Here is a 102,309-nt window from a genome sequence, read left to right as displayed (position 1 = left end):
AAAAGTTGCTAATGTTTTTCGGTTTTCGCGTGCACACATACACACGGACTGACAGACATTTGTTCAGTTTGACGAGCTGAGTCGATTGGTATATAACATCATGGGTCTCCGAGACTTCTATAAAAAGTTCAATTTTGGAGTGAAATGATAGCTTTTCGGTACAACTTTGTTGTACGAGAAAGGCAAAAAGTGTTTTTCCAGGGTTTTTTCGCACTTATTGTCGTATACAGTGAAAGTTCGCTGATTTTAGATATTTGAGCTCCCGAAACGTGTACATTGAAAATGGGTAGCTAGTCCCAAGCCCCATTAATTGTGTTCTCTGTACAATTTCGCAAATTCTAGTCAATCACGGAGTAGCAATTACGAATTGTGCGGGCACAATGCTCATGCTTATTGTTGTATATTGGCTATTTTCGTCACATTTTAGTCTTTTTTCAATCGCCAAATATTTTTTGAATTTTAAGTGGACCATGATGAGTATCATACATGGACATATGGTTTGTATTATTCAATAATATGACCTCTAAGGCTCTGTCTCATTTGGAGAATTAAACTTAAAAGTGACAGTTCGAAAATTATCAAATAACCCGGTCATAAGAATGGCTGGTGCTACCCAGCAATTCCAATAAGACATCGATGCAAAATGATTCGATATCTGTCAAAAGTAATCTTGCTCTGCCAGCAGGGTTATTCGATAATTATTGAAATGTCACTTTTGAGTTTAATTTCAGTTTAATTCTCCAAATGAGACAGATCCTAAAACCTCTAAAAGTGATTTTTTTTTTTCGATAATTCTCGCAGAAATTCACCACGTGTCCGTAAAATTATTATTAAGAAAATATCTGGAAAAACAGGCAGATAAGTGAACGCACCAAAAATTTTCAACTCTAACGTGAAATCTGTGCTGTTATACTTCACGGATAAACTCAGAAACTCATTAATGAGTAAAAAAGTACTCATTCTGAGTTCATGTATGTAGCTGCCAGAAAATGGGGAAAATTTGACAACTTCAAATGTGTAAAAAAACACCCATTTTGAGAATGTTGTTTCGGTTACAAAATGATTATCTTTTACTCCTAAATGGGTGAAAAAATACTTAGGGGGTAAATCCGAGCCCATTAGAAAATAAAGTGTTTTTACGCGTTATATTCCCCGTTATAATCTATATATTTAATTCATTTTGAGTTGCTAGAACTTAATATTACGACCGTTAAAGACATGGAGGAGTTAGTACGTGCAAAAGTAAGTACGCACTTGGTATTTTCACTTTGATTTTTATTCCGACTGTTCGATAAAATTTGTTTCAGCATCCAGAAGCCTCGGGAGCAACATGATGGTAACATGGAACAACATTATAGTTCAGCACGGAGCCTATTATCACATTTTCTACGAAAACCAAGGGGAATGACAAGTTTTTCCAAGTCGAAACATCCAGAAAAAAAGGCGGCACATTCCACAAAAAAGACAACAAAACCCGCATAAGAAATGCCGCGATTCTGTTCTGGATTTTTAGACTTGGAAAAACTTGAGTAGTTGCCTTTGTCAAAAATATATTTTAATGTAAATATCCTTAAACATTCTTCATATAAATAAATGTATTTTTAATGTTCATATGGTTTCTTTTGCTATTTTGTGTTGAAAACAGAAAAATTATTCAAAATATTCGAAGAAAAATATTCCCAAAGCGAGTAAAATATACCCATTTTAAAGTTTCAAATCATTCCCTAAAATGGGTAAAAAAGTCCCATTTTTTGACAGATATTGCGTTTACTCATTAATGAGTAAACAGTGTTTTACTCATTTTATGAGTAGATCCACTTATTCTCCAAAAAGAGTGAAATTTTACTCATTAATGAGTTTCTGAGTTTGTCCGTGTTGGTTATACGCTAGCGAAGCATGGTGTGTATCAGTGGAGAACACTCAACGGCTGCAGGTGTCCATCAACAGATGCCTGCGGTATATTGCACACTAAATTTATTTCCAACACCCCTCCTCAAATCGACAACCCGAATTTCACAGATTCTGACAAAATCACAGATCGTTCTTCGGAACATTTCACCAACTTGATCTCGTATTCAAGTTCAAACTTTACATATCAACATTCATATCAACATAAGTTTCATATCAACATTTTATACAAACATTTTCGTCAAGCGTTTCTCTTACTTCGGCCCCTCCTAGCCGCAAGCCTCGTCGAACCTGTCTTCTCGGAACAATTTTTCAATTTGTCAAAAGTACGGTACTTCCTTCTTCCAAACACTGTCATAAACTGTTTTTCCAGAATACTAGGAATTCTGTGGACCTTCACCATTGCTGTACTTGCTTAACACCGTAGCTCACATCCTACCCATACTGCTTTCCATTGTAGTACGCAACGGTCACTACTGCGCCATTCTTCGTAATTTTCGCTTTATTTTCAAAGAAGCTAACTTCCATATCCGCTCTTGCAATCCGATTCACAGAGAATAAATTGCAACTAAGTCCGGGTACGTACAGCACATTCTTGACTTCACATTCTTTTCTCGTTTTTCCAACCGTTGAGTGCACTATCACATCGCCACAGTATTCCGCCAACAATTTTTCCCCGCTCGCTACAGTCGCGATTCGCTGGTTGGGCCACGACCTCGGCCCAACCAACGAATTCGGTTTTTTAGTTGGGCCAACTGACAGCCATTTGAACACGAGTATTTCGACTTGAACATCACAAATGATGTCCAGTGACGCCCAATCCCGTTTTCCGTGTTTACATTGAATTTTGACGTACGGTTGCTTTTTAGTTGGGCCATGGCCCAACCAGCGAAGGCCCAACTAAAAAGTGACCCAAGTATTAAAATCCCAACCAGCGAATCCCGACTGTACTACCACCTCCACCGGTCGCTTCAGACGCCATTTCGTACGAAAGTAACTGCAGTTGTTCACCATGTGGTCCGTCGCTCCAGAGTCTAAGAACCACTGCATTCTTGAAATGTTTTCTTCTTTGGAAGCCATGAATACAACTTCCGTGTTATCCGAGAAACGGTTTTCTTCAACCACTATGTCTGCTTTTTGTCTTCGACTTCTTACTTCTCTGTATTCACTCGGATCCGATTCAGACATAATTGCACGACAATTAGCTTGCTTGTGCCCGACTCTACCGCACCGAAAACACATGAACGTCCTCCAGCTCTGCCTACTGAACATGGCAATACCCTCATTGTCAGCTCCAGGGGCCTGCAGATTTCTTCTCTTTAAATCAGCATCCAGTAAACGCTTTTTCACAAACGGCATTGTTACACCGGCAGGAAGTGTCTCGATCGCGGTAACTACCGAATCAAATGACGGTGGTAACGTCAATAGCAAATGAGAAATCGCGTCGGAGTCTTCAACAACAGCCGCACCACTTTCTTTTAACTCCCGAATCAAACGATCGAACTTAAGCAAGTGCTCCGATAAACTATTATCAACGTCCTCCACATACTTTAATGTGAGGAGCTGTTTCCTAATAAACAGCTGTCCGGCAACACCACGACGTTCGAACACTGCCTTCAGCGTGTCCCAAATTTGTTTCGGAGTCGAATGGAGTCTTTCACTAGTTCAAGCTGGCTGTCAGCAATCGCCTGAATTATCACAGCTTTACATCTTTTCTCTACGGCTTTCCGTTCCACCATTTTCTTTTTCTTCTCCGACTTTACACTTGCGGAATCGTCTGCCACCACTTGCAGCTCGTTGATCTCACCCATCTCCCGGTGGAGACAATCCAGAAGATCGTACGTATCGAGGACGGTTTCCATCCGGAACCTCCAGTTGTGGAAGCCGGACCCGTCGAACGCGGCGATTTTCACTTTCTCGTCCATACCTGGGCCAATAACCTGTTGCCGCTCCCAACACTTTTAAGTCGGCCCTTTGCATCACCGGAGGTGTACAGGACCCATAAGTAAGTAAGTAAGTGGTCGATCCCTTTTTCCGGTTATCCGAGACCTACGCAAATTCCCCTGTGCGGTGAACCGTATTCTCCCACAACTTTTATGCCCATGAATGTCAAGAAAATTTCCTTGACCAGGCCGGAAATCGAAATCAGCCACCGTCAGCATGGTCTTGCTTTGTAGACGTGCATCTTACCGCACGGCTCCAGAAGTAGAATATTTTGAATCCTTGAGCCTAGAAATGTCGCAAATTAATCGATTACTTCGATTAATCGATTCATCGTTGTGATAATCGATTAATTTTGAATCGATTATTACCCAACGATTAATCGATTCAATAATCGAGAGGAATCGTGAGTAATCGATTAGTTACTAATCGATTAATCAGAATTTTACGACATCATAAGGATGTCGAAAATTAATTGATTATTTCGATTAATCGATTCATCGTTGTGATAATCGATTAATTTTGAATCGATTACCATACGATGATTAATCGATTCAATAATCGACAAGAATCAAGAGTAATCGATTAGTAACTAATCGATTAATCGGGATTTTACGACATCTCTACTTGGGATGAACTGACGGATATGAAATAACCTTAGACAATTGTAGAATCTCGATAAATTATAGCAAACTTCGTGGTTTTTAAGATTTACTGAAACTTTAATATCTCAGCCCCGTTACATTTTTTCAATCTGTTTTCTCTAAAAACGCCGTTATAGAGAAAATACTTTTGAATAATACTTGGTAAAGCATGAAAACAAATTATTCTACGGATACGAGGCGGTTTTCTGCGAAAATCATCGAAAAAGTTGCATTTTTTAAATTTAAATGCTTTTAGATCTATAGACCTTTCCCGTCAAAAATTGTATCTCGTTTTATTATCTCTATTAGTTGTTTAGTTTTATTAGTCGATTCTTTTGCTTTTCTTGGCAACTTTCGCAAAGAACCAATACTTTTTGAAGCCTCGAACTATTTTTAAAATCGAATATTTATTATACCAAAATTATTATATACATGAACCCGACACCTTTCCATTGCCACATGCATTTTAGTACATTTTATGGTAACGTATATAACGTCTGTCATCGACGCAGCGTTTGATTTGCTTTGATGTTTTTCGGAACCCATCGACTTGCGTGCTGTCAAAAAGTTCACTTTTGCAAGAAAAATACGTCGAAAATTCCGTGTCCTGTGCATTTATTTTCGTAAAATTCCATTCAAAACCAAACTTCAACGCTTGAAATTTGTGCTAGCAGTATGCATTAGCGGACGCTATCGAAAATTCAAGTAAAATTCCAACCATCAAAGATGTCCCTGTTCCGGAAGCCGAAAAAACCGATCCAGCGTCGCGTTTTCACCAGCTACGACGATGACGACGAAGGCGGAACCCCCGCGGCAACGGCAACCAACAATGGCGGGACTTCCTCGACACAGGACAATCGTATGGAAGTAGATCCGTCGCCACCGCCACCTCCACAGTTCGTGGGCGGTGAAGGTAGCAAACGGCCCTCTTCCAAGAAAGACAAAAAGGACAAGAAAACCAGCGAAGGATCTTCATCAGCATCCGGCGCGTCGTCCAAGGCCACTTCTAAAATGTCTTTGCTAAGTTTCGACGACGAAGGTAACATTTTTCGAGTATCCTTGCTGTGCGGGCAGCACCTGTGCCAATTCTTTGCGTATAAACTAATATTTTGGTTTCAGGAAGAATATTGAACGGAATGTATACCCGAGCCACATTTATCTTCAAACTAAAAATTTATTATAATACGGACCTTCTTGGATGGAAGTTTGTTACTGGAGTTCTGATTCTAAACATTTTGGATATTTTATGGCAGTCAAATTTTTAATATTTGCTTTGCTTTAAAATTGTTGTCTAGCAAAAGACGTTTTACCAGTGGCCTTGCTAATTCACTCATGGACCATGAGCACCCTTGGGGATCTATAGGGCCATCGTAAAAGATCTTCATCTTTGGTGGCTGCTCTTTTTAGCCTTGCCCTGGTTAAGGTCAGATTTCTTTATTTCTTCGTTGAGGCTTTGTTGCCACAAGTTCCATGGGTCTCCTTCAGCTGTGATGTCCTACCGGATTCCAGTCCAGCGTTTGCTTGCACATTTCGTCTTCGGTTTTTTCGTAACGTGTGGCCAACCTATCGCTATTTACGATCTCAAATTTCTGTTGATATCGTTTTTGAGGGTATCGTCGACGGAGCTTTGGCTTCGAGATCCAGATATAAAGCAGTTCACAATTTTAACATCTGATAAAAAGAAACTTATCCATATAACTCCTTCAAATTGATTACCCATCTGAATTTTTTACAGCAGTCCAAATCTATTGCAGAGTACTTTTGAAAGAACAATTTTGATGATCACTCTCTTCTCCCTTTTCTTTTCGTTTCAAAAACATTCAACACCTTCGCACGCACGGGCAACTCCACAGAGGAAGGCGAAGTATTCCAAGTGAAGAAAACATCCCAGAGCAAAAAAGTCATGAAGTCCCTGGATAAAGAACGACGTCGCAAACGGCACGCCGAAAAGAATGACGGTCCCAGTTTCGGTTTCGATTCGTCGTCAAAGTCTGTCGTCAAATCGTCCTCCGGAACTAACGGCGGAAACGGTGCAAAGGGCAGGAGCTCGGAAGAGCCGATCAAAGATAAACATAAAAGGGAAAAGTGTGAAAACTCTAGTTCTAATATCCAAACAGAAATACGCACAGACGACTTTGTGGTAAGGTTATTATTATTCAATTTTTTCTACCAATTCCACATCATAAAATATCCAAAATTGCTATTACGAATCACACGAAGATACTTTATCGCCTAAAGAAGCTTCAAGTCTTGAACATATTTTCTCACTCACGCTGCATTTTTGAATTTTAGCAATGTACTTTCATTCGCACCTACTACATAATTTCGAATTGCTTGAAGTGTCGCTACCACAAAACTGGACAAATTCTTTCTCCAATTCTTTTTACTCTATAGACGAAACGCACAAAAAAACCCTAAATGGGTTTCCTGGGACATTGTATTCTGCGTTATCGATAACTACTTGAATGTTATCAAACAAATCTTTGAATATCACTTCCAAGTTATTGTCAGCAAAATATTTCAAAAGCGTTATCATAATCTAAGTGGAGAACTTTGACCAATATTCACCAAGAAATTTCAAAACACCTTATTGCAAAAATGTGCAGATTTTCTTTCATAATGTTTATTAATGCAGTTCCTCTGCGAAGATATTGCAAGTTAACATCGTTTTGAGTTTCGACATGATGATGTATTAAGGAATACAGAATATTTACTTTGAAGAATTCGGACATAAGGCATACGTACTCTGAAAAACGGTCAGCAAAACTTGATTTTATTTTCTTAAATAAGATAGGGGAAAAGACGGCTTTGGCAGGTTTTGTTCTATTATTGTCAGGGGGGTTTTTGTCGACCAAATTTGATGAAATTTAGCCACAATATTCTTTGATACGCAACAAAGAATGTTTAGGGCCAAATTTGAGCATAATCAGTCATAAAAAAACCACTGCCAATATTAGAACAAAACCTGCCAAAGCCGTCATTCCCCCTAGTTGAAAAAACATGAATATTGGCAAATTGGAGTAGAAATCACTTGGTGAAAGACCATGTCATAGCTTTCCGGATTCCTTAACTAAGATTAATGACCTTAACTTAGGTTAGCTTTTACTTTATGCAAAACTTATTCTGCATGACAAAACTTAGACATCTACATTCAAAGATTTAATTAACTTACTGATTATTTGTTAGCAATAACAAAAACAATTTGTTGGTTGCACTTATTCCGACGGTACTTACCCTGTGTATAATGACAGGGTGAAAGAAAAACCAGGCGCAGCTTGTTCTCCTGCGCCATTGTCGATCTTCCCAATCCCATTCAATGATGTCATTTCGTTCGATTCTAATCTTCCCCACATTTTTTTCTTGTTCTCTCCCTCATTTTGAACACAACGCATTTTAGCTGGTGGTCAAGAAATCCGATCCGAGTAAGCAGCAGCACCAGCAACAGATTCTAAATGGCCGGGCAGCTCTCTGTGCCGGCAAGGACGACATGTCCTCCGAGGAAGAAGAGGAAGACGAAAGTGCTGGCGAGGGGCACCACCATCGGTTTGCCAAGCCGGACAATTTCAAGATGTATCTGGAAAATGGGGTCATTCCGGATGCGGCCATGATTCATGCTGCTCGCAAGCGCCGGCAGAAGGCCCGGGAGAAAGGTGAGGAAGAATAGAGCAGATGAAGTTTTTTTCTTGGTGCTAACAATCATATCATTGGTTTTAGGCGATTTCATTCCATTGGATGAGCCAAAGGAAGATAAGAGCAAGAAACGCGTGGTCCGGGAGGATGGAGCAGGTGATGGTTCGGATGAGGACGATGACCGGATTGATATGGCAGCTATTACTGGTGCAAAAGAACGAGAAGAACGGCGTGAACAATTCTATTCTGTTCAAAGAGAAGGTATGTTTAGTTCTAATCATCCAATCATTTTCAAACTCGTATATGCTGGAAGTCCTATTATATGTTAGATAGGTCGAATTTCAAGGTGTGCTTTGTACGAATGTTTTATACTGCCTGTACCTTGAATAAAAAAAGGCCGAATGGACTCGGCTAAGCAACATGTACATTTGCGGTTGATACCAGTTTCAAGCGAAAGATACAGTCTTCCTTCGGCTTTATCATATTCCTACATTCCCAGCATTCCCACCACAGTCAGTCATTTGAAATTTCTTGAACAATATCTTCTTAGCTTCCTGTACAGAATTGATTTCGTCTCCAAAAATTAAAACGTCATCGACATATATTATTAAGTAAATGTTGCCTTGATTGTTTGACTTGGTATACAGACAGTAATCATGCTTTGAGCGTGTAAATCCATTCGACAGCAGGGAGCTTTCGTTGAGCTTGTTATTCCAGCAATGAGGGCTTTGCTTAAATCCGTAAAGTGATTTTCTGAGCTTGCACACCAAGTTTGACGCTGCTCTCACGCCATCCGGAACAGCCAAACAGTTGTTTCTTCAAAATCACCGTACAGAAAAGCGGTCTTGACATCTAATTGTTGAATATGCATCTTCCGCTGAACAGCTACTGACAGGACGGTCCGAATAGTTGCCATTCTCGCTACTGCTACTGCTGCGGCATGCTTCGGGCAGGGTAGATATAAAACTGAAATCGCTTGGCGTTCAGGTACTTCAGAACCTTCTCGTAGTGAGATCGATTCTATAACATTCCCCAGAACGCACCATATCCCAGATTTTTTTTTTCATACCTTTAAAAGATTCTTGCAATGAAGAAAAAAGATTTTGACAACTAAAAAACTGGAATGGAAAGAATGGCTTGGGAAAAAAACTACAAAGAAGTACAGCTCAATCTGATATAATATATTATGTTATACAAATAGTTGTCCTTAGTCTTCAAACTTAAACAAATGAATATTAGAATATGGTCCATGGTTTCGCCGTGCTGCTCATGACCGCTGGATGGCTCTATCTGATAGAGTCTATCACATCGATTTTTGAAATGGTACTTCTGATCCTGCTTATGAGTTGCTTCGTGATTTTGGCCTTGCAATCACCTTTGCATACAATGGAGCTTAGTTGACCAAAAAATGCTATGACAGTTTTCGAAACATTTTCACGCTTAAAATGTTCGACCGTGTACTTTTCCCATGATCTTGGTTCGCTTGATAAAATTTACAAAGCACGCCGCAATACTTTCTGTTTCGACAGCATGTTAAGCAATGCTGGAGTAAAAGTGTGTGTCATATTTTTGTGAAAGCATTATTATTTTGATAGAAAAGTATTGAAGTCATTCCAATTTTTTTGAGTTGCCACCTGTTATAAGCCTAAACCAAAAGACCTTATTATTCCCGCCGTTTTTCGAATGACATGAATGGTCGCTCTTAATTGGTATAAGCGGACTTTGCAGGAACAAAATATTTGTATTATAACATTTAATGTAGAATCTACAATAAGACACTAAACGCGTGCTGTAAAAAGTAAGTTTGAGCAAAGTTAGTGCTTTTCTAGAAGCGTTAAATTATGATGGCAAATGCCTATGGTAACCTTTATGTGGATTCTCCTATGCTGCCATCATACGTATATTTGTCCCATGGGATTACTATTTACATAAGACAGTTATGCGTGTAACGGCAGTATTTGTAAATTTAATTTAATTTTATCCAATGATCCTGTGGATTTTTATTATTGCGGGTAAATTCATATTTCAAAAGAAGGCATCATCCACTTGTTTGTTATACTCCGTGAAAACGCGTGATTTGAAAGAAAGCGTATTTTAGGAAAATGTGTGAGTTAAAAGAATGTATTGCGTATTTTAGAAGGAATCATTCGTTAACCTTATTTCGGGCAAATTCGTGCCTTTTAAGAAGGAATCATTTACTAATTGTTATATTCTTGTGACTTATTTAGGACAAACGAGTGCGTAGCACACAAACAAATAAAGGCTTATTTGCCCTATTTACAGGGAAATATGCATTTTAAAAGAAGGAATCATCGACTTTATTGCCTTATTCCGGGAAAATGCGTGGGTCCCTATTTGTTTCCTCAATCAAGGCGTGCTTTAAAACAAGCAGATTTTTTTTTCTTTTTTGGGGTGAAGCCAGAATAGACGTGACCATGCGATGCAACGTGACGTGACAGTTCATTGATAATATTATTCATTTGCGTGCTGCGCCGTGCGACACCAGTAACTCTCTCAACTCCGTCAATTTTCGATTAGCCCCAACAAAATTGGTGCTGTTATCGGATCGCAACTCTGCAACATTTCCTCTTCGACTTACGAAACAGTGCAGCGCTGCCACAAATCCATCCGCAGATAAAGAACCCACAAGTTCTAAGCCTAAGCCTTAGTACACATACATACGAAAACGCATATAAACGCTTTCCTTGGGGCCTTGAACCGACCTTCCTTCAATAAAAACGGGTCAGCATAGTCTACGCCAGTTCGTAAAAACGGTTCAGCAGCTGTTACGCGCACACTTGGCAGATCCCCCATATATTGCACAACATCCCTTGGATTTGCACGAAAACACTTCACACATTTTCCCAATACACGATTTATTGTTCGCTTCGCATTAACTGGCCAGAACTGTTGTCGAACCTTTGCGAGTAACCCATTCAGTCCGATGTGCAATTGTTCACGGTGGATTGTCTCGATCCGAAGTCAAAAAAAAAAATTCTTCTCGGTCAAGATTGTAGGATGCTTCTGATCTTTAGGCAAGTCCGAATGTCTGATCCTACCCCCTACTCTTAGCAGTCTCCCACCCTTATCAAAAATGGGGTTCAGGTTTCGAAGTTTACCTTTCACCAGTTTACCCCGCTCAATATTCTTGATTTCGGCTTTGAACAATTCTCACCATTGCTAACAATGAATCACGGAAGTCAACACCAAGTAAACTGCCGCTTCTACGATCGACACCTAGTCTCTTCACCTTACAATTGTGAATAAACCGAGTCACGTAACCGAATATTCTCTGTGTCTTACGATAATCACTGCGGCCTTGAATCACGTCGTACAGTCTGCGATCTTGTGTCGCCACCGCTGCAATCTCTTCAGACGCACTTAAGACATAATCACACTCGTCACCACCTTCAAGATACTCTGTATCAACTTCCTCATCCGCACCATCCAAAATACCGGGACCATTCCATGACAACTCACTTTTTTTTTTTTTAAACTAATTTTATTTGGTAATTATCTAATACATGCATTCATCTCTTAGACTAGGTGTTCCGTGTTTTCTTAACACTATCATCCTTATTTGCTATTTTATATTTTTAGTTATTATTAATACATTTCAATTGCCTCTGGCAGTTAGAATTTTTCCTCTGGTTGAATTGAACCATGTAGGAATTACAATGTTTTCTACTTAAATTAAACTTAACCTATTTTATACTAAGGGTACAAGGAGTTAATCGTTGCAATAGAAGATTGCAACGATTTTTGTCTAAAATTGGAAATTATTTTGTTGGACATTTGTTGCAATGTCTCAATATTAGAAATTCTATGAAGTTCATTGGTACTATACCACGGTGGCAACTTCAGAATCATTTTCAGAATTTTATTTTGAATCCTCTGAAGTGCCTTCTTTCTGGTATTGCAGCAACTAGTCCATATTGGCACAGCATACAACATGGCAGGTCTAAAAATTTGTTTGTAAATCAAAAGTTTGTTCTTAAGACAAAGTTTTGATTTTCTGTTTATAAGTGGATATAGACACTTAATATATTTGTTACATTTGGCTTGAAGGCCTTCAATGTGATTTTTAAAAGTTAATTTTTGATCTAGCAGAAGTCCTAAATATTTAGCTTCGCTAGACCAATTAATTGGAACCCCATTCATAGTGACAATATGTCTGCTAGAAGGTTTCAAATAAGAAGCTCTCGGCTTATGTGGGAAAATTATAAGCTGAGTTTTGGAAGCATTCAGGGAAATTTTCCATTTTGCAAGTAAGTGGAGGAAATATCAGAACTTTTTTGCGAACTACTACCAGTGACTCGAAGGCTACGCCCTTCGGCTGAGACACCTGTGGCACCTGCAAGCAAAGATTTTTGACTCCCTGGTGGTAAATCAGGTAAGTCAGAAGTAAAATGTTATACAAAATGGGCCCCAGTATGCTACCTTGGGGACACCAGCCCTTACAGGTAATCTATCAGATTTAGAATTCTGATAGTTTACCTGCAGTGAAACGATCTGATAAATAATTTTGGATCAGTTTAATAATGTACAGAGGAAAATTAAAATTCATCAATTTTACAATCAAACCTTCATGCCACACACTGTCAAATGCTTTCTCTATATCAAGAAGAGCAACTCCAGTCGAATATCCTTCAGATTTGTTGAGCCGAATTAAGTTCGTAACTCTTAATAACTGATGAGTGGTTGAATGCCCTTGGCGAAAACCAAATTGTTGAAGAAAGCAAACTGATTGGGCGATAACTAGAAGCCTCAGCTGGATTTTTGTCCGGCTTCAAAATTGGAACAACTTTGGCGTTTTTCCATTTATCTGGAAAGTATGCCAATTGAAAACATTTGTTAAATAAATTAACCAAAAAGGATAAAGAGCTCTCAGGAAGTTTTTTGATAAGTATGTAGAAAATACCATCATCACCCGGGGCTTTCATATTTTTAAATTTTCTAGTAATAGATCTCACTTCATCCAAATTAGTTCCCAACGAAGGGTCAAAAATATTATCTTGGTTGAGAATGTCTTCGAAGCTTCGTGTAACCTGATCCTCAATTGGACTAGTGAGACCTAGACTAAAATTATGGGCACTCTCGAACTGCTGAGCAAGTTTTTGAGCCTTTTCGCCATTTGTAAATAAAATTTTATTTCCCTCTTTAAGCGCTGGAATTGGCTTTTGAGGTTTTTTAAGAATTTTCGTTAATATCCAAAAGGGTTTCGAACTGGGATCCAACTTCGAGACATTATTCTCAAATTTGGTATTTATCAGAATGGAGAAACATTTTTAATTTGATTTTGCAAATCTCACCAAATAACTTTCAACGGGGGATCGCGAGTTCTTTGGTATTGCCTTCGCCTCACATTTTTAAGACGGATCAGTAACTGAAGATTGTCGTCAATAATAATGGAGTTGAATTTGGAATTGCAATGCCTCTGGCCTCGACAATCAAATTTGTCAAAGATACGAAAGCATTATCAATGTCACTTTTGGTATCGAGAGGAATATCAACATCAAAATTCCTATCGATATACGTTTTATATAAATCCCAATCAGCTCTATGATAATTAAAAGTAGAGCTGATTGGATTATAAATGGCTTCTTGTGAGATTTCAAACGTCACAGGAAGGTGATCAGAGTCAAAGTCAGCATGAGTTACCAATCGGCCACACAGCTGACTTGAATCCGTTAAAACCAAATCAATTGTCGAAGGATTTCGAGTGGATGAAAAACAAGTTGGGCCATTGGGATATTGAATAGTATAATATCCCGCAGAACAATCTTCAAATAAAATGTTGCCGTTGGAATTGCTTTGAGCATTATTCCATGAACGGTGTTTGGCATTAAAGTCACCAATTACGAAGAATTTTGATTTGTTGCGAGTCAGAATTTGAAGATCAGCTTTCAACAAATTCTTTTGCTGCCCATTGCATTGAAAAGGCAAATAGGCTGCAATGAAGGAAAATTGACCAAAATTTGTTTCAACAGAAACTCCCAAGGTTTCAAAAACTTTGGTTTCAAACGAAGAAAATAATTTATATTTGATACGTCTATTGATGACAATGGCGACCCCACCACAGGCGCTGTCAAGACGATCATTTCTGTAGATAAAATAATTTGGATCTCGTTTAATGGAGAGCCCTGGTTTTAAATAGGTTTCAGTTATAATGGCAATATGCACATTATGAACTGTTAGGAAGTTGAATAATTCATCTTCCTTACCCTTTAGAGAGCGGGCATTCCAATTTAGAACTTTCACACAATTATTTAGATCCATTAAAACGGAGTCCGATAATAATTTTTTGTGTGTACTTTATACCAACCTGAACAGCTTCAGGAATGGTATTTGCTTTGAACATTGCATCAATCATGTGATGCAATTGTTCAGTTAAAAAATCAAAATCGGAAGCAGTCATGCTACCTGAATCGGCAACATGACCGTTATTTTCCGTTGGGACATGGGTATAAACCTCATTTTGAGAAGCGAAATTTTGTCTACCAGCAGCGATGTTTGCATACGTAGGTACATTCGAAAAATTGGAATTTACGTGCTTGCTACCCGTTGACGAGCGGCAAAATTTGTTTGTGAATTGTGGTGGGTATGAATTGCTCGACCGGTAACTGGTTTCGAAATTTGAGCGTTTGAAAATTTCTACCCGTCGAATCTGGGATCCGATTGGAATTTCCCGTCATCAATTTTGCACGGAATTCAAAACTTTTTGCGTGAAGGGCATTCCCAGAAATTGGATTTATGATTGCCCCCACAATTTGCACATTTAAATTTATTGGAATCTTCTCTCACAGGACATGCGTCCTTGGCGTGAGAGGTTCCACCACAAATCATGCATTTAGCATCCATGTGACAATGTTTGGTTCCATGACCCCACTTTTGGCACTTACGGCACTGGGTGGGGTTTTTGAAATTTCCCCCAGGCCTGCGGAAATGTTCCCATGTAACACGGACATGGGACATAATACAGGCCTTTTCCATACTTTTCATATTATTTAGTTCACTTTTGTTAAAATGAACTAAATAAAATTCTTGAGAAATGCCCCTCTGGGAAGTACCAGGGTGGGATTTCTTTTTCATCTTAATTACTTGGACTGGTGAAAATCCAAGTAATTGAGAAATTTCAATTTTAATCTCATCCAGTGATTTATCATCACTGGGAAGACCTTTCAAGACGACTTTGAACAATCGCTCAGTTTTGTCGTCGTATGTGAAGAATTTATGGCGCTTCTCAGTTAAATACTGAAGAAGACGTTTGCGATCGTCAAAGGATCCCGGCAAAACGCGGCAGTCACCCTTTCTAGCAATCTGAAATGAAACCTTGATCCCTGAAGGTTACTCAAAATCTCATTCCGGAAGCCAGAAAACTCGGCAACAGATACCACAATTGGCGGAATCCTTTGCTTTTTCGCATGAATCGAATCACCTGGGCTAGAGGTATATTCGATTTGCTCAATTTCATCATTAATCAAATCGAACTGATTGCTCAGTTCGATTGGAGAAGAATTATCTCCGATATTAGAGTTAGAAGGAATATCTGAATTCTCCAGCTTCCTTCTATTTTTTACGCGCTTTGGCTGGACGGTCTTGAAACCTTGTTTTTTAGAAGGAAGTGGAGAATTCAGAGACTCCACCTTCCTCTTGTTTTTATTATTGCTCATTGCTGAGCGTGAAGACGTGACCTTCTAAGAGGTTTTTTCCCAGAACGGTGTCCCTGCAGGATTACCACCGCTTGTCGGAATTTTACTTCCGCAAACGGGTCCAACGTAAAACGAAGGCACGGGTCCTTGCAAAGATCGTAACGGGATCAGTGGGTACAAATAGCGCTAAGAAGCTTCCTTCCGCAACGAGAGAAAGAACCGCACAGCACGAAAGCACGATGCGGTCTGAATGACAACTCACTTCTCATCAATTCCTTTGGTTGGACCCCCCTGGACACGAAATCCGGAGGATTGTCTTTTGTACCAACATGCTTCCACTCGACATCTGGAGTCAAATCAAGAATCTTCATAACACGGTTTCGAACAAATACTGGCAGGGTAGAGCTCGGTTTTTCTAACCAACACAAAACTATTTTTGAGTCGGACCTCAGAACTATACGTTGAAAGTCAAGTTCCAAGGCTTCGCGCACTATTTTCAACTGTTCCGCCAATAACACGGCTGCACGGCACTACATTGTCCACTCGATTGAGCTCCTTCAGCGGAGCGACTCTTGACTTGTCGCAGATCAGCTTCATAGCAACTACTCCCTCAGCATTCACACTTTTCAAATATACATACAGCTCTTTGGGATGCATCCGCGAATCCGTGTAACTCAAAATTAGTTGGGTTCACGACTGTGATGCATCTTGGTATTTTCATATTGCTTATTTCACATAGCTCCGTTCTCAATTTTTGCCAGATTTCCAGTTCTTCGTTAGGGATTGCTTCATCCCAATCAAGTTTCTTCCTCCAAAGTCGCTGCAAAGAATTTGTAGATCCTCGCGAAGCCTTTTCGAATTCTCCACTGTGTCCGCTCCTTCAAGCGCATCGTCAACATAGCAGCATTTCAGGATGATATCGCTTGCCTCCGTGAAACTTTCTCGCTCATCATGAGCCAAATGATCTCGTTGCCAAGAATCCTGCAGGACCCACCCCGTAAGTCTCCGTTGTAATTCCAAGTCTAACAACGGTTGAGACCGCTCGTCGCGCCATGAACACCTTTGGTATTTGGTATGTGCACCATTTATCTTGACTTGTTCATACATGCGTTGTACATCGGTTGAGACGACATACTGGTGCAGATGCCACCGTAGTAGGATGTCAAATAGCGAGCTTTGCACAGTAGGCGCCTCCAGCAGCACGTCATTCAGAGATAAATTGGATGAGGTTTTTGCAGATGCGTCAAACATCACACGTAATTTCGTTGTCGAACTGTCGTGTTTGAAAACGCAATGATGTGGTAAATAGTCAGCCCCCGTAGGATCCTTTTCCTTATCCTTTAAAATTCTAGCGTGTTCGAGTTTGATGTATTCGCGAATGAAGTCTCCATACCTCCGCTTCGTATCAGGATATTTCTCCAACCTGTTCTCTAGGGCCTTGAACCGTTTCTCCGCTTGCACTCGGGAATCGCCAAGCTCACCAGCACCTTCGCGGAACGGAAGTTTGACCACATATCTTCCATCTTCACCCCGAGCATATGTAGTCACAAAATGCCGTTCACATTCATCCTTCTACAATGGTTAGATTGTTATCGCGTTGATTGTTGCTCGTTCAAATTCTCATCACCGCAATTAGTGGGAACTGCGTGGTAGTTCTGAACACTCACAACGTTTCGAACATTCCATACTGGTCCAGCCACCAACCATCCTAAATGACTCTCCTGTAGCAATGGTAATTCCGTAGCCATTCGAATCTTCCCCATCTGCATCAGCTCAAAAAATATTTCCGCGCCTATCAACATATTTATTCGGCTAGGATCGTAGAATCTCGGATCAGCTAATTGCACTTCGGTAGGGATCGCCCAGCTTCGGGCGTCGAGCCTCAACGAAGGTAATGCTCCAGTTATACGAGGTACCACCAGGGCCCTGTAGCATAATCAGACTAATAATATTAGCTACAAGTTACAAGTTACAAGTCAAAAAATTACAAGTACTTGTAATTTGTGTTGCATAAAATTGATTCGCCAACTAATAATATTAGTACTTGTATTGAGATTTTCACGTCCGAATGTGTGAGTGGCGATAAAAGGAAAACAAACACTCCTAGATGGTGCAACTCAGCAAAGATTGGGTAAAAATGAGTATATTTCCATATATTTTTTGACTCTTTTGAAATCATTGTGATGACCCGATCATTTTTGAGGTTATGAGCAGAAGGAAAACAAACATGTTTTTACACATGCCGAAGTGCACATTAGTGTGCGAGCGCTAAATGTCACTCATCTCTATTATTAGTAAGGTTGAAATGACAAGTCTGTCAGGTTCATTTACCTGTCAAAATTCATCCGACAGTTCACTGTCAATGCGGCGAGAAATGATTTGTTTATTAATAAGAAAATTATTTTGAGCTTTTTAGTGGAATTTTTTCACCTGTCATAAGACGAGTTTATACAATCCCATTGAATTCCACCACTTAATTGTATCTTGACAGATACGTATTTCGACCTCAACAGTAAGGCCGTCTTCAGTGTCTCGTACTTGACTCGACTTGTCGAGTCGAGTCAAGTACGAGACACTGAAGACGGCCTTACTGTTGAGGTCGAAATACGTATCTGTCAAGATACAATTAAGTGGTGGAATTCAATGGGATTGTATAAACTCGTCTTATGACAGGTGATTTATTAATGTTTTTCTGCAAGTTTGTGCATAGAATACTGCGATAGGTATACACGAAAAACGAATTTATTATCCTTCTCTCTTTAATTTATTGATTTAATCCGGTTTCGTGGTATTGGCATGGTATTGGAGTGATTTTCTACATGGTTTTTATATGTGGATTTTGAGATTGACATGGATTTTAATTATTGCGGGTTTCAATTTACGTGTTTTGCGAGACTTATGCGAGTTTGGATTTTTTTAAACCAATAATTTAAAATTTAAGTTCAAAATACTTACTGCTGATAATATCGCATCAAATTTTATTAAATATTCAAGTAGTTTTTCCTTTCTTTCCCATGATTGTTATCAAAAATAGGGCAAGATGCATGGCCCCACCCGAGATTGTTCAGTATAACAACTCACGTTTGAATAATGTCATTTTGGTTGTCCGACATTTCGCGGTAAAACATTCCGCGGTAAACCATTTCGCGGTGTACCATTTCGCGGTCTGTATCATTTGGCGGTAATCTGTTTCGCGGTTTATACAATTTGGCGGTATTCCGTTTCGCGGTATATACTATTTCGCGGTTTACAATTTCGCGGTGATCCGTTTTGCGGTATTCAAACTTACCTTATCTTATTAACTTTTTTTTTTGTATTTTTAAGAGTTTGCCATTCTTTTCTACCAACTCTTAATTTTCTCTTTTTTATATGGCCGTTTCTTTCATTGTGTTTCCCTTTCAATTATTTTTCTCTTTTCTTTTACGCATTATTTTATGTTATTTCCAAAAGACATATACATTATTGTCAATATGATAATTAGATGTGTGAGCTTTGTCACCAAGATACACTATATCATATGATAAAGTTCGCTATCTTAATACCTTAAAAGGCTATGGTATTCTGGTAGAACTTAGTAGATGAAAAAACTGAAAATTATTCATAAGGCAAAATGTATCTTCCTTAAATGTTAGCCGGCATTAGGCGAAATAACATGTGCTGTCTTCTTCAAATGTTCGCATTTGCCCGGTATAAGACAAAATGTGTTGTTTCGTCTTCTTTAAATGTTCGCATTTGCCCGGTATAAGGCAAAGTGTGTTGTTTTGTTTCTTCAAATGTTTGCATTTGCCCGGTATAACGCAAAATGTTAGGTTTTGCTTTCTTTAAATGTTTTCATTTGCCCGGTATAAGGCGAAGTGTGTTGTTTCGCATTCTTTACATACCATCGTAGGGGGTGACAATGGGTCAAATGGGGTTGAGAATGGGTCACTATTTCAACCACTTAGAATGCTTTTAGATTGGATTGAGGGCAAGAAGACTAAAATATAAGAGACCTTTTTGGACGATTTTGCTCTTCGACCTCCAGACTTCCGGTGAAAGTGATGACCCATTCTCACTATAGACACTATAGATTCCATAGACGAGCTGAGGCGAAGGCGAGTGTAGCCAAACGAACTGTCAGTTAGTGTAGCCAAACGAGCATGACGTCACGATTGCAATCCAAGCAATGGAGCGTGTGACGTCAAATTCGCCTGGTACACTGTGAAAAAGTGGAAAAACACACTTAATCGAAATGACCCAACCGTGCATGCGCTCGTCTATGGAACCTATAGTGTCTATAATTCTCACCCCCAGACCCATTGTCATCCCCGTTGCGGTGCCGGTAGTCGTATTTGCAAATATGTTTTGCTTCAAAACATTGTTTTTGTTGAGATTTGAATTTATATAAGTCTAATGTAAACTGGCTGGGTTCGATTCCCGGTGCCGGTCAAGGCAATTCGGATTGGATTCGTGTCAGCCTCATGATATACGAATGCAAAAATGGTAACTTGGCTTAGAAACTTCGCAGATAATAACTATGGAAGTGCTGAATGAACACCAAGCTGCGAGGCGGCTCTGTCCCAGTGTGGGGATATAATACCAATAAGAAGAAGAAAAAGAAGAAGAATGTAAACTCAATGATTATTCGCTTTTCATAATAATTAGGTGAATTTTGAGGCTTTACAAAGCTAAAGAACACATTATTGAACTACTTGTAACATTAGTTAAATAAACCTGCAAATTGGTATTGACCGCGAAAAGTTTCACCGCGGAATAGTACTAACCGCGGAATGGTAAACCGCCAAATGATATAAACCGCGAAATGATACTGAACGCGAAGTGGTAGACCGCGAACTGGTACACCACGAAAAGGTTAACCGCGGAATGTTTTACCGCGTAATGTCGTACAATCGTTTCTCAAACAAATGATTCATTTGCTTTACACAGCTGAAATAATAAAATAAAAACGACTTGTAAATTAAATTACAGCACCATTCATACTTGTAAAAGAAACTACAAGCCAACGCTAATAATTTGTACTTGTATTTTCTTTATGCAACAGTTACTTGTAAATTCTGCTAATATTATTAGTGCGCTTTACTTGTAATATTAGACTTGAAAATTGATACTTGCACGCAAAAAAAAAGCGTTCATGAATTCGTGAACTAACGAGTTCACGGTGTATTTTTTCGTGAACAACAATCACGGATTCGGGAATACAGTCACGTTTTCTGGAACGTTCTTGAAAACGTGACTGGTGTTCCCGAATCCATGATTTAAATCACGGTGTATTTTTGCTTGTTCACGAATTCGGGAACGCTTTTTTTTGCGTGTGTAGATTCATTATGCAACTGAAAAATACAAGTTACAAGCTACTCTACTAATATTGTTAGTAAAATTTCGATTATGCTACAGGCCCCAGGTAGTCCAAAGAAAACTTGTAATCCGTTGTCCTCGACTTGGCAGTAACATTGACCCTGAATTTCACAGTTGTTCTGGTACCATTTATACCGATAATTGATGCATTCGCACACCGTTTTGTCAAATTCAACACATCACTCATTCTTTCCGACACGAAATTTGCCATTGCACCGGAATCTAGCAGCGCGCGACACTTGTGCGCTGCTCCACCAGAATCAATCACATCAACAATAGCAGTTGCCAATAGCACCTGCTTCAGGGACTCGTTCGACGAGACAGAGGCTTCACATTTCGCGACGATATGTGGTTCTCCAATGCTTGCGGAACTACCGGCCATTGGACCCATTTCAAGCTTGGCCGCTGATGCTTCAACGTTCTCGCTCTTGTCCTTCGGATGCATCAAGGCGTGCTTGTTCTTGCACCCACACCATCTACTTCCTTCAACCTTGCAATTGGCCGTGCGATGTCCACGTTTCAGACACAGGAAACATAGACCTAGTTGTTTTGCCTTGGAGTAACGACTGTTCACCGTCATCTTCTTGAACACTTCACAATTATCGATCATATGGTCGTTATTGCATACAGCGCAACTCGTTTGCTGTACGGTAGCCGCATGCACCTTGCTTGAGGGAGCTAAAACTCCGTTTCGTTGGTTGATCGGAGTTCTATTTTTGAGTGTGTTAACAGACAACTCACACCACTCCAACATGTAGCACCGCTCTCGAAGAAAATCCATCGTTTTACCATATTCCGGGAGCTCTCCATGTTCCATCGTGGCCTCCCAGGCCGGTCAATATCCTCCATGCCCCATCGTAATTATTGTCATTCAATGGCTGCTGGTCGATAGCACCCTGTGCTTTGCCTACTAGCGCCTTATCCAGGTAAAGTAGTTTAGTAGCTGGCGAGTCTCCAGTACACTTGTCTACAATATCCTTAAATCTGTCTTTGAACTTATGCCAATTTTCGTAGCGACCATCGAAAGTTGGCAGCGGCGTTTGCTGTAGTAGAAGGGATGGTACACATTGTTGGGTTCTCATCTCATTCCTGTTCAGCTGGTAAGGCGGCTGAGCTTCAATCAGCTTTGTCTGTTGCTCCACAGTCTCCTTTTGGATGTCTTCGTGCGCTTGGATCATTTCAGCGAGACTTATTCGAACAAATTCGTAAATCTCCTCGAACTCGATGTAAGTCTGCTCAAACTCTTCTCGCCGCATCGGATCGGCAAGATAAATCCGATTTTGCAAAGAATTGTACTCGTTGTATGCAGCAACAACAGTTTCGACATATAATTTAAGAGCATGATAGGAAAACTTACCATGATCCTGATTCGCAGCTTCTATCGCGCGTCGGATACGTTCGATCTTACCTCTTGTCGCCGCCAAGCATTGCTGCAAAGCAGCAACTGATTCCACCATTTTAACGAGCTTCTGACGTGCTAGTTGCTCTTCCTTTTATGCCCACACACTACTGGTTACTGACGGTATGACGTCTTCAACGTCCTGTCGGTGTCAGGCTGTGTAGCTTGCACGGAAAACAACTAATACTCATTTACATCCTATTTTTGGGTAAACAACATTGTATTTGAAACTATAGTGCCACAATGGCCCTTGCACATTCAACTTATCAAGACAAATGATTCCAAGAAAATGAAATCATGTACCGTGCACGTACCCAACTTTGCGCAGCTCCTAACTTTGCGCATTTTTGTAATAGAGTGCGTATAAATTGAATTTCGAAATATAATTATAGCTTGTCAGCACAATATACATGTTATCATTAAAGTGCATGCATTTTTTCGCTGTTAAATGACACATTTTTCATTTTAATAGTCGAAACTTGTACTGAAAACAGTGAAAATGACCAAAATGGCGTGTTCTTAGCACAAATGACAAGTGACGGTTTACTCGAAAAACTGTATTTTTTGTAAATTATTACATTCGTTGACAACTGATTACACATGGACCCAATAATTATAATATTGTCGAAGCCATCTTATGAGAATTTGGTTAGTTATTTACATTTTTCGTTAAAATATATGATGCGCAATGTTAGGAACAATTTTTCAATACAGTGTACCAAATTTTGCGCACAACTCGTATTTCTTCGATATTTTCAACATTTATGATATACCTCGTTGGAATAGTGTTTACGCAAAAAAGAACTTTTGTTAGCTATGGCCAATGTACATAAATGATGCTGTACATACACCAACAGACGTGAAAACATACAAAGTATGTCGAATCATAAGAAAATAATGCTGGGCATCCTTATCATCTCTAGTATGCTCAAATATGCCTACAAATGGAATGAACATGAATTGTAATACAGGCATACCTCGATAGTACGTACACCTGCGAAATTTTAGTGTACGTACTATCGAAGCGTACGTACTATCGAAGCAAAAATAAATTCGAACAAAAACATTTTTTTTTGCCTTTTTGTTTATTTAGGAATAGCAGAATGATCATAAAACCACCCGGAAGTCAAAGTTTCGATAGAAGGCTCTATACTATAAGCATATTTGTATTTGATATAGTACACAAGGGACCAACAGGACCCAGATTTTCTTGAAATGGTGCCTACATGTAGCATGGAGCAAAATTATTTATGCATGTGACATGTTTTTTACAAAATACTGTATTTTAATACTTCAGAACATCCATAAATTACGTGACATTTGCAGGAGTAATATTTTAAGGATATGTTACACATGGTACATAATTATGCATGCTACTACAAAAAGCGACAATTGGCCGTGGTTGATAGATCGCTACATTTTTACGTGACGTATTTTATGGATTTCCCCTATAGATTTTATGTGAATGAAAAGGTTTATTATGATTTGTAATTATATAGGTACTTAACACAATGATGAGTATAAAAATAACAAAACAAATTTCGAAGATGTAAAAACGGGAGAACATTCGAAGTTTTTTTTTAATATCCTCATCTTTAGAATCGTGTTAACGTTTCTCGTACACCAAGGTGTAACGAAAAGGCTATATGTTTACTCCAAAAACGAAGGTTTCATAAGAGGCCCGGAGGGCCTACTTTCATATACCGATCTACTCAGCTCGACGAATTGAGGCGATGTCTGTCAATAAAGTCTTAAAATCTAAATCTGGATGGCGATCTACTCACAACTGCAGCTAGCGTAGAGTTGATCTGTGGCCAAAGAGTGTGACGTGACGTGACATAAGAATTCCTTCTAAAACTCTTCCTAAAAAGAAACTTCCCGCAGCATCTCTTGAACGAATTCTCTGCACAACAGCTTGAGAAATTTCTGAGGGAATTTCAAAACGATTTCCCGGGAGTTCATGAAGAAATTTTTTGGGGAATTTATAAAGGGATTTATAGAGAAATTCTTGAAGTAATTTCCGGAGTAATTTTTGGAGAATTTGTGGGGGAATTTTTGAAAGAAAATTTGGGTGGGTTTCTAGAAGAATTTCCGGGGTTATTGTTTTAAGATTTTGCTGCTAATTTCTAGAAAAAAAATCTCGGAAACCGGAAAATGAAGGGATTTTTGGATGATTTTTAGTAGACATTTTAGATTAAATACCAGCAGAATTTTGAAGAATTCCGGCTGATTCTTCTGGGAGAATTCTTTCAATGATTTCCAGATGAATTTTTAAAGGTTGTTAACGGCGAGTAACATTGTGTGTATTTAAAATCATGATTTCGGGAATTCAGTCAAATAAATGTTAAAGACAATCCTCACGGAATCCGAATTTGAAAGTACTCGCGTTTTCAAGGGCACACCACTCAATACGGAAGCAATGTACAATTGTCATTTTTATTATTTCACGCATGCTGTGACGCTTTGCGACGAGTACTTTTAAATTTGGAATCCTGGGATTGCCATTAAATTAAGTACTGCGCCAACGGTCAATTTAAAAAAATACGCTTGGACAGTCGATTGGGTGGCTGAGTGGGCAAGATATCGGCAAATCGAAAACGGAAGGGAAAAGAGATTTTGGCGTTGGGCTTTGAGGCGGGAAGGGGCTCGCCGTTGAAGAGTAGAAGGGTAGTAGAGTTTTGAAAGCCAAACCAGTAACAATGGTGAATAAACGCGAGAGAAGCCAAGTAGCCATATTCTTCAACGTGTGCGAATTCTAAGTCCTTCCGAGTCCTTCGGCCTTAGCTAGAGTCCTAAGTCCTTCCGAGTCCTTCGGCCTTAGCTAGAGTTGAAAGAATGGGACACCGATTCTGTCCCGAAGTGTTGCAAGAACCCGCCCAACACTTGTAGAAGCCGTAGCAATCTGGGTCGGTTAGAAGCCTAGTAGAAGCGACCACCGGAGAGTTACCGTAGCCATCATCCGACATTCGCCGCCACCGTTCTTTGAAGCCTACTTCCAGGTGATCGTTGGCTACTTCATTACCGTTTCCGATACCCGCCCATATCTCATCGAAGCTACAAGCCGCAACCTCCACCTTACCGGTGTGGGCAAGCCAGCCCGCCGAAGGAAGTACCCGACCTAACCAACAATGTGCATACCAACCGTTTCTTCTGCCACCACCACCGAGAAGGCAATACATCGTTTAAACGAGAGTAGCGCTTTTGTGTTAGGATTCCGAAATCCGTCGTCGCACGCCCTGAGACCCGGAACCAAAAGAGATCTTTCGTACCCACCCCGAAGGGGTAGTCCAGCAGCCTGGGGTTTGATGCGGGTTTCATTATAAAATCATGTTCTATGAGTCCGGGGTCAAAAGGAGGTCGTATAGGTAGCTACAAACGAGTTTAGACGAAATTTTCGGAAGAATATCTGGAGAAATAGCCAGTTTGCAGACAAATTTCTCAAGGAATTTTTGGAAGAATTTCCGGGGCGTGAGTGGGAGATGCCTATCGAGGGCTTCTACATGAGTTTTCGAATAAATTCAAAGGGAATTTCTGGAAGATCTCGAAGTAATTAACCTTTTGTCTGTGCTCTGGGGTCAATATGACCCCAGGCCACTTTGAGTGGCTGCCATTTTTTTAGTTTTCAACCGATTCTCCTAATTTTTGGTAGTTTGGTAAAACTCGCCGAGATCTGTCTCCTAGGTGCAAATTCGCTTGAAAAATCTTGAAAATATGCGCTACAGTGTACTTTTTTCAAAAAACTTACGTTGTCTGTGCTCTGGGGTCAAATTGACCCCAAATTGAAATTGCTATAACTTTTTAAATGTTTGGCCAATTTTGGATTTTTGGGGCTGTTTCGAAAGATAATTTAATCATCTTTCAGGTCGTTATCAAAGATTAACTATAGGTGGGCGGATACATCGCAGGGAGGGGTTTTTGTAAAAAAAGGGTACAAAACAGTGATTTTTTATTCTTATTTTACTTATATCTGAAAATCCTACCCATTTTGAACTGCACCTTTTCAAAAAGGTGCAGGAAGGCGTGTGATTTGACATGAGGCATTGATTAGTTAAGAGCTTGGTCGCTAGGTAGCGGTATATTTGAATTCATTATTTTAGACTACTCAAGTAGTTCCGATATGTATATGGAATTTTCCTCATTGTAAATATTCTTATCAAACAAATTTGAAATTTGTAAAGATGACGTCTTTAACAAAGTTCGTCTGGTAAGAATGGACTGTCATGTGACGGAGTAAATAATAAGAAAAATTACAAATAGGCGGCGCTAGTGTTCTTGTAATATTCTTGCATGTATGAAATACTAGTCGACCCAGCAGACGTTGTCCTGCATAGTAGGCGAAATTGCGCGTTGTGAACTGCCTATGCGAAAATCCCATACAAATCTTTACTTTAGTTTTTAACAATCTACTCAACTTTACCAATGATTTCGACTGAGGAAATATCATATAAACCCGTCGGAAACTATAACGAATGTAACTGCTGAAGGAATGAATAAAATCCATCCAGCCGTTTTCGAGTTATGCGGATACGAACACAGACCATTTCATTTTTATTATATAGATTGCTTTAGCTTGAGATCCCTCATACCTACATCCAAGTTGTATTCGGCAACACTGTTCAGGATGTCTAGCACTACAAAGCGATGCTCAATATAATGAGCACTTATTCCAATTTTTAAATTTGTGCTATAAGAATATTTACACTGAGAAGAATTCTATATATATCGGAATATCTTAAGTAGTCTAAAATAATGAGCTCAAATATACCACCACCTGGCGGCCGAGTTCTAGACTTATTAACGCCTCATGCCAAAGCACATGCCTTCCTGCATAACTTTTTTTTAAAAAGGTGCAGTTCAAAATGGGAAGGATTTTCGGATATAAGCAAAATAATCATGAAAAATCACTGTTTTTGTACCCTTGTTCACTAAAACTCCTCCCCGCGATGTACCCGCCCACCAAAAGTCAATCATTGATAATGACCTGAAAGATGATTAAATTATCTTTCGAAACAGACCCAAAAATCCAAAATTGGCCAAACATTTAAAAAGTTATAGCAACAAATTTGGGGTCAATTTGACCCCAGAGCACAGTAAGTTTTTTTGAGCACAGACAGAAGGTTAACAGAGAGATCTTGGCGGAATTTCTGGAGTAACTTCATAGAAAATGCCAGGAGGAGTTACATGAGAATTTCTGAATTATTTTCTGGTGAAAGTTCTGGGAAAGGAGGCGTGGAAAGATTCCTGGAGGAACTTGTTGAGAAATTTCTGGAGGAACTAAAAATTTCGAATGCACGTAATTGATTCACGACTTGTAAAACACGAGCGGCATGACGCTGCCACACGGATTTCCGGATAAACTGACACGGTTGATCAAAGCGACGATGGATCGGGTGATGTGCGTAGTTCGAGTTTCAGGGGCATTCTCGAGTCCCTTCGAAACGCACAGAGGGCTACGGCAAGGTGATGGTCTTTCGTGTCTGATATTCAACATCGCTTTGGAAGGGGTAATACGAAGAGCAGGGATTAACACGAGTGGTACAATTTTCAATCAGTCCGTCCAGCTATTTGGCTTCGCCGACGACATAGATATCATGGCACGTAACTTTGAGAAGATGGAGGAAGCCTACATCAGACTGAAGAGGGAAGCCAAGCAGATCGGACTAGTCATCAATACGTCGAAGACGAAGTACATGATAGGAAAAGGTTCAAGAGAAGACAATGTGAGCCACCCACCGCGAGTTTGCATCGGTGGTGACGAAATCGAGATGGTCGAAGAATTTGTGTACTTGGGCTCACTGGTGACTGCCGAAAATGATACCAGCAGAGAAATTCGGAGACGCATAGTGGCTGGAAATCGTACGTACTTTGGACTCCGCAAGACGCTCCGATCGAATAGAGTTCGCCGCCATACCAAACTGACAATCTACAAAACGCTCATTAGACCGGTAGTCCTCTACGGACACGATACCTGGACGATGCTCGTGGAGGACCAACGCGCACTGGGAGTTTTCGAAAGGAAAGTGCTGCGTACCATCTATGGTGGGGTGCTGATGGCGGACGGTACGTGGAGGAGGCGAATGAACCACGAGTTGCATGAGCTGCTGGGAGAACCATCCGCGAAACATCGAAAATCGGACGACTGCGGTGGGCCGGGCACGTAGCCAGAATAGTAACCCGGTGAAAATGGTTCTCGACAACGATCCGACGGGCACAAAAAGGAGAGGTACGCAGCGGGCAAGGTGGATCGATCAGGTGGAAGATGACTTTCGGACCCTCCGTAGACTGCGTGGGTGGCGACGTGTAGCCATGGACCGAGCCGAATGGAGAAGACTCTTATATACCGCACAGGTCACTTCGGCCTTAGTCTGAATAAATAAAAATAATAATGACGCTGCCACGCCACTGCCGCTGGATGAAAATAATCTGGCACGCCACCGCCGATATGGGAATAGACCATAATTATTATATCAAATAAATAAGTAACTGAAAAACATAACAAAATAAATAGAATGAAATAATTGTTCAACAAAAAATATCCTTTTTTTTAGTATTTAACGCTGCTAATTTGTTTCGCAAGAAAAATGTTGTCACCTACGAGTGGATAGATTGGAACTTAACTTACTGTAAACTGAATTAATCAATGAAACATCTTGTCGCAATTTTTTAAGAAACACTGTTCTCATGATGGATTTAATTTTTTCCTCGGGGGAATATTCTCTGGTCTATTAGGTGAATTAATAGATGGAGACGGGCTCTAGAACTGCAACTAACTTCCTAATAGATAAAATAATTCATAAACATAATAATTATTCAATTAAGTGGATAGCTATTTTGCTTTCTAAGAAAATCGTCTATACATCCATACACATACAATTTCAATCATTGCTGATAATATTTTTAGAGAATGTTATCAGCTGTTTCAGATGTTCTTTGAATTATGTGCTATGTAAAATTGTCTAATATTTATGACACCCTGCTTTTTTAAAGTTCTGCAACTAAATTCGTTATAAGCTGATGTTTAAATCAGAAGTAAAATTATTTCGTGGCATATGAAGGACCCCACGCATGTGCCTTGATCAAAACATATTAAAATTTTAACTAAAATCTTACAGAAAATCAAACGAAAAAAAAATTTTTTTTTGTACGTACTATCGAGGTAAAATGTACGTACAATCGAGGGTACGTACTATCGAGGGTACGCACTATCGAGGGTACGTACTATCGAGGTATGCCTGTAGTAGTATTAGCTGAAAAAATAAAATTTGGATGAAAAATTGTTTGATAGACGCTTGCTTCATGTTAGAAATTTTCCAAGTTATGTGCGCAAAGTTAGGCATATTATAAGGGGTCTGCTTTGAAGTTCAATTTACCATTTATTTCAAATTTTTGTACCAAATTTAGTTCTCAAACAATAATATGATAATAATACTACAGCATGGAAACTATTTCAGGCAGATAGCTACTTTCTGTAAGTTGTACGAGTTGATTCAATTTTGCATTTCCTTAACTGCGCAAAGTATGGTGCGTGCACGGTACATCTATATATCCTGTTTTCTGGGGAACGGTGAATTCTGGGGATTGGTTTTCTGGGGAATGGTACATTCTGCCGATTGGTTTTCTGGGGAATGGAATTCTGGGGTATGGATTTCTGGGGAATAGTACAGGACCGTAAGATCTCCATTCGGCGAATAACATCATACCTTCGATAAAGAGCCGAAATATTTTTTCAGACTGTGAATCAATAAGATCGAAACTTCGGGGTACATACCAGAGCTCAGATATAACTTGAATTATGAATTATGAAATATGAGCTCTAGTCAACTTTTCATCTAAATCTGGTCACGAGCAACCAAGATCTTGATCTTCGAAGTTGGCCATTTTGTATGAAAAACGTCAAGTGGACACATGTACCCGGCATACCACTGTACAAGTGTGGGTATAAATCAAAAGCACAAAGCATTCCATATGATAACTAAAACTAGAATATTAAATCCCTTTCGTGATTTGCCCGTTTGATTAAACGAGTTTCTATTATTCCAGATTCTGCAGAAGATTCCGACATGGAAACAAAAGAATGGGAAAACCAACAAATACGGAAAGGTGTTACTGGTGCCCAGTTGGTATCCGCCCACCAAGAATCAGTCATCTCGCAGTACATGATCCAAGGTTTCAGTCAGTCCTATCAAACCGAAGAAGACAGCATCCTTTCTACCGGCGCTCTACTGGAGCAAGCATACGCAAAAACGTCCGGATTGACGAAGGCCAATACCAAGGCCGGCTCAGCTGCTCTCATTTCGCGCGTAGCTACCGCTGGAAAAGATCAGAAGGCGTCCGGCCCAAGAATGCCTCAGGAAATCCTTAAGCAGTTGAGCGAAAAACTTCAAATCACGAAGGAACTGAACTACAAACATATCACTGACATCGAAAATATCACCCAGGAGGTGAAAGTACTTAAGTTGGACCATCTACAGAGTGAGCAGAAAGCACCGGTGGCTGCGGCCAAGTATCGGTTCTACCAGGAAATCAAGTGCTACGTCAACGATTTGGTGGAGTGCTTAGACGAAAAGTTACCGCAGATTGTGGCACTGGAACAGCGAGCGATAACAACGATGGCTAAGTTTTCCAGCATGCTCATCGAACGTCGACGGCAGGACGTGCGCGATCAAGCCAAAGAAATGGCCGATGCAAACAGTTAGTTTTCTACTTGCCCACATTGGTTAGATAGTAATCGATTTACTTTTATTTCTCAGAGGGTATCAAACGACAGCATGACGATCCGGATCGCGTTCGACGCGCCGCAGAACGAGAGGGTAGACGGACGCGTCGTCGAAGGGATCGTGAGAAGAACGAAACGTCTGATTCGCACTTGGATGGAATGTCCAGTGATGATGAGGTGGCCGACATTGAGGTGTCCCAATATCAAGCATCGCTGAAGGAGATAGGTTTGGAAGCAAGACAAATTTTCATCGATGCAGGAGAAGAATTCTGCGAAGTGGAAGAGATTCTAGACCGGTTTCAAAACTGGCGCACTGCAGAGATGGATTCGTACAAAGATGCTTACGTTAGTCTTTGTATACCGAAGGTTTTGGGTCCATTGATTCGTATAAAGTACGTCGCATGGAACCCGGTCAGTGGGGAAGATACCATCGATTTCGAACGAGAAGCATGGTATAGAAGTTGCTGCCTGTACAGTCGACAGCCCGGCGAAACCGAATCGAGTTTGGCCGAAGACCCAGATGTTCGTTTGATACCAACGCTGGTTGAGAAAATCGTACTTCCAAAACTGACGGTCCTAATCGAACAGGTCTGGGATCCGTTGTCGACTACGCAGACCTTGAAACTGGTACGACTGATCAACCGATTGAGCCGGGATTATCCATCGCTGAGACGAACCTGCAAACAATTGCGGTTGCTTTTCCAGGCAATTCTAGACAAACTCAAGCTGGCGATCGATAACGACGTCTTCATTCCAGTCTTTCCAAAACAGTAAGTATTTTAATTGAATTTCTTCAGTAATTTCTATACTTTCTTTTATATATTTGTAATTACATTTTGAAATAGTTTCATTTGGCCACAAAGAATATTTGTTTCAATGATTTGTTTATTTTCTTACTTTGTTATATTTGATCCAAATACCCTGAATCACCGTTCACTACTTACGTTCACAATTATCATTGCAGACTGCAGGAAGCAAAATCGTCATTTTTCCAACGGCAGTTCTGCAGTGGACTGAAGTTACTCCGGAATATAACTTGTTGGCAGGGTGTTATCGCGGACGGACCCCTGACTGAACTGGCGATTGGTTCGTTGCTGAATCGCTACCTCCTGAATGGGATGCGTGTTTGCACGCCGACCGATGCCATTAACAAGGCGTCGATGATTGTCTACACATTGCCGCGCGTTTGGCTGACGGCCGGATCGGCCGTAATGCAGAGCATGACGCAATTTATTGCTATGCTGCAGCACGTCGCCAGTCAGTTGGATCCCGCTATCGGGAATCATATGTAAGTGTTTGTTGTTGTGTCACAATTTCCGAAGATAATCGATTTTTCATTCTTATTCCAGAGAATTGCTTGAAAAACTGCAAAAGATATTAGCTAGTTTGCATGTTGTTTCTTAAAAACCACTTAAGAAACGATGCCCTATTTGACCCTGGATCTTTGGGAGCCCTTATCTTACAATTAGTCATCCACTAGGTTAGGAATTTAATTTATTGAAGTGTGTAAATTTAATTCACAGCTTTTTACACACAGAAATACCTAAAGTTTTTGCAACTGTTAAGATTATGTTCTTAGAATTTATTGATAAGGAACAAAAACACCTAGTGTTGAAAAGAAAGGGCAATGGGATATTACGTAGCACTCTGCAAACTTGTGATTGACGCCGATATGCGGAAGGAATGTATCTTAATTATGGACAAAATCAGGTAAGTTGATATTTAACATACTTCTCTTGGTATAGAAAATTATGGCGTTTCAAACATCTTCCCACTTACCGGATGCATCACAAGAATTTGCCTATTGAAGCGTAATTACGTACTTTCAGATTGCAAGTTTTCCATCAAATACATTGTTTTTTTTCTGAACGACCGTTACATATGATCAATCTCAGAATAATTGAAATGCAATCCTATAGTTTTAAAAATCAGTGGTAGTAAATTCAATCAAATAAAAAATAGTAATTATAAGCCAAGTTCTAAAATTTTCTAAAATAAAATAGTTGAGGCACTAGTTGTAAAAACGGTTACTTGTTTGGGAAAGAAACTCCAAATTTAGGCTAGGCTGTGATGGTCGTCCACAAAGTGTAGATCGGGGCAAACCGAAAGTATCGTCATATTCCAGGTTGTTTGATCTTGGCAGCCAATCGCTCCTCTCCGGAGGTAGAAATCTGATCGAGCGTCTGATCTCCATGTTAGGAGCGGCCGGAGCGTCTAACAACAGCGTCTGTTTTCCATGTTGGGGGCGGCTGATCATCGTCCGAGTGCCAGCGAGGGACTCTAAGTGAAACTGTGCACCATGGTCAACCGGGAATAAGGAGGAATGGTCCTCCGGAAATTTAGGGGGTTTTGTGTCATGGCCTGCAAGCCAGCCTTTAAAAAAACTTACGCAACGAATAATCAACAAGAGAGTACGGACCGGAACCATCGGCGAATACCACTACGACGAAAAGGGACTGGCGATTGGAAACTCGGTTCGTGGAACTGAAAATCTCTCAACTCCATCGGGAGCACACTCATACTCGCCGATGTGCTCAAGGACTGTATTCGGCATCGTAGCGCTACAGGATGTTTGTTGGAAGGGATCGATGGTGCGAACGTTTAGAGGTAATCATACCATCTACCAGAGTTGCGACAACACACACAAGCTGGGAACAACTTCCATAGTGATGGGCGATATGCAACGGCGCGTGATCGGGTGGTGGTCGATCAATGAGAGAATGCGCAGGTTGAGGATCAAAGCCCGGTTCTTAAACTTCAGCATAATCAACGTCCATAGCCCACACTCCGGAAGCACTGATGATGATAAGGACGCATTCTACGCGCAGCTGGAACCTGAGTACGACAGCTGCCCAAACCATGACGTCAAAATTATCATAGGAGATTTGAACGTTCAGGTTGTCCAAGAGAAGGAGTTTAGACCGACTATTGGGTTCAGCGCTTACCGGTTGATGAACGAAAACGGCCTACGACTAATTGATTTCGCCGCCTCCAAGAATATGGCCATTCGCAGCCCCTACTTCCAATACAGCCTTCCGTATCGGTACACCTGGAGATCACCACTGCAGACAGAATAACAAATCGACCGCGTTTCGATTGGAGGACGGCACTTCTCCGACATTATCGACGTCAGGACATATCGTGGCGCTAACATCGACTCTGACCACTATCTGGTGATGGTTAAACTGCGCCCAAAACTATCCGTCATCAACAATATTCGGTACCGATGGCCGCCGCGGTACGACCTAGAGCGACTGAAGCAACCTGATTTCGCCACTGCATACGCGCAGCATCTCGAGGCAGCGTTGTAGGAAGAGGGTGAGCTCGATGGGGCCCCTCTTGAGGACTGTTGGAATACAGTCAAAGCAGCCATTAACGACGCAGCGGAGAACAACGTCGGGTATGTGGGACGAAGTCGACGGAACGATTGGTTCGACGACGAGTGCGGACAAATTCTGGAGGAGAAGAACGCAGCGCGGGCGGTCGAGCTGCAGCAAGGTACCCGGCAGAACGTGGAACGTTATAGGCGGAAGCGGAGACCGCAGACCCGCCTTTTTCAGGAAAAGAAACGTCGCCTGGAAGAAGCGGAGTTCGAGGAGATGGAACAGCTGAGCCGTTCTCAAGAAACACGGAAGTTCTATCGGGGAAATTTTCCATTTTCGCAAGTAAGTGGAGAAAATATCCAAACTTTTTTGCAATCTACTGCAAATGACACGAAGGCTTCGCTCTTTGGCAGAAATGCCCGTGTCACCTGCAAACAAAGATTTTTGACAACCTGGTGGTAAATCAGGTAAGTCAGAAGTAAAAATGTTATACAATATGGGCCTTAGTATGCTGCCTTGGGGAACACCAGTTCTTACACAGGTAATCTATCAGATTTAGAATTCTGATAGTTTACCTGCAGTGAGCGATCTGATAAATAATTTTGGATCAGTTTAATAATGTACAGAGAAAAATTAAAATTCCTCAATTTTACAATCAAACCTTAATGCCAAACACTGTCAAATGCTTTCTCTATATCAAAAAGAGCAACTCCAGTCGAATATCCTTCAGATTTGTTGAGCCGAAATAAATTCGTAACTCTTAATAACTGATGGGTGGTTGAATGCCCATGGCGAAAACCAAATTGCTCATCAGCAAAAATAGAATTGTGATTAATATGAACCATTATTCTATTTAAAATATTTTTTTCAAACAGTTTGCTTATTGAAGAGAGCAAACTGATTGGTCGATAACTAGAAGCCTCAGCTGGATTTTTGTCCGGCTTCAAAATTGGAACAACTTTGGCGTTTTTCCATTTATCTGGAAAGTATGCCAATTGAAAACATTTGTTAAATAAATTAACCAAAAAGGATAAAGAGCTCTCAGGAAGTTTTTTGATAAGTATGTAGAAAATACCATCATCACCCGGGGCTTTCATATTTTTAAATTTTCTAGTACATAATAGATCTCACTTCATCCAAATTAGTTCCCAACGAAGCGCTGGAATTGGCTTTCGAGGTTTTTTAATAATTTTCGTTAATTTCCAAAATGGTTTCGAACTGGGATCCAACTTCGAGACATTATTCACAAAGTTGGTATTTCTCAGAATAGCGAAACGTTTTTTAATTTCATTTTGCAAATCTCGCCAAATAACTTTCAACCCGAGATCGCGAGTTCTTTGGTGTTGCCTTCGCCTCACATTTTTAAGACGAATCAGTAGCTGAAGATCGTCGTCAATAATAATGGAGTTGAATTTAATTTCACATTTAGGAATTGCAATGCCTCTAGCTTCGACAATTAAATTTGTCAAAGATACGAGAGCATTATCAATATCACTTTTGGTATCGAGAGGAATATTAACGTCAAAATTCCTATCGATATCTATCTATTCCATATTCTATATTCTATTCTATATATACCGTCGTGCGGGGCTTCTTTTGACTCCGGGGGCTACTTTGGATTTTTGATTTTTTGAAAAAATAAACGGAATAAATACCAAATTTGAAACAGAAAGTTGCCATCCTACTATCAACAAGACGCCCGATTGGTGATAATGACAATCTTCTTCTATATATATAAAAACCAATCTATGTATGTATGTTCGCTAACTACTTCTGAACCACTTGGCCGATTTCAACCAAATTTGGTACACACATTCTCTATCCTCAGGGGAAGTTAACAAAGGGGGTGGGAGGGTCATTTAGGAAAGGGGAGGGTTTTGTTTAGAAAACGAACAATTATGTGTAACTTTCATCTCCCAGGACCGATTTCAACCAAATTTTGTACACATATTCACTATAAGGAAACAATCATATGAGAGATTTTGGGAAAGGGAGGGGTCTGGAGGGAGGGTATTGTTCAGAAAACGGGTAATTTAGAGTAAATTCTGAACCCCTGCACCGATTTCAACCAAATTTGATACACATTCTCTACCCTAAAGAAAAGATAACAAATGGGGGTGGGGCGGTCATTGTAAAAAGAGGGAGGGTATGGGGGGGAGGGGTTGTCTTTATAAAACGAGCAATTCAGTGTTACTCCCAACTTCCAGTACCCATATCAACCAAATATTGTACACATATTCACTAAGAGAAGTCGATCACATGGAAGTGTAATTTGGGAAAGAGGGAGGGGTCTGGGGGGAGGGGTATTGTTCAGAAAACAGGCAATTCAGTGTTTCTTTTGAACCCCTGGACCGCTTTCATCCAAATTTGGTACACATTCTCTATCCTAAGGAGAAAATACCAAAGGGGTGGGATGATCATTGGGAAAAGGGGAGGGTCAGGGGAAGGGTTGTCTTTAGAAAAGAGCAATTCAGTGTAACACCCAACTCCCAGGACCAATTTCAGCCAAATTTGGTGCACACATTTTCTATTCTAAGGAGAAGATAACAAAGAAGGTGGGAGGGTCATTTTGGAAAAGGGAAAGTTATGGGGGAAGGGGTTGTCTTTAAAAAATGAGCAATTCAGTGTAACTCCCAGGATAAATTCCAACCAGATTTGGTACACTTATTCTCTATTTTTGGAAGATGTTTATTGAAAAGGTAGGGCCAAACAAAGATATAAAAATATATTGATATATACAAAGGTTCAATTCTATGAGCGGTAGATCTACCTCTGTGGGTTTCGTGCTACAGCATTGGACATTTTAATTCTATAATTTACTTTTCAGTCCCTAGCAAAGCCGGATACATATAGCTATTAGCTATCTATATATCTCGGATACTTATTCAACGTATGTGACGTATGTGATTTTGTAAACAAAAATTTAAACGTTGATTTCTGCAATCTGATAGCACTCCCACGCAAACTATCGCCACATACAGGTAGGGGAGGTTTCGGCTACATGTTCGTTGTATTGGTTTGCGTGGGAGTGTCATCATATTTGACAAATCGACGTATGCATCTTTGTTTACAAAATCACATACGTCGTTTTGAATAAGTTGCCGAGATATATAAAACTCAATGTTTGTATGTTTGTGTGTGTGCTCCAGCCTAACTTCTGAACCCATTATTGTATTGTTTAGTTATCGATCAATTCAACCATTTATCGAAATCATGGTTTGCCCAACGTAAAAAGCAATGATTAATGTGTTTCCTTCTGGATGGTGAATGTGATCCCTTCTTTAAAATAGACGTTTGCTCGGAATAAGGCATCGGTGGATGTTTGTCCTTCTTTAGAAATAGACGTTTGCCCGGAATATGGCGATTATGGATTCGCTCCCTTTTCCAAAATCAGTCAATGTTTTCAAATGAAATCTGCCTTCTTTTGATCAAATGATGAAGTATCGATAAGATAACGCAATTATCCTGTTGACCAATTGGTTTATTCATTTTCCGATTGTGAAAAAAAAAACTGCGAATCAAACTGGCAATTCCGAGCAAGGCCGGGTACATAAAGCTAGTTTAATAATAATTTTCGTTATATTCCTTGTTTTAAAATGTCCAAAGTAGCCCCTGATTTTTCAAAAGAAGCCCCGCACGACGGTATATATAAAACTCAATGTTTGTATGTATGTTCCAGCATAACTTCTGAACCCATTGACCGATTTCAACCAAATTTGAAACACACATTCTTCATCTTAAGGAGACGACGATAGGGGGGTTAGGGATGCTTTTTGGAAAAAGGGGGAGGGTGTGGGGGGAGGGGTATTGCTAAGTTATTGATCAACTCAGTGTACCTTTTGAACCCCTTGGCCGATTTCTACCAAATTTGGAACACACATTCTTTATCTTTAGGAGATGACGATAGGGGGTTAGGGATGCTTTATGGAAAAAGGGGGAGGGTGTGGGGGGAGGGGTATCGCTAAGTTATTGATTATATCAGTGTACCTTTTAAACCCATTAGCCGATTTCTACCAAATTTGGAACACACATTTTTTATCTTTAGGAAATGACGATAGGGGGGTTAGGGATGCTATTTGGAAAAAGGGGGAGGGTGTGATGGGAGGTGTATCGCTAAGTTATTGATCAACTCAGTGTACCTTTTGAACCCCTTGACCGATTTCTACCAAATTTGGAACACACATTCTTTATCTTCAGGAGATGACGATAGGGGGGTTAGGGGTGCTCTTTGGAAAAGGGGGAGGGTGGGGGGGGAGGGGTATTTCTAAGTTATTGATCAACTCAGTGTACCCTTTGAATCCCTTGGCCGATTTCTACCAAATATGGAACACATTCTTTATCTTTAGCAGATGACGATAGGGGGGTTGGGGATGCTTTTTGAAAAAAGGGGGAGGATGTGGGGGGAAGGGTATTGCTTAAATATAATTCAACACAGTATACCTTTTGAACCCCTTGGCCGATTTCTACCAAATTTGGAACACATTCCTTATCTTTAGGAGATGGCGATAGGGGGGTTGGGGATGCTTTATGGAAAAAGGGGGAGGGTATGGGGGGAGGGGTATCGCTAAGTTATTTATCAACTCAGTGTACCTTTTGCACCCCTTGGCCGATTTCTACCAAATTTGTATCAAGTATTGTATGTCCTAAGGAAACAACTTTAGTGCATGAGGGTAGGTCATTTTAAAAGGGGGATGGTGTGAAAAAGGGGTATTGTTTAGTTATCGATCAATTCAGCATAACTTTTGAACCCTTTTACCGATGTCCACCAAATTTGGAACCCATATTCTCTGTTTAAGGAAGACTATATCAGACTGAATAGGAGTGTCATAGCTGAATGAGAGAGAGGGTATATTTATTAAACGAACAGTTTAGTATACCGTTTTACCGCATGGGTCAAATCAAACCATATTTGTAAACACGTATTCTCTTATAAGAAAATTATTTTGAGCTTTTTAGTGGAATGTCTTCACTTGTCATAAGACGAGTTAATACAATCCCATTGAATTCCACCACTTAATTGTATCTTGACAGATACGTATTTCGACCTCAAAAGTAAGGCCGTCTTCGGTGTCTCGTAAGTCGAGTCAAGTACGAGACACCGAAGACGACCTTACTTTTGAGGTCGAAATACGTATCTGTTAAGATACAATTAAGTGGTGGAATTCAATGGGATTGTATTAACTCGTCTTATGACAAGTGACGTATTCTCTGCCAAAAACTATTATAGTGAGACTGGGAGAAACTTTTGGAGTGCGGGAGGTTATTGGGGTTGGATATTGTTTGGAAAACGACTTAATTTAAAATCCCTCCTATTTAGTTCATTCGAGGTTCTTTCACATTGTACAATGCTCCAAAAACAAATTTCCCGAATTTCTCAAAAATAGCAAATCATCGAACATAACATTTTCCCGGTAATAACATTTCCCCAAAAATGACTTCAACGAAAATGATATTTCCCAAAAATGATTCTCACCGATACACATATTCCAGAATATGGCATTTCCCTGAAAATGATATATCCCTGAATGAACCAGGCCATTAACATAACACTTTTTGGGGCTTAAGGTCATTCGACATGAAGGACATTTGGAATAATTATGAACAGCTACAGAAAAATCTTTCATAGAAAGCATGCATTTGCTTGGTATATAGCAATGATATTTGTTACCCTTCATCGTAATCATGGCTTGCCCAGTGAAAAGCAATGATTAATGTGTTTCCTTCTGAATGATGGATGTGATTGCTTCTTTAAAAGTAGGCATTTGCCCGGAATAAGGCAATGGTGAGTGTGATCCCTTCTTAAAAATGGGCGTTTGCCCTGGATAAAGCATCGGTGGATGTTTTTCCTTCTTTAGCAACGTTTGCCCGGAATATGCCTATTCAAACCATCGATCAAGATCAGTCTAAGTTTCCAAAAGCCTCCTTTTAATCAAATGATGAAGTATCAATAAGGGTCTGTCTCATTTGGAGAACTAAACTTAAAAGTGACAGTTCGAAAATTAGAAAATCACCCCGTTATAAGAATGGCTGGTGCTACCCAGCAATTCCAATAGGACATCGATGGAAAATGATTCGATATCTGTCAAAAGTAATCTTGCTCTGCGAGCAGGGTTATTCGACAATTATTGAAATGTCACTTTTAAGTTTAATTTCAGTTTAATTATCCAATTGAGACAGACCCTAAGTTAACACAATTACTCTGTTGAGCAATTGGTTTTATCTTTTTCTGATTGTAAAAAACTGAAAACCAAACTGACAATTCCGAGCAAGGCCGGGTACATAAAGCTAGTCTTTAATATTGTGGGTCGTCAGCACTTATACATAATAATATAATGTGGGGGCATACGTGGATTGAAATAACATTTGAAACAAATAAGTACCCAGAACAGGTATCCACCGGGCGACGCCAAACGAATCAACGGAACATACACATAAATTTGATTGAATCGTTTTATTTTAATACTCGTATATAGCTTATAATATTTAATATCATTTTTTTCTTTGGAATGGGGTGATTCGAATATGACGTCCACTACTTATTAAGATTTACCTACACTCAGCGAACTGGACTATCGAAATTCATAATTGGCGCCTTATGAATCTTCGACTGATTATTCCACCAACAGTGCTTCTTATACGCAGTTACCTTCTCGAGTAATCAAGCGTCGATAAACGTGTGGTCTACATACCGGCCTCCCGACCCCGACGTCCATGGTTCGAACCCAGTCTGCCGCACATCACTTTTTTTCAAATGAAAATCATCATTCATAAGGCAACATATTGAAATTCATACCGATTCCTTGTGGCAAATTTTCATAAGGCGTTTGATTGAAAATCATACATCCATTTTCCTCAGTGTAGTATTACTGCCCCCACTCGCATAACTTACTTACTTATGGATCCTGTACACCTCCGGTAGTGCAAAGGGCCGACTTGAAAGATCTCCATCCTGAATCCAGTTGAAAATTCGTATTTTGGTTGATGTGTTCACTTATTTGTCTGTTTTCCAGATATTTCTTAAACTCGCAAAGGCAGCCCTTGCTTTCTTGATCCGTACGCCTATGTCGATCTTGGTTCCACCGTCTGACGCCATTTGGCTACCAAGATATTAGAAGCTTTCAACATTCTCCACTGATTGCCCGGCTACCGTGTTTACATCCAACGATTTGGTTTTGTTGACGTTGTTGACTAAACCTGCCGAAGAAGAGCGCTCAGCAAGGCCGTTGAGCTTACTCTGCATATCAGAGCGCCGTTGATCGAGGAGTGCAACATCATCAGCCAATTCGAAGTCGTTTAGGTGCTTCATGGTTATAGGCTGCCATAGCAGCCCGCGGTTTGGTTCACGGTCAATCGCATCTACCAGAATCTCGTCGATTACGATGATGAACAGTAACGTTTCAGGGTGCCCCACATATTCTCATGATTGAGACGGTCGAAAGCTTTTTCGTAGTCAATTAATACCAAATAAATGGAATTCGTTGACCTGCTCCAGAATGATCCGGAGAGTGACAATACGATCCACACAGGATTTTCCGGCACGGAATCTGGCCTGCTGCCGCCGAAGAATCGTTTCGATCTTCTCCTGAATCCGGGCCAGGATAACTTTGCATAGAACTTTGAGAACGGTACATAGTAACATAATGCCTCGCCAGTTATCGCATACAGTCAGATCACTCTTTTTGGGCACCTTCACTAAGATACCTTGCATCCAGTCGACCGGGAAAGTTGCGGTGTCCCAGATATTACGAAATAAACGATGCAGTAGTTGTGCGGATGTCATGGGGTCAGCTTTGAGCATCTCGGCTGATATCGACCCCTGGGACTTTATTCGATTTCATGCTTTGGATGGCTGTTTCAATCTCTAGCAGTGATGGAGCTACGGTATTTACGCGTGTTATACGTCGGAACTCGGAACCTAGGCAGATCACGCTGAGGTGGTGGTGGCCTAGCTGGTACTTGAAAAAGTTGTTCGAACTGCTCGAACCAGCGTTTCAGCTGGTCAGTTGGATCGGTCAATAACTGACCATTCGCGTCTTTCACAGGCATCGTTGCTATCATCTTCGCCCCGCTTAAGTGTCGTGAGATATCGTAGAGGAGGCGAATGCCCCTGGTTGCTGCGGCTCTCTGTCCTTCGTCGGCCAGAGGGTCCGAACACGCTCGCTTGTCCTGTCGATATGAGCGTTTCGCTTCCTTCTCAAGAGCCGGGTATCTTTGACGGGATAAGACTTTGGCTCCTCTGGTTTTTGATCGCTCTATCGCGGTTTTGGCTTCTCTTCGCTTCTCTATCTTCCTTGAGGTCTCATCGGTGATCCATTGCTTTCTCTGGGTGCGCAGTTCGCCGAGATTATTCTCGCTGGTGGCGATGAAGGCATTCTTGATGGTGGTCCACTGGTCTTCCACGCTGCCACCTTCCGGAATATCTGCGGCGCGTGCCTTCAACGAAGGACTGTTTCACCGTGGCATCTTCCAGTCGGCGTGTGTTGAACCATCGTCCAACTCTCTCGATATCGGCCCTACGTTTATTCCGTACATCAAGAAGGCTCCGTTTCCATTTTCGGCTGATGTCACGGGAGACGTGAGCTTGTGAAGCGGTCGATGAGGGAAAAGCGATCCTCCGATCACCATGTCGTTACTACCACAGAATTCTGCGAACAGCTCTCCGTTTCCGATCATTTCTCCGAGACCATGACGTCCCATAATGTGCTCATGGTTCGAGTTGTCGGATCCGATCTTCGCATTGATGTCACCCAAACAGATATTGATATCACCCTTCGGAATTCTATCTACGACGGCATTGAGTTGGCTGTAGAAGTTCTCTTTGTCTTGCAAATCGGCAGCATCGTTTGTGGATTATAGTGAGGTTTCGGACCTGTGTTCTAAATCTGGCATTGATTATCCTTTCACTTATAGGTTCCCACTTCATAAGCGCAGAGTGTGACTGGGCACTTAGTAGGAATTCAACTCCGCGATGCCGGAGGGGAGGATTCACCTCGTAAACCAGAGTATAGTAGAATTTGTCCCGACGGCATTCTGTGTTCTCCAAAGTTTGGCCAACGGACTTCACTCAGTCTCAGGATCTCAAGCTTCATGCGGCGTGCCTCATTGGCAAGTTGTGCCAATTTACCCTGCTGGGCTAGGGTTAAAACGTTCCATGCTCCCATTCGTGTCCGTTGTTTTCCGCTAAGAGTCGTTGCCGTAAAATCAGTCCGTATTCCTTCATTATCGGTTTCTCGAACAAATTAATGTTAGGTTGTTGGACCAAGGTTTCCTATCCACCGGGATGGGGCTGCCATCTTTGGTATAGCTTCCAGAATCCAGGGAATAGCATTTCATACTCAGCGGCTGAATGCCAGAACAGACGCTGTTGGAGACGCACCTCTTTGGTGAACAGACGCTCGATCAGTCGGGTCAAATCTGTTTAAAGTACCACACTCCCACCCAACACCAGGACTAGGCTAAATAGTGTGCTTTGAGCGACACACGGTCGCTTTGATAAAGCCTACTTGGGGACACATGCAGCTTTTTATAGAAGTTCAACAGAGCCCGGACGCACCCTCTCACTCTAGCTGATGTCAGAAGGACAACAATATCTAGGCTACACTACCAGCCAGTGTTGGTAAAATCACTCATAAATCTCAATCAACGAACGCTCCCGTGCGAACGAAATCGTCTGCGATTTTAAAGGAATGCATCACGCTTGAATTTTTCATGCCAAAACGCATCATTTCACTCATTTGCCAAAAAATCATTTTGGTTTAAAAACGCATTTGAAATCAATTTGGGGGCAATTTTATTGCTTATACATAAAAGAGTGTCTAATATTTTATGCGACAAACGTCAATTCATTGTTTTTAACGAAGAAGAACAAAAGAAAACCTACGATGATTCAAATGGATGATTCAACTCATCCATGAGTTTTTAGGTGCTGAGTTGGGTGCGTTTCAACTCACGCTTGATTTGAATCATCCATGAGTTTCGAGATTTTGAGTTTTTACCAACACTGATCAGCTAAGTACGCAACCCTTAGCTGGCGGTCAATTGTCATCGGAAGAGCCGTGAAAGCGTGAGTATTGGAGCTTGTGAGGACCAGAGCTATGTTAGGCGCTCCTTCCCGGATGTCATCTCACCATTTCGTAACCTAAGGATGATGGGGTCGTTTATGCATATTGTTAAAATTGTGGAATAATTTGTTCTTTTATAGTACATAGAGTTAGTATTATTTGTACACAACACATTAACATTAGATGATAACTAAATAAATTGAATTGCGTCCGAGCATGGTTACACTATTATTAGGTACTGAAGTAAATACTTTTAACTCGGTATGATTTAAATTTAACAGAAACGCGTCGAAATTTGCCAAGATGTATCGGCGCCGTCGTTCGTCAACGATCGCCATCGCCTGCATAGTGCATGCAGCTCGTCCAAACCCATCATCAGGCTCGAAGGGTACGGTGAAGTAGCTACGAGGCATTAAGTACCATACATTCTTAAGGATACACACCAGTAAACGTATGTAGCCGGAAAGGCAGTGACGGGAAATGTCATATCGATGTCATGGGACTTATTTTGTTAATAACTTTTTTCACAAGTAATTTACAATCATATGTTTTATATAAACATAAAGCACTCAAAGGATACTAAAACTTTTTTTAATAGGTCATTGCTCTAAAACTGAAATTGGCGGCGGGAGAGCCGAATTAGTGTCAAATGACATTAATGTCATGACATTCCGTGACATTTTTTTAAATTCGTTATCATGCCTCACACTGTATATTTAGAACAATGACCTGTTTGTCAAAGTTGTAGGATCCTTTAAGCATTACATGTTAATAAAAAAATCCGAGTTGTAAAAGACTTGAAAAAAGTTATTAGCAAATTAGTAATAGCAACCCCATGACATTTTTTTGACATTTCCCATCACTGCGGAAAGGTGAATAAAAAACAGTGACGTCACCGATAGGTTAGAGATCCGATCGAAAGCGATCGTGAACTAGAATTGTAGATCAAAACGGAACGATAAGAAAATGAAATGCCTTGAGAATGTTAATAAAGTTAGTTCTTAATTCGCGATCGCGTTAGCATGAAGATTAAGCGCTATTTTTGAATAAATCTTCTATCATGAACTTTCTGACAAGTCGTTAACGATTTTATTTAATTAGGATTTCACAGTTAAATTAGGGGGCATGACGGCTTTGGCAGGTTTTGTTCTATTATTGGCAGGGGGGTTTTTTATGACTGATTATGCTCAAATTTGGACCAAACATTCTTTGCATATCAAAGAATATTGTGGCCAAATTTCATAACATTCGGTCGACAAAAACCCCCCTGCCAATAATAGAACAAAACCTGCCAAAGCCGTCTGTTCCCCTATATGGAAATTTAGGAAACAAGTAATTTGACTGATTTGGGGTGTTGGGAAATAGGTCTTCAAGTGTGGTCTTGCTTTGGGGTTGAACAATTAAGTTAGCTGGGCACCTCGATCCGTAATTCCTGGCAGACGACCTGTGGACGTCTGGCGATTCACTCTGAAAAGTGATGCACCGTGCCATTTTTTTCTTTACAATGATTTTTACGAACTATTATTCGGCCGCACTAAATAGGACGATACCATATCGCGCAAACTACCTGCGCACCGAACAGGAACACGATCTAACGCGTACCTCACACCATGCTCTTTGATCGACCGAAACTATGTGCAATACCAATGCACGATCCTCCAAATACTAATCAATTACCTCCTTTGTCTCGCGACTAGAAAAAAGTTTCTAGTGGAACAAATCAATAATTTGTGTATTTATCCCGTGCATATATACATGTTGAACTAAACTGAAAATTGGCATCAATGTAACTTATTTAAAATAAAATTTATATCAGTGTTATGATAGGGGGAAAGACGGCTTTGGCAGGTTTTGTTCTATTATTGGCAGGGGGGTTTTTGTCGACCAAATTTTATGAAATTTGGCCACAATATTCTTTGATATGCAAAGAATGTTTAGGCCAAATTTGAGCTTAGTCAGTCATAAAAAACCCTCTGCCAATAATAGAACAAAACCTGCCAAAGCCGTCATTCCCCCTATTAAAGTCCCAAACGTTGCCTTATTGTTTACAATTGCTTCAGCGCCGCATGCACTGCTCATGAGAAGAGCCGTGCACGCACCAGGCTTATCGCAGTTGAATTCAAATTCGTATTGCGAATTAAGGGACCGTGTGATCTAACATCAGAATACCAAAGTTGCATTCGAATGCATAATTTAGTGTTGTCTACAGACTACAGAAGTTGATCCAAAATCTCCATAATTTTGAAAACGGCAGCCACTCCTATTAACCTCATGATTGCAGCAATATTTCAGGTTCGGTGTCCTCGTCACCAATGCATCAAAATTCAAATGTTTCTATGCGAATTCTCGAAGATCGCCTGTCACCCTGCAGAATATCCTTATTTCCCAAGCAAATTTCCTTCGCTCGCACTCTTTTTTACCTCAATATTCTCACTGGAAATGTGCCACAAGTTCTCAGTCTAGAAAATTTGAAATTCTAACGAGAGTAACGCTCTCACTCACAAAACAGAACGAATTTGAATCTCAAATCTGAGCTTGATCGTAATACAGAGTCGCAGATCGAGCATCAGAATATAAATAGTGCTCGCCGGGTAGCGATCTACTCAGTCATCGTCTTGTTCTCGTCGTGATCGGTCTCTTCTAGATGGAAGAAGGAAGAAGGGAAGTGAAGTGAAAACAGTAACATAATACTGAAGTAGTGAATAATACTTCTTTAAGGACACTTGTGGTTGGTGAAAATCAGTAGAAAATTCGCACATCTGTACAGGAATTTCTTGACCAGCAAAAGTGAAACAAAGTGTATAGTGATTCTAGACGGAAGAAAGGCTTAGTGAGGCCCATCAGGGCTATTATCAACCTACCATGGGGGCTCCTCTTTGGATAGTGTTTGTGGCATGTTAGTATTATTTCCGTTACTACAATTTAGGTTCGTTCAAGATTTTTTGTGGTGGAAAACAAGTTAAAAATCTGGCAAATTTTGCTCGAAATCGGATATGACATCATACTTGAAATATGTCCATCGAAAGGAAGCGCCATCAGCAGTCTCAGCTGCTGATGATTCGTTATCAACAGCCAGCATGGTGCTCTACGTGCTCATTTCTCTATCGCCAACGAAAACATCAAAACAGAATCGCAAGAATTTGGACCCGGCGAGATTCAATAAAATACATATGCTGCACTCATTATCAGTGCTCCTCAAGTGTAACCGAAGAACTGTGACGAAGTAGCTACGATGCACAAGGGACGCCACCGGCGTGCCCATTTTCGTCATTGATAAGAACCTTCCGTCGATGCTCGATGCTTCTGGATCGCCGACGTTGCCTTATCAACGGAATTCAGTGACTCAAAGGGGGTGGCGCCTGAATGGACAACACTAATGCTATTTGCCATTGACCCTCTGCCTTGACTGTGATCGTGATTCCGCAGTGTGTATACTGAGAGCAAGTCGTTCAATTAAATTTCAAAAATTGCAAATTCAATTGATCTTATTAAACGTGAGGGGTGAAAGTTCATTGTGTTTTATTTTCTTGTGTATATTCTCGATCGTTTGCAACGTCTTCATCATCACCGTACAGTTACGACCTGCATCATCAAGTGTGGCGATGGATTCGATATATTCCCGCCGAAGAGCGAAATCATCTACCGGCTGGAGGCAGACGTCACACTGGTTCCCGACTTGCATTCGCAGTCCAACTACATTTGGACCATGGTTGGGCGACTACACGTACAGCGATATGATCCGAACAATTTGGCTATAAAGGTAAGCGATATATTGCATCAGTTGCTCCTGTTTACCGGAAAGCAAAACATAATTAGATCATATTAGACTTAGTCTGGTTAGATGATTTGTCATATTCGTATCCTTGTCCTCAACGTTTATTACTCAGTGACTGAGTCAGTCACATTACAACCCAAAATATGGATTTTAGTAAAATAGATTTAATTTTCAGCAGTGTTTAAAATCTCATTACATCTCTGTGGTGTCTACCCGTTGTTGGATGGCTTGGCTAATCAGAGGATTTACGCCTAACGTTATGGTTAGTGGTTAGTTTGACCCCCAAGTCTATGTGCCTAGTGAGGAGTTTACAATATAAGTGCGGCTAACAAGTGAGACAGATTACTTTGAGTCTTTGCCTAGATCAACTATACAAATATCATATTTTCGACTTATTAGTCGGATATAGGAGTGTCCCCATTTTCAATTCAGGATTTCTGATGAACCTACAAAGCTTGAATGCCAAATCTAGTTAGTACCATTTTGAGTTGTCAATATTTGCATTAGGCTGAAGAGTTAAAAATAGTATTACGTCGATATAGTACATTGAATCGAACAAAGCTTAATGATAGGAATCTGAATTTACGTTTCAGCTTATCAATAGTTTTTTCATGAATGTTGCGTTACAGTAGAAGCATAAGTATTAGAACGATAGAGGCACTGTTATCCCATACAATATTTGTGATCGACATGATTCAACCGTAGTAAACCGTAATTTGTATAAAGCGTTTGGCCGGAATAGTGTACAAATGAGTTTGATTAAAAAAATGTTATAAAATGCATATTTGACAAGACACAGGCATAAGAGACAAGACATTTGACAAGACACACGCAATCCAGCGCCATTAAATAAAAAAGAGGGTTTGCAGCTTCCATCATTTGTGTTGGATTGCGTGGGTGGGTTCAAATCAGCCCACAGCCCACAACGTGAAGTTGTTTATTACGAAAGCATCCAAGTCCCTTGAAAGAAGAATGCAGAGCCTCTTGAAGGGAGGTTTCCGATCCACCTGAAAGGAGGCTTCCGGGCCCCTTGAAGGGGGCTCCCGGGACTCTTAAAAGGCGGCTTCCGGGCCTCTTGAAAGGAGGCTTCCGGGTCTCTTAAAAGGAGGCTTCCGAGCCGCTTGAAAAGAGGCTTCCGGATCTCTTGAAAGAGGTAGCTTTCAAACCTTTTGAAAGAGAAGGCTTTCGAACCTCATGAAAGAGGAGGCTTCCAAGGCTTTTTTTTCTAAGCCTCTTGATAGGAGGTTTACGGGCTTCTTTAAAGGAGGCTTCCGGGTCTCTTAAAAGGAGGCTTCCGGGCTTCTTGAAAAGAGGCTTCCGGGCCTCTTGAAAGGAGGCTTACGAGCCTCTTAGAAGGAGGCTTCCGAGCCTCTTAAAAGAAAGGCTTGCAACCCTCTTGGTAGAAAGCTTCCGAGCCTCTTGAAAGAAGGCATCCGGGCTTTTTAAAAGAAGGCTTCCGAGCCTCTTCAAACAGGAGGCGTCCAAGTCTTTTGAAAAAGAAGCCTCCCGAGCCTCTTAAAAGAGGAGGTTTCCAAACCTCTTGAAAGGAGGCTTCCAGGCTTCTTGAAAGGAGGCTTCCGAGCTTCTTGAAAGAAGGCTTCCGAGCCGCTTGAAAGGAGGCTTCCTAGCCTCTTGAAAGGAGGCTTCCAGGCTTCTTGAAAGGAGGCTTCCGAGCTTCTTGAAAGAAGGCTTCCGAGCCGCTTGAAAGAGGAGGCTTCCAACCTTTTGAAAGAGGAGGCTTCCAAACCTCTTGGAAGAGAAGGCTTCCGAGTCTATTGGAAAGAGGCTTCCGAGTCGATTGAAAGTAGGCTTCCGAGCCTCTTGATAGGAGGCTTCCGAGCCTCCTGAAAGAGGAGGCTTCCAAACCTTTTGAAAGAGGAGGCTTCCAAACCTCTTGAAAGAGGATGCTTCCAAGTCTCTTGATAGGAGCCTTCCGAGCCTCTTGAAAGGAGGCTTCCGGGCTTCTTGAAGGAAGGTTTCCGAGCCGCTTGAAAGGAGGTGTCCGAGCCTCTAAAAAGAGGGGTCTTCCGAGCCTCTATAAAGAGGGGGCTTCCGAGCCTCTTGAAAGGAGGCTTACGTGCCTCAGTTTCTCCCTTTTGAAATATTGGTGCCGATTTAATCAAACTCATTTGAAAACTACAGCGGGTGAATAATTGGGTAACTGTTGCGAAAAACCAGATGGGTGTCATCCATATCTCGCACAATGGACTTGTTTTGCAGCCAATATTGCGCGACCCACTGAAATTTCTGGATCTTTTAACTAAGACGATCCCCACCGATGCGTATCCAAATGAGTGTCTAGTATAGGAACGAAATGCGTTCATATTTTATTTATGCACTTGTTCTCGCACCGGTTGTTTCTATCAAGGTTGTTGAAGTGCAATCATGCTTCGCACCGGTGGTGAATATCCGGTTGCTATTGAGGCAAACACGGAAATAAATAAAATCAGGAAACAAATATTATTTATTTTCAAATCTTTCAGAACGCGCTCCAACTTTTGTAATATAAATATGTGCGTAATGCATTTTGTGATTATCCGATTAGCTAGACACACATCTGCTAGGTGGCGCTAGCTTATATGCAATAATTTAGTGAGGTGGATATCTCGAGATCTATAAGACTTAGAAAGATTTTGTCTTCTACAAAGTTGTTCGGGTAGCCATAACATTTATAATAAAGACTAGTTTAGTTTGGAATTCATAGGCATAGCGGCGCTAGTGTATGAGAAATAACCTGTTAGGTTAAATATTTCTAAATCCGTAGTGGCCATCTTCTACAAAGTTATCCGAATTATCTGTTAGGTTGGTTATTATGTAAGATTTAACAATCAAAACCAGAAGTTTAGTTTGAAACCGCAATACTAATTTGCGCTCGAGTTGAGTCGAATCGAGTCAAATACGAGACACTGAAGATGGTCTTACTGTAGTATCTGTCAAAGGTACAACCAAGTGGTGGAATTAAATGGAATTGTACGAACTCGTCTTATGGCAAGTTACTTTGTAGAATACGTTAATATTCTGAAAATTCCAGATTTTGAGATATTTAACCTATCAGTTTATTTCTTATACACTAGCGCCGCTAAGCGATCTGTTTAAAACTAAACTTGCTTGCATCATGACGGTTTTTACCACCCGAACAACTTTGTGGAATACGGCAATATTCTAAAAAATTCAGTTTTCGAAATATCTAACCTAGCAAGTTATTTCTTATACACTAGCGCCACCAAGCGATTATATCTTAATCTAAACCTGCGTTGATCATAATGGTTTTGACCACCCGAACAACTTTGTAGAAGGCGGCAATATTCTAAAAATTATATATTTTGAGATACCTGACATTTCAGGTTATTTCCAATACACTAGCGCAGCCAAGCGGTTGTATTATTAACTAAACTTGCTTTCGTTATGATGATTTTAATCATCCGAACAATTTTGTAGAAGACGGCAATATTCTTAAGATTTCAACTATCGAAATATCTAACCTTTTAGGTTATTTCCAATTCACTAGCGCAGCCAAGCGGTTGTATTTCAAATTAAACTTGTTTTCGTCATGATGGTTTTGACCACCCGAACAACTTTGTAGAAGACGCCAATATTCTAAAAATTCCAGATTTCGAGATATCTAACCTATCAGGTTATTTCATATGCACTAGCGCCGCCAACCAGTTGAAATCCAAACTAAACTGACCTCCATCACAATGGTTTTGATGATGAGTACCCGAACAATTTTTCAGCAGACGGCATATTTTTTATTTATGGGTTACTTTATATTTCCGTGTGATGGTTTGGCAACGGTTGGAGCGGGTCGCCAAATTTGCCAACTCGCTATTCACCGAAGGTTGCGTTTACATTTCCCAAACCCGTTTACCAACGACCGGTGCGAGTTCGCGTCATGATAGAGGTTGCTATTTTGGCTTTATTTACGCACTGGTGGGGATCGTCTAAACCTAACCTAATTTATACTAAGGGTACAAGGAGCTAATCGTTGCAATAGAAGATTGCAACGATTGTTGTCTAAAATTGGAAATTGTTTTGTTGGACATTTGTTGCAATGTCTCAATATTAGAAATTCTATGAAGTTCATTAGTACTATACCACGGAGGCAACTTCAGAATCATTTTCAAAATTTTATTTTGTATTCTCTGAAGTGCCTTCTTTCTGGTATTGCAGCAACTAGTCCTATTATAACAAATCAAATAACTATTGGCACAGCATACAACATGGCAGTTCTAAAAATTTGTTTGTAAACCAAAGGTTTGTTCTTGAGACAAAGTTTTGATTTTCTGTTACATTTGGCTTGAATGCCTTCAATGTGACTTTCAAAAGTTAATTTTTGATCCAGCAGAAGTCCTAAATATTTAGCTTCGCTAGACCAATTAATTGGAACCCCATTCATAGTGACAATATGGCTGCTAGAAGGTATCAAATAAGAAGCTCGCTGCTTATGTGGGAAAATTATAAGCTGAGTTTTGGAAGCATTCAGGAAATTTTCCATTTTCGCAAGTAAGTGGAGAAAATATCCAAACTTTTTTGCAATCTACTGCAAATGACACGAAGGCTTCGCTCTTTGTCAGAAAGGCCCGTGTCACAATCACAACAAACATTTTTGACACCCTGGTGGTAAATCAGGTAAGTCAGAAGTAAAAATGTTATACAATATGGGCCCCAGTATGCTGCCTTGGGGGACACCAGCCCTTACAGGTAATCTATCAGATTTGGAATTCTGATAGTTTACCTGAAGTGAGCGATCTGATAAATAATTTTGGATCAGTTTAATAATGTACAGAGAAAAATTATAATTCCTCAATTTTACAATCAAACCTTCATGCCAAACACTGTCAAATGCTTTCTCTATGTCAAGAAGAGCAACTCCAGTCGAATATCCTTCAGATTTGTTGAGCCGAATTAAATTCGTAACTCGTAATAACTGATGGGTGGTTGAATGCCCATGGCGAAAACCAAATTGCTCATATTGCCACAATATAAAATAAATTAACCAAAAAGGATAAAGAGCTCTCAGGAAGTTTTTTGATAAGTATGTAGAAAATACCATCATCACCCGGGGCTTTCATATTTTTAAATTTTCTAGTAATAGATCTCACTTCATCCAAATTAGTTCCCAACGAAGGGTCAAAAACATTCGCTTGGTTGAGAAAGTCTTCGAAGCTCCGTGTAACCTGATCTTCAATTGGACTCGTGAGACCTAGACTAAAATTATTGGCACTCTCGACCTGCCACATTTGTTGTGAAAAACGGAATTTCATTCACAAAGGTACGTATTTTCATAGAAATTTGTTTTCTCTCCTCTACAAAGCTGAATTTCGGCTCCTCACTTTTAGAATAAAGTTTGAATTTTGTAGAATGGGCCTTGTAGAATGCATGTTGGTTGCGGAATTTCATTTGGCACTTACAAATGTACGTGCCAAATGAAATCCAACAACCCACATGCATTCTACAAGACCCATTTAACCAAATTCAAACTTTATTCTAAAAGTGAGGAGCCGAAATTCAGCTTTGCAGAGGAGAGAAACCAAATTTCTTTGAAAATACGTACTTTTGTGAAATAAATTCCGTTTTTCGCAACAAATGAACGTGTCAAATAAGATTCAACAACTTACTTAGATCTTGTACGATTTCTTCTATATAATTCAAACCTCTTTTTAAAAGTTATAAACCGAAAACCAGCTTTACAGAACAGAGAAAACAAATTCCCATAAGAATACGTAGTTTTGTGAATTTAAACCCGTTTTTCTCAAAAACTGGACGTGTTACAAAAAATCTGAATACATGACTGAATTCAGCGCAGAAGTACACAGCGTACGCAGCGCTTTGAAGTACACTGAGAATGGTTGAAGGGAGTAAAACACTGTTGACTAGTTATTAATGGCTTCTTGTGAGATTTCAAATGTCACAGGAAGGTGAACAGAGTCAAAGTCAGCATGAGTTACCAATTGGCCACACAGTTGACTTGAATCAGTTAAAACCAAATCAATTGTCGAAGGATTTCGAGTGGATGAAAAACAAGTTGGGCCATTGGGATATTGAATAGTATAATATCCCGCAGAACAATCTTCAAATAAAATTTTGCCGTTGGAATTGCTTTGAGCATTATTCCATGAACGGTGTTTGGCATTGAAGTCACCAATTATGAAAAATTTGGATTTGTTGCGAGTTAGAATTTGAAGATCAGCTCTCAGCAAATTCCTTTGCTGCCCATTGCACTGGAAAGGCAAGTAGGCAGCAATAAAAGAGAATTGTCCAAAATTTGTTTCAACAGAAACCTCCAAGGTTTCGAAAACTTTGGTTTAAAACGAAGAATATTATGATTCCAGTTGAAAATCGAATTTCGAACTCGCGAAAATCGATTTTATTCGCGTTCAACTTATAACGCATCATTGCGCAACTAGTGCACATTGTTCGCAAACAGATGCGCTATACAGCGCACCAGATGCGCAGTAATGAAACTTTCGACTAATAGGATTGATTTTCGCGAGTTCAAGAATTCGGTTTTGAGCTGCACATATAATACACCCAACCGGCGGATGTTAGATTTTCTAACAATTATGTATAAGAATCTACCAAAACCTGTATAAGAAATGGGCATATGCGAAATTGTTAGATTCTTATACATGTCTTGTATAATAATCTAAAAATTTTGTAAGCTTTTCTAACAATATTTGTTTGAGAGCTTACATTTTTTGTATAAGAATCTAACAATTTCGCATATGCCCAGTTCTTATACAGGTTTTGTTAGATTCTTATACAGAATTGTTAGAAAATCTAACAACCGCCGGTTGGGTGTATAATTTATGTTTGATACGTCTATAACGACAATGGCGACCCCACCACAGGCGTTGTCAAGACGATCATTTCGGTAAATAAAATAATTTAGATCTCTTTCGACAGAGAATCTAGGTTTTAAATATGTTTCAGTTATGATGACAATGTGCACATTATGAACTGATAGGAAGTTTGTTACTTGCGGGTCAGATGGACCCTGCTAAATCCCTGGGCACCGGCTAGTCAGAGCTTAAGCTCTATTGCTCTCAGGGTCGGCTACTACTGCTGTTCAAGAGTTCTTTCACTTGGATTGGGTATAACACTATACTTTGGAATTTTAGATGATTTATTTTGCCACTTACAGATTGGTGTGTGTGTGAGTGTAGGAATGGGAACGGAGCCGGCCGGCTACGCACTGCTGACATGTACCGTAGATGTTTTCTGCCTGCCACGTGGATCGTTGCACCTATCGTGGGTTACTTGGCAGCGTTTCCAGAAGCGTTCGTGGTTCGGATAACGCCTACTGGTGGACACAACGGGAATGGGTAGTCGGGTTCACGGGATTCCAGGGGCCTTCAGTACCGGTTTTGGCCGTACTCGGGGGATTTCGTCACGCCACTTAAGCTTGGCTACGGCTTCGACTCCTTGTGACCTCGGAGTGTATTAACGGGAAGCCTTCAAGGTCCCAGATGACGCCTACAATCGGCCACCGTATGGAGAGGTAGTTCTCGGGTTCACCGGATTCCGGATGCCTTCGGGGTAGTTCTTGGCCGTAGTCGTAGGACTTCGTCGCGCCTCCTGGAGCTTGCTGGTACTGCGTACAACCGCGAGGCAGCTCACTCAAGTCTGTTAGACCTCTTAATGAACCGAATTTGATTCGATAACCGTTTGGGTCCTGAGCATGTGGTAATTGGATACAGAAGTGGGGTTAGGAACTAGGGTCGTCTAGATAAGGTTGAATATGAATAACTGATTCGACCTAATCAATGCCCTTCGGGATTAGGGTTTGTAGGTTCACGACAACTCACGACTTGCTACGTGATAAAAGGTCTTTTAGAATCTTTTCCACCACTTAAACTTGGAATTTACAGACACGTTCCAATAAGACTGCGACTTGCTCGAAGTGTGAAATGGAAAAGGAAGCAGGCCAGCAAACGTAGTAGTCCAGACCCTAGTATCCTCTCTTTTTCTGTATTCCCACTCTTTTCATCCCGCTCTTCCTATTTGGTACAACTTCTCATCTGGCATCCCGTTTTGCTTTTCAACAGTGCGTTCAGTGTATGGTGTAATGATATGGCTTTACAAATTATGTTTTTAATTTAGTGTTACTTTATAATTTACCCAATTCTGAGGTGTGCATGCTGTTTAGTAATTAGTTTTAGTTTATTTAAGTTTACTCAAAAACATAGATAATATATTTCTTTTGGTTGTATATACGTTATTTTAATGGAAAATTTAGGATTTAATGTCTTAACGGTAACAAGTTTTATAATTTATCTTCCTTACCCTTTAAAAAGAGGGCATTCCAATTTAAAATTTTCTAAATATTATTTGGATCCATTAAAACGAAGTCCAATAAAAAATGAGTAAATTTGATACCAACCTGAACAGCTTCAGTTTTGGTACTTGCTTTGAACATTGCATCAATCAAGTGATGCAATTGTTCATTTAGAAAATCAAAGTCGAAAGCAGACATGCTACCTGAGTCGTCAGAACGAACGTTATTTTCCGTTAAAAAATGTTTAGGTATGGAAATCATTCATTGTAGGTAAATTTTCAGAAATGAAATTTCGCCTTCCTGCAGCGATGCTTACATAGGTAAGCATGTTTGAAAAATTAGAATTCGACGAACTATTAGCCGGTGAGAGGTAGGAGCAAAATTTGTTCGTTGATTGTGGTGGGTATCAATTGCTCGACCGGCAAATGATTGCGGATTTTGAGCGTTAACAATATATTTACCCGGCGAATCTGGGATCCTATTCGAATTTTCCGTCATCAATTTTGCACGGGAATACAACACTTTTTTGCGTGAAGGGCATTCCCAGAAATTGGATTTATGACCACAATTGGCACATTTAAATTTATTTATTTGTTAAAGTGAACTAAATAAAATTCTTGAGAAATACTTCTCTGGGAAGTACCAGAGCGAGATTTCTTTTTCATCTTAATTACTTGAACTGGTGAAAATCCAAGTAATTCAGAAATTTCAATTTTAATCTCATCCAGTGGTTTATCATCACTGGGGAGACCTTTCAAGACGACTTTGGACAATCGCTCAGTTTTGTCGTCGTACGTGAAGTATTTATGCCGCTTCTCAGTTAAACACTGAAGAGGACGTTTGCGATCGTCAAAGGATCCCGGCAAAGTCACCCTTCCTGGCAATCTTAAATAAAACCTTGATCCCCTAAAGGTTACTCAAAATCTCATTCCTGAAGCCAGGAAACTCGGCAACAGATACCACAATTGGCGGAATCCTTTGCTTTTTTGCATAGATCGAATAACCTGGGCTAGAGAACATCGTGAAACGGAATACAGAATCAAAACAAACCACCAAAGAGAGCAGCCAGAAACCAGTTTTTCTGATGCAAATAGAGTAACCAGAAATTCAAATTAAAAATGAACCCCGTTAATTTGAATGAGGTACCGTTCAAATTATCGGGGGTCCACGGTAGTATTATTTTATTGGCATTTTATTAGCAATAGACTGGAATGTACCGAAAATCAATTCTTCACCAGATTGTCAATGCACCAGATTGACAATCCTTCAATTGCACAAAAGGGGGGTAATGTTGTATGGATTATTTTTATTGTATACATTACATTCATCACATACGTTATACTCATTATTGAAATTAAAATTAATGTACATAGTTGAAAACTACACGCAGAAAAAACTATTTTAAAAACAATAATTGTTGACATAAATTCAAAAAGAATTTCGCATTGTTTTGGCGGTAATAAGAATTATTGTTGTTTCAACAATCCAATATTGTTGTTTGTATGGAAGCTTGGAAAGCTTGAGCTTTAACAAGCTTTTTTGAAAGCTTCGATGGATTACAATAGTATTGTTGATTCAACAAGAGATCGATGTTTATTTCAAAAATCATTATTTTTGTTTTGAATGGCTTTTCTTTTTGAAAATTTTCATTGAATTTAAAACAATGTTTTTATTTTTATTCGTTTATTATTTAAAACAATTATTTTTAACTGGATTTCAGTAACAATTTAGGCGAAAACTGCATTCCAACGAAGCAGAGAACGTAATTGTCAATCTAAAACAGAATTATTTTTAATATTAAAATTATGAAGTTAGTTGTATATAATTTACTTACCTAAATATTTCTATTTGTTAACTATACATACTAATGATATGACCCTCCAGACTTCCAAAAGTTAGGAAGTTTTGCTCGCATGTTGCAGAAACTATCATTCTTTTTTAAATCCGTCGTATATTCGGGAAACTATCAGCCGCTGTAAAAAATAGTAGTCGAAAGCAGATTAAAACAGTATTTCAAAAACGGACAATAACTCGCAAAACCTACCTTGTTGGACCGCAACATTGTTACTCACAATCCTCGGTGCAGATTCTTTATGAAAATATGCGAGAACAGAAGTTTTGGAACTTCAATGTATCGCAAATTGTTTACAAGAAAAACTGGCAGAACATTTCAAAATGCTTATTTCTTTTTAGGCAGCAAAAATGTTTCATATGTATAATATAATATATAATCAGATACGTGGCTACAAATCGAAACCATTAAAGTGAATGATTAAATTTGGGTACGATCCCGGACTTCAGAGGCAGGACGGACGGTAATGTCCTGGTACGAATATAGAATTATGTCCCCAACCAGTGGACGTTAGATTTTCTTATAATTCTGAATATCTAATAAAATCTCTATAAGAACTAGACATATACTTATACAAAAAATGTAAGCTTTTTATACAGGTATTGCAATGAATGCTCGGAGAATTGTAAGGTTTTATACAAATATTTGTGTAATATTGGAATTTCGCATATGCCTAGTTCTTATATAGATTTTGGTAGGTTCTTTTACAGAAATATAAGAAATTATAACATCCGCTAGTTTGTGATAGTAGACCTTGTATTACTAACTGTCCATTTACGGAATATAATGGTGCTTTAAGATAAAACGATGTTACTCTCAATAACAGATGACTAATCATTAAGGCTGCCTCACACCTACGCGATTTCATCGCCGCGACGGCGACAGCTAGTAGCCGCGATTCTATCGTTGGATCGCTGCAGGAATGTTCCGTTTACGCTTCCATACCGACGGCGACTGAATCGTAGTCGCCAAGCGATAGAATCGCGACGCGTGTGTTTGGGGGAACCTTTATGCTCGGCAACGTACAACCGTTCGACATAAAGTATATTACAACTATCGAGCAGCATTTGCATCGGGAACGTAAATAAAGATTGCTGTGACTTCAAGAAACATATTTAATATTATTTTTTTGTCATCATAACCTACTGAGGTTTCTTTTTAATGTTTGGATTGAAACCGATCGAGCTTTTTCAAAAAGCTCATTTGTTGAAGTATTGTTGAAATAATAATACTTCGTTATTGATATTATCATAACAAATCTTGTTAATAGTGGCGCACAGCATGAGAGTACAATGTAGGCTGATAACATTTGCTTCATTTTTTTTAAATTGGCCTTGATTCAGATGTGACAGACACTGATATTGTTCTTCCTAAGGAAATAACCCAATGTCTGAAGCAATCATCACCATATTGTGGTTCAATGTAATTTCTAATAATTAAAAAAAGCTTTCTTAACGGTCACGCTATATCATATTCATTATATCTTTGTTCTACATACTATCTTCATAATACATATTTAATTTTCCTGATAATCCAGAGATTCTTCATACGTTTATTATAAAATGACGTGAACTTTGTATAAAACTACATATTAGCATTCCAAGCCGGAATGTTCCGGAATATCAAAAGCCTTAAAGGAGTTTTAGGACACTTCCAGCATTCCGGAAATAGCTTGAAACGTTTTTAAAAATCACACATCACCCAATACAATACCAATTGAGAAAATTATTTAATTACGCAACGCAAATAGTTTGGAGAGTCTCAGTAAGCATGGCAGGCCTTTTTTTCTCCGTCAAAATTGTGTTCCAAATGTTGGAAAATAATATTAAATGTACAAAATAGAAGACTTCACATTTTAACACTCGCACCAATTTATTGGAGCTAAATTAGTGAATTATCTGATGTTGCAAGAAGAATGCAAGCCCACATCAATGGCGACGATTACGGTATACACGATTTATCAGGATCTCATTTTCAAGAACTAATCAAACTGGTTAGTGTTGGCATAACTGGGAGTTCCCATAAAGGTAACAAATTCAACATTTCATCTATATTGATGACATCAGTAATATAGTGGTAGGCTATTTCATTCTCATCTCCTCTTTGAACGGATGTTCAACGCCAAAACATGAATTTAAATCATCAATAAGTCATACTGTTTTCGTTCTTAATTTGTTATGTTTTGGAAAAATGTCTCTCTAAATCGATATCTTCTCTATCGATTTTAGTTGTCTCTTCTTTAACTCGTCTGATTAGTAAATTTTTATTGAATGATTTATAAAAGTTTGAGTTTTATTAATCAAATGGAAATTAGCAACGCACTTACAAATTTTTAGTTAATAATGTTCCATGGCAGTCAGCATGATAGAAATATTTTGATGACATTGAGTTTTTAAAACAAAATGCGAGATAGTTTAGTCTTATGGTGTGAAGGAATACATAGAAGCAATCATTAGGCTATAGTTTCAAGGGTCGTCTACGTAATGGATATTCTATTTGCTGCTGTTTCGCATGTTGCTTTCATTGAAGATTAGTTTAATGAAAAATGTTTGATCTTTCTCGTAAATTGATGTATTCTGAATAATTTATAACAAATCAAAAAAGTGGTTGATTTGCTCAAAACTTCACGTGAATAAATAACATTGTGATGTTTTCTTATGTGCGGTACGTCATTTCCTGAGCGGGACCACGTAATATTGCAATTACAGAAACACCCAGCATACAATTTTCCGGGGCAGATTATGTAAGAGTAATCACAAACCAATTTGCATTTCAATACAGTACATGGTTCTTAGCTTTCTGGTGCATGAACGTACAAAGCGATATAACTATATTTGTTATTTTATTCTGTATGAGAAAAAAAACTAAGTTTTATATTGATTATTTTTCCTCGCGTTCGATGTTCATATTCATTATTATTATTTATTACAATTACAACGATTATTAATTATCGCGGACAGTTAAAAGATAAATTAACAATAGCTCTACCGGAGCGATTGATTGTCTGCCCTTACGTTGGGTGAACAATGACACAACAAAATACGTCGTAACTGATCTTTACTTTGTTCTCGCGTCAAAATTAACATGCTAGTTACTTGGATTACATCACTTACCAAGGTGAATCCTGATCTAAGTAATGACACTTCCTCTCCCTACTTACAATACTCCTTCCCGTAACAACCGTAGAGATGCAGACGATTCGTCGGTCTCTAAAACAACGGTTGTTACAACAACATTCCTTCCCTTCCCTCGATGATCGTAAGGACGTGGCCGGCGCCGTTATTGACCCATTCAAAGTTGAGCTTTCGGAACTTGCACATTGAGGATGGAGAGCTAATCCCAAGTCCCATCTGTTGGTTCCCTGTGCAATTCCGCTAGTTCTGGTCAATCACGGAGTAGCAACTACGAATTGTACGATCATCTCATGCTCATGCATGCTCATGCTCATGCTAGATCGAATAACCTGGGCTAGAGGTAGATTCGATTTGCTCAACTTGTCATAAATCAAATCGAACTGATTGCTTAGTCCGATAGGAGAAGAATTATTTTCAATGTTAGAGTTAAAAGGAATATCTGAAGTCTACAGCTTCCTTCTATTTTTTCTGCGCTTTGGTAGGACGGTCTTGAGACCTTGTTTCTTATGAGGAATTGGATAATTCAGAGATTCACCTTTCCTCTTGTTTTTATTAATGCTCATTGCTGAGCGTGGAGACGTGACCTTCTAAGAGGTTTTTTCCCAGAACGGTGTCCCTGCTGTATTACCACCGCTTTTCGCAAACGGGTCCAATGTAAAACGAAGGAACGATCGCAAACCACATCGCACACCAAGCAAAGATCGTAACGGGATCAGTAGGTACAAATAACGTTGAGAAGTGTCGTCATTTTGGCCCTTAATTCATCGGGTGCCTGCACGAACCGTATGCTTGTGCCTTGTGTTACACCCTTCTCTTTTTTCACGCCATTTGAGTGGAAAGGAGAACGATGCGGAATTACTTTTTTAATTTCACGCCGATCAATGCTCTTGATAAATCTGCAATCTTGATATTCTTGATAAGATGCGTTCGTCACGCCATCCGTTGTAAGAATCACCTCTTGCCCTATTTAGTAGTAAAAAAAATCTTTTCCCTTCAGCTTTAGTCATAATTTTAATTATTTTATTTGAATTGGGATCAATTATTTCATAATGGCTATGAAGAGGCGCAGGCTTTCAGGAATTTGATAATCTAACTAATCCTACACTCACAAAAAACTCCGCATTATATTCATGAGTTCACACATGGATTTTTGCAATGGGGGTAGCGAAATGGATTCCATATTTTCGACACATATATTCCATGCGCCCACATGCATTTCATGAGTGTTCACACATACTATCCACACAGACAAACAGACATAACACATTGAACATTTACTCATCAAATTCATCGTCGTTCAAACACTAACGACATCTGTTGATTTCAGTTAGTTGGGCAAATCATGAACCAGATGGCGGTAGTGAGCAAACGTCAAACTCGAGCAATAACGATGCGCGCGCCTCGAGTGATTGATTGGCCAACTAATGATTATTTGAATTGACCAGTAAACCAGTGAACGATGGAAATTTGACGAGTATTATGTCTGTTTGTCTGTGCTATCCATGTGGGTCATAGTATCCATGTGTGAATTTGTATGCAAATAAGTATGTGCCGACGCATGATATGCATATTCCGAAATACATGGATTTTTGCCATAAAGTATGTGTCGATTTTCCTGAGTGTACACTTATACTACTATTTACAAAATTTGATAACCTAGCGTGGGAACAAATCCCGAATCATGGGTTGCTCCGAGGTTTGGCAACGGACCCTGTACTTCTCCTTCGACACCTCAAAGCGTTCGTCGAGTGTTTTCATCTCTGCCAGACGATGGACCTCAGAATTTCGAGTCCTGGGAGGGGTGTTCAAAATCATCCGCAGGAATTTGTTCTGTACTCGCTGGAGTTTCAGTTGATGAGTATTGGCGCAGCTCTCCCAGACCGGCATGCCGTATTCGATCACAGGGAGGACGATTTGCTTGTAGACAGCAAGCTTATTCTTCAGGGAAATGACGACCGGCGGTCGATCAAAGGGTACAGCAGTTTTAACAGAACGTTAACTTTGTCACCGTCTTGTCAACCTGTTGCCGGAAAATAAGCTTGCTGTCGAGGGTCAAGCCAAGGTAGTCAGCAGTATCGGCCCATTCCACGGATGTGCCATTAAGGGTGATTTTACAATCCTCAGGTGGAACAAGTCTGGGGGATTTGGATTGGGGGAAGATGATGACCTGGGTCTTCGCCGCGTTGATACAATTCTTCCAGCTGATGAAGTACTCTGTCAGGGCATCCAGGCCTCGTTGAAGTTTTGCCACTAGCGCTCTGATCACTCTACCGTTATAGACTATGGAAGTGTCATCTGCGAACAGAGACAGAATGCCGCCTACTGGAGGTTCTGGCATGTCGGAGGTGAATAGATTGAAAAGCAGGGGCCCGAGGATGCTGCCCTGGGGGACGCCTGCGACAATATTTTGCGCATTGGAACTCGCTCCGCTGATTGAGACCCGGAATGTCCTTGCCGACAGGTAATTGTTGATGATTTTCACCAGGTAGCTGGGAAGATTGTAGCATTGTAGTTTGTACACCAGGACATCATGCCATACATTGTCAAATGCCTTCTCGACATCGAGTAAGGCCATGGCGGATGTTTTTGAGACAAACTTGTTCCGTCTGAGGACGTTAGTGACTCGGGTCAGTTGGTGTACAGTTGATCGACGGCGTCGGAATCCAAATTGAGTTTGGATCACATAATTATTTCTAAGGTCCACCATTCTGGCTTTGATGATTTTGGTCATGCGATTGCAACGGGTTTTGAGTGCAGGCAGCCCAGTACGTTGATACTGTCTGCGAACCACGTTGCGAAGACGAATGAGATCTTTGGTGAGAGTGTCGATGGTTAGGGTGTTGCTTACCCGAGATTGCCTCTTCTCGATGGCGCACAGCTGACGGTCGATACTTTCCGGCGTCTCCGGATGCACCTCGTAATAACGTAATCATCTGTTGGAACCGCTGCCAGTTTACTCGATGATAATTCCTTCTGGAGAATTGGTGTCGGCTGATCGAAGAGCCACTACCGGATAATGATCGGAGCTCAGTTCCTGACAGACGACCGGTTGCGATATTTGGTTATCCATGTTCGTGATGAACAGATCGAGCGTCGAATGTACCCCGGATCTGCTCAAACGGGTGGGTGAGTCCGGGTTCAGGATGGTGTAATGGCCTTCTTCTAGATCGTTACTCCAGATCATGCCGTTCCGATTGTTCTTTGAGTTTCCCCAGGCTTGATGTCTTGCATTCAGATCGCCGGCGATGATGTACTGCCCTTGGCGCCGCGTTAGTTTGATGATGTCTCTGCGGAGGGTGGCCGATGTCCCATCGATCTCCTTGGCTAGTGTTGGACAGTATGCCACGATGAGAGTGATGACCCCAACGGAAGTAGTAACTTCTACCCCAACGGCCTCGATGAACTTGAGTTGGAGAGTTGGTAGCAGACAGCAATCGATGTTGCTTCTCATTGCGATGGCCACACCTTCTCTCCTGGAGTTTGGCCGATCGAGTCTCACCACACGGAAGTCCCGAATATATATGATCACCTCGAGCTTTAGGGGCAAGCCAGAGTAAACGCGACGTGCGATGCGACGCGACGCGACAGTGCAATTTGACAGCCTGTTGATAATGATTGTTATTCTTTTACATGAGTCGCGTCGCATCGCATCGCTCGTCGCGTTTACTCTGGCAGGCACCTTAGGCGTGTTTCCGTGATGAAAGCCACATCGATCTCCCTCTCGTTTAGGAAACCAACCAGCTCAATAGTTTTGCTCTTAAGTGAGCAAACTTTCCAATTGACCAGACCCACCCTAGCAGCCATTTTTGATGAAGAACATGCCCAGGGTGAAGATCTGGTCGAAGCGTGTTTTTCACCCGCGTAGTCGCGATGCCAGTTGTGTGAAAATTGGAACTAGCTGCTCCGATGTTTAGAGCGGTGGAACACCTTCAGCCAGAAGGAGCTCGTTGTCCTGACGACGGTATCCAGGGGAAGGAAGCGGGGCCACTGGCTGGGAGCCGATGGTAGTTGGGTATCAGGTGGCGCGGATGGAACCGATGCAGCGGCAGCAGCAAGCCCGAAGCCGTGTGGTTTTTGCCACACTCGTTGCAGCGGGTAGCCATAAAGCAGTTGCGGGTACCGTGGCCGAACTGAAAACAGTTCATGAACTGCATGACGTCGCGATGCACGGGTTTTTATTTTGTCCACTCGATTACGGTACTGTTCACCACCCTAATCGCCTTCAGGTCCTTGAGCGAGGTGGGCCCATGCACGAGATAGACGAGGTACAGTTGGTCACGGTACCTGCGGCTTTTATCGTGCCGCGCGATTTTGTGAACCGCTACTGGTTGAAGTCCGCGACGCTTCAGCGAGCTCCTGCTCCTCCATATCGTTGAGACCGCGTAGCACTACCTTAAGTGGTTCAGTACCGGGGAAGTCGTGGGTGTAGTATTCCAATTTATTCCTCTTCATATACTGCACCACGAAATCGAAAGAGGCCTTGTTAGAGACCATGAGCTTCACCCCTTCTGAGCACAACCGAAAAGTGCCAAGGATGTACTTGTTCGAGATCATGTCTCGAATAGCTGGCAACAGGTTCGGCGTGTCTCCTTTCACGAAGAATGGGGGGAGGGCACCGTTCCTTACGGTCGGGAAGCTGGTCGTGTTGCTGCTGGGCAATCGTCTTCTTCCGGTTCTTCTTCTTCGCCAGCGGGTCACCGGCATTGCCATCCTTTAAGCCGTAGTAGGCGTTATTCGATAGCAGCTTCTTTGCTGCATTGCTTACCGCTTCCTCATCGTCACTCGCGGTACCGAAAACCGCACGCAACAATGTGCGCCACACTCTGATACGAAAAACCAAACGAGAAAAACAACTTGCGAGAGCACAAGCCAAAAACGTGTCCGATCACGTCGCTCGATCAAACTGCGTGTGCTCCATGTCGCGTGTCTGATGTCCTCTTGCCCCGTTGACACCCGCCTTTTTACAGTTTGGCGTTTGCAACGGTGATGTGCTGTTTATTATACTTAACCACGCCTACCATGATGCAGCCATGATGTGGGCCATGACGCATGGGCTATGTATGGAATGTGGGTTCGATTCCCGCCCCCGGTAAGGAGGAAACTTTTCGTGATCGAAAAATTTTCCACCGGTCCACTGGGTGTTATGTTATATGTCCTGTCCGTTGTCTAGGTGTTAAGTGTTCAGTCTGTACGACCTCTGGTCGAAGATGGTGTTTCTGTTTTTCTGTCTTTTTATTATTTATCAATTTGAATAATGTAGTATTTATTGATCAAGCCTTATTCTCTACAAGAAGCACTGTTGAAAATAAAATATATTCGGGTAGTATTAAAAACTTCCTTCAGCAAAGATAAAATAGAACCGCACGAAATCACTATGCGGTCTGAGTCTGAGACCCAACAACATAGGTCCAAAAGGACAGCCAAACTACCGACGGACCCACACCATAGTTAGAACTATCTCAATCCAAATAGGTCTGATGTCAATTTCGGCCGCCAACCAACCTATTCCAGAGTCTATCCGATTAAGTCTGATGGTGATTCCGATTACCGATAAACACTTCAGAATTGGATTATATTAACGCCAATAGTCTTCGGTGTCTTCGAATTATTGACAGATCCACTCCAAAGTTGGGTTTAACTACTCTTGATCCGATTTAATTAGAAACTAGAATTATGCTCGCCAGAGTTGAATGTTTTTAACGCAACTGAGTACAGTAGTTTCTGAAAAAAAACCAATCAGCTACACAGCTTTGGATTTTTCTTGATTCGAATGGGTTTGACGGCGATTCTGGCTATCAACCTACCCTCTCCAAAACAAGGTTCTTATTCAGTCGACTCAGAAGTCCGGTAACAGCTCTGAACATCGACCATCTCACACACTTTTTGATCTAACTAGATCCAGTAGTGGCCGAAACCGAAACGCAGACTCCATAGTTGAATTTGTCATGATTGAATAGATTCAAATACGTTTATTAGTGATTCAGACGAAAGACGGGTTGGAAATTTTCTCGACTTTCCGACAAATATCATCATGTTGTTAGCCTCATGATATACTCGTTAATTCGGCTCAAAAACATCGCAGTTAACAGCTGTGGAAGCGCATAAGGAACACTAGGCTACGAGGCGGCAATGCCCCAGTGGGGTAATGCCAATAAGATGAAGAAGATATTTGGTCAAATTATAAAAGATTGCTAATAATTTTCTGGATGTTTAGTAAGCATCTTTGAACAATCAAACATTTGAGTCGTAGCTCTTTAAGGTAAAATCCAAATTGTTCTCTAAATAAAAAATACTCAACATATTATTTTCCTTGATAAATGTTTCGTCGAGGGCGCTGAGAGTTCATGTTACGGCTCTGGGTATGAGTTTTGTGTAGATTTAGGATAAATTTGCTAAATATGAGCATCTGCATTGAGTGATTTAAATAACAAAAGAAAAGCTTAGTTAAAATTGTTATTATTTGTGTACTGTATTTGCGGAAGTCTTCTCCATTCAGCTCGGTCTATGGATACTCGTCGCCAACCACTTTTTTTATTAACAGACTAAGGCCGGAATGGCCTGTGCAATACATAAAAGTCTTCTCTATTCAGCTCGGTCCATGGCTGCACTTCGCCCACCATCCACCTTGCCCACTACGCACCTCGCCTTCTTGTGCCCATTGGATCGTTGTTGAGAACCATTTTATTGTCCAACATTTTGTCCAACATTCTGGCTACATGCTTGGACCACCGCAGAATTCCGATTTTTGCGGTGCGAGCAATGGATGGTTCTCCCCTGTTCTCCCAACTTCTGATCCAACTCGTGGCTCGTTAGCCTCCTCCACGTACCGTCTGCCATCTGCACCTCACCATAAGGCTATCTGACGTTTATCATCTTTCTCTTGCACGCGCACGGGATGGATAGGATTTGTTTTCATACGGAAAGGCTTCGGAAGCGTTTCCATATGAAAACATACCCTATCCCGTGCGTCCGCGTGCAAGAGAAAGATGATAAAAGTCAGATAGCCTTATAGATGGTACGCAGCGCTTTCCATTCGAAAACTCCAAGTACGCGTTGGTACTCCACGCGCATCGTCCAGGTCGTGTCGTGTCCGTCTAATGAGCGTTTTATAGACAGTCAGTTTGGTACATAGTGCATAGGGTCAACGTAAAAGATCTGCATCCTGAGCGGTGCTCGCTTTAGCCTTGACCAGGGGCCAAGTCAGATTCCGGTCGACTTCCTTTATTTCTTTGTTGATGCTACATCGCCACGAGCCCCTGAGTCTGCTTCTGCTGCGATATCCTGCCGGATTCCAGTCCAGCGCTTGCTTGCAGATTTGATTTGATTGCAGACATCAAGAAGGCTCCGTCTGCATTTTTGGTTGATGCACATGTGGTCGATTTGATTTTAAGTCTGTCCATCACGAGAGACCCACGTGACTTTGTACGCTGATCGATGAGGAAAGAGCGATCCTCCAAACACCGTGTCGTTATTGCCACGTAATTCTGCAAACAGCTCACAGTGTTTACTAATTTCTCCAAGATCATGACGTCGCAAGACACAGTATGGCAGTATGGTCGTAATCTGAAAAAGTGACGTATACGCCATTTTCCAAGAATGGTGTTAACGAGTACTACTCATCGAGCTCTTTAACAGAAAAATGGAAAACATGCATGTTGTAAAATGGCTGTTACGTCACTTTTCCAGATTACGGTAGCATAGTCCGTGATATCGGGTAGTTTGTGTTCTATAGAGTTTGGCAAACGGACCAACGGACACTCAGTCCCAGGATTCCGAGCTTCATATGCCGTGCCTCGCTGGTGAGCTGTGCCAGCTTACCTTGCTGAGCTAACGTTAAAACATTCCATGTCCTTTGTCTCATGCCAAAAGTCGTCGCCGTTATATCAGTTCTCGATCTTTCTTCGATGGTTTCTCGAAAGGTTAGTTAAGTCTCAGGGGCAGTAGGTTGTTGGCCTACGGTAGGTTGTTGGCCTATCCACAGGGATGGGGTTGCCATCTTATATACAGCTTTCGAAGAATAGCATCTCATATTCAGCCGTTGGATGCAAGAACAAACGCTGCTGGATTGTAAAAGGAATGCAGTTTTAAATTTTGATGTTTGCGTTAAGTAGTGGATATTTACGTGTAGATACGTGCATTGATATGAAACATCCTAACTTTCTATTTATATATTTTTTAGATTTCGTTAGACGATCATCAGTTTCCTGACCAGAGTAATGTTACGGCTCTTCTGGAGCCGTTTCGTGTAGCTTTGGCTAACGACAGTACGGTCCTGAGCGTCTTATTCAAAGAAAATGAACCCATCTGGTCAGGCAATATCAAACGGGCGCTGGCTTCGCTTCTTCAAGCCTATGGTGACAATCCGGGAGCGTACGTGGTAGACGAGCAGGGTATTTTCGGGAGTTGTCCAACCGAATACTTCGTGGTAAATAAGTCCAACGTGTTTGAAATTTCCAAAACCTACGATATGGGTAGCTGTAATATATACCCGGGAGCTATCTATCTGACAAGAAGCAACATCCCACTGAACATTTGCACAGTGAACAAGCAGAAGCAGGCTATCACTTCTCGAATTGCGAACTACAAACTGAAGAAGGTTGAACCGTATCGTTATATGTTGTTGGAAATGGATGGAACCATGCGCACCAATGTACGTACATTTGAGTCTTACTATCCGCAGTTTTTGTACTCGAAAGTTCAACTGCAATATGAAGAGCACAAAATCTTAGACGGGCCTGATCAGATCTTCAATGTCGTCCAAGGCATGTCACTACTATTCAGTCCAATATTATTTGTCAGTCCGGATGCGGAAGCTACCGGAGGAAGAAGTCCCAAATCAATGGATAGCTTGGTCAAAAAGACGGGTAATTTGCTGAATACCCTGGCGGATAATTTGGAATCAATTGATTCAAAACTGAAAGAGCCATATGATGAAACGGTTTCAGAAATCATTCGGTTGATGGGAACAATGGACTTGGAAACCTTAAAACTGCTCTTCGACGAAATTGACCTGGGAACGTCGTATCGGCAGGAGACTGCTAGAAACATTCTGCTGGAAATAATTCCACGAACAGGAACGTCACCGACCATATTGTTGACTCGCGACTTGATCATCAACCGGCAGGTCAACCCAGCAACAGCAGTGCAGCTATTGATTTCGTTGCCTTTCTACATGTCCGAGCCGTCCTTCGAAGTGGTCAAAGAATGTGAGGTTTTTCTCAGCTTCGGAACCGACCGACCTGACATCAAGCATGCAGCAGTTCTGAGCTATGCAACTATGATCTACAACACATTCATTGCTGGCAAAATGACTGCGGACAGTTTTGAGAAGTACGTCAAGATTTACTTCGATATGTTCTTGAGTAAGTTTTTGCGATAGATCTAAAAGGAAATAATTATATTAATGAGATTTCTACTGTAGATAGTTTCGAATACGAACAGCAAATGTTATACCTAGAAGCTTTGGGTAATCTACAGCTAGAGAATGTTGCTGAATATTTGGATCCAATAATTAAGGCTGACTACCCGCAGAACACCGACATTCGGTTCTTGGCCATGTGGGCTACAATGCCAACTGCTCACCTTAGGCCAAACCAAGTTTACGAAACTTATTGGCCCATTTTTCATTCCAAAACTAGCCCTATACAACTTAGAGTTGCTGCATTTACGATGCTACTGATATCCAATCCAACACCCGGTCGACTGCTGGGACTGTACAGTGTGATCAAAACCGAAAATGATCCACATATGATCAACTTCTATCGGACGACAGTACTCAGTATATCGGAAACCACCTATCCGTGCTATCAGCATTTGTAAGTTGTTTAGGCACTTATTTAACCTGTTCTCAACACGAAATTCTTTTTAGGAAACAGCTACTTGCCTACATGACTCGACAGCTTCCCAATGCACCACCGTCAAAATATTGGGTCACAGGGAACTATCTATTCGATTATAGGGACCGGAAGTTCCACATCGGATCGATGCTGCAAGCACTGTTGATCGGAAGTCACCAGACTGATCTACCTATGATGGCGTACATAAAATTCGATACCGAAGCTTTAGGACGATTCACAGGACAATTAGGAGTATGATTATATTCGTGGAAAAGCCTTCACACACTAATTATTGTTTTATTCTTGTAGCTCTACATCAAAGCACGTGGTCTAACGGATGCTGTCATGCAGCGATTGACTAAGCTTAACTCCAGCTATTTGAAATTGGATCGGTTAACCAACATTCTCAAGTCAATGAAGATGCCCACTTCGAATCCAATTCCGCTTCACTTCGAATTCATTGTTCAGTTTGAAGGAAAGGCTGTTCTGTCATATCACCTTAACCAAACCACGTTCCACAATCTAACCGACGGGGACCGTAAGTTTCAACATTTTGCCTAAAATAGAAAATTTCATTTTCAAATTATCACCCTCATAGTTATCAACCGGATCAACTTCCTGCTGAGAGACAGCCACATCAACATGCAAATCGTTCGGCGACCCTTCATGATCAAGTATGCTCTCCCCACGCTCATCGGTACTCCGGCCGACATCCTGATCGAAAACACGGTTCTAGCGACAATCCGAGGCAATACCACCCAGCAGATGATGATGGATAAGGTGGCCCGTAGCAATCAGGTCGATTTGCGGTACTCATCGTATGCCGTTGTCAAAATTCGAAGCTACAATCCGATCGAGGACATAGAGTATTCCACCATTCGTGAGCAAGGGTTCCTGGTTTATATTCCGATCAATAATGAAATTGTGTGGGATATTGCCAGCAAGTCCATTAGCTACGCCTTCTATCGACCGGATGGCTTAACGAGTGGAATATCCCTGAAAAGCAGAACAAGGAACATCCCTTCGGACTCTTTGGTGATGAGGGATAGACTTGAACCGAAGGAAGAAGAAATCGCAGGTTTTGGGTATTCATTCGAAGATTTGGGAATTGAGTTTATGGCCAGAGCTCACGAAGATTACACCAAAGACAACGTTATGTTTATGTTGGAAACGGATGTGTTGGATAACGCCAAAGTTATTTCAGGTGCGCCGTTTTCTCTGGTCAATCACGTTCTTCGCATCATAAACCTTATCCAATTGAATACAATTCACATCGGTCGGGATAAACATCTGACTCTACTCGTTTCAAACAAGCAAAAAACCCGCCTTCAGGGAACTTTGAAATGGGACGAAGAAAACCACTCGAAGCAACCTAACATACCGGAAAACGAGGTATTCCGCGTCAAGCTGATCCTGGCGCATACCATTCCCAAGCCCGAAGGCAGTCGCGACGAGGTAAAAGTGTTGCACAAATGGGAACTTATATCGCAGTATACTGACTACAAGAGCAGCAACGCGGCCAAGTTCTTTTTCTCGCTCACCCGTGAGGAATGGAACAGCTCCAACTGGAAGGTAAGTGTACTTTTGCTTTTTTTTTAAATTCAATTAAACTCAATTAGTATCTATTTTCAATTTCTCCTCTGGATCATTTGAGGTGACTATATTTTTCTATATAACTTTGCATTGTGCATTAGTGTTAGAAACCGGTGTGAACCGATTTCGATACGAGTGCATCAGGTCAGTGTATTTAATAACTAAATGATTGCTTCAGGTTACAATGGTATGCGCAAAAGCTACAGATTGCCATTCAGCTTCAAGTAATTTTTAAATATTGATAATTTTCTACGGATGAATAGAAGCGATTTCTAATATACAGCTTGGCCTTTGCCATTACTCGGCGGGATTTTCTGCTCCCTCAGCTTCGTCTTCTGGTGATTCTTCCTTTTTCTGAGCTTCCCCTCCTTCTGATGATTTTTCCAGGTCAATCAGTTGCTTAATACCGTTGTACATTTCGCTGACGGCTTCAAACTCAGTTAGACCTAGCCGGCGTTTATTGGAGATATCAAACACCCCTCCTTCAGACTCGGTATGCTCTCCACGAGTCCCACGTACCTGAAGATTGAACTTGGCCGCTTCTTCTTCCAGTTGTTCCCGATTTGACCCAAGATTAGGTAGTTTTATGTGCACCGATGCCCGTATGGTGGTCCCTAGGTTGGATGGACAGAAGGTTAAAAAGCCAAAGCTTTCACTACGAGAGAACGCAACGTCTTTTCCAATGACCTCTACTGCCTTAACCAAGCGTTGATAAATGCCGCCTAGACGTAATGGAAAGACATTTCAATATGCTATCGAAAAAACAGTTCAAAATATTGTAGTTTACCCAAATCACCACCCTTTTCCATCGAAATGATCCGCAAATGGTCTTCTTCGTTCACCCAAACGACGAAAGTTTTCGCCTCGTTGTAGAAAACTGCCCGGCCAATCGGCCAAAATCGACACGCATTGGCTGTCTGTAGGAAGCGATCGCCCTCCTTGAACAAATAGTGATCATCGATCAGTTGTTGCTTCAACTCGTCGCACATGGTTTCCAGCGGGTGAAATTCTCCCTTCAAATCGTCCTCCTCCAACCCTTCCAGCACTGTCTTGATGCGGTCCATAATCTCCTCGTACATGGCCATCTTGAGGCGCGGATTGAACGGGAAACCTTCGATCGATCGACCACAGCGAACTCTCGTGGAAATAATGAACTCATTCTCCGGATCAAGATTTTCAAACGTTCCCGCATCTCCCCAATCGCTCGCCGGGTGCGGAGTATCGGCCAGGGTAATTCCGTGATATTCGTCAATGATTGGATTGAACAGTGGAGCAAACAGCTCGTAGCACTCAGCATCGGAAGCGTAGATTCCCACACCGGAGTCATGGTGCTCCAGACCGGATTGGATGCAGTCCAACAGTGTCGATTTGAGCGTTGTCTTCTTATCCTTCAACTCATCGAACACCTCCTGCGTTAGATGCTTCTTTAGGAGAGACTTGCATTCTTCGTCCTCTTGCAGCTTTGTGAATCCTTCATCGAGTGCCAGAGCAACTTCGCTAGCCGTCCTGCGGAGTTCCCCCTTATAGGATATGATCTCCCGCTTGAGGCAACAGACTTCTTGTTTCGCATCCGCCAGGTCAACGATCATCTGGGCCACTTGTTCGTCCGTGGGACAAGCCTCGCACATGGTCTGACGAATAAACTTACAGGCATCGTCTGGTTTCTCCTGTTCCTGATAGAGCTTGATCAATGCCTTCGAGAGGCAGTCGATGGCTCCGGCCGATTCCAGATATTTTCGGAAGGCTTCACGTTTTTGTTCCAGCTGGCGCGGTAGCAAAACGAGAGATATAAATTCCGAAAATCAGAAACGAGTTGAAATGACAAACTTACCGATGTCATGATGGCAGGGATTTTTTGCTAGGTTTGAAAAAAATGGAAATTTTGTAGAACACAAAGAATTTTCACCCTATCGGGACAAAGTTCCAAATGAAATTTTTTACCCAGGACGAAATTTTCCAAACAATGGCCTACTGAATGGAAAAACGAAAATGCTTGAGCAGAAAGAATCGCCATAGCAACGATGAAAGCAACATCAAATGCCACGAGGTCGCGGTCATGCTTCGGTATGCTTACTGTGTTGTGTTCTTTACCTACATGCTGCAGCATGGACAAATTAGAGCATGTTCCTATAAATACATATATTTAGTTTTATGTTTTCAGTTTCGCTTGTGGGATTGGGTGCCAACCTTGGTGCCATCGATGCAAGGAAATTAAGGAGAGAATCGATATCACTGTTATTGTTATTTCTGAGTTTGATAGTTTCTCTTTTCGAGCCATCAAAATTCTGGAATTGCAGAATGAAATCATGGAATAATATAGCATTTCCCTGGGATGTATTCCCAACTAAAATAGAGATCATTCAATTGAGTAAAATCTCAGAATGAAAAAGTAGAAGGTTGTATTAAGGACACGACCGCAAATTGAACGTAGAATTATGAATAGTTCCATAGTGGAAAATTGGAAAATTCAATGATTTTGTGCATGTTCATTTCGGATAGATATAGCCGAAAATATAGGCAATTTACTGTGAAAGTAAAATTTGAACACTACCTGTCGAACTTGGATTTTCAAAAGTTAAATGTCTACAATAGTTGTATGAAATCTTAGAGAGTTAAGTTTTCGATTCATACCAAAATCTCCAGAATCCGTTGAAAAACAACTGAGTTATTGGCTTTTACTTCCTGACCACTTTTCGTGACGGTTTCAAATTTGAAACTTTGGAATGACCCCCCTATCTTACCGAAAGACGTAATTCTATGTCAAAAAATGTGAAATTTTGCGTCGTCATTTCTAATATTAAAATATTCTTCTGAAAATTTATAATCCGAGTTTATTTTTATATTACAAATTCAGACAGGAATCCTCCCTGCTGGTACTCGCATATAAATTATAAGTCCCATTTCGGTTTCATCAGTTTTGAATTAAACTCATGAATGACATTCCTGCCGGTACTTTCATATCAGTTCCGTACTTTTATTAGCATTAGCATTGAGCAATTCGCACAAATTCGTAGGTGGTACAAGCCAAGACTATTGTATCAGAGTAGCATCACTTTGATCCGTTATCACAGATATTGATTTGAGACTAATCACTATCTCTTAGATGGAAGCAATATGCACTCTCCAATAGTCGAAATCTGTCCTGGTTCTTACGAAGCTGAGGAAGAGGAAGGATTGTTAGTTGGACACCTGCTTAAGAAAGATGCAGAGAACTCTACGACCTCTCATACGTGCCACGGGAGGTTTTGGGATTGTCAGTGTGGAAGGATATAATAGTAGGAATCGTTTTGGTAGAACGTGACACACAGAAAGAACTAAGATAGAAATACAAAGTAGGAAAGGGACGAGTCTGGAATTGAACCCACGGCCTCCTGCTTATAAGGCAGAAGCGGTAAACACTAGACCACCGTGCTCGTCTACTTTCATATCAGTTCCGTACTTGGTCCCATATTGGGTTTTTGCATACTGAGATAATAGCCGATGAGGTTTCAAATCGCATTTTCCGCTGTAACCGTTCGTCAAAAGCTCTGAATGAATTGCCGCAAACTCAGTGACTTATGCGCCACTCTCAACGTTGAGAGACCACTGGTCGTGTTATAATAAGTTGCCCGACTTAGCTTTAGGAAGCATGAACGCAATCTACTAGGGGTTTTAAACGCTTCTAAAGCTAGACAACGAAAATTCAGAGGTGAAGTTTTCCTGAGGTGAACGCACCGAAGCAGTAAAGTGAACGTAGGCAAAAACGTACTCTATCTGTAGCGCATGAAACGTAAACTCAACACATTCCCGGGCAGACTAACAAACCACAGGGCTTAGCGAGATAAATGAATGAACGCAAGAGAAATTTATATTGAATTCATTTATGTATTATGTTTTTTCCAAGATTCATTTTAGTGTGTAGTGAGAGTGTGAGGTGTGTTGTTCTGTGTGTTACATGGCCATGTTTTGCGACATACCTGATCAGGGTTTATGCTGGCGGCTGGAATACCGACAGGGCTGTGTCGTCATCGAGCGATGATAACGACGTTGCCAGCTACAGGGGGTGTCCGATCAATGGTGCGACGGAATACTCGAGCTCTTCGGCAGATGCATCGCCGGAATGGGCACACGTGCGTTGATGGCCGATTTTGAGTTGCGAGAAGGGGCAGTGGCTGATGGTCCGATACTCTTACACCTTAGAGAAACTTAAAAAAAATAGCTATCGCACTGAAACTGGCTTCTACTCTTCACCCAAGTTAAAATAGAAATGGCAGACCAGTTTCAGAAGCACATATTAGTTCCTCAAATTTGCGTAGTCATAGCTTTAGAATAATTGAAATTTACTAATACATTCATAGTATTTTTAGACGAGTTTTATAGGATTACTTTGAAGCTAAATAATTTCTCTCAGGACTCATTAATATTTAATCTACTTTAGTTCTAAGCTTTTATCCTAAAAAGCATATTAGAAATGGCAGCTTTTTTATTACACAACTTTATGGCAAGTGGCAGTTGTGTAAATGGTTCGCGAAATATTAAGTATCAATTTAACTAAATTAGTTTAATTAATTATTTATAAACTAGAAAGTAAAAATTAATGTAAGAAAGAAATATATTCACGCAAAATACTAGACACCGTTACACCGCATACAACACTTTTAAAGAATCTAATAAATAAAAAATATTCTGCGATCTTGTCCTATCGAACTGAGTAATCATAAAATTGTTGAGAGCCTTCGTTACCTGCAGCAAGCCATTACTGGAGTTGTACTTGATCATCCCAGCGTTTGAAAAGTCAACTAGGAAGGCCAGGAAACCATCGATTTTATGAAATCCAGGTGTCAATTTCTAGAGAATTGCTTGCAGTTTTCCATACAGTAAATCCCACAGAGCAGAAGAAGCCAATTCAACAACCACCGAAGAACCTCCCGCAGAAGAGTCATGCAGCCGCTACCACTGAGTTCCAAGTGTGCGAGATTTGTAGCGGTGCGCATCGGAACATACAGCGTAGTGCACTCAGCGATCCGAACCACCGGAGTTTGTTTTAACTGCCTGCGTAGAGGGCACCGCGTCAGAGAATGTCCGTCCGATAAGTCATGTCGCAAGTGCCAACGCCGGCACCATACGCTACTCCATGATGATAAGGCATCCAACCACGATACAAAATCCAACGTTTCCATTCTGAGCCAAGCCATCCGACGTCGCAGAAGATTCCCCCCGTGAACCCGCCTGTATCTACCACCTGCTCATCCAACTTGTCCCAGTCGCCAAAAACTCTATTACTGTTCACTGCAGTTGTGCAGGTATTTAATACGAGGAATCAACCCTATCCATGCCGCGTCCTTCTGGACAGTGGCTCCCAGGCGAATTTCGTGACCGAAAAGTTGGCCAACCGACTGGGTCTCCCCAAGAAACCAGCAAACGTACCGATTACTGGTATTAACGCCCAAGCCAGTCTTGAGTGTCTGATCACACCGAAGGTGACAGGCACGATTCCATCATCCAAGATAAACGTCGCCCATTGGGACCTGCCCGAAGGAGTTGTTTTGGCCGATCCCGATCCCGGTAGATTTGTTGATCGGCGCTGAGTTATTTTTCGACATTTTAGAACCGAGTCAGCTGAGTCTGGCGGACAACCTTCCGATATTGCGACACACTCATTTCGTATCTGGTGTAATCATTGAACCACAAATAGCCAATCCATCCAACAATCCAATCGTGCCTTCATAGAAAAATCGATGCAACAGTTTTATCAAATCGAGGAGGTGCCAAACGTTCCCAAGCTTTCAACTGAAGAGCTCGAGTGTGAAGCTCATTTCCTATCTACGTACCGACGAGATGAAAGCGACAGGTTCATTGTGAAGATACCGTTAAAATCGAGCATCGACAAATTGGATAATTGCCGCGGTTAAAAGGTTTTTAATTTTGGAGAAGCGTCTCATCCGCAACCCAGACTTGCAGGCACAGTATGTAGAGTTCCTCCGGGAATACGAAGCTCTTGGGCACTGCAACGAAGTTTGTGAAGATGACGATCCACTGAACCAGTTGGCGTACTACATGCCGCACCATGCCGTGGTACGGTCATCAAGCTCGAGTACGTAGTGTCGAGTTGTGTTCGATACTAGTGCGAAGTCATCACCATCCGAATTATCCCTGAATGAAGTACTGCCCGTAGTACAAAACGATCTGCATTTTATCGTTTTATGCTTAAGAAAAAAAATCTAGAGGAATTTCCTATGATTATTTTTAAAAGAAATTCTTAATTTCTGTAGGAATTTTCTATGGAAATTGTGAATAAATTTACGGAGGAATTCCTGAAGAAATTTCTTGAGGAATTATCGAAGAAATTTCTGAAAAAGTTGCAAAAAAGGAGGAATAATTCCCTAATGGATTTTCTAAAGGAAGATTTGCTGGATTTTTTTAGGATTTCCTGAAATAATTTCAGTGTACCTAATTTTGCGCATACCTCTTATTTCTTCGATATTTTCAGCATTTATGATATACCTCATCGGAGGAGGGTTTGCACAAAAAAGAAGCTGTGTTAGCTGTTAGCTGTGGTCAATGTACATAAATGAGGCTGTACACAGACATCGTGGACGCGTACGAAAAAGGATGAGATTGAGCAAAGATTGCTACGCGCACATAAAATTCGGCGCACGCGAGTCTCACGAAGCTTATGTACCTCACATTAACATTGGTGAGTCGCATTGAGACGTCTCAATGCGATCAGCTCATGCGCTGTTTGCCATGGCAAACCTTTGCAAACAACAGCGGAAGTGCGTAAAATAACTTGGGCGGGAAATTTTCATTCAATAATATCGTCACCTTAGTAACGCCAGCTATACATTCCTAGCGCATGAGATGAGTCTCATGAGACGTACATTGAGACACGCTCACTCAGTTATTTTTTGCGCGCGCTGGCTTCTCTCGTCGCACCGAATCGATGCTACGTGAGCTTGTGTAGCTCATGGCACACTGTCTCATCCATGTATACACGAGAATTAAGAGACTCTGGGTGTACATACACCAACAGTAGGCTGACCATACGTCCTGTATTTAACGGGACAGTCCCGTTTTTTAGACCTTTTTGTGCTGTCCCGTCGTAATCTAGAAAAACCTCAATTTGTCCCGTTTTTTCATTGATTCTTCCAAAAAGCTCCAAATTTTTTTCAAACAAGTTCAATATTTTGGGCAGGAAACTAAAACCAAATACAAAGAAAGTGGACCCATCAAAAAGGGTGAGATGTTATGTTATTAGTGTTGCTATTAAAAGATTGCTATCTATGCCGTTATGTATGTTACATGGATCGACTTTTCTTAAGGCTATTAACAGTTAATGACAACAGGTGACAACCGTAGATTATTTTCATACAGTTTCATTTCAATGACTTTTTTTGCTAATTCCGAAGGCTATAAAATTTAGCAAATTTCATCAGTGGAACCGGTAACTTGGTTAGCAAGTGTATCCTGAAAAGCAGGTCACGCATCAACGTCAATAAAATGAAGCTTAGGGACAAGCATGCTAATTTCCAAATTAAGTTCATTTTCTTTTTACCTTTCTAGTACAACAAAGTTGTACCCAAAGAATATTTAAAGCTCTTTTTAGTGAAATGTATTCAACCGTCTAAGACGAATTAAGTAACTCCATTTAATTCCACCAATTATTTGGATATCTTTGCAGATACGTATTTCGACCACAACTGTGTGGTCGTCTTCAGTGTCTCGTACTTGACTCGACTTTTGCAAAGATTTCGAAATATTTGGTGGAATTAAATGGGGAGTTACTTAATTCGTCTTAGACAGTTGTACCGAAAGGCTATATGATTGCTCCAAAAAAACTTTTGATAGAAGGCACGGAGACCCATAGTATTATATATGAATCGACTCAGTTCGACAAACTGAGGTGATGTCTGTATGTGTGTATGTATCAATGCAAAAACATGCAAAACGATCGAAAAATGTGATCTATTCCCTAAACAAATTTTTTGACCTTTCTAATCTGATTTTTTCAATATATTTTATAATGCATCATCACTGCTAGCTGGATTAATCTGTTTTTTTTCTAGCGAAAAAGCTAAATCTATTTTTTTCAAATCGGCTTTTCCACATATTTTTAAATCGTTTGATTCTTTTCGAAATATAATCATTCGAAGTCTTTCTGAATAATTTTTAATAATTTAAAAATCATCCACTGTAAAAATCGAAGAAAATAAAAAAATATTTAAAAATCAGCAGATCAAAATCGAGTTTAATGCAGTTTCAAAACGAGGAAAAATTTCGCTTCCATATGTGTGGGCGAGATTTTTGGGATTCCGTTGTAAAAAATTGGAATTTCGATCCGATTTGAAATACGATACGGTGGAAATCTCGAGAGTCCGTGCCATAAATCAGCCGAAAAATTAGCCAGGATTTGTTTGACTTTTCGCGACGAAATCGTATGAGTGCCGCCTTTTCGGAAGCACATCCCTAGCAGCACACATGTTCCGCATGAGCGACTGCAACTTATATGTGACCAGATTCAGCCCCAATCAAGTTGCTGCAACAACTTTTGTCTAACTGGTGCTGCTCGGGATGGGAACACAATCGATGGACAGATGAGGCTACTTTTAGCGTTATAAAAATAAATTTCGATCAAAAAGGACTGTGAATTGATTAGATTTGACATTTTTATTCACATGCGCCAACCATATTCATGGAAATAATGAAAATTATATTTTTTTCTACTTAACATTATTTTTTCTTATCTCTCTAATGCCCAGACCGGCTTTAGGCAGCGTACTTTGACCATTTTTTGTTATTTTCAATGGTTCAGAATTAGAAAAGTTTTTAAATATTGGCCAGTAATAATATCCTTAATGCATGTTTAAGAGTATATTAAAATAAAATTTCAGAATTCCATATTTTTTTAAATATTAAAAAATGTGTAATTTTTTGTTCCTTTGTGTTTTTGTCCGCACCCTTTTTCAGAGTGAAATACATTTAGTATAGTATTTTTCCTCAACTACTTAATACAACGGAACGTTATGGTGGTGAATGATGCACTCTAAAAATTTTCTCTAACTTTTAGAAATTTAATTAAAAAATGAAGCCCATACATTTTTAATTTTTCAAAGCGCTTGAATTTTGTCAATAGGTTTTTTTGACATGTCCCGTTTTCAAGTGCGTTTGTCCCGTTTTTTCACCAAAATAATCTGGTCAGCCTAAACAGACGTGAAAACATACTAAGTATGTCGAATCATAAGAAAATAATGCCGTGCATCCTCATTTTCTCAAATAGCTCATATATGCCTACAAATGGAATGAACATGATGTGTAATAGTAGTATTAGTTGAAAAAATAAATTAAGATGAAAAATTGTATGATAGTTGCATGCTTTGTGTTAGAAATTTTCCAAGTTATGTGCGCAAAGTTAGGCATATAATAAAGGGTCTGCTTTGAAGTTCAATTTACCATTTATTTCAAATTTTTGTGCCAAATTTAGTACTCATATAATATGATAAAAATACTACCGCATGGAAACTATTTCAGGCAGATAGCTTCTTTCTGTAAGTTGTATGAGTTGATTAAATTTTGCATTTCCTTAACTGCGCCGACAAAGTATGGTGCGTGCACGGTAATTTTTAGATCAATTTACGAAGTTTTTTCCGGAGGATTTTTCGAGAGAGTCCCTGAAAGAGTTTTTGAAGAAAGTCTGAAGGAATTCTTGTAGTAATCTAAGAATGTCAGTTCAATCAAAGTTAATTGCCTATTTCCGGGGATTAAACCACCCGACTTGGACACGTTTACAATGTTGTGAAAACTCATATGTGAATATGTACATTATGTGGAAGATACTGATTTGGAAAATGTATTGGAGATAACCACTTTCCCTTCGATGGGACTCGAACCCATGACCCTATAGTACGCTAGACTGGTGCTCCAACTAAGGTCCGTCCTCCGTCGGCCTTCGCAACCTAGCGGCTACTGAATGAGCTCGATATTCCCAAATTGGACGCATAGTCAAATTACTCGCAATCCATTTCTCAAGCCAACACTAAGTTCTTCTTCTTCTTCTTATTGGCATTACAGTCCACACTGGGACAGAGCCGCCTCACAGCTTAGTTCATTAAGCACTTCCACAGTTATTAACTGCGAGGTTTCTAAGCCAAGTTACCATTTTTGCATTCGTATATCATGAGGCTAACACGATGATACTTTTATGTCCAAGGAAGTCGAGACAATTTCCAACCCGAAAATTGCCTAGACCGGCACCGGGAATCGAACCCAGCCACCCTCAGCATGGTCTTGCTTTGTAGCCGCGCGTCTTACCGCACGACTAAGGAGGGCCAACACTAAGAATGTCGGAATTTTTTCCGGAGTTCCTTTAGGGATTTGTTCATAGGTTCCTCAGGAATTTCCTAGAATTTTGTTCTAGGAAGAAATTCTTGGGGGAATTACTGGAAGTGTTTCTAAAGAAATTATTGAAGGAATTCTTGTAGGATTTTCCGGCGGTCCTAAGGTCTTTCTTCCTGACTTTGATAGAACTTTTGCTCCATATCGACTAGACATTTGTAAGACATAGAACAGAATTTTGAGGATTGTATGATTTGAAGAAAACAGTCACAATAATGTCTCTTTTTACTACTTTTTTTTGACGTAAACTACGTCTAAGGGGAAGCCTCAGATACAGGGTGCAAAATGAAAATTTCCAAATTGGGGACCGTCACGAAATCATGTAAGATTTCAAACGGTAATAGCGTCTTTATCTTTCTATCGATTTTCGACATTTGCTTATTATCAATCGATTCGGAAACTCTTCAGCAATTTGCCAATTCTATTGATACTATTGATTATCAACGTTAAACTATTGAAAATATTATTTCTTTCCAAACCGGGTGAAAAATTCAATCCCGTTCATAAATCCCCAACACGGACATCAGATTGCAGTAACGTACGGGCCTTTTGATCCACTGCTTCGTTTTCCCTATGTATAAAAAGCCCCGTGTTTCGCATGCGCGCGTCATCTTCATTCTACATGTCACGGAGAACGGACGATTCCGTTCGCACGGGAGGGTTCGTTGATTGAGATTTATGAGTGATGATGCGGATGAAATTTTTCGCCAGGTGGTGGTGGCGGTCGTGGCAACAGCAGTACATCTTTTCATCCGTGTTCCCAACAGCATCGTTGAATCTGGCAATCAATGTCATGCTGTTGATGAGGCACATAAGTGGAAATGAATCGGTTCTTTTCAGGACCACCATTATGTTTGGGAGGAAGGTTAAGTTGAAATAATTTTTTGACGTAAACTACGTCTAAGGGGAAGACTCAGATACAGAGTGTAAAACGGAAATTTCCAAATTCGAGACCGTCGCGAAATTAGGATAGATTTCAAACACTAATAGCGTCTTTATCTTTCGATGTCAAACAGTCAAACCAAATTCCTCCAATGAAAAATTTAATGCCCTGAAAAGGACAGATTTCAGATCATGCGGATTTCTAATCACCAACACAACAGCAACCATTCGGTAGTCAGAATATCACAAGAGTATTTCACTCAAATGCAGATGCTGGCTCTATGGTTCTACCGCTACACTGCAACATATTGCCATCGTTGGATTCTCTGTCGCAACGATCCTGTTACGAGCGCTACCTACGCCATCGGTGGGAACGAAGAGCGTGCGTCAGAAGAAGCTGCAAAAATGTATTTGCATGGATGGAAATTAAACCTGAAACAAGTAGCAGTCTATCTACTAAAATAATAATCTTGAGGGGAAATTGCACTGGTGTTGATGCTATTAATGCGAATAATTTTTTGTAGCGTCCCTGACGCACGGTCGTGATTCTGCCACCGACGGAAACTATCAGCCATCATCAAGCGATTAATATGAACTTTGATCAAAATTCGTCTCGCCTCAAATTATGGCTTAAGAGCTGCTTTCACTGATGACACTTCAGACGCAACCGTTGCAGAAATAAACACCACCATAGCCGCCATCGTAGAGACACGCAAGAAAATTCCATCTGAGTGCTGTTGATGCTGACGACGACGACCGCGCGACCTACACCATCGCCGGGAATAAAATTTCCGGTAGGAGCTCCACCGATGCCGAAGGTGGTACCATGGTCTGGTCTCCGCGACATCTGGAACGAAATGGCTCGCTCCCCCGGAAAGCAGCTTGCTTGTAATCAATAAAGATGAACCTATAGCCACGCCCCTTTGGTGAGTGTTTGACGGTTACACAATATTTGCAGTTATACCGGACAACAAAGAGGAGGGACTAATGAGCCATCTTTATTGGTTATAAGAAAACTGCTCTCCCCCGCGCGCGTGGCGCAATCAGCCTCATTCCAGTTCAAGACAGCAGCACGTACGGACGTGTTTTTTGCTCGCGCATTTTTGACGTAAACTACGTCTAAGGGGAAGACTCAGATACAGGGTGTAAAACCGAAATTTCCAAATTCGAAACCATCACGAAATTAGGATAGATTTCAAACGCTAATAGCGTCTTTATCTTTCGATGGATTTTCGAGATTTGCTTATCAATAGATTCGGAAACTCTCCAGCAATTTGCCAATTCTATTGATACTATTGATTATCAACGTTAAACTATTGAAAATGTTATTTCTTTCCAAACCGGGTGAAAAATTCAATTCCGTTCATAAATCCCCAATACGGACATCAGATTGCAGTAAGGTACGGGTCTTTTGATCCACTGCTTCGTTTTCCCTGTGCATAAAAAGCCCCATGTTTCGCGTGCGCGCGTCATTTTCATTCTGGATGTCACGGAGAACGGACCAGCGCGGTTCCAGCGATAACGCCTGTGGTTTGGTCTGTTGTGGTAAAAACTCATGGACGATTCAAGTCAAGCCCAACTCAGCACCTAAAAACTCATGGATGAGTTGAATCATCGTATGTTTTCTGTATGTATGTAGAATCACGAGCGCGCGTCAAACGAAGAACCTGCAAAAATGTATTCGCATGGATGACCATCTACTAAAATTATAAGTTTTTCTCTGAATCGGGATCTCGTGATTCTACTACCGACGGAAAACAATCTGCCATCACCAAGCAATTAACTTTTACTTTGATCAAAATTCATCTCGCCTCAAGTTGTGACTTGAGAGCTACTTTCATTGATGGTAGCCAATCGTTAGTAGGGGAAATTACGGCTTTGGCAGGTTTTATTCTATTATTGTCAGGGGGTTTTCTGTAACTAATTATGCTCAAATTTGGCCTAAACATTCTTTGCATATCAAAGAATATTGTGGCCAAATTACATAAAATTTGGTCAACAAAAACCCTCGCCGACTATGATAGAACAAAACCTGCCAAAGCCGTCATTCCCCCTACCTCATACAAGAAAATTTAATCTGAGCGCTGCTAATGTTAATGACGACGACCGCGCGACCCACACCATCGCCGGGAATAAAATTTCCGGTAGGAGCTCCGCCGATGCCGAAGGTCTGCTCTCCGAACATCTCGAACGAAATGGCTCGTGCGCGCGGAAGAGCTGCTTTCTTGTAATCAATAAAGTTGAATCTGTAGCCACGCCCCTTTGGTGGTGTTTGACGGTTACACAATATTTGCAGCCATACCGGACAACAAACAGGCGGGACTAATGAGCCATCTTTTTGATGATAAGAAAACTGCTCTCCCCCGCGCGCGTGGCGTTTCATTAGAAATGTCGCGGGCGGTGGACCCAGCATCGGCGGAGTTGCTGAACGAATCAATCGGTTCTTCTCAGGGCCACCATCCTATGTAAAGGAAGAGGTGAGGCGAATATTGTTCAAAGAGCAAATTAACCACTTGGCGACGTCATAATGTTGTCGTCCGTAGCAGAATCACGAGTGCGCCCAGGGAGGAGATGCTACAAATATGAATTCGTATGGATGGCATCAGTGGCAGCCAGGTGAAATTTTCTTAAGATCTTATTTGATTTTGTTGCAGCTTGTGATTGGGAAGGCGGACTATTAACAATCAATCAAAAGATGGAGACAGTTCAATCGAAATGATGCCGTCAGTAGCGAAATCACGAGTGCGCTTTGACGCGTGGTCTTTGCAAAAACATGTGTGCGTCTTTAGTGATTTGACGGTAGTTATCCTCATTTCTAAAGTTTTAATGGTTAAATACAGTAAAAAGTGCAATTAAACCTGATAAATTGAATTTTTAAATACCGTCAACTGGGGGGAAGATGATCATTGAGGTGAAGATGATCATTTGATATGTCAGTCAAAAGTGCCAATTTTTTTTATGAAACGGTAGTCAACAATATTCTCCGTTCAAGTAATGTTACCGCTAGGTAGAAATCCGAGTTTTTCGATTATAATCATGAAAATGTATTTTGTGGAAGAAAGAGAGAGATAGTCATAAATGACGCTATTTTCGTTTCAAATATTGACTTCGTAGACTTCTTTACGTAGTAAATTCAACATTCATACAAATAACCTAGTGTATTTTGACGGCTAGGTCATAATGATTTTAGTAGAGCTGTCTTGATCAACTTCACCCCAAACCAGATTACTTAAAAAATGTGTGATAATTTAATTTATTTTAATAAATGCGAACGCATTTCAGAAAACTAAAGTTGTTGATTATTGCAACGTATAGCAGTACATGTTTTGAAAATATTTGTTTCGATTTAAAATGTAAACACACATTGTTATTAAATGTTTTGTCTTAAAAATGATCATCTTCCCCCCAGTTGACGGTACCCAAGTTTAGTTAAGCTCATTTAGAATATTTTTCGAAAAATTCGAAAAACAACAATGAATTGAATTTAAACAAACAAAACTAAACTACTCATATTATACAAAACTCGAGAATTCAATAAATTTGTTTTAATTACATAAATATATAAGTTCCTTTTAGAATGTAAATTTGATAAGAAATCCAAAGAGTAATTTTATAATACTCATGGATAATGGCACTAGATTCTTCATTTCACCAAACTGTTTCACGTAGTTTACGTCGGGCGGTCGTGTCTTGTACACAACCCTTCTGATTTTTTGAATAATCTAGCAAAATTAAAATTATTTTTCGAAGTGTACGTTGTATCGGAGAACAATGTACGCTTTATCGAGTGACGTTATATCGAGTGTACGTTAGATCGGGGGTACTTTATGTCGAAGATTACCTGTATCTACTTTGTCTTGATTTTCAGTTATGCTTGATGGCCGATTACCAGCCGTTGGTCTTCTTGAAGAGGCCCTTCAGCTTAGTAGGACATGTGGCTTTCAACGAAACTCGTACCCCGAAACGATGCCCAGATCTCCCACGGATCACGTTCAACATATCGTACCATTTGCCACATGTTGCCCAGATTGCTTACAACGTTTTGGATACCGGAGACTTAAATTGTCCCAAGGAGATTCTTCGACTGACCCCGCCACCATTCTCCGGCAACTGCAGTGCCGACCACTTTGCTCCACTAACGACGGTATCTGGGTTGGATGCCCGCTTCAAATTTGAAAAAGTTAGTATTTTATCTATTGTAAAAATGTCCACAGGAAAAACATAATTTCAACGCACGTTTCAGCTCCCATCTTGGATTGTTGATTTGTTGCATCGGTTGGACCACCTGGCCTCAGCAGTAGTGCCACGACGCGTCCAAACACTAAATATTACCGACCATTTGGATGTGAACATTAAAACCACTCGATGGAACAGCGACATGGACATCACCATCAATGGAGGTACCATCTGGATCCCAACGCGGTACAGCTACAACGAGAAGATTCACCATCCCAGGAAGAGCAGCATCGATTATGGGTTTACGAGTGAGTAATAATAATAACACAGATAAACCACATGTGTGGATAATCTGTTCACATCTTCAACGGTTGATTCGAAATTCGTATGTGCTACGGGATTGTGCCAAGAGAGGCGCTAGCGTTCAATCGCTTTTACAGTTGATTAGGGTAAATGTTGTTGAATGTTTTCTGTGTTGATGATGATTCATATAGAAGTATGCGTTAGGAGTAAACGTCAACTGTGTTTCTTGCGGCTCTGATAGTAGATGGCAGTAATTGTAAAACAGTAAGACACTTTCAAATACTTGAGATTGGTCCACAAGGAATTTAATAAAATATTAACGATGCGATTTTAAGTATCAATATTTTAACCTACCCCTACCCGATCCCAAGCTTCGTCGGTCTTGGCCGAATTCCTCCTTTGGTTTTCACGATCTTTTAAGATCCTCGGAACGTGTTTCATGCTGAATTCTAGAGAATGAAGCGCGTATATACTGGTTGGGCTCAAAGGCACTAAATTTGGTGAATTATAATTACTTCAGTTGAATGGTATTCGCACCCAGTTACCATTTCGTGGAACTCTTGGCTATATTTATGCAACATTTATTCCATGACATGAATCAAAACCGTACAAACTATCGCATATCTGCTAAAAGAGCTTGAGAAATGTTTTGAAAAAATCTAATTTAGTTACAAACGTGTATCAAAATAAATCAATAAGTAGGGTAGGATGGGGCAAGATGGGTCGCCTAAGGCGAACCCTGAATGTCTCAAAACAGAAACATTCTAATTCAACTTTTCAACATGGATCTATAAAAATAGCTCATAATCTGTAAGCCAGGGGTATGAAATAACAAAAAATCCACTTTTTATTTCATTTTGAGTCATTATAGTAGAAGTCTAATTTTTTGTCAATCAAAAAATGACGGGGTAAGATGGGTCAAACAGCGGGGCAAGATGGGTCACCTTTAAATTTTGCAATTAATATTGTTTTTATTCTCAATATTGAATTACACACAGATAGATGGCCGTATTGCCAATGATTTTATTGAATAGAAAGGAATTTTTAAGCTTTGGATGAAGAAATGGCTCTACATTTAAAAATGTCTGCAAATTCTTATGAAAACAAACCGTCTGAGTATTGCTTTCTTAAAGACAAAAAATAGACATTTTCAATAAACAAATACACATCATTATGTCAAAAGTAACCTTAAAATAATTAAACCAGCAATGGAAAATATGTTTTGAATACGAACTATGCGCTTCAGTATGTGCTGACCCATCTTGCCCCATTTTTAAGTTCATGTTAGAATGTCTAATTTTCGATCAAATTTATTTATTTCAACGCAGTTAGTACAACATCACCTACATTACTTATAATACTTTCACTAAGTTACTAAAAAAGTTTAAATTTTACATTGCTCGACGAGATTACACGTTTTATAGGAAGTGTGTTCCGCATAAGAAACAATGCTGAAAAATATTTTACCTTGCCATACCCTACCAAAATAAATTTTTATCATCAAATCGAGTGACAATAAAGTAGAACCAAATTATTCCTCCTACAAAGTCATAATATCCACATTAAAATGTACACGATGCTCAAAAACGACCCTGACCCATCTTACCCCGTGACCCATCTTGCCCCGCCTAACCCTAATTCTAAACCTAGTTTGTATTTACCCGCAGGTATGTGCAGTCTAGTCAACAACAAGTTGACCACGTTCCACGACCGGATCGCCGAGTTGACGCCGGACCTCAAGCAGGACTATCGACTGAACGACACGTTCCTGCTGGCGGCTGACTGTTCCGAGACGCCAAAGATCGCCGTCTTCATACTGGACAACGGCAAAGGCATCCAGATTTACACCGGCGGAAACTACGTCGTGTACGAGACCACTGGGCAGCAGGAATCTGAACCGATTCTCAATATCAACGATGAGCAATTGATCAACCTGAAGAACGTGATCTACCAGTACCCACCGGATGAGGAGATCTACGACTTCCGGGTTTACCTCAACGACGAAGATATATTGGTGGTGGAGAATGAGCTGAATGGAGCAGTGGTGCAGTACAACCGAAAGTCGATAACGAGCATTCTACTGCCGACTGTTCACAAGGGCCGTATGTGTGGCCTCTGTAGCAGCCGGGCTCATTAATAATGGATGTAGTTGAACTATATTTATTCTACCAAAACAAAGCATGACTTTTAGATTTATATGTCAGTATGAAGATAGTTATTACAAGACGATGTTTGCTGTTTAGTATGAAAGACGATATACTTCTGCTTGTGGCGTACTTGCCACTTAGTGGTGAACTACTAGTGCTTAAATGTGAATTATAACTACGTGAATATTCAACTTCGATTACATTTTTTTTATGTTTGTGAAAAATCCTGCAATTAATAGAGACCAAGAAAGTGTAATTCAGGCCCATAAAGTCCTAAGCTGCTTGTCTAAGGCCACGGCAGTTTCCGGGTGGGCACTCAAGGTCTTCTGTGGTCCATGGCACCTTGCTCGCTGCGCACCTCGCCTTATTGTTCCCGCCTGATCGTTGTCGAGAACCATTTTCACTGGATTAATGTCCGACATTCTGGCTACGTGCTCAGCCCACCGCAGTCTTCCGATTGTCGCGGTGTGAACGATGGATGGTTCTCCCAACAGCTGATGCAACTCATTCGCCTCCTCCATTAACTGTCCGCCATCTGCACCCCACCATAGACGGTACGCAGCACTTTCCTTTCGAAAACACCAAGTGCGCGTTGGCCCTCCACGATCATCGTCCAGGGGCCTCATTGCGCATCTCCTTTCAACAGCTCCTTCTTATGACAGTTTGCATGGTTTGTTCGTTTCGAGCCGAGATGCGCAATGCCACCCCATGTTTCGTGTCCGTAGAGAATTACCAGTCTAATAAGCGTTTTGTAGATAGTCAGTTTGGTACGACGCACATAGGGGTATGTAGGGTTGTCATAGATCAATAATTAAATACAACTACATACAATATATCATCACTACAGGGTATTTTGCCAATCTAGCCGGAATAAAGTTGATTTTTAAAAAATGACTTTTTCATAGTGTAAAAATATGTAAAAAAATAGCTGATAGTATGGGACCAACTAACAATTTTGGTGCTAAAATCTTCAACTTCTAGCCTTAGGCTGTATAATCTATATATCTTCTATATACATAAAAATGAGTTTCTGTCTGTCTCAACCTTATAGACTCGGAAACTACTGAACCGATCGGCGTGAAAATTTGTATGCAGAGGTTTTTCTTGCTGGGGAAGGTTCTTAAGATGGTTCGAAAATCCTTCCCCCTTTGGAAGCGGGACTCCCATACAAATGCAACACCAATTTCCTGGGGCATGTGGGGGTTTTGGAAGGAAAGATATGTTTCTGTAGTGGTTCGGAACGCCTCCTTCTTTTGGAGAGGGGGTGGGGGGTTCCCATACAAATGAAGCATAAATGTCTGCATAACGCGAGAACTAATCAGAGAATAAATCAATTTTAGGCGTAACGAAGTTCGTTGGGTCTGCTAGTGCTGAATAAAAGAAAAGCCTCCGCAAATAATCCCTTAAACTTCAACTCGACTACCAACTTACATTTAATGTCAATGTAAATGTTATTTCAACTCGTCTATACGGCTTCAAGCTGAATATGTGTGCTACACATATGATCAAAAACTTCTATTCAATTCTTTTAGGTACCAGCAAATCTGGCGAATCTATTCAGCTGTTTTTGACGTGCCTGCACAACTACTTTACAGCATGTTACATAATTTTTTCTCAATCTTTACTAAACCATTCAGTGATATAATTCGCTTTAATGGCGCTTATTCAGATTTTTTGAATCTGTTAAATAAGTTTTATACAGCCACTGAATTCAATTAAATTAAATATTATTTTAGAGGAGAGAAAATTTCGGAGTTTATGTAGGGGGAAAGACGGCTTTGGCAGGTTTTGTTCTATTATTGGCAGGGGGGTTTTTGTCGACCCAATTTTATGAAATTTGGCCACAATATTCTTTGATATGCAAAGAATGTTTAGGCCAAATTTGAGCCTAGTCAGTCATAAAAAACCCCCCTGCTAATAATAGAACAAAACCTGCCAAAGCCGTCATTCCCCCTACCTAATGTTTTTTTGTGAAAACTGAAATATCAATTTTGTCGCTACATTGTGATACAATTTGAGATTTTTCTGTGAAATGCAAGTAATTTCCAGGTGCGATGAACTTACCATCTCACTTTCTACCCAACTAACATTTAACGTCAATGTAAATGTTATTTCAACTCGTCTATACGGTCTCAAGCTGAATATGTGTGCGATACATATGATCAAGAACTTTTATTCAATTCTTTTACCAGCAAATCTGGCGAATCTGTTTAGCTGTTTTTGACGTGCCTTTACGTGACTTTACAGCATGTTATACATTTTTTTCTCAATCTTTACTAAACCATTTAGTAATATAATTCGCTTCAAAGGCGCTTATTCAGATTTTTCGAATCTTTTGAATAAGTTTTATTCAGCCACTGAATTAAATTTGATTAAATATTATTTGAGAGGAGTAAATTTCGGAGTTTATGTAATTGTTTTTTTTTTGTGAAAACTGAAATATCAATTTTGTTGCTACCTAGATTCGAACTCCTGATCTCCTGTCATCGCCGCTGCTCTGTCATCGCCGTCACTTTGACATATGTAAATAACAAAGAAAATTATGGATGTGCTTCTTCGCATACCCTATAGGTTGTTTTACTAACGCTATTTTCAGATTCATGCTGTATAAACGTTAGAAAGAGGCCTACATGCTGATTTCAGCACATAAGCTTAAAAATTATGCTTTCAGCATTATTTCAACCATTATTCAAACATCTATCAGCATGTTCTGTTGGCTAACTTTTATCCATCATCAATCCCTGAAATTGTTTTTAGGCAACATTTTCTCGACCTGTATAGATGCTACTTTGCTGCTAATCGTTTAACAGTAGCCGTCAACAGAAATATCGCTTCTAAATGGCTTGTTTTTTCACGCTATCTGCTAGCATTAATGACAGCGCTTTGTCAGTTGCTATAAGAGCAGGTGAATATCTTTGTAGCTGCATTACAGAAATCAATAGCTCATACACAGCTCCGGCAACAAAAATCAAATGTAAACATAGCGGTTTTGACGTTCCATACTGATATGCTATTAAAAGAAGCAGTAATAGGTTTACTTAAACGTTGTGTAATCTTCAAAGGTACAGAAGTTGCCTAAAAGCTTGGTTAGTTCATTTATAGCGCCATTACGCTATATTGTTAGTGCTATAACAACAGCAAAAACGTTTTCATTGTGAATGCTACTCACCGTAATATGGGAAGTTGCTAACAAGCAACTCAGTTACATACATGAGCTCTTAACCGATAAGCTTTGTTGCTAATTCAGACAGAGCTGTTTTATGACTATATGAAAGCTGCATAAACGATAAAAGATTGAATATATTCGGCACACTGACTAGCTGATAGGTATTTGGGTAATAGTCGAGTTGAAGTTTAAGGGATTATTTGTGGAGGCTTTTCTTTTATTCAGCATTGGCTGCTTTTATTCAAATATTATACAGCCAAAGGCTAGAAGTTGAAGCTTTTAGCACCAAAAATGTTAGTTGGGTAAGCATATAACAAGATATTATTCATGTTTACGAGATTCTAATCAGCCGTATTTTACGCATGGGGAACATGGGGTAAAACGACTCATAATTTATAACGACTGGAAAGAATGTATCGTGACTGTCGATTATTCACAATTTTAATTCACTTGTCATAAGACGAGTTAGTACAATCCCATTGAATTCCACCACTTAATTGTATCTTGACAGATACGTATTTCGACCTCAAATGTAAGGCCGTCTTCAGTGTCTCGTACTTGACTCGACTTCGAAGTCGAGTCAAGTACGAGACACTGAAGACGGCCTTACATTTGAGGTCGAAATACGTATCTGTCAAGATACAATTAAGTGGTGGAATTCAATGGGATTGTACTAACTCGTCTTATGACAAGTGAAGACATTCCACTAAAAAGCTCAAAATAATTTTCTTATCACAATTTTAATGTTAAATTCATTTTATAAATCCATACAATACAAGTATTTCTGTTATTATTGGGAAATTTGCCAAATGGCGTCCAGGAAGGTTGTGATTCGTGAATGACACCAAAACAATAATATAAAATAATAGAATAAAAAAAAAAATTATACAAAGTACTGAGACGTTGAGCTAAAAATGATTGAACTGAATGAAAAAGTACACTGAAGTCCCGGTGTTGAACTTAGTCTGTAGATTAAAAAAAACACCTTAATAAAGATTTAAAATAAAATACACTGAAGTCGGTTTTTACACGAGGGATACGTTCCATGTAAATCAAAACCACGTAAATATTACAAAAGCAGCGAAAACTCTAAAATCCGCGTAAAAATGGCTTCATCAAGAATCAATTTCTTACGGTTTTTATGGGGTTTTCGATCTTTTTAAAAAATCGCTCTAAGAAAACAAAAGCAAGTTGTCACCACGGAGAACATCTAAACTCTTCCTCGAAGAAATAAATGATGGTCAGCTGGTAGACGAATTATACGAAGAATAATGATGCCTTGGTACAAAGGGTGAAATTTATAACGACTGAAAGGAACGTATCATGACTGTCGATTATTCACAGCTTTATTGTTAATTCATTTTATAAATTCAATGTTCAATGCGATTTTTGAATGGTTTGGTGAAGACTAACTCATTCAATATTTTTTTAATCTTAAACATTCACTCACTCACAGTATCACACATTCACTTAGGTATATAACCTCTAACTCTTTCACTTTTTCACTCAAACACATTCTCACTGTGTATGGGGCAGACGCATCAATCATGAGCTGTATCAAGTAGGGTATTTGTTCCCATATTAATAACAGCCCGTATATTAATCCCAACCGTCGATAAACGAAATAAAAAATCAATTTAATAACAATTTCTCACATCGTATGTACACAATAATGGATGGAACACATTCTTGAATGTTTGGAATATTATTCAAGATTTTGTTTAAGTCAGGGGCGTCTCGTGGACTTTTGCTATACCTGTTCTACCATGCTGATAAAAAAATACTCATCAAGCTGAGTGGTTTCGAATGAAAGTTGTGCATTTAATCTCCGCATGTGCTGGAATTGGGTCCGTAGACTCCAAAGATAATTGCTTGTGTGACACGTAATCCCACATCGCGATTGTTTTTGGTGTGTTTGCTAGTGATGGTTCGTAACAGATTGAAACGACTTTTACCGTGTTTTTTGATCCTATCGCAGTGAGACTGAGAACTCAGGTGCCGGTCCAAGAATACTCCGAGGATGCGGATCGTAGCCGCGAAACAATGCCTTTTTGTCACGGAGAGGGGAAAGAATTCTTGCTCGTGTGCTTTGCCTGGGCGCTGGCTCTACGGGTTTACGAGGGGTCCCATAACTGGCGACACACCGTGGGGGCGCTCCACGAGCAGATGCGGTTGCTGGAGGTCTCACAATCAATAACGATGTTGAAACTACAACTGTAGAAGACGGTTATGATGAAGGGCCAGCCACTGGAATAAAGTTGTTCCATTGGTCGTACTTTTGCGCGTCTGATCGAGCATCTGCGGGGACAAGGTTTTCAACCGGTTTCCGTGCCATAGAGCCTTGATTGTTCATGTCCTTGATGTCGCTGATGTCCTGCTGGGGTAGTATGAAGTTATCACGCGTCCCATTTTTATCTCCACATGGTATGACCATTGTTCCTTCGCAGACCGTTCCAGGGGAGTTTGCCAACGAACGTCGGAGGTAGTTCCGGTCCACCGACGTTTTTCGCACTGATGGTGCCCCGACTGTCCGAGGCCTTATCCCATTTGCCTGCCTTCTTTGTTTCGTTGATGTCCTGATGGGGTAGTTGGGCTTATTCTACGAGTGGAGTGACGTGAGATTGCTCGAATGACGTGAGAAGAGTCGTATAGCCCAATTTGAATAACATGGTCACCTCACGTGAGAATTGCTAAAATCGACTCACCTCACGTCACTCGACTCGTAGAATAAGCCCAAGTATGAAGTTATCACGCGTCCCATTTTTTCTCTACATGGGATGACCATTGCTTCCTCGCGGGCTATTCTTAAGGAGTTTGCCAACTGACGCTGGAGGTTGTCCACCAGTTCCGGTCCACCAAAGTCTTCCACACTGATGGTGCTCCGACTGCCCGAGGCCTTATCCTTTCTGCTCGCCTTTAAGGTTCCGTTGATGTCCTGAAGGGGGATACTAAGGTTAGCTCACGACCCATGAGATTCGATATGTTTTAGCGCAGGCACCGAGTAAATTTTCACGGCGGAGAGGGACTCTAACTCAGCTTTGCAGGTTGCGGTTCCAGGTATTGTTTTGGTCGGTGTATTGTTTTCGTCGTGGTGGGGGTGTTTTTTCGGTAAAGTAGCCATTGGTGTTAGTGATTGATTATATAGATAATAATCTAGGAGCTGGACGTAACTTACGCGAACGTTCCTTCTCATCCATTATTTCGTCAGACGAGGATGAGATGTCGTGTTCTATGAACTCTGATTTGTTGCAAAGGTCTTCTTCAAGTGCGAGCACATTTTTCGTATCGGATATGTACATCGGTTGTTCATTAGCCTTGGTTCGTTTGTCACAAAGGACGGGTTTTGGTTTTTCTGCATCATTTTTCCCACGTTTCGGTTTCGTTCTCGTGTTGGTCACAGTAGCAGCGGTATCCATCGACGTCGTAATGGCGGATGGTGTTTCCTTGTCTTTTTTGGCATTTGAAGCGGATGTGACGGGTGTTTTTTTGGCTGAAACTTTCTGGTTGTACCCTTTAGTACTAGGAGTTACATGGGAGGGCTGAATTTTGGTGGTTTGTAGTTGTTGAAGCTTGGGGATGTTTGTATCAACGTGGGTTAGTGCGTTCTTGTTGGCCAAAAGAAGAAGTTGAATTTCGTTATCTTTTCTATTTACAGTCTCTTCAAGAGACGAAACTTTACCGACGAGCTCCTCAATTGTACCATGCTTACGGACAAGATCTAACCTGGAGTCTTTCACTAAAGTTTTTTTCCAGAGTTTGTATTATCTCATTTTTCTTTTGTTATTCTCTCTGCAGGCTGGTAATCATTTTTTCGAGACGCTGGAATTCGGTATTGCTGTTGAAAGCAATTCCACCACAAAAGTTCTCCTCAAGGCTCTTTATGTGGGCATCTTTTTCAGCTAATTGTCCAGACAAGGCTTCTTCGCTGATAGTTCGGAAATGGTTTTGTCTTTGCTTTGAGAGGCAATGCCTGCAAAAGAGCGCTGGCCAGTACTTGCATCGGCATCGTACACCCTGGGTAATTTCATGTACTTGGTCGCAGTTTCCACATGTCACCTTTCTCTTGTGTGGCCGAATTGATAACACTGATAGCAGAACATGGGTGCAGGGTAGTATGGTCTGTATGCTGGTAACCAATGTCGATATGCTCGGGTATCATAGTTCCACCTATGGTGATAATCACCGTGGGTGTGGGTTCCCTCTCTTCACCTACTTTCCTGGTGATTTGACGGATGCTTGTTACGTTTTGGTCCTTCAGGCACTCGAGGATATCGTCGTCATTTTTCAGCTTCATCAGATCGCGGCAGCTGATCACGCATCGTGTTGAGTTGAGCCGGGGTGATAGGATACCTTAACTGCGGTACCGTCGGTGAGATGTGTCATCGATAGGAGCTTTTCGAGATGTTTTCTGTTCCTGACTTTTAATGCATATGATCGGCCCTGTGCTTCGGGGTGGCTCCTTCAATTCTTCCGTTTATTCTTTTCTCGATGGATTGGCGAAGTGTCAATGAATGATCCGGCATTGTGCCGTTCACTGGTTCAATACGCAGAACAATTAGGGTTACTGCTCCTGGACTTCATCTCATAGCTCCGATATTGGTCTCATGAAAAACAAAGCAATGAAAAGGTATTTGGTTTGTTTATTATTTTTGTGATTTTTTTCAGCAGTGAGCACGCATGAAGCGACGAAATTGGTGCCGTATTTCTTTGTTTCGCGATGAGATGAATATATGTTCAGTGAGATGGAAAACGGAACAGTTCCCCTAGCTCACCGTAGTTTCCATTTGAATCCATATGTTAAGGTAATGTTGCACCGGTGTACGTGTCATCGGTGTATTTAGCAGACTATTTTATTTTTAGGGGGGAAGCCCACACTCAGCGACATCGTTGGGGCGTTGTTACAGAAGGAGACTCCAATCGATTGAAATTATTTCTTTTTAGGTTCTAATTTATTTAATCACCTGCTTCACTGATAATAAAACTCAACTGTCGTCGGTTTGAATGGAACCCGTTTACGCAAAAACTAAGCAAGCGGCTAAGATGAACTTGCGTGCAATATTGAGGAAGCAACTGATGTGGGGATTACCTAATTGCGATGGCGTCGTTCGATGGCGTTTTAATGCCTCTTCCACCGGTCACAAAAAGAAATTGGCTCAATGATACCTAATGCTGTTATTGATACCATACTCTGTTATGAACTAGCCCTGGATAAGAGGTAAAATACCAAAGGAATAATACCACACAATACTTAAGTCATAACAAACTCAGTTATTAAATTGAATTTTAATACCAAATGCATAGCCAATTGCAAAAATTATTCGTTTGGTATTCAAATACCTAAGCATGTTATGCCTCAAGTATTCTGCATATAATTTTTGGTATTTTACCTCTTATGCAAGGCTAAATCATACCAATTTCTAGCCACAAAAGAAATTAGATAATATACACTACCAAAAAGAATTATCACTGTTAAAGCACTTTTCCGCGTGAAATACACATCTAATACTAAGATTTCTCAGCAGGAAAACTAAAAACTAGTGGTCTTCTACAGCAGCGGTTCTCAAACTGACCCTTCGTATGCTCCAAAGCGATGTTGAATAGCAGGCACGAAAGACCATCACCTTGCCGTAACCGGGACTCGAGAATGCCTCTGAAACTCGAACTACACACATCTCCCGATCCATCGTCGCAATTATCAACCGTATCAGTTTATCCAGAAATCCGTGTTCGCGCATTAGCTGCCATAGCTGGTCCCGATCGAATGTATCATATGCGGCTTTGAAATCGATGAATACATGATGTGTGGGCACGTTGTATTCAGGTATTTCGGCAATACCTTACGTACGACGAGCAACTGGTTCGTGGAAAAGCGTTCACCCATGATCCTCATTGCCCCACGAACTCTCCATTGGTGATAGTCGGCGATAAAAAAATTGGGAGAGTACGAACGCGTCCAGCAAAATGATTGCGCGGTAGTTGCTATATTCCAACTTATCGCCCTTTTAGCAGATGGACCATGTAAGCCATGTAATTAGGTATAATTAATTTCGCTTTGAAAAATAAAAATTCGAAGATTCGACTTTTCATTTCATTCATTTATTTAGTCTACATCTATACAGATAACACTGAATCAACAATTTGACGCCACAATACACGGTTCGAGGCCGCATCTCTCCATCCTCGAATACGCCCCACGCTCGCCAAGTCGTTCTGCACCTGGTCTGCCCATCTCGCTCGCTGCGCTCCACGTCGTCTCGTACCTGCCGGATCGGAAGCGAACACCATCTTTGCAGGGTTGCTGTCCGGCATTCTTGCAACATGCCCTGCCCATCGTACCCTTCCGGCTTTAGCTACCTTCTGGATACTGGGTTCGCCGTAGAGCTGGGCGAGCTCATGGTTCATTCTTCGCCGCCACACACCGTCTTCTTGTACACCGCCAAAGATGGTCCTAAGGTCCCGTCTCTCAAATACTCCGAGTGCTTGCAAGTCCTCCTCGAGCATTGTCCATGTTTCATGTCCGTAGAGGACTACCGGTCTTATTAACGTCTTGTACATGACACATTTGGTGCGGTGGCGAATCTTTTTCGACCGCAGTTTCTTCTGGAGCCCGTAGTAGGCCCGACTTCCACAAATGATGCGCCTTCGTATTTCACGACTAACGTTGTTGTCAGCCGTTAGCAAGGATCCGAGGTAGACGAATTCCTCGACCACCTCGAAGGTATCCCCGTCTATCGTAACACTGCTTCCCAGGCGGACCCTGTCGCGCTCGGTTCCACCCACAAGCATGTACTTTGTCTTTGACGCATTCACCACCAGTCCAACTTTTGTTGCTTCACGTTTCAGGCGGGTGTACAGTTCTGCCACCTTTGCAAATGTTCGGCCGACAATGTCCATGTCATCCGCGAAGCAAATAAATTGACTGGATCTGTTGAAAATCGTTCCCCGGCTGTTACACCCGGCTCTCCGCATGACACCTTCTAGCGCAATGTTGAACAACAGGCACGAAAGTCCATCACCTTGTCTTAGTCCCCGGCGCGATTCGAACGAACTGGAGTGTTCGCCCGAAATCTTCACACAGTTTTGCACACCATCCACCGTTGCTTTGATCAGTCTGGTAAGCTTTCCAGGGAAGCTGTTCTCGTCCATAATTTTCCATAGCTCTACGCGGTCTATACTGTCGTATGCCGCCTTGAAATCAACGAACAGATGGTGCGTTGGGACCTGGTATTCACGGCATTTTTGAAGGATTTGCCGTACAGTAAAGATCTGGTCCGTTGTCGAGCGGGCGTCAACGAAGCCGGCTTGATAACTTCCCACGAACTCGTTCACTAATGGTGACATACGACGGAAGATGATCTGGGATATCACTTTGTAGGCGGCATTAAGGATGGTGATCGCTCGAAAGTTCTCACACTCCAGTTTGTCACCTTTCTTGTAGATGGGGCATATAACCCCTTCCTTCCACTCCTCCGGTAGCTGTTCGTTTTCCCAGATTCTGACTATCAGTTTGTGCAGGCAAGTGGCCAGCTTTTCCGGGCCCATCTTGATGAGCTCAGCTCCGATACCATCCTTACCAGCTGCTTTATTGGTCTTTAGCTGTTGAATGGCATCCTTAACTTCCCTCAAGGTAGGGGCTGGTTGGCTTCGCTGGACTGACGTAGTCATCTCCTCCGCTGCCTTGACTTTCACCTGCTGCTTCCACCTTTCGATCACCACACGTTCGTCCGTCAAGATGCTCCCATCCTTATCCCGGCACATTTCGGCTCGCGGCACGAAGCCTTTGAGGGATGCGTTGAGCTTCTGGTAGAACTTGCGTGTATCTTGAGAACGGCACAGCTGTTCCATCTCCTCGCACTCCGCTTCTTCCAGGCGGCGTTTCTTCTCCTGAAAAAGGCGGGTCTGCTGTCTCCGCTTCCGTCTATAACGTTCCACGTTCTGCCGGGTACCTTGCTGCAGCGCGACCGCCCGCGCTGCGTCCTTCTCCTCCAGAATCTGTCTGCACTCTTCGTCGAACCAATCGTTCCGTCGACTTCGACCCATATACCTGACGTTGTTTTCCGCTGCGTCGTTAATGGCTGCTTTGACTGTATTCCAGCAGTCTTCAAGAGGGGCCCCATCGAGCTCACCCTCTTCCGGCAACGCTGCCTCAAGATGCTGCGCGTATGCA

The 102,309-nt window shown here is 40.8% G+C and overlaps 3 protein-coding genes and 1 long non-coding RNA gene across 4 annotated transcripts; 2 read left to right on the top strand and 2 right to left on the bottom strand.

The window, feature by feature from the left end:
• The first annotated feature begins 5,040 nt into the window (after window positions 1–5,040).
• On the top strand, window positions 5,041–33,259 carry LOC134226605 (PAX3- and PAX7-binding protein 1). Its single transcript, XM_062707482.1, has 8 exons — window positions 5,041–5,532; window positions 6,347–6,633; window positions 7,891–8,143; window positions 8,208–8,384; window positions 30,570–31,220; window positions 31,280–32,015; window positions 32,210–32,533; window positions 32,595–33,259. The coding sequence occupies exons 1-8, from the start codon at window positions 5,220–5,222 to the stop codon at window positions 32,647–32,649; spliced, it is 2,796 nt and encodes a 931-aa protein (XP_062563466.1). The 5' UTR covers window positions 5,041–5,219; the 3' UTR covers window positions 32,650–33,259.
• Window positions 33,260–47,232: 13,973 nt separating this feature from the next.
• LOC134224014 (vitellogenin-3) lies at window positions 47,233–91,169 on the top strand. The gene is made up of 10 exons (XM_062703258.1): window positions 47,233–47,525; window positions 48,205–48,389; window positions 69,848–71,030; window positions 71,090–71,483; window positions 71,537–71,756; window positions 71,814–72,042; window positions 72,103–73,076; window positions 88,219–88,530; window positions 88,594–88,834; window positions 90,497–91,169. Exons 1-10 carry the CDS (start codon window positions 47,492–47,494, stop codon window positions 90,964–90,966), a joined length of 4,242 nt encoding a protein of 1,413 aa, XP_062559242.1. The 5' UTR covers window positions 47,233–47,491; the 3' UTR covers window positions 90,967–91,169.
• Window positions 58,398–58,811, bottom strand: LOC134225404 (uncharacterized). The gene is made up of 3 exons (XR_009983235.1): window positions 58,727–58,811; window positions 58,517–58,655; window positions 58,398–58,456 (listed from the first exon to the last, which is right to left on the bottom strand). It is a non-coding gene; the product is annotated as an uncharacterized LOC134225404 (long non-coding RNA).
• LOC134224015 (arginine kinase 1-like) lies at window positions 73,126–75,085 on the bottom strand. The gene is made up of 3 exons (XM_062703259.1): window positions 74,929–75,085; window positions 73,885–74,860; window positions 73,126–73,819 (listed from the first exon to the last, which is right to left on the bottom strand). The coding sequence occupies exons 1-3, from the start codon at window positions 74,935–74,937 to the stop codon at window positions 73,395–73,397; spliced, it is 1,410 nt and encodes a 469-aa protein (XP_062559243.1). The 5' UTR covers window positions 74,938–75,085; the 3' UTR covers window positions 73,126–73,394.
• Window positions 91,170–102,309: the final 11,140 nt, after the last annotated feature.

Source organism: Armigeres subalbatus, chromosome 3 (assembly GCF_024139115.2).
Source record: "Armigeres subalbatus isolate Guangzhou_Male chromosome 3, GZ_Asu_2, whole genome shotgun sequence".
Classification (NCBI taxonomy): domain Eukaryota; kingdom Metazoa; phylum Arthropoda; class Insecta; order Diptera; family Culicidae; genus Armigeres; species Armigeres subalbatus.
This window is presented reverse-complemented; position numbering and strand designations above follow the sequence as displayed.

Bases quoted from the DNA above. Each gene is read 5' to 3' on its own strand.
- LOC134226605 (XM_062707482.1), top strand. From the start codon at position 5,220: ATGTCCCTGTTCCGGAAGCCGAAAAAACCGATCCAGCGTCGCGTTTTC. The intron at 8,385-30,569 runs GTATGTTTAGTT...CTATTATTCCAG, and splicing joins CTATTCTGTTCAAAGAGAAG to ATTCTGCAGAAGATTCCGAC. The intron at 32,016-32,209 runs GTAAGTATTTTA...TTATCATTGCAG, and splicing joins ATTCCAGTCTTTCCAAAACA to ACTGCAGGAAGCAAAATCGT.
- LOC134224014 (XM_062703258.1), top strand. From the start codon at position 47,492: ATGGGGGCTCCTCTTTGGATAGTGTTTGTGGCAT. The intron at 48,390-69,847 runs GTAAGCGATATA...TATATTTTTTAG, and splicing joins CGAACAATTTGGCTATAAAG to ATTTCGTTAGACGATCATCA. The intron at 71,031-71,089 runs GTAAGTTTTTGC...TTTCTACTGTAG, and splicing joins TTACTTCGATATGTTCTTGA to ATAGTTTCGAATACGAACAG.
- LOC134224015 (XM_062703259.1), bottom strand. The intron at 73,820-73,884 runs GTAAACTACAAT...CATTACGTCTAG, and splicing joins GGAAAAGGGTGGTGATTTGG to GCGGCATTTATCAACGCTTG.